The sequence below is a fragment of the Pygocentrus nattereri genome, chromosome 16 (assembly GCF_015220715.1).
Source record: "Pygocentrus nattereri isolate fPygNat1 chromosome 16, fPygNat1.pri, whole genome shotgun sequence".
Classification (NCBI taxonomy): Eukaryota; Metazoa; Chordata; class Actinopteri; order Characiformes; family Serrasalmidae; genus Pygocentrus; species Pygocentrus nattereri.
The window spans coordinates 27,386,241-27,530,419 of NC_051226.1; the positions used below are offsets into that span (position 1 = coordinate 27,386,241).

Here is a 144,179-nt window from a genome sequence, read left to right on the forward strand (position 1 = left end):
TTCAGGCTACAGCAGTTTAACCCCTCATTCAGGCTACAGCAGTTTAACCTCTTATTCAGGTTACAGCAGTTTAACCCCTCATTCAGGCTACAGCAGTTTAACCTCTCATTCAGGCTACAGCAGTTTAACCTCTTATTCAGGTTACAGCAGTTTAACCTCTTATTCAGGTTACAGCAGTTTAACCCCTCATTCAGGCTACAGCAGTTTAACCTCTTATTCAGGTTACAGCAGTTTAACCTCTCATTCAGGCTACAGCAGTTTAACCTCTCATTCAGGCTACAGCAGTTTAACCTCTTATTCAGGTTACAGCAGTTTAACCTCTCATTCAGGTTACAGCAGTTTAACCTCTCATTCAGGCTACAGCAGTTTAACCTCTCATTCAGGCTACAGCAGTTTAACCTCTTATTCAGGTTACAGCAGTTTAACCTCTCATTCAGGCTACAGCAGTTTAACCTCTTATTCAGGTTACAGCAGTTTAACCTCTCATTCAGGTTACAGCAGTTTAACCCCTCATTCAGGCTACAGCAGTTTAACCTCTTATTCAGGTTACAGCAGTTTAACCTCTCATTCAGGCTACAGCAGTTTAACCTCTTATTCAGGTTACAGCAGTTTAACCTCTCATTCAGGTTACAGCAGTTTAACCTCTCATTCAGGCTACAGCAGTTTAACCTCTCATTCAGGCTACAGCAGTTTAACCTCTTATTCAGGTTACAGCAGTTTAACCTCTCATTCAGGTTACAGCAGTTTAACCCCTCATTCAGGCTACAGCAGTTTAACCTCTCATTCAGGCTACAGCAGTTTAACCTCTCATTCAGGCTACAGCAGTTTAACCTCTTATTCAGGTTACAGCAGTTTAACCTCTTATTCAGGCTACAGCAGTTTAACCCCTCATTCAGGCTACAGCAGTTTAACCTCTTATTCAGGTTACAGCAGTTTAACCTCTTATTCAGGCTACAGCAGTTTAACCTCTCATTCAGGTTACAGCAGTTTAACCTCTCATTCAGGCTACAGCAGTTTAACCTCTCATTCAGGCTACAGCAGTTTAACCTCTTATTCAGGTTACAGCAGTTTAACCTCTTATTCAGGTTACAGCAGTTTAACCTCTTATTCAGGTTACAGCAGTTTAACCCCTCATTCAGGCTACAGCAGTTTAACCTCTTATTCAGGTTACAGCAGTTTAACCTCTCATTCAGGCTACAGCAGTTTAACCTCTCATTCAGGCTACAGCAGTTTAACCTCTCATTCAGGCTACAGCAGTTTAACCTCTTATTCAGGTTACAGCAGTTTAACCTCTCATTCAGGCTACAGCAGTTTAACCTCTCATTCAGGCTACAGCAGTTTAACCTCTTATTCAGGTTACAGCAGTTTAACCTCTCATTCAGGCTACAGCAGTTTAACCTCTCATTCAGGCTACAGCAGTTTAACCTCTTATTCAGGTTACAGCAGTTTAACCTCTCATTCAGGCTACAGCAGTTTAACCCCTCATTCAGGCTACAGCAGTTTAACCCCTCATTCAGGCTACAGCAGTTTAACCTCTCATTCAGGCTACAGCAGTTTAACCTCTTATTCAGGTTACAGCAGTTTAACCTCTCATTCAGGCTACAGCAGTTTAACCTCTCATTCAGGCTACAGCAGTTTAACCCCTCATTCAGGCTTCAGCAGTTTAACCCCTCATTCAGGCTACAGCAGTTTAACCTCTCATTCAGGTTACAGCAGTTTAACCCTCTCATTCAGGCTTACAGCAGTTTAACCTCTCATTCAGGCTACAGCAGTTTAACCTCTCATTCAGGCTACAGCAGTTTAACCTCTCATTCAGGCTACAGCAGTTTAACCTCTCATTCAGGCTACAGCAGTTTAACCCCTCATTCAGGCTACAGCAGTTTAACCTCTCATTCAGGCTACAGCAGTTTAACCCCTCATTCAGGCTACAGCAGTTTAACCCCTCATTCAGGCTACAGCAGTTTAACCTCTTATTCAGGTTACAGCAGTTTAACCTCTCATTCAGGTTACAGCAGTTTAACCCCTCATTCAGGCTACAGCAGTTTAACCTCTTATTCAGGCTACAGCAGTTTAACCTCTCATTCAGGCTACAGCAGTTTAACCTCTCATTCAGGCTACAGCAGTTTAACCTCTCATTCAGGCTACAGCAGTTTAACCTCTTATTCAGGTTACAGCAGTTTAACCTCTCATTCAGGCTTACAGCAGGTTTAACCCCTCATTCAGGCTTACAGCAGTTTAACCCTCATTCAGGCTACAGCAGTTTAACCTCTTATTCAGGCTACAGCAGTTTAACCTCTCATTCAGGCTACAGCAGTTTAACGTCTTATTCAGGTTACAGCAGTTTAACCTCTTATTCAGGTTACAGCAGTTTAACCTCTCATTCAGGCTACAGCAGTTTAACCTCTCATTCAGGCTACAGCAGTTTAACCTCTCATTCAGGCTACAGCAGTTTAACCGTCTTATTCAGGCTACAGCAGTTTAACCTCTCATTCAGGTTACAGCAGTTTAACCCCTCATTCAGGCTTCAGCAGTTTAACCTCTCATTCAGGCTACAGCAGTTTAACCTCTTATTCAGGCTACAGCAGTTTAACCTCTCATTCAGGCTACAGCAGTTTAACCTCTCATTCAGGCTACAGCAGTTTAACCCCTCATTCAGGCTACAGCAGTTTAACCTCTTATTCAGGTTACAGCAGTTTAACCCTCTATTCAGGTTACAGCAGTTTAACCTCTCATTCAGGCTACAGCAGTTTAACCTCTCATTCAGGCTACAGCAGTTTAACCTCTCATTCAGGCTACAGCAGTTTAACCTCTTATTCAGGTTACAGCAGTTTAACCCCTCATTCAGGCTACAGCAGTTTAACCTCTCATTCAGGCTACAGCAGTTTAACCTCTTATTCAGGTTACAGCAGTTTAACCTCTCATTCAGGCTACAGCAGTTTAACCTCTTATTCAGGTTACAGCAGTTTAACCTCTCATTCAGGCTACAGCAGTTTAACCTCTCATTCAGGCTACAGCAGTTTAACCTCTTATTCAGGTTACAGCAGTTTAACCTCTCATTCAGGTTACAGCAGTTTAACCTCTCATTCAGGCTACAGCAGTTTAACCTCTCATTCAGGCTACAGCAGTTTAACCTCTTATTCAGGTTACAGCAGTTTAACCTCTCATTCAGGCTACAGCAGTTTAACCTCTTATTCAGGTTACAGCAGTTTAACCTCTCATTCAGGTTACAGCAGTTTAACCCCTCATTCAGGCTACAGCAGTTTAACCTCTTATTCAGGTTACAGCAGTTTAACCTCTCATTCAGGCTACAGCAGTTTAACCTCTTATTCAGGTTACAGCAGTTTAACCTCTCATTCAGGTTACAGCAGTTTAACCTCTTATTCAGGCTACAGCAGTTTAACCTCTCATTCAGGCTACAGCAGTTTAACCTCTTATTCAGGTTACAGCAGTTTAACCTCTCATTCAGGTTACAGCAGTTTAACCCCTCATTCAGGCTACAGCAGTTTAACCTCTCATTCAGGCTACAGCAGTTTAACCTCTCATTCAGGCTACAGCAGTTTAACCTCTTATTCAGGTTACAGCAGTTTAACCTCTTATTCAGGCTACAGCAGTTTAACCCCTCATTCAGGCTACAGCAGTTTAACCTCTTATTCAGGTTACAGCAGTTTAACCTCTTATTCAGGCTACAGCAGTTTAACCTCTCATTCAGGTTACAGCAGTTTAACCTCTCATTCAGGCTACAGCAGTTTAACCTCTCATTCAGGCTACAGCAGTTTAACCTCTTATTCAGGTTACAGCAGTTTAACCTCTTATTCAGGTTACAGCAGTTTAACCTCTTATTCAGGTTACAGCAGTTTAACCCCTCATTCAGGCTACAGCAGTTTAACCTCTTATTCAGGTTACAGCAGTTTAACCTCTCATTCAGGCTACAGCAGTTTAACCTCTCATTCAGGCTACAGCAGTTTAACCTCTCATTCAGGCTACAGCAGTTTAACCTCTCATTCAGGTTACAGCAGTTTAACCTCTCATTCAGGCTACAGCAGTTTAACCTCTCATTCAGGCTACAGCAGTTTAACCTCTTATTCAGGTTACAGCAGTTTAACCTCTCATTCAGGCTACAGCAGTTTAACCTCTCATTCAGGCTACAGCAGTTTAACCTCTTATTCAGGTTACAGCAGTTTAACCTCTCATTCAGGCTACAGCAGTTTAACCCCTCATTCAGGCTACAGCAGTTTAACCCCTCATTCAGGCTACAGCAGTTTAACCTCTCATTCAGGCTACAGCAGTTTAACCTCTTATTCAGGTTACAGCAGTTTAACCTCTCATTCAGGCTACAGCAGTTTAACCTCTCATTCAGGCTACAGCAGTTTAACCCCTCATTCAGGCTTCAGCAGTTTAACCCCTCATTCAGGCTACAGCAGTTTAACCTCTCATTCAGGTTACAGCAGTTTAACCCCTCATTCAGGCTTCAGCAGTTTAACCCCTCATTCAGGCTACAGCAGTTTAACCTCTCATTCAGGCTACAGCAGTTTAACCTCTCATTCAGGCTACAGCAGTTTAACCTCTCATTCAGGCTACAGCAGTTTAACCCCTCATTCAGGCTACAGCAGTTTAACCTCTCATTCAGGCTACAGCAGTTTAACCCCTCATTCAGGCTACAGCAGTTTAACCCCTCATTCAGGCTACAGCAGTTTAACCTCTTATTCAGGTTACAGCAGTTTAACCTCTTATTCAGGTTACAGCAGTTTAACCCCTCATTCAGGTTACAGCAGTTTAACCTCTTATTCAGGCTACAGCAGTTTAACCTCTCATTCAGGCTACAGCAGTTTAACCTCTCATTCAGGCTACAGCAGTTTAACCTCTCATTCAGGCTAGAGCAGTTTAACCTCTTATTCAGGTTACAGCAGTTTAACCTCTCATTCAGGTTACAGCGGTTTAACCCCTCATTCAGGCTTCAGCAGTTTAACCCCTCATTCAGGCTACAGCAGTTTAACCTCTTATTCAGGTTACAGCAGTTTAACCTCTCATTCAGGCTACAGCAGTTTAACGTCTTATTCAGGTTACAGCAGTTTAACCTCTTATTCAGGTTACAGCAGTTTAACCTCTCATTCAGGCTACAGCAGTTTAACCTCTCATTCAGGCTACAGCAGTTTAACCTCTCATTCAGGCTACAGCAGTTTAACGTCTTATTCAGGCTACAGCAGTTTAACCTCTCATTCAGGTTACAGCAGTTTAACCCCTCATTCAGGCTTCAGCAGTTTAACCTCTCATTCAGGCTACAGCAGTTTAACCTCTTATTCAGGCTACAGCAGTTTAACCTCTCATTCAGGTTACAGCAGTTTAACCTCTCATTCAGGCTACAGCAGTTTAACCTCTCATTCAGGCTACAGCAGTTTAACCTCTCATTCAGGTTACAGCAGTTTAACCTCTTATTCAGGCTACAGCAGTTTAACCTCTCATTCAGGCTACAGCAGTTTAACCTCTCATTCAGGCTACAGCAGTTTAACCTCTCATTCAGGCTACAGCAGTTTAACCTCTTATTCAGGTTACAGCAGTTTAACCTCTCATTCAGGCTACAGCAGTTTAACCTCTTATTCAGGTTACAGCAGTTTAACCTCTTATTCAGGCTACAGCAGTTTAACCTCTCATTCAGGCTACAGCAGTTTAACCTCTCATTCAGGCTACAGCAGTTTAACCTCTTATTCAGGCTACAGCAGTTTAACCTCTCATTCAGGCTACAGCAGTTTAACCCCTCATTCAGGCTACAGCAGTTTAACCCTGTCTATTCAAACTACATCCGTTTAGCCCCCATTCAGACTAAGGCAGTTTAGCCCCACCATTTAGTCCCCATTTAGGCTACAGCAGTTTAGTTCTGCCCATTTAGGCTACAGCAGTTTAGTTCTGCCCATTCAGACTACAGCAGTTTTCCCCCACCCTTTCTAAGTTCTAATGAGTGTTTCAGTCTGGACTGCTTTTTGATGTCATTTAGGTATATCAGTCTTAAACTCATAGTAATAAAAACAGCCTGTTTTAAAACCACACAAATGTTACTAACATACAAAAAAGTAATGATATGGGCCCTTTAAAGAACCAACTGAATGAAAGGTTCTTTTTCCTAAAATGGTTCTGCTACAGAAAGCCCTTCATTTGCATATTTTTAAGAGTGTAGTTTGGTGATAAATGGTTTCATATATCATCATCAGAGCTGCCTGTTAAGTAGGAGCTTGGGTGTCCAAATATGTGTATGTTTTGAGGCTTTTGTTTGCGTGGGTGATTGCTTCCTTCATGAAGGAAGCTTCCTGCTGTTGTGAATAACTTAACTGGTACAATATGTGACAGCATTCTACAGTGATGTGATGGATATAGGTTTTATTTACAAAAGAGTCATTTCCTTTTTAAACCTTGGGTACAATATCAACATTATTATTGCAAAAAAGTCACATTTTCACAATTAGAACTGCAACAAGAATATCAGCAGTGCAGGCCTACACAACTGTTGGACAAGCCCTCGGATAACCGCCTGCCAATTGTTTTATTCTAGACGTGATAGGACATATAGAAAAGTGAGAACAGATAAGGTTCGTGAGGGAGGTGTGTAGCGATAAGTGAGAGAGATCGCAGGATCTAAAGGCCTGGTATGGGGTGATAAGTCACTCAGTAGTCTATATGACAGCACAAATGCATGAAACACAACACTATGGGTGATGGAACAAAGGCAAGGATATGTGTATTCATTACCAGCCAGCTTTGGGAATATTACAGGTTATGTAGCATGCATATAACAGAGAGACAGAGCTGGAAAGGATATACAGCAGGTTAGGCTGATAAAGGATAGAGAGGGAAATGTACTAGTGAGTGAACAGAGAGTGTTGAGTAGATGGAAGGAGTAATGAGGAAAACGAGAGAGAGAGGAGGACAACGGGGGAGAGATAGTGGATCAGGAAGTGCAGAGAATTAGTAAGGTGGAAGTGAGGGCAGCTTTAAAAAGGATGAAGAATGGAATGGCAGTTGGTCCAAATGACATACCTGTGGAGGTATGGAGATGTTTAGGAGAGAAGGCAGTGGACTTTTTAACCAGGTTGTTTAACAAAATCCTGGAGAGTGAGAGGATGCCTGATGAGTGGAGAAGCAGTGTACTGGTCCCCATTTTTAAGAACAAGGGTGATGTGCAGAGCTGCAGTAACTACAGAGGTATAAAGTTGATGAGCCACACCATGAAGGTATGGGAAAGAGTTGTTGAAGCAAGGCTAAGGCGAGAGGTTCAGATCAGTGAGCAGCAGTTTGGTTTCATGCCCAGAAAGAGTACCACAGATGCAATTTTTGTGTTGAGAGTGTTGGTAGAGAAGTACAGAGAAGGTCAGAAGGAGCTGCATTGTGTCTTTGTGGATCTAGAGAAGGCATATGATAGGGTGCCCAGAGAGGAACTGTGGTACTGTATGAGGAAGTCAGGTGTAGCTGAAAAGTATGTTAGGGTGGTGCAGGACATGTATGAGGATAGACAAATGGTTTCAAGGTGAAGGTAGGGTTACATCAGGGATCAGCTTTGAGCCCCTTCTGGTTTGCAATGGTGATGGACAGGTTGACAGATGAGGTCAGGCAGGAGGCTCCATGGACCATGATGTTTGCAGATGACATTGTAATCTGTGGTGAGAGTAGAGAGCAGGTGGAAGAGAATCTGGAGAGGTGGAGGTTTGCACTGGAGAGGACAGGAATGAAGGTCAGTAGAGACAAGACGGAATACATGTGTGTGAACGAGAGGGAGGCAGGTGGAAAGGTAAAGATGCAAGGAGTAGAGGTCGTAAAGATGGATGACTTCAAATATCTTGGGTCAACCATCCAGAGCAATGGACAGTGCAAAAAAGAGGTGAAGAAGAGGGTGCAGGCAGGATGGAGTGGGTGGAGACTGGGATGTCAGGGCTGATGTGTGACAGAAGGATAGCAGCAAGAGTGAAAGGTTTACAAGACAGTAGTGCGTCCTGCTATGATGTATGGTTTGGAGACTGTGGCTCTGTCTAAAAGACAGGAGGCTGAGTTGGAGGTGGCGGAGATGAAGATGCTAAGATTTTCGTTGGGAGTGACAAGGATGGACAAGATTAGAAATGAGCAGATCAGAGGGACAGTGAAGGTGGAGCAGTTTGGAGATAAAGCCAGAGAGGCCAGGTTGAGATGGTTTGGACATGTGTTGAGGAGGAATAGTGGATATATTGGTCAAAGAATGTTGGAGATGGAGCTGCCGGGCAGAAGGAGAAGAGGTAGACCTCAGAGAAGGTTTCTGGATGTAGTGAAGGTGGACATGGAGATGGTTGGTGGGAAAGTGGAGGAGGCAATGGATAGGGCAAGATGGAGGCAGATGATCCGCTGTGGTGACTCCTAAAGGGAGAAGCCGAAAGAAGAAGAAGATGTAGCATGCATATGTATGTGACAATATCTAATGCATTGTTAAGAATGTTGCATTGCTGTCATGATTACAACATTTTACTGTAGAGCAGTGTTCATCACACCTACATAAGCTCATCATAATAATTGACTCTAACCTACTTAAGCGTTTATAAATGTTGTGTCAGGAGACATTGATTTATTCCAGCACTAGGCTGTGTAATGATACTTTCACGGGTGAAATAACAGCACATTATATCTACTGACTTAGCAGCCCAGTGTATATGACAGTGATGTGACATACACTGTATAGCCAACAGAATGTGGACACCTGACCATCACACCTACATGAGCTTATGGGACTTTTTTCCAAAAACGGTGGGTGTTAATATGGAGTTGGACCCCCTTTGTGGCTATAACAGTCTCCACTCTTTTGAGAAGGCTTTCCACATGATTTAGGAGTGTTTCTGTAGAAATTTGCGTCCATTCATTCAAAAGAACATTTGTGAGGTAAGGCGCTGACATTGGCTGAGAAGGCCTGGCTCGCAATCAATGTTCCAATTCATTCCACAGGTGTTCAGTGGGGGTCAGGGCTCTGTACAGGGCACTAGAGTTCCTCCAAACCCACCAAACCATGTCTTTATGGGCCTTGCTTTGTGTATAGAGGCACAGTCATGCTGACCTTCTCCAAAATGTTGACACAAAGATAGAAGTGTATAATTGTCTAAAACCTCTTTGTGTGGAATTAAGGGGCCGAGCCCAAACCCTGACCATTATCCCTCGTCCTCTCCTCAACTTGATGTTGATGTTATGGATTTCAGTAGGTAGTGTTCTTCTGGCATCCACCAATCCAGATTCATCCAATCTTGAATCAAAGTGAAGCATGATTCATAACTCTAGAGAACATGATTTGACTGCTCCAGAGTCCAGTGGTGGAGTACTTTACAACACTCCAGCCATTGCTTGGCACTATGCATAGTGATTTTAGGCTTGGGTGCAGTTACTTAGTCATGGAAACCCATTTCATGAAGCTCTCAACCCACAGTTTTTGAGTTAAGTGACACTTTTTAATCCCACAAATGGGGAAATTTCACCTCCGCATTTAACCCATCCGTGAAGTGAAACACCACACACACACTAGTCAGCGCACACACACTAGGGGGTAGTGAGCACTTGCCCGTAGTGGTGGGCAGCCCTATCCACGGTGCCCAGGGGGCAATTGGGGTTAGGTGCCTTGCTCAAAGATACCTCAGTCATGGACTGTCAGCGCTGGTGATCGAACCGGCAACCTTCCGGTCACAGGGCTAGTTCCCTAACCTTCAGCCCACAACTGCCCACGACTGCCCTTTTTGTGTTGATGTTGCTTCCAGAGGCAGCATGAAGTAATGAGTAATATGACAGGATAGGTGATTTTTCTGCTGTACTCACTTTAGCACTTAGTGACCCTGCTCTGATAGTTTGTGTGGTCTACTGCTTCAAGCCTGAGTTGTTGATGCTCCTAGTTGCTTCCAATTCACAATAATAGCATTTACATATGACCAGAATAGGCATAGTTGGGCAGAAATTAGCACCCAATGATATTGCCATGTTTAAAGTTACTGAGCTCTTCAGCACAGCCCATTCCACTGCATTGTTTGTCTATTGTTTGTTTCATGGCTATGTGCTTGATTATATACACCTGTCAGCAATGGATGGGGCTGAAACATCTGAACTATTTGGGAGGGGTGTCCACATACATTTGACCATATAGTGTGGCTGAAATGTCATAAATGGTAAAATGGCAAGAGAAAAACTCTTGGATTTGCATAAAGGTGTCTATCAATGACAAGAAAAAAAATCAATTTGGCCTATGGTTATGAATTCCTAATCAAAAATGCCTTGACTAATCCTTCCTCTCCAACCAACCCTCCTTCTAATCATATATTTTAAAAAGTTCCACAACACGGCTCCGTCTCTTCATCCGCTTTAATGAAAGGAAATTGAAAACTGTCAGAGGGAGCGCCACCCAAAATCTAGGTCAGCGCATTTGCTATGCAGGAATAATTACCTTCCACGAAAGTGTTTGCTTTAATCTGCTGTTATTGCCTGGCTATATGAGTGGATTACAGCAACCTCCTTCTTTTTTTTGCCTGTATGCACGCACACACACACACACACACACACACACACACACACACACACACACACACACAGAACCCAGTTCCATGGCCTGTCTGCATGCATCAGAGACCTGTGGAAGTAGGACGTGTTTGTTTTCACACACGCTTATTTAGATGGAGGTTATAGAAAAGGTCTGGGCCTCAAACCCAAACAGGCATTGTGAAAACTCAGCTAAGCTTTTTATAGATTCCCTCATAAACATAGCACCATCCTCTCTCATGTATATTTGACAAGTTTTAGATGTGAGGGGTTACAGGCAATAAATTAGTCATTAGACGCCATGGATTGAAAAAGGTAGCTTGTTGTGTGGGCATGTGTGCGTCTGGTGGGTGCACCTTTTTCTTTGAAGAGAGAGAATACATATTTAGCTCTTTGTGGGGACCAAATGCCCAAAAGTGATAAACACTAACATTTTAAGGTTGTGTGTTAAGAAGATGCTTTTTTGTCTGTTTTTTAATGTTTTCATTTGAAAATATGAAAGAGTTCAGAGATGTCTTTGCTAGGAGTGGGTTAGATGTGGGCATAGCAGAAATACAGTTTGCGTGTGTGTATGTGTTGACAGTGAGCGAAGGTAGAAATAGAAGGTGGGTGGAAAAAAGGTAGGTGTTTCTAATATAGTGGCAGTGAGTGGAAGCAGATGGTAGGGGATTCTGATAAAATGGCCAGTGAGTGGAGATAAAAGACGTTTCTTATAAAGTGGCCAGTTAGTGGAAGTTAACGGTATTTGCTTCTGATAATATGGTGAGTTAGTGGGAGTAGAAGGTGTATGTTTCTAATAAAGTGACCAGTTAGTGAAAGCAGATGGTAGGTGTTTCTAATAAAATGTCTAGTGAGTGGAGGTAGAAGGTAGATGTTTCTAATAAAGTGACCAGTTTTGGAAGTAGATGAATGGTGTTTCCAATAAAGTGGCCAGTAGGTGGAAGTAAATAGTAGGTGGTTCTAATAAAGGGGCCAGTTAATGGAGGTAGAAGGTAGACGTTTCCAATAATGTGGCCAGTTAGTGAAAGTAAATGGTAGGTGTTTCTAATAAAAGGGCCAGTGAATGGAGGTAGAAGGTAGACGTTTTCAATAAAGTGACCAGTTTGTGGAAGTAGATGAATGATGTTTCTACTAAAGTGGTCAGTAAGTGGAAGTAAATGGCAGGTGTTTCTAAAAAAGGCGCCAGTGAATGGATGTAGAAGGTAGACGTTTCCAATAAAGTGACCAGTTAGTGAAAGTAGATGGTAGGTGTTTTTGCTAAAATGGCCAGTAAGGGCTTGAAATCTAAGGTAGATTTGTAAGAAAGTTGTCCTCTCTGATTATCCTGATTATCCTATGGTGCCACATTTTCTATAGGAGAGCCAAATTTACAGCAAATGACCAAAGGTCCACCTTTCTAGAAAACAAAAATGCAAATATACTATACAGCCTATATAGCCCTTTATACTACAAGAAGTGTAGTGTCACTTCCATTCTTTTTATTTATTGAGTTTATTATGCATTTGTTGTTTACCACTACAACAGTGTGTACAAAATGGTCTGTCTGTGGTGCATGATGATTGATTAAATAACCCTTTGATGTAGGGCCTGCGCCAAATGTGCTCACAATCAGAGCAAAACATGAACACACTTTTCTGTTGATGTTTTGCTGGTTGCCATGGAGAAAAAATATAGCTTTCTGATTGTTTAAAAAAAAGGTTGCCAGTGAAAGTATTACTAAATTTAATGCTGTCATGGACAAAGGCGCTGGCTTCTTGCATGATCATTATTTTTTTTTCTTACCTTAAATAAATAAAAGAGTGTGACAAATCTGACTGACAAAGATGCTCTTTAGATCAGTATCACTTTTTCAAGGATGCTATCACCATGGCAACATTTTCACATCGGTTGCACAAAAAGGCAAAGGTAACATGTAAACGCAGCAGTGCCCTGCTCCACTGTTTCTCCTGACAGTGAGAACGTAGCTGAGTTGTGCAAGATCCCCCAGGCTACGTACCTGGCTAACGAGAAGTAATAACTGACTGTGGTGAAGAAAACGAAGTTCAATGCTGTGAAACAGTGATAGGAACATTGCAGTCCTTGTCCATCTGCTCGTTGGTTGGTGGTCATCATCTTCACCACAGCGATGTCTCTGTGTATTAATGCATTGTTAGCAGGCCTCCTTAAGTTTGCCTGTGTCACTGGCATGCAAGTGTGCATGTCTTTGTTTATATGTGTATATTAGAGCACTATTTTCTGTTTTATTGATCCCTTACTTCACATGATAAAGTAGAATCAGGTGTGCTTCAGCTTGCTAGGAGTGAAAACCTGCAGCCACACTAGCCCTTTGCAGATAAGAGTGGACAACCCTGGAAGGAAATGGCCTGTGCAAAACTTATGGCCTGTTTAATATTTTAGCTTTTATTTTTCCAGTATATTGAACTCAGCAAATAAATAAACGCCAGCTTCGAGTTTGTTTCCCATAGAGCAGTGGTTTCCAACCCTAGTCCTGGTGAGCTACCTTCCTGCACAGCCTACAATTTAGAGCCTTCCTACAATTTACCACCCTTGCTCCAGCTAATCAACTCCTTCCCAAGTCCCTGACTGGCTGGATCAGATATATGAGAGTTGAATAAGGGCTGGAGCAGCTTATTGAATGCAGGTTGATAATAAACTCTACAGGACCACAGCTGGACACTGCTGTTGTAGAGGACGTATTACCGCATTTTCACTTAGAAAATCAACAAATCATGTCATTTGACCAGGAGTGTTTAAACATGTGCATAAGACTGTTGCTTCATGCTCTTCTTTCAGTCTGTTATCAGAATTCTAAACGGCTTAAACTGTGTCAGTGAGACATTTCCATATCAGTCGGGCCCTTGTGTACGTGTGTGTGTGTTTTGTGTGCACGCTCCCTCGCTAACCTAAACAATTATCTCTCCTAGCATAGCAGATGCTGAGCGCAGTACCTGAGGGCCGCAGCGCGTCTGCAGCGTGTGAAAAACCCCACATTGCAGAGTATGGCGGTGCACCACAAGCCCCCAGTGGAGGGGTGCTGTTCAGAGCAGACTGTGTGTGTGAGTGTGTGTGTGTGAGAAGGAGGAGTCATGAGGACAGAGCTCCACAGGGCCACAGCGGCAGCTTCTAATGGAATCACAGCTGCAGTGGCAGGAGCCCTCAGTGCCTCTGCCTGCGACTCAATTATACATCCAACCATGCAGCACTGAGGCTTCCTCCAGCCCGCCATACAAATAATTCATCCTCAACTTCTCTCTACTGGAAATACCCTGCCTGACAAAAAGCACAGACAATTTTTTTTAATGCTTTTTGAATTCCAAGACACCAGCATGCCGTTCCTAATAAAAGGTTCTAAATGCGGAGCCAGGAATAACTATGCTATTCTAGGGCTGGGGGAAGCCTCAGTGCTGCATGGTGCTTTGTTTTCTCCATTTCTAATATTGCGTATTAATTGTAAAATCTCATCCTCCATTCATGGTGCACTTGTTGTGGCGTTGTTTTACTATACATTGACAACCAGAGTTGGCTTGGCTCCTATCAAGGGTTCTTCCTCTGGCTAAGGTAGCTTTTCCTTTCCTTGCAACTGTCACCTGGGCTGGGGGCTGGGATCCGGATTTTCCATAAAACTACACTGTGCCAAGGCCTATTGTAAAAAGCACTAGATAAATGAACTTTGCCTTTAAGATGATTACGTCACAGTATGAAATAAAGTTGTCTTCTCACAGTCAAAGTGCAGTAAATTGGGCATGATATTCTATATAATTGAACCTTTTGAACTCTAGACCTATTAATCTTGTAGTAGTTACTGAGTGGCCCTGCGATGGACTGGCGACCTGTCCAGGGTATATCCTGCCTTCTGCCCGTAGACTGCTGGGATAGGCTCCAGCATCCCCCCGCGACCCTGACGGAGAAGCGGCTTAGAAAATGGATGGATGGATGGATAGTTACTGAGTGATGCCTTCCTATTAAAAATAATGAGTGATCCCAACTTGTTAAGGTGAAGAAAGGCAATCCGAAAGTGTGACCATGACTTGGTAAAGCATAGGAATGGGATAATTAAACTGTGGTCACAACTTAGTAAGGTATAGGAACAAGATGTTGAAGCTGTGGCTATGACTTAGTAAGGCATGGGTATTTGATAACGAAGTAGTGATAGATAAGTCATGGTTATGATTTAGTAAGGCTTAAGAACAAGATAAATAAGCCATGGCCACAACTTATTAAGGCATGGGAATAAGATCATTTAGCTGTAATTTAGCAAACATTTGAGACAAGCCACTTGTGGCAATGACTTAGTAAAGTATGGGAATGAAATAATATGACAGTGGCCATTACTTAGTAATGCATAGAAATGAGAAAATTAAGCTGTGTCTACAACTTAGTAAGGCATGGGAACAATATAACTACGCCATGGCTACAACTTAACAAGGCATAGGAATGAGATTGAGCCATGGTCACGATTTAGTAAGACATTAAAATTAGGTAATTAAGCTGTGGCCATGACTTAGTAAGGCAATAGAAATGAGATAATTAGGGTGTGGCCACAAGTTAGTAAGACATGGCTGTTGAAACAAGGTGGCTTGTACTTAGTAAGGCATTTAAATAAAAATAAATGAAGCCACGGCTTTGACTCAGTAAGTCTTGGGAACAACAACATAACTTACTAATGGCCATGGTTTAGAAACAAGATAATTAAGCTGTGGCCATGGCTCAGTAAGGCATAGTAATAAGATAAATAAACTGTGGCCATGACTTAGTAAGGCATAGTAATAAGATAAATAAGCTGTGACCATGACTTAGTAAGCCATGGGAATAGGATAATAAAACAGTGTCCATAATTTACTAAGTCATGGGTATTTGATAATGAAGTAGTGATAGATAAGTCATGGTTATGATTTAATAAGGCATAGGAACAAGATAATTAAGCCATGGCCACAGCTTTGTAAGGCATGGGCATAAGATAATTAAGCTGTGGCCACAGTTTAGTAAGGCATGGGAATTATATTGTTAACTAAACCATGGTCTTGACTTAGTAAGACATGGGAATGAAATAATTGAACTGTGCCCACAACTTAGTAAGGCATGGGAATAAGATAATTTAGCTGTAATTTAGCAAAGATGTGAGACAAGTAACTTGTGGCAATGACTTAGTAAGCTATGGGAATTAAATAATAAAACAGTGGTCATGACTTACTATGGCAAGGAAATTGAATAAATAAGTTCTGTATACAACTTAGTAAGGCATGGGAACATGATAACTGAGCCATGGCCCACACTTAGCAAGGCATGGGAATGGGATAATTGACTCATAGCCACAATTTAGCAAGACATGGAAATACGATAATTAAACTGTGGCCACAAGTTAGTAAGACATGGCTATCATGTCATTAAAACAAGGTTGCTTGTAGTTAGTAAGGCATGTGAATAAGATAATTAAACCATGGCTATGATTTAGATAGACATGGGCATGACATAATTAAGTTGTGGCCATGACTTATTAAGGCATGGGAACAAGATAATTAAGCTGTGGCCATGGCTTAGTGAAGCTTTGGAACAAGACAATTAAGTTGTGGATGCAGCTTAGTAAAGCATTGGAAAGAGATAATTTAGCGGTTGCTACACCTGGTAAGACATGAAAATGAGATAATAAAGTTGGGGCCATGATTTAGTAAGGCATGAGCATGAGATAATGAAGTTCATTAGGATTCCATTCCCACGCCTTAATAGGTTGTGCCCTGTGCTTTGAATTGAATAAGTTATGTAGTTTAATTAAGAGGGCAAGTAGCTGAATTGTAGGCCCACATACAGGCTATTAGAGTTTAAAGGGTTGATACAAAACTGTAGATGAGCTTCATCCATCAATTTTCTCTCACTACAGTACCCAACCCGCATTCCGTAGATCCAAGATACATCCATTGGGAATCCCTGAGGTGTGAACATATTATGACTGCTAGCCTAGCCACCGAACTGTAGGCTAATAAACACAATTTGCTAGCACTGTGTTTGCACATTGCAGTATATCTGGATGTGGAACAACAACAAACCCAACTGTGGTAAGGTATCTACTTAGCCAGATGGCTACCTTGCTAACTTTACCTTTTAGCTTGCTGTCAAAAATCCATCTGAAATGAAAAGGGCTTTATCTCGATAAATAAATGGAAATGTATAGCTACAAGCTTAAATCATACGTCAGTGTGTTGCTGTATGTTGAAAAGTCACATATGTTTCATATTTAAAGAGTGCAAAATTAATATTTTTACAGGTGAAACAGACGTGATTTTTTGTAGGGATGAGCAGGAATAAAAATCTCGCCCTATCTTGAGGACAACAAATTATATCTAAATCTTTTTCCAGTCTATTGCGTCCTGCCTGATATTAGGGATAACTGCACTATTATGCTTATTACTCTTAATGGGCTGAATAAGAGCAGGCTAAGCTTTCCAGGCACCAGCACAGATTTGCTGCTAAGGCCGTTTTCCTTTACAGAATCCATTTAAGCCACAGCACTGGTCAGAAAAGGTGAAAAGAGGATTGCGGAGGGCCAGTTTGGCAGGGAATGGGAATAAAACACCGACTTTGTGAGAAGAAAACAAAAACAAGGCTGGCGCTGATAGCAGCAAATCCCCGCAGAGCTGGAATTGAACATGGCACCTCCCCGTGCTCGAGCCAGGCTGGTGCTTGGCAACGTCTCGCCTGTGCAACAAGCCTGAAGAATCAGGTTAACATTCATCCGCATAGGAACAAATCCAGACCTTCAAAGTGGCTTTAATAAACTGGAGGCTGTTTGTGCTGCTGTGAGAGGCAAAGACAATGATTGTCCTCACGTGGAACTGTTATTCAGGAGACAGAATTCAGGAACATTTAGGTTTTCTAAGATTGATTCTGCACCTTGATTCAGCTCTATGCGCTATATTCTTACATTTGGTTATGTACTTGATTGATCATACAAGGGAAATTTGTCATTTTGCTTCCTAACTATGCCCAGTCTGGCAGCAGCCAGATATACCCAGTCAGGGATTTGAACCTAGGACCTTCTGGTCGCTGGCTCACCTATACCTACCATAAATCTGGGCAAATTAGGACATAAATACACCTCTACAATAATCAACAAACATATATTTATGGAGATTATTGAGGAGATTTGAGTGATGGAAGTTGCCGCTTCAGATGAGGTAAAGCTAATGCTAAAGCTAGTGGGTGCATCAGTTTACTGAGGAAGCCTTGTCATTTCATACATGAGGTCTTTTAGCAAATGTAAATAAAACAATAAAAAATATTTTCATTTGTGCTACTCCATAAATATTTATCTTCACAAATTTGGTGAATTAAGTCTGTCTGCTAATAGTTTTGTCACTGACCTTTGTGTGGTCTTATATACAAACTTTTAACAGCTTAATAAATTTAAGACAGTAATAAAACAATAAAACAACACTTTAATGGCTTCAGAAATGAAAAAAGGACCAGCACTCCTCTAGATAGATGGCATGTTTCTGAAATAAAATAGCTTTGCAAGTTCAGTCACTGGTGTGTTTACTGCAGGTGTCGTTCTCACTGCGGGTTTGTTACATTTTTCTATTGCTTAACAGAGGACATGCAACTATTTTTGCCACATAGCTGAGTGCCCTGAGTGGAAATAACCAAAGGAAAATCTTCAGGGCCTTCTAGTCCTTCACAGAAACCATAACAATTTGTCAACTCTACAAGTTTCAGAAACTATTCGAATTCTGCATGGAAACAAAAGGGTTACACTCTCAGAACGCCCAGTGGAATATTGGCCAATTAGGAATTGTATAACAAATAACAAAGTGATGGAGAAATCAACCAATCACATTTTGCTTTGCAAAAAAAAACATTTGTAAGTACTAAATATGTCAGTGACTGTGGATCCAAGTCGCAGTCTAGTCAGTGGGTTGTCAGTTCTGTACCAGAGCTCTGAAATTGTTACAAGATAAAATATATGCTACTATGTCTGTCACAAGATGTGAGTAAAACATAGAATGTCTTTCAGAAGCCTCAAATGTCTGTGTTTATTCAATAACTGATTAATAAGACAAAAAATGTTCAGGTGTTAGTGCTGACACACTGCTTGCATCCCAAAGGGATGCGAACAGAAAGTAGCGTTGTTGTATAGGTGGGTTTTTTCTAATGTTTAGACTTAGTTTCGACTTTTATGGCTCGAATTGCAAGTATGAGTGCAAGCAGGACGCAGCGATTCACACTCAGTGGTTGTAGTACATCATCCGTGTACTAACAGTACACTGTACACTATCTTGCTAATTTTCCAGTGTGTCTTGCACCAACACTGGCTAGTACACTATGAAAATACTCATATTTGAGACACAGAGTCTGGGCTTTGCTCAGAGTTGGAGTGGACTGTATTCATATAACTGCTTCAGCTGCTGAGTCACAAGCTGGACTGTAATGCGTGTAAGGCCTTTGTGATGCAGAAGAGGTGAAGGGTCTTTGGAAATAAACTGACCTCATCTACATTATGTCTCTCATTCACCCTGTGATTCACATGCTGATCAGCATAAAGAGGAACAGGACGATGAAAGGCATGGTTTATCTGCCACCTGAGATGTGTGTGTTCAACAAAAAGAGACACAGATGTCCAATTCATGTCATTTAGATTTTCTTTGGGGGCTTTTGGAGCGAGCAGTCTTTATGTTAAAAATAAAATGAAGCGATATTGTATTATTCTACTTGAAAGACCACATACAGGCCTTCAGTTTGGGCCATGAATGTGAAATTTTGGACCCATTCACAAAATCTAGTAGTGCGTTTGTGCAAACTTTTTTGCCAAATTAAACACATTTACTTGAAGCTTGTATAAAACATTTCACAAGGTTTCATTTGAAACTTGTAGCAGACATTAACATACAGTCACATGCAAATGTTTGCAAATTTTATATTTTATTTTTTCAATATGCTCTACAATGCTTACATATTTATCTTTAATTCCTATGGAGAATGTGTTATCGTTCATTGTTATTCAATCAACAAAATATGTAACTTCATGTACTGTATATTTTGTCTTGTAGTTTTACAGTGACTCCTTCAGTAAAGATCCCTGGCATTTTCCATTTGGTTAGACTTCCATTCGCAGACGTATCTAGGAGTTTTGCTCATGAAATTGGTTTCACCCATTGTAGATCAAAGTATAATTGCTTGATTCCCTTGTCTCTTTCATTTCAGTTAATCTAATAAGTTAGGCTTTCTGTTCAGCTCCTGAAGTCCTAACCAGTGAGAGCTCGCTAGGCTGTATCTACCTAATGGCACAGAGAAAAACGTTCCTAACTGGACAATTTTCAGTTGGGCAAAGTTAACAATGAAATAAGTTTTACAATAATACTTGAAGATTAACAACAAGCCTGATGATTATATTAAATAAAAATTAAGTAAAAATTACAGACTTGTATTTTTTAGTTCCCATGAATCACAAGGCCTTCTCTGACAGCCTGGAAGGCCCTGAAGGTTTCCCCCTGAGTAAATGAATGCAGTGCTGCTTCAGTGAGGTTTTATGAAAGTTAAGAGGTATATTACACTACATCTGCTGTTGGGAGTCTTAATAACAGTTATTGACCATGTCTTTATCTCCTTAAAAGGCCTTTTATAACCTAAGAATAGTTCAACCAGTTGGCACTGAAGTGCCTGTAGCTACTGAACAATAAGGCTTAGTGTGGAATAAGCCAGGGATTTTAAATGGTTAACATAATTTATCAAGTATTGATTATCCAAACCACAATCCTGGCCTTCTTTGAAAAGGGGCTTGAAAAGGTTGAAATGAAAATATTGACAGATAAAATCCATACTTATAATACTGTTAATTGTATTTTTTGTATTATAAGTGTTTTCCTAAACTTACTGCCCAGATAAATAGCTTTTAAAATAAACCTTTCTCAAACGTTTTCACAATACCGCACGTTGCAATCCTTATCGACCGAAAAGTGTCTTTTTATATCTTCTTATTATTATTAGTAGTATTATACGGTTACCACAAAAAGAGGAGGACAAAGGATGAATTAAAAAAACATGTAGTCTACTGGTAAACAGCATATAGTAGTCTGCTAGGATACATAACTGTGCTTCACATATCAGGTGGTCCTGTGATCATTATTAGTCCTGCATTGCTCATCAATGATCACAGGCAATTGAGGGCTGTGTCTGCCCCTTTTCTCTCTTCTGCTCACTATTGCACTGTTCCAGCACCATCAAAGCATGTAATAATGTACCACCAGCCTATTTAGGTGGATAGACAGGGAAAGAAAAAGAGAGAGAGCCTTTGTCAGCAAAGACAAGCTCTCAGATTTCTGTCTCTCATCTGCTGCTGCTGCCACTTACTTCAGCCAGGCAAACCTCAGCTAGACCCCTTAATGTGCATCACTTTGTGTAGAGGCTGATGGTCCTCTGGGAGCCTTATGCATGTGTGTGTGTGTGTGTGTGTGTGTGTATTTTCATACAATCTCAGGACAAATACGCCCTGCCTTTGTAGGAGACACACACAAAATCAGAAAATAAATAAAATGTCTGAACTAACATGTTGCTAACACGTTGCATTTTTTAAAGCTGATTTTTGTTGTTTTGTACTACACTTAGAAGTAGGATTAAGTTTAGGATCTTACGAATACATGTAGGCCTATATAATACATATAAAACATATTATTATCATGTATTTATAGTTAAAAATCAGAGACCAGTCTTTATTTATTTCATTTCCAGTCAAAACAGATGTTGTGCAAGTTGTTCATTTTTCATTTTCAGAAGAAAAAAAAACAAAACAAAAAAAAAACACTAAAACATCTGAATATATCACATTTCTCAGCATTTATTGTGTCCACTCTTCGCTTTCATTACTGCTTCCACTCTTTTCAGGAGTCCTGCTGTTCATTTTTCACAGAAATCTGCACGGATATTTTTCTACACCTCCAAAGTTCAGTCCCGGATGTTGGCGGCACTTAAAGATTTTGAGGCATGGGCTCTAATCTAATCTCAGAAATATCTCCTGAAAAATAATGATATTGTACTTACAAGCAGCGAAATAGCTGAAAGCTGGTCTCTGACTTCTGCACAGTACTCTAGGTAGTTTCATATGGCCCCACGTCCTGTCATTGTACAAAAACCTGTGTGTGTTTGTGGCAGCTGTGTTGCCTGGCTAATGTGAATGCTACATGACTCATTAGAGTGGAACAAAACATCAGCTGAATCAGCGCTCAAGAATTCCTGCATGAAGTTCTTGTCCTTCTCCAACGTGCTGTTATTAAATATAACTATCATATTACATAACATCATGTGCAGATTAACCTCATGCACACACTTCATGTTGTTGTTAAGTAACAGGGGTAAAAAACTTTGCAGGCTCCACGTTTGAAAATCATTTTGATGAACTACACTTACCATTAGACTTTACCATTGGCCACATTATTAAGCTCTAGAAGGCACATTTAGGTTCAGTGGTGGTTTTGGATAGTAAATAAAGTGGCAATATTTGTGTTGTAGATATTTTAACACCTGGTTCTGGTTTCTCTACAAAGATTAGTTTACAGACGTTTAGTCACAAACATGATCATAATTAAATAATCAAGCTAAACATTCAGGCACTAACTTAAAAACGCTAAAACTAACCTAACTTTAAAACATCCTGTGAAAAATTAAGGAACAGAGAGTGGTGTTAGGCAACTATGTTGGGGAACAGTCACGGCCATAAACAGCTGTAAAACAAATTACGCTTTCATTACATAGCATAAATAAAGCATATGCTGCACTCCTATGTATTTTTTAAGCTACATAATGGTCCAGAAGGAATGCTGAAATTATTGATGAAATGATGATACAGCATAGACTACAACATTTTAAAGGTGCACAAGGTCAATTTCTTCTGGAATTTTCTAGAAACCACCATTGTACTTGCTAGTGCAGGCTAACCTTGAGTCTTGAAGGGGAGCTTTGGCTTAAAACTAGCGTTTGATATGTTATTTATCATGTTAGGCAGAATTAAGTAGCATAGCTTTGTTTCCTTCAGCCTCATCAGTTTTAACAGAAATTTATATATGTCTTTGTTTAAGTTTTTATTATCAATACCCACACAAAAATTGGGAATGGCTGTGGTGTCGACCAGTAATGCCCGCTAGCCTAGCCACTGATCTATAGCTAAAAAACACAACCATGCTAGCACTAGTGAAGCTCTTAGCTTGTTTAGTTGTAAACAATTCAACTTAGAAAACAATACTTTCTTCGTTCAACTCAAAATGGATACAAGAGATACATTTTTTACCATTTGAGCCAAAGAAAAGGGGCCTAAATGAGGTAAATTATCTAGATAACCCGCTTGCTAACTTTAGTTTTTAGCTTTCCTTTAGCTTTTACATTTCCTTTAGACTTTAGCATTCCCCCTAACCCGATGAGTCATTTCTGTCATTTCAATGATCCATTTTCTCCATTTTCATGATGATTTGAAGGTAGTTGCCATGGTTATACAGTGGATATAAAATATTTCTCTTTCTTGCAGTAATGCTAGCTATCTGGCTTCCTTCTGCACTCACAAGCTAACAGAAAAATCCAGTCATAGCTTTTCCTCCTACTTTCCAGATACAGAATCATAAGGTTTTTCTAATCTGTAAACCAGAAAATCTCACTCTGAAGGCTAATTCAGAAGGCTGAAGGCTGTGAAGGCTACTTAAGGCTACTTAACTCCTTAACAGGTCACGGAGCCGCCAGCAGGCCAACATTTTATCACACACTTCTATAACCTAAGAATAGCTCAATGAAGAATAGCTTAAGAATAGCTCATCATTTTGCACTGATGTCCCTGTAGTCACTGAATAATAAGGCTTTGTATGCAATAAGCCATGGATTTTAAGGGGTTAAGGACCTCTGTAGGAGGTGAGTTGGCCTGTTTAGAACAGAAGTAGTAATTGTAATAGAAATGTAAACTGAGGAATAACAACTGATATCAATTACTAACTCATTTACAGTTTATTAGAGGTGGTCTATCAAAATACAAGCAAAAACATTCTGGAAAACTGTTTCTTAGTGTAAGATTGAGAGCATAGCACCTCATGCCAATATTGTACACATGCTGAGCACTTGCCAAGTGGCAGGCGGTCCATTTGCCAAGTCTTTACTCTGCAGATTGGCGATATTCTTGCTGAGTGTGGGCTTATTCCTGACAAAGAGCATAGCTTGAAGCAATGTTCTTGTTTCTCGAGATAACAGTTGTTTATATGCTCCTGAACCCACTGGGCCAGGGTCAGCTGCACAGAGCAATGATAAGGTAAGGTCACAGAGGCCACACAAGCAATTCCTAACGTACCCAGCAGAAACTGGAAGCAATACACCAAGCTTTTAGGACCAGTCTTTCTTTCTTGCTCACTTTCTGTCACTCTATTTTTCCCATACATACACAAAAAATACAGGATACATTTAGGAACGAAGGACCAACGCCAAAATGTTTGAACCCTTTTTCTTTTACTTTAAACATGATAACATTGTAACATTAGGACTAAGCTGACTTTTGGAAATGTTGTCATGATCTTGCCTACTAATTTACTAAGTAAGAAGCTTAGATGTTAATTTGCAGTCAGAATGATTTAGTGTCAGTTATAGGAATAACTGGAGGAAGTGGTGCTGTTTATGAAGTACCTCACCTGAATGTTTTGTCTTATTGTTGTTCATTATCATATTGAAGTTTATGTAAATAGAGAACGTTACATCCTGTACAGGAAACAAACTTAAATATGGCAATTCCCTGCAAATTTTCGTGCGCAATCTCAGATTATTTGCTGAGTTTAACATATTTAAAAAAATAAAGCAAAAAGGCCACATTTTAGGTTTTATTGTTTTTCCAGTACATGAAATTCAGCAAATAAACTGTAAATGTGCATTAAAATGTGCAGAAGTGTGTTCTATGTTGAGGATGTCTTATCTGAAGAGACTTCCAACAGGGATGGATTACTGGATCTGGACTGATAGGATCACTGGGGCCAATGCCCAGGGTCCCCTCACCTGCTGTGGACTACCAGCCTTGGTAGGTTTCTGACTGCCAGGGGCCTTAGTAAGTTTCTGGTTGCTAGGGCCCTTAACAGGTTTCTGATTGCCAGGGACCATGAGGTTCCTTTGACTGCCAGTAACCTTGGTGGACCTCTGACTGCCAGGGGCCTTGGGGTACCTCTGACTGCCAGTAGCCTTGGTGGACTTCTGACTGCCAGGGGCCTTAGTAGGTTCCTGATTGCCAGGGGCCTTGGAGTACCTCTGACTGCCAGTAACCTTGGTGGACCTCTGACTGCCAGGGGCCTTAGTAGGTTCATGGTTGCCAGGGGCCTTGAGGTACGTCTTACTGCCAAAAGCCTTGGTGGGCCTCTGACTGCCAGGGGTCTTGGGGTACCTCTGACTGCCAGGAGCCTTGGTGGGCCTCTGACTATGAGAAACCTTGGTGGACGTCTGACTGCCAGGAGCATTGGTGGACCTCTAACTGCCAGGGGATTTGATAGGCCACTTACTGGCAGAGACCTCAGTAGACCTCTGACTGGAATGAGCCTTGGTGGGCCACTTACTGCCATGGTTTGTGATGGGCCACTGACTGGCTGTGGTCTTTGACAGCCAGGGGCTTTGAGGAGCCTCTCACCACAAAGCCTGAGAAGCCTCAAATACTCCCAGATTGTGCAGATACAAATGTTATATATGTACAAATGATTTAATGCATTAAATAAACTAAGAAATGTCATCTATTCTCATCTATATTATTATTGACAGGATAACTTTTGCTGTTGCTGTAGAAATGGGACCAAAAAAGTTTTGTTTAAGTTTGTCTTTTGACTTACAAATCTTATATAAAAAGGCACAAACTGTTATGATGCAGACACAATAGTGTTGCACACTAATAAGGCAACTATCTTTGTTTTAAAAGCAAAAAAAGAAACAAATTGCAAATAAACAGATGTAAACTGTTTCTCACCTTTCAGGCCTTGTTGTGTTTTAATATGATTTGTTTTGTTTCCTTCTCAATTGTTGTCTTTGATCACTCCCTGACCTTATAAATGAGATGTGAGAGTAAAGAATCTTTTTCATGTTTAAAGAACCTTCACATGATGAAAATTCTCTTTATTAATTAAAGGGGTCTTCCCTCTGGATCCATACATGCAAGCCAAGAGCCATTCGAGGAACCTTTTAAGTGTTGCTACAGACAAGTTAAAAATAACATAACAGACCTTGAGATGTTGACCTGAGAGCTTGACCTGGAAAAGTACATGGGTTTGTGGCTTGAAAATTGGGGTTGAAGACAAGAATCTCTCTGTATAATTGCCTCTGTAGGGAAGCCTTCTGCTGACCAAAGTGCATGACCATACATGTGGACATCTAACCTGCACAAAGTGGGATCAAGCCATGCATTTCCTCTTTTTCTGTAAAGAACCTTACAAGGTAAACCTGAAAACCAAAGCCCTTTTTTAGAACATTGGACAGTGACAAGCCAAAACCTATGCAGTGTAGGAGTATCGCTCTAGGATCAGATTCCTCTTTTCAGGACTCCTACCCTAAGCAGCTTCAGGAATATGGCTCAGAAATGTAGCTGAATTCAAGTTGTAACTGCATCTGACAGAAACTAAAAATGGAACACAAAGGCGTTGACTTTTTTTCTTGATAGGTAAATCGTCTTACCATCGAATAGCCTGCTTCATAATGTAGCTGAGAGAGTAGCATGGCTGAAGGGACCCAGTGCACTTTCACTTTCCTGTCGGCTGACTAAATTAGCCAATCACAGCCACATAGGCTGCTTATTAAATGCAGCATCATCAGACTCTCATGACTGATTGGTAACTGCTCTGATGGGAGATGTTCACCATAAAGCATAATTGATGCGTTATTAATGATGGCTGACTGATGACAGCTGACTGTCTTACTTTCCATAAGTCAGAAGGGTGGCCATGCATCATTCCTGGATGGCACTGGAGGCCCCTTGGCTATGCCTCTGCCTAGAGTTGAGCTGTCTTCTCACACTAAAAGGATGGGCAGAAGATCTGAAGCGAGGGTGAGGTTTGATTTTCTCCTGCCTCTCAAAGATGAAAGCTTTATGTGCTGTTTATCTGAAGGGGACAGTGTTGGTGGTCTACCAGGTCTTGGACAGTTAAAAGTCTCATCTTTCTTGATTGTTTGATCATTTGTTGAACTCCAGTTCTGTTTTTCTAACTCTGATGTTTGCACAGTACTATGCATATCTCCTCATGCACTAAACAGAAACGATGCACTTTTGAGCCCATTGAGACTGGCTTGGTGGTAAGTGATTTGTGGCAGTTCAATTAAAAAACTGCAGAAAATAACCAACGGCAAATGGCAAATGTTCACTGTTTGTTGACCAATAAAAGCAGAAGCGAAAGAAAGCGAAGCCACCAACAGCCAACATCTACTTTGAGCTATTTAAAGAAAGCCACGCATCCGCTGCACTCAACAGCAGCAGAAAAGAGCAGCTCTTGAGAGGTAGAAGCATGCATGTATTCATGATTACAGCTCTGGCCTACTTACAAATGAATGCACAGAGGTTCCTACTAACTCCACTTGCGCACTCTCTCCCTCTCGGAGGAACGTGATGGTTGGTGAAAGCGCAGAGGATGGAAGGAAAAATGGAGTGTTGTTGTGCCGTAGACAGTGGTGGGGTGTTTGTAAAGGGCTTGGTCGCTGTCCATGGTGCTGAAATGGTTTTGAGTTCAGCTAGACATTGGTTTGTCCATTGAAAATTCTGCATAATTGAATGGTTGAGATGTAAACAAAGTCATTCAGAGCAGTTTGGTGTGAAATTATCGGCTCTAGAGAAACTTGTTCAGATTTGCTCACAATGGTGGTGATGGGAACCAGACGTCCACCTCTAGAAGACGTCCACCTCCCTCACATAAAGGTATTGCGTGAAGTGGTTAAATAAATGCTTCTCGAAGTCTCAGACATTATTTTATGAGTTTCTGCTTAAAATATATTTTAATCCATTCATGGTGGAGGGGCACATGCAGGCAAAAAATTCCCCAAAGGCAATGTGTTATTTTCATATTTATGACCATTTTCCCATCATCAACATTACATATAAAACCTCAGAAGACACATGTAGGCTCAATTATGGTTTGGGATAGTAAGTAAAATGGCTACATTTGTGTTGTGGACATGGTAACCTCTAGGTCCTATCACCACCACTGTAAAGAACTCAGTCTGTAAGTTTCTCTGCAGTGTACCACTACACAACAAACCGCTCTGAATGACTGTTCACATCTCAAATTCCCCTTTAAGCTGCAGCTGCAGGTCAGGGCAGGGCAGGACAAGACCACTGACTACGCTCACATCACATCTAGAAACTCAAATCTACCACAGGGTCCATCCGAGGCCCTAATACAAAATTCCAATTACAAGATCTGTGCTCTAGGAGTAGCAATCCAGCCCCATCCACACGCATACTGCTTTAAGATGATGTAATTCTTCATAAGCCATTATGCTACACTCCCCTCCACACCGCTGAGGCAACATCAGCTGAGGCGGTTTTTTCTCTCTCGCTTTTTTTTTCCAGGCACCACCCTGATCGGGAAGGGAGTCTGTGCGCAGTCTCGAGCTCTCCACCTCCACTCCTCTCTTTCCGAGAAAGAAAGAGGGAACGAGCCGTGATGGAAAGCTGGGAGTCGCTCGGGTCGCTGGCTTACGCGACTAGCGCGCCGTGCTGGACCATGCTGACCATCACTGATAAGTAAGACGCGACTCCTCTCTCCTCCAACTTCCATCGCGGACTATTTCCTGCTTTTTTTGCTCGCCTGTCGTCAGAAGTTGGATGCGCGTCGAGGGCTTTAACTTCAGAAGTTGTTGGGGGGACTTTTTTCCTCGCTCGGTGAGGGGAGAGGGTGGAGAGTGAGACGCGCACGCTCTGCTCGGGTGGGCTTTGAGCTCGGACAGCCAGCCGTGCGTCTCCGCTCTGGGTTCCGTGAGGGAGCGTGTTGGCTGTAGTTCAGCTCGGATATACCGGCTGAACTGTGGAGGAGAAGCTGCTCCAAACTCGGCACTTCAGAGCCTTCAGCTTCCCGGGAAGCGCTCGATACCCACCCACTGATTTGGGAGGGGAACGGAAGGAGGGGGGAAACTTTTTCTCCCGTTTGAGCGCGCCTAGGTGGCTCCCCTGAAGCCCCCTCCCCACCCCTCATGACCGAAACGATGGCTCTGAGCGGGAACTGCAGGACTCAGCCCGCGGCCAAAGAGCAGGGCTCCGTCCAGAACAGCTTCCCGGACGTGATCGAGCTGAACGTCGGCGGGCAGGTGTACTATACCCGGCACACCACGCTCGCCAACAACCCCGGCTCGCTGCTGGGCAAGCTGTTCTCGCCCAAGAGCAACGCGTCCAACGACCTCGCCCGAGACCCCAAGGGCCGCTACTTCATCGACCGCGACGGCTTCCTCTTCAGGTACGTACTGGACTACCTCAGGGACAAGCAGGTGGTCCTGCCCGACCACTTCCCCGAGAAGGGCCGCCTGAGAAAGGAGGCCGAGTACTTCCAGCTGCCCGACCTGGTCAAGCTGCTGACGCCCGAGGAGCCCAAGCCCAGCCCGGAGGAGTGCCTGCACAGCGACTACGAGGACGGCTCGCAGGGCAGCGACCAGCGCGCCTGCCCGCCGCCCTCGCTCGTGCCCGCCGACAGGAGGAGCGGCTTCATCACGGTGGGCTACCGGGGCTCGTGCACCGCGGGCAGGGAGAGCCAGACGGACGCCCGCTTCAGGCGCGTGCCCCGCATCATGATCTGCGGCAGGATCGCCTTGGCCAAGGAGGTCTTCGGCGAGACCCTGAACGAGAGCCGGGACCCGGACAGGACGCCCGAGCGCTACACGTCCCGCTTCTACCTGAAGTTCAAGCACCTGGAGCGCTCCTTCGACATGCTCTCCGAGTGCGGCTTCCAGATGGTGGCGTGCAACTCGTCCGTCACGGCCTCCTTCATCAACCAGCACACCGACGACAAGACGTGGTCGAGCTACACGGAGTACGTCTTTTACCGTAAGTAGCTTCTTTAAATTATTTGGACAATTTCGCTCCTGGAAGTGCTGCTCGGATTTGGGGAAACTGCATTCCCGCCGCTGACCACCAGAGGGGGCGCTTGGTTTGCGATCCATTACGGGAATCTGTTGTTATTTGTTCGCTCTTAAATCTCACAATCATTTAAGTGTGTCACAAATATTTCAGTTCATTTCACGTTTGAATGTGTTTACTGCATCGCTTATAATGTGCAAGCATGTCGAGTTTAGTTCCTGTAGCTGTTATACTAAAGTTCACTTCATTAGAAACGATGTGGAAGAAACAGAAGACGGATAAAACCTTTATATTATAGAATATACACGAGCATATGAGCAAAATATGTCATCCATATATGAATATCACATTCTGTCATATGTCGTTTGTATGTGTTGATATATGGCTGATTTGTCCCATATTTCAAAATGGCCAGTTTCAAATAAGTTAGCATATTTGTCCACATGTATGTCCACATGTGACACATTTAAGTAGGATTTAAGGAAAATCCTTATATAGTCATATATGTCAAATATTTAAAAATCCATGTATTCCAATACACATCAGATTTCTGTATGGGTGGGCCTCGTACCCATGAGGCACGGACTACCACACATTTCCAACACCATTGTGTCCATTTTTACATGATAAAGTCTTAGAGTGGATGACAGCGTTTCAGACAATATTCCTGAAACACATGACGCAGGGCGACTAATGGTGGCACATCCGCTTCTTAGTGCTCTGAGGCTTCATAGCAGCAGCAGTAGGACTATTTAAAGATGATGTGCATGAAGCACCTGGAGAACATAATACACACCTCTTTTCTACACGGGGAGGGCTAAATTGTACTGTGGGCTATTGGATTACTTTGTAAAACTACAAGCACTTTGGGGCAAATTCTTGAGGGCTACATCTGCTTTGAGGTTGTTTTGAACCTCTTAGCTAGTGAATGTAGAAGGAAGGCAGGTAGCTAATATTACCTGCTATGACGCCAAACAGCCGTTTAACTCCATTAACTGTCTTCAAATCATGTTCATAAAGAGAATGGATTAATCAACGAATAGAAATCAGATGAAGCGGACAAGCTAAAAGCTAAATGTAGCTAACTTGCTATCTAAACACTTTACCTCAGTTTAGCTTCTTTTCTGTGGCTGAAAGGGTAAAAACATGTCTCTGGGACCCATTTTGTATGAAATAAAACACAAAAAGTCTGTTTTTCTTTTTGCTTTTGCTCGACATCTGAGGTAACCAGTTCCATTACTGCTAGCTGTTTGGCATTTATTAGCCTATAGCTTAGTAACTAGGCTAGTAGGAAGGGTGGGCTGACACTACAGGGGTTCTCAATGGTTGTACCTTGTATCTGTAACACGTGGTGAACATTGCAGTGAAAGAACTGAGGAAAGTAAACTTGAACATAATATAAAATGGTAAATTCTCTCAAAATGATGAGGCTTAGTCAAACAGTTCTGTGCTACAGAATAATACCTAATACAACAAACATGTTAAACCATTTTTTAAAAAAAGTTATGTTGCCCTTTGTGTAGCTGCCCTTTAAAACAACACAGTCTGACAGAGGCCATGACGTCACAAAACTATATGGAGAAAAATCTTCTCATGTTCATAGTCATTTGAGCCCCTTTACACTGACTCACACAAGACACTTGAAAATTCTTTACATAAAGCTTTTAAATCTCTCTCTCTGAGACAAGCCTGCCCTGCACTCTGAATCGCAGTCAGCCATCTCACTGAAGTGGCAAAGGATGATGGCTTTTTGTAATGGCTCTCATAATATTTTATGGCGCAACAAAGCACCACCCTCTAATGCGCTGCTTGGCCCCACCACAAGGTAAAATGGAAGAAGCTCGTAATGGGACCTATAGTGGGCCCATTAAAGAAATTACGGCTGTCATCCACCAGAGGGTTTTTACATTTCATGTGATGGGGCCTGTTCCGCAGACATTTTAGTAGTTATTACCTCACAAGCGCATTAAACTAACATGTGCAGCATAATTTGCAATACTAGATGCTGGAACATCTCCAGTGATGCCTTATGTTTTTACAAGTATTTGATCGTATCTGTGGCCCTGATTAATGTGTAGAAAACAGTGATGTCTCCACTCACCTTTTCCCTGCACTTCAAGAAGAATTCAGTTTTTCTAAATGTCTGCATAATTAACCCCTCAAATGGCCAGGGCCCATCAGCAGGCCCAAAGCCTTCTAAGAAAAGAAAGAATAGCTCAACCAGTTAACATTGAAGTCCCTGTAGGTACTGAATAATAAGCCTTAGTATGTAAAAAATCTGGGATTCTAAAGGGACAAATGGATAAAATGTAAAAGACATTTAGAGTGTTTTGTTTGTTCTAGTACAACCTACTGAATCTGAATCGTTCACAGTGGAACCAGACCTTTACAGGAATGTCTTGCTTCTAAACACAATAGATACATATTTGCTGCCTGATGCCTAAGGCATTGTTTTATGATAATTTTGAGATGAAGTTTTGCCCTATAACCTTTTTTCAGACACCTTCATGGTACATGCAGGGCAACATAAAGCAAAACAGTCCCCAAAGAAAACCTTTATTAACCTTTATGGACGATCCGTTTAAAAACTCAGAAGACACATGTAGGTTCACTGGTCATTTTGGATAGTGAATAAAATGGCTGTATTTGGTTTGTCAACATGGTGACTCCTGGTTCCTGTCACCACCAGTGTAAATGAATTTCAGTAATTTCAGTACAAGTCTCTGCAGTTAAATATTTCATCTCAAACCACTCTGTGTGACTTTGATTACAAAAGTTGAATTATATAGAAATGTAGAAAATGCATGTAGTGCAGGTTGTACCAAAGTTTCAAAGTTTACCTGCATCTAAAAGTTGCAGTGACCTTCCACTTACATAGAAATAGTCCAGAAACACTCTGTGAAAGGAACTATACTGTAGTGCTGCAAACAGTCCATTCAAGCCACCCTGCCAGGTCTTCTTTTCATTATTTATAAGGTATAAGCATTTCAATGAAGTTGTATTAATATGGTGCACCACAGTATGTCTGTAACCTTGAACACAGTCTGTACTTATCAATAAAGGACTCAGGAAAGTTTGTGGGAGTTGTTGAAGTTAGTGTGCTGTGCCATCAGCTTTGCTGCCAGGCTGCTGCTTTCGCCCCCCTGGCAGGGGCGCACCAGTTGCTTTTTCAAGGCTTCACTGCTCCGTTGCGGTGGCTGCCCAGGGTGCATTCCCTGGCAGGCAAATTTATTTACCAATTTGTCGCATGGTTAGAGTGACTGACAATCAATCATTGGCTGTGACAGGCCGAGGACTTGCCGCTGCGTCTGGCGCCGCTGCCCTCGAGCGCGTCATTGGCTGTTTCCAAGGCAGGGTAACCTTTTCTCACCCTCCAGGAAAACAATCCTTCTCTTTCTCCCTCTTTCTAGCCTTGGTGTCAATATCAGCTCAATCGGGGGAAACAGGGAGACGCTTTGAAACACTTTCAAAGATATCACACTGTCCACTATATTAGCTATTTAAGTACTTGTATTTTCTAGTTTTAGCAGCACTAATCGATTGAGAACATAAGTTAACGTCATTTGCTGGGGCTTCAGACTGTTTTGAAAGACCAAATAGCAATTTTCCTTTCTAGACAATATATGTAAGGTTCCCTTTTGGTGAAACTTTAAAGGGACACTTGGGCCAAGATGATCTGTTGTAAACACGCTTACTCACCTCCTACAGTACCGCAGTAGTATCTAGAGTGAGATTTTCAGTTTAGAGACTAGAATATCCCCCTTCGGAGGATGTTCACTATATGACCCACAGTACCTGACCATCCCATCATGCCTATATGAGCTTGCTGGGCCTTTCGAAAACTGTGAGTATTAATATGGAGTTGAGGTGGAGTGAGGTCAGACACTGATGTTGGATGAGAAGGCCTGGCTTGCGATTGACGTTCCAATTCATCCTAAAGCTATTCAGTGGGGTTGAGGTCAGGACTCAGGAGTTTGTCACACCAAACTTGTCCAACCGTTTATTGACTTCACTTTTTGCACAGGAGCGCAGTCATGCTGGAGCAGGAAAGGGTCTCCCCCAAACTGTCACCACAGAGTTGGAGGTGTGTAATTGTTTAATATAACGTTGCATGCTGCTATGCATTCCAGTAGGAAGCATTCTCCTGGCATCGACCAAACCTGGATTTGTCCATCAGCCTGGAACACTTGTGGCAAAAATCTGTGGAGATTTCCTTGATTTTATCTGTTGGCAGAAGGTTTGGCTGAAACATCTGAAATCAGTAATTAGGAGGGTTGTCTGCGTACTTTTGATACTTGTGTATCTTGAAGGTGGGAGGGACTTTTGAAAAAGTACAGATACTTGAGACAAGGCAGTTTGAAAAGTTTTTTAGCTGGCTAATACAGAAGGACACCCGATAGCTAAAGTTACGGCTGGGAAGCTGAATAGCATGACTGCTCCACATCAGTGGCTGTGCTAGCAGACAGGATTTCTGGGTAGTTTCAGATGGATAAAAACACAAAAGGATACAACATTGTCAATTATATCTAACCAATGAGGCTGAAGGATGAAAATAAAACATCGCTCTTTTTTGTAAGGGACTTCTAAAGCTTTACAAATGTTTCGTTGGTGAGTGTTTCGGGAGTCACAATTGAGCTGATTCTGAGCGTAATTCAGAAATGTTAGCCAGTACATGAATAGCAAACACAGCTTTGAACAGAACACATATCAAGTCATAACATTTTACATTAAAACGTTTACATTAAAACATTAAAGTTTACTTTTATTTACTTTTTAATTGCAGAAAATGCACGTTTCAGTAGTGACAATTCTTAATGCTACACACTGACGTTCAGACTTTGCGACACATTTACTTCAAAACTGCTCATCATGTGGCCATGAGGGACAGGGATGCATTCTCACTTCCTGCTCTAAAACGCAGGGGTGTGGCTAAAGTAAGGCTCTGCCTATGAACTAAAACTCTACGTTTCAGTAATGACTTTAAAATGCGGAAGTGTTTTTATTAACTTATTGTTAAAAGACATAAAAATCATCCAACAGAAGTTTAAATTTAGGGGTTAGTGCTCTGAGTAGGAAATACCCTATAAAGGATGATTTTGTATATATTTAGCTTATTACTATCTCAATGAATGCCTTGGTTTTAAATAGATCGTAACACAATCCTTGTAAATGTCTGAGAATGAATACTTAACTGCATTCTTAAATAGGTTTTCTTGGTCTTTTTTTGTGGGACAGCAGTGCGAAAAGTTTGTAATAGGTTCTATCTTAGTATGCCTGGCCATAGCAGCACCACTAAAGAGAAGAGGGCAGAACATGGCAGGGAGCAGGGAACGTGTGGCGTGACAGGGACAGGGTGGTTAAAAAAAGCCTGGACGGACAGCGTGGTGTGGTCCTGTTTAAACTAATTTGCCCAGTGAGGGGATGAGCCATGACAGCTCGGATGCTCCTCTTGTTAGGTGCAGCTGCTCCCCAGTTCAGTCCATCAGGGGACCTGCCACTGAATCCAGCATCTGCATTATTCACAACCACATAGAGCAAGAGAGTATGTGTGTGTGTTAGAGAGAGAGAGAGAGAGAGATTACATTAAGTTCAAAAGCTGTGCTAACAATGCTATAATACATTTAGTTCTGAGGAGATGCTGGAAAAATCAGACTGGTTACCTCGGTTGTTTTGTAGGCTCGTCTTGATTTGTTTTAACTGACAGTGCGGTTCATTTAGTGAAAGCTAGCGCATTGGCATGTCACTTATGTAGACAATGCAGGGGAATGCTGAGGGTGTGTTCTTTTTTATCTCCAGGCATGTGATGTTATGTAAGAAGACAATGCAGAATTAAAGTTTCAAAGCGAGTGCATGGGCAGATTGGTCAAAGACAAGGTAACATGACCACAGTCCAGCTGAGCAGAGAGAGTAAGATAGAGAAACTAGTGGGACGTTTTGGTTTGCAAAGTAAATGACACTGTATTGACATAAAAATGCTGTAAACCAAGGTGACATTTATAGCAAACTTCATAATTAAACGAGGCAGAGGCCTATTTAATAACATATATCGGATCTATGGTGGATCTGAAGCCCTCATCAACAAAAGTGATCATTTTAGTACATTTTCCTGTATCCCTTTAGTTTGAGGGCATCGTTTATCTTTTATAGAACCGTCAAAGACTAAGGTGATGCTGTAGGTGAATTCTGCTGATTTTTCCTGATTTCGGCAAAATAAAGTGGTTAAGATGTAAACAAAGTCATTCAGAGTGATTTGATGTGACCTGCTCTGTTCTAGATAACCTCGCCGAGCTGCTTTGTTCACGGTGGTGGTGATAGGAACCAGACGGTTGAAGAGTTTGACCTCTTAAAATCCCAGGCTTTATTATATACTAAGGCTTATTTTTCACTAACTACAGGGACATCAATGCAAACTGGTTGAGCTGTTCTTTGGTGGAGGGTAAATAAAGTAGCTATATTTGTGTTAAAGACGTCACCACAACTGTAAAATAATATAAATTGGTAAGTTTCTTTGTAGCATCCAGTTTTACATCAAACCACTCCAAACGACTTTGTTTACATCTCAACCCTTGAATTATGCAGAGCAACTGGAAAATCGGTGGAATTCCCTTTTAACAATGCTTCATCTGAAGCATACCGTCGTTTACCCTGGACAATTGTAAATTCTTTTCACTGTTCTTTTGCTAGGTATTACCCTAAATAATCCCTTGCTTCCATTTTTTGGTTCCATCTAGTACCATCATGTACTAGATCCCTCTATATAGATCAGTAGAGGCATTTCCATCTGTTCCACCACAGGCAGTTTTTATTGCCATGCTTTTAAAAGTTGTGATGTGTCTGAACTTGGCCTTAAAGAAAGCCTAGAAACAGGAGCAAAGAGGAGGCATTGAAAAAGAGAGATAGAGAGGGCAAGAAGGATGCAGAAAAGATAGAGAGAGAGAGAGAGAGAGAGAGAGAGAGAGAGGAGAACCAAAAATACCATGACAGAATGTCTTTAAAGGAAATAAATGGGAAGAGCTGCTGCCCACAGAGGTGTCCTCTGAACAATGTTAAGACTATATCTCAAGGCACCTGGAGTGGAGTCTTTCATAAAGCCAACTCTGTTAGTGCTATTGAAATGTCACTCCAGGAACATTACAGTGAATGATTTTGAGGCGTCAGACTCTCACTATATTTCACAATTGTAACTTCGCCATTTATTGTTTACCATGATAAGACATGCAGTATGCAATTATCTTTAATCCAGTGTATTGTATGAAGTGCTTAAATCACATAGCACGAAGTTAAAAAAACTCCACGATACTATAAACATTCAGATGGCCTGCCACATTGACAGTTACCTCTTTGAAATTTGAAGTATTCACAAAAATCGCATTGCTGGAAATACAGTAACATTTGTTAAATAACATAAAAGGACTAGTAGAAGCATCTCCTGGCTCTGTTTAGCTTTGCATGTTTGTTTTTGAAGCATAAAGGCAAAGAAGTTCCATGCTGTTGAGATTTGATTCAGCAGTAAAGACACCGTTGGAATTCTTCAGTCTCAGAGCTGCTGCATGGCCAATGGAATTGCTACTGGAATTATATATCTTAAAAATAAAGGTTTCAAAAACGGTTATTTGGAGCAAGACCCACCTTTGGTTCCATAAGAAACGTTTCAATTGTTTTTTTTGTATTGTATTGTCAAAGGTTTTGAATGAGAACGATTCTTCCAGAACTATATTCCACCCTAATTACAACCTTTTTCTCAGATCAGCAAATTAGGTCAGGTTCTACCACCGTCAGCAAGTGTCAGATCAATATTTCAACTAAAGTGCAGATTTCTGCAGCAGCAGGCACAATAATTAAAAACAGGTCTATTTTAACAGATTAAGTAGCCCCTCTTACTGACATCTTAGGGGACACATGTTAGATTGTTCTTACCTGATCTCCACCTGAGCACCAGCAGGATTCCAGAGCTAATTGCTTTAGATCTGTGTAAATGAAAATGGGTTCTTTGGAATGATGCCATCAAAGACACACCTTTGGTTCCCTAAAGAACATTTCAGTGCATTTTTCTTTAAAAACATTTGTAAATAAGATGTGTGAGTGCGAAGAACCAGTTTAAGTTCTTCAGCTTCCACGTAATGGCTTTTTACCAATCAATGGCTTTTCCTGGACGGTACGTCCAAGATCCATCTAGAACCTTAATTTGTGATAATATGCTGGACTGAGAACTAGTTTTAGGCTAGTTGGTAATAGGTTATCATAGTTGCCATGTAGTTAACCCTGCAACTCTTCTGCTTTAGTAATGTGGTTTCTCAAAGCCGTTTTCCCATTTGTTTGGTTGAGAATAATGTGATCTAACACCGCCAGAAACTTGTAGAATTATGTTCTGTGTGTTCCGTGTGTGTATAGATAAAAAACACTGTACCACACAGTAAACTCCACTTCCACAATTATCCATTTTACTGCCGTTTTACTTTATATCACTCTTTTTTACAGTGGCCATTGCCACAAAGCAGCTTTTAAGAAATCTGTGTCCTAGGCCCAAATGAATAAGACAAGAGTAACAGTGAGTATGTTAACAATAATACAACAAGAACAATGTGAATAAAGAATAGCTAATATTCACTAGTAAATGTAGAAAAAGAAAAGGTATAAGCCCGCCACTGGACAGAAGCATTTAGACTAACCAGTGATAACTGGTGACCACGTTTAGAGGCCTGTCAGAGTAAGAAATGAGAAATAAATCTGTGAAAACCGCCCGTTGTCTTCTGTTAGAGGCCTAACAGATGAGAAATTTGCGAAAAATGTATGAAAAGCAGTCACAGTGTTAAAGTCTTACTGCTTAAGTCGTTGTTACAGTCACTGACTTCTGTTAGAGGCCCATCAGAGTAACAAATGAGAAATAGATCAGTGAAAACCAGTAACTGTTACTGTGTCACGGTTTGCTCCTCCCACTACTCCATGTGCTTTTTGTTTACTTTCTGATCGTCCACGTGCCCCTTTGTTTTGATCTTCCACGCTCATTTGTTTTTCGTCTAGTCCGGCCCATTGTTTCATGACTCCGCTCCTGATTGTTTCCACCTGTCCCTCATCCTCCCTGTTGTATTTAAGCCCCTTGTCTTTGCTGGTCTTTGTTGTTTGGATGTTTGTAGTGTTTGATTCTTGTTTGAGGTTCTGTGCTTCTGTTTGTTGTGTCTGATCTGCATTCTCTCCATGTTGGCTGTTTGAACCTGGACCATTTTGACTAAGACCCTGGATTTGCCCTTAATAAAAGTCGCTTATCTCAGCGTATGCGTCCACCCACGTCGATGGGCTCCCCCACGTTACATACTGTTACAATGTTACTGTTACCATTACTGTTATGGTCACTGACAACTGTTAGAGGCAAAGTAACAAGTGATAAATAGACCAATGAAAACTAGTGACTAGAATATATCACAGTGACAATTTGAGTTAAACCCATGACCACTAATGACTACTGTTAGAAGCCTATGATGACGATACAATGTTATGAATCAGATGACAAAGCCAAACCCTGACTGTATTTCTGACAGTGTATTAGATACGATTTACACAAGTTTACACAAATAGTTGCTCACTGTGCTGAACAAGCTCTAGTAAGAGGTTTCAGTTACATAACATTGCTACATAACGTTACATAACTATGTCATGTCAGGTGTCACATACTGTCGTGACAGATTCTGCTCTTTAATATAACAGTCTCATGTTAACATTAGTGGTGACACCATATGACATCTGCCATAACATGTTTATGTCATGGTTATGTCAACCTTATGCAGCAGGGTATTTGACTGAGAATCAATTTTCCAGAGCCACATTCCACTGTGACTACAACTGGTCTCAGATCAGCAACGTAGGCCAGATTCTACAGCCGTCAGTGAGTGACAGATCAATATTTCGACTAAATTGCAGATTTGTGACAGCAGCAGGCACAATGATTGGAAACAAATCTCATTTGAACAGATTAAGCGCCCCCTGTTACTCACTCTATACACATTCTGACGTCTTAACAGAAATGTTTTGGATTGCTCTTACCTGATGCCGAGTAACACCAGCAGGATTCCAGAGCTAAGTGCTTTATATCTGCGTGAATGAAAAACTCCTAATCTCTCTTTGATAAAGTACGCGCACAGCGTTATTGTTATTGATTCACGGGTGCGATGAAGCAGAATACACTGCTTCTAAAGTGGGCCGCCTTCCAAGGAGGAACGGTTTTGATGCAGAGATCTCATAAATAGAAATCTGCTGTAAGTTGTTTGAGTGCATGAAAACCTTCCTCCGTTGCTGTTGTGAGTGGAAGCAGTGTGCTTGTGGAATTCATGTATTGTTTTGCTCCAGGCCAAGTATACTTTGGTCAATTAAAGAACCTTTCAGTGTGCTTTCAATTGAGTTTTTAACATATATTTCTGGGCAAACGTCTTATTTCCGAGCAGTGAATGTGTTTTTGACTGTGAAAACATAATGATAATGGAATAAATGATCTTCAGTAGAGGGGGACACAATATATGGTCATTGTGATGTGCTGATTAAGCCCTAACAAGCCAATAATGAACAAGCTGCCCATTATTACATTATTAAGCAGTAACTAGCACAGAGGTCAGGAACCCAAATGTTAAGAAGAGCCATTCTGTCTTTTCAGCAAAAATCAATCCACCTTGGGAGCCACAACATCTTATGTCCATTTTACCATGTGGGCTGTAAATATGTTGTAGCGTGTGCTAATGTACTAGTATGTGAAGAATATGAATAAAAACGCAGGCATGCTTTGTTGGGCTTAAACTTTAACTCAGCTATAGCCGATTTTCTCACATCTTCAGCAGGAAACCTTTCCTCAAATGTGGAAAAGTGTCTTGTAAAATGTCTTTCCACGTTTGTTTTTTTAATGAGGCCGAAGTCGCTTCTCATTCAGCAGCTTCTAATTTTCCCATTCCACCTTAAATGGTGCCTGAGGTGCCAGAGTGTAACTGCTGCACCATTTAAGATGGAATGGGAAAATTAGAACAAGAAGTTGGCGAATGAGAGGCGCCCTCAGCTTCGCAACTTTTAAGCGTTTGACAGTTTCTCATTGCGGTTTAAACGTATCAGGAAACCAGCTGAGCGATTATAAATGCAAATGAATCAAGATTGATCTGCATTTATATTTATTTATTTATTTATGAGAGACTCTTGTCTGCACTGCTGTGGTGACCAGCAGTCTGCATGCCAAAGGTTAAAGGGGAGTTGTCTTGGCAGTAAGGCTTAATAAGGGCAAAATATTGGACACCTAACTTGACATGCAAAAGATTATGATGCTTAAATCCCCTTGTTACTGCTGTAATGAGTAATGAGCAGCCAGTGAATGACCAAATACTGGCTTTTTAATGTTTAATAAGTGCATTACCAGGTCATTATAATGACATACTATACCACAATACAGTAAAAATGAACAGCTACTTTTAAAAAGAAGTTGAAAAACTGAAAATAGTTTGATTCCTGACTTCTGCTTTTTTTAAATTCCATCGCAAGCATAGCTGATTTAATGCCTTGCAGGGCCCAAACGTTTTACTGCACACTTCTGTGACCTAAGACTAGCTCAACCACTTTGCACTGAAGTCCCTGTAGTCAATGAATAATAAGCCTTAGATGATAACTACAAATAATCCTGGGCTTCCACGAAAACACTGACAGACAAAATCAATACTTATAACACTGTTAATTGCATTTACTTTAATGTTAGTGCTGTCTAAACACTCACTGCCCAGATAAACAGCTTTCTAAATAAACCTTTCTCCAACTTTTTCACACTATTGCATATTGAAGTAATTTATCACAGAGCACCAGTGACTGTTGCTTCTTTTGATGTACTGCATTGCGTTGCGCTGATGCTTCATATCAACAAAAATACTGTGGTTTAGCCAGACAGTTAAACTAGCCTAAATGAGTGAGGAGAAACTAATCTAGGAGGTGGAATAAAGACAGCTGTAAGACCCTTTATTTAATATATGAGGACATTAATCAAAACGAGTTTATAAGGAAATTGATTCTGCTGAAAGTTTTGGTCAGTCTGACCAAATGTTAACCCTAAAGTGAAAACCTCACAAAATGGATTTTTATTGAAGACACACCCAGCGTGCAATTATCTTTAACTTGGTGTTGCCAGTGCAGAAATCCTGAAGACTTTGCGACATGATAGGATTTGCCTTTGAAAGCTCACTCGCTGTGAGGACAAGGAGTTGAGGTGGGAACAAGGCGGTTTAGAATTTAGAGTTTGATATGAAAAGCTTGATTCTAGAGAAACTTCCCAAATCAAACCTGTCCACAATGGTAGTGATGGGACGTCTGGGGAGTTTAATGCCTCTAAAAGCGGAAAGTAATTACGTGTGTTACGACCCGGTCTAGAGTCAGGCCGTAACAGACAATGAGAGCGGGTTCTCTCCCCAGACCTGCTGCCAGACCAAACACGGGGCACCATTTAAACTAGAAAACTGCAGGTGTATTTTCTTCAAAGGCGGAACAACAAGTTGGGATGATGGCATTGGAGACAAGCAAACGGCAAAATACCAAACCTTAAAAAACTCTAAAAATACAAAAAATACCTTAACGTTCTACATTAAAACAGGACAAAAGTTGGCTGAAACAAAAGGCTCTCATGCCCTACTTTTCCTAAATTCACAAAGTCTAGTAAAGGTAAACAAATGTAACAACTGAACAGAACGGAGTGAAGAGTGCCGGGATGGACATCCCAGTGTACATCCAAGTCACGTCAATGGGAAAGAGCCCTTAATATCTCGATGGTAGTAGTTCAGTGACCTCTTTTATACAAGTGGCCAATCACATACCTGCACCTAATAGAACAACAGAAGGGACGAAAATGACTGGGGATCATTACACATGTAGTGGTTATGCTTGCAATGCCTGATGCCTGAAAGATTGTTTGTTAGTTTTGAGATAAAATTTTGGCTTAAAACATATATATATATTTAGAAATATACTCTCCTCTTGCAAATGCAGGGAGCTAGTATCTAAAGAATTTATTTTGTCAGAGTTTACCATTATTAACATTACATTTCGCTGTTGTCGGAACAAAACCTCATCTCCAAAATGACTTTACAGCAGGAGAACAGGAGGAAACACACTTTACTTTTAACGCAGTGGAACCTTTTGTGCCCCTAATTTTGGGCCCCCTTTTTTTGGTCCATTTAATGATGAAATTTACATTTAGAAATTATGCCAAAATCTTTGTTCTGACAGCAGCGATAACTAAAGACATGGGAAGGCTTACTAGTGGCTTTGTATAGCAAATAAAATGGCTATATTTGCATTATAAACATTGTAACCTTTCACTGCTTCCTGTTTCACTGGTCATTTTAGATATTCAAATATAAATAAATGGTTATTTATTAAAGACAATGGCTTGCATCTCAACTCTTGAATGAAACAATAATGAAAAAATGTAAATTACAAATCTTTTGCTTGAAAAGAATTTGATGACTTTAAACTCACTCATAATTTTGTTCCCACCATTATGTATGCATGTGTTAACATAGTGTGGTGCATTGGACTGAACAAATATGAAAGTCTCTTCAAACTTCAAAGCATCTTTTTAAAATCTTCCATGCTTTGCTGGTCTCTGAGTCTGACCATTTGATTCTGTCAGCGGCTAAACTGGGCGGACATCAGCGCTGTGGCTATCGTGTGAACGTTGGCTCCCCAAGTCTGGTTTTGTCTAGACACTTTGACCTGTAGCTGTTTCTAAAGTGAAGGTGACACGAAGGTCAAGTTCAAAAGGCCTATTAAGACTCTGACAAAAGAAGGCTTGTGGTGGAAAGTGCTTGGAGCCGTGAAATCTGCTTGCGTTAAAAACCCAGGCGGCGACTTCGCCTATTAGGCCACTAGGACCAGCTCTTAATTGTGTAAACGTTAGCATTGATCAGCATGCCTCGGAGGTAGAGGGATAATTGTGTGGTCTGCCTGTTCAACGGTCTTAGCGGAGGGTCTGTGGAGTTAATATGCGAGACGGCTAGCAAGCCTTGTGTGCTGTGGCAAACAGGGCCGACAATTATCAAAATCCATCACCCGTGAATCTCATTTTAGCCAATTAAAGCCGAGTAAAGTTGCAGCCTGACATCGCAGTGCCAAGCTTCTCTTTAATCATTTGGCTCCTGTCTTGATGTGCGCAGAATGTTAGCATTTAGAGCAGCCTGTCCGACTCATGGACGTGGGCCAGCATTCGAAATATTAGCATTGCTGTTTTAAATTGGACACACTGGGCATTTTGATCTCAAATTTTGCTGTTTAGCATACATAACAGAAGAGAAGAGTTGAAGTGAAGAGGTAAAAGCTCACGGTTTACCATGAAAGATTTCCGATTTTTGTATTATTTGAGCCACTTTATAATCAGCCTAGGCCTTTTTTGTTGCCTGCAATGTTGTTCTCATTTTCTCTGAGCCTTATTTCATACAGAGCACTGACTTGTCTTGTGTTTCCACCCCCATATCCATCCGGGCATGCGTCTGTTTCTCTTTGAACTGCTCCACAGAGCCAAATTGTTTTCTCTAGCTTGTGAATTCAGACGGAATGCTCACGGCTGCACAGGCTGTGTTTGCTGCTCAAACACGGCTTTAGCTAATTCTCCAGCATGGCGTGCATAGAAAAGCGGCGTAAATGAGGATTCCATCGAAGGAGGACTCTAAAAGTGCTAACAGCATTGGAAGGAACATACAGACTTACACAGTGTGTTCGTTCCCCTTAGCTGTCTTCAGCATAAAGGCGAGAAGCGCATCCATTGATTTTTCTTTCTCTTTTTTTTTTTTTAACTTCACCTGAGCCGTGCAGCGCTAGAACGCCTCATTACTTCATTGTATTCAGTCTGCATTGAGGGACCGAGTCCTCTGCTGCACATGTGCACTGCAGAGCTATTATAGTGCTACCATGGAGTTTGAACGCATTCATGCACAGGACTGTGCGAAAGTCAGGGTAAATTTCCACTAAAACTGCCAATAAGTAGAAGTTATCAATGTTTCAGGAGGTGTTGTGAACCAGGAGACATTCCAAAAGTTCACGTGCTTTTAAAGAACTCTGCAGGGATATTTTTCCACCTTCAAAGTTAGACGTTGGTGATGATCTAAATAATCCCAAACGGGGGTCCTGGACTCTGTTCAGAGAACACCAGCAGCTTCTTTGATTAGCAAATTGTCTTCTTTTACATCTCAATGAGATCATCTTGACAGCTACACATCCTTTCAGACCCATAGCACTGAGTCTTCTCAGAGTGGAAGGATGGACAGAATTTGGATTTTTTCAGATCTGAAGATCAAGATGGGAGCTTGATTTTCTTCTCTCTCTCAAAGATGAAAGCTTTAAGTGCTTTTTATGTGATGTTGATCTAATAGCTTATTGGGCTACCAGGTGTTGCATGGCTGTTAAGAGTTCCATTTTCTCTAGATCTTCCATTACATTTTTGCCTTCAGGTTTGGAAACGCTCTTTTTTCTTATCTTCCTTCAACTTTCCCCTTCAATCTTCATCTAATGTGTCTAATCTTCTGAAAAGTGAACTTGATGAAGGGTGGTCTCTGACCTCTGCACATTGCTGTATATTAGGCACTTCATAGTAACTCCTAGTTAGGCCTAAGATCCCAAGGAACAACCTCCAGATCTTTTAGATAGAGCAACATAGCATATTATTATTTTGTGATATGTGGAAAAACCTACTGTGAGATTGTGGGAAAATAAAAAGCCAGCACGGTAAAGCTTTCGAGCCTTCAGGCCTCAGGCAAGTAGTTTCCTTGTCCAATCTTGGAATGGTGCACCACCTTCACCGGTCACTAAGTGAAGGTCACTAAAAGGATCAGGTACAAAAACTAAAGTGGAAAGTGCTTTTTCAAGAGGCCTGTTTCTGTTGATTGTTCTCTCCAACAACATTCACTACTGATCAGAACTTTTAGAGCAAAATTCGTTTTCATCTCACATACTCCACATATTCTGAACACTGCCAAAATATTATACATGGTAATTAGTTTACATAAACTAGAATTAGCCAACGTCAGTATTACAGGGCCCAAATGCAGAGGGTAGCAAGCCTGCTGTATCAATCATCTTCAGTTAAAGTGAAGCATCACATTTACATAATTTGCTCTTTGCCTCAGAGGAAGTTGAGGCATGTTTGGTGTCTGAAATTTCCTTCTGTAGTTTTGCTCTGCAGCTACAAGGCTATTGTAGCCAGTAATGGGAGCTTAATTTACCATATACTTGTCTCAGTCTGTGTTGAGTTGTGAAGTATGTGTAAATAAACTTGCTTATGACACTTTATGATGTACAGTGTATATACTACACAATACAGGTACATACACTATATAACATATTCAGAATACATTTAAAACACATTTAGCATGAATCCATGGGGTAAACCCAGCTGTTGTAATGATTCTCTATATAGTTCTTCTGTTAGTGTATTTTTTAAAACATACACTCTCATTGCCCACTTCATTCATGAGCACAAGTCTGGTACAACATCTATACGAAGCTTATCACTCATGAACATGTCCACTACTGAAGAAACTACTGTTCAGTTCTGTCATTTCCACTGAGAAAAGTAACTGGCTCATCCCATTGATTTATCAGTCTACTCAGGCTTTAGGAGGAACATAGTAGTGCTGAGTTCTTCTTTAGAGTTTGTCTAGCAAATGTGCTTTCTATGCTAAGCACTGGCTTTAAAATAGCTAAGAAACATACATTGATGGTGTATCTGTTAAACACTGTAGGCTTTTTAAAATTTTGGAGGTTAATTTTTCCAAAATACTTTCCTATGAATGTAAAATGTAACTGTATTCTGAAAGCTGCCTTTTCAAAATGTAAAAACTTCATTGTTGTATTCTCAGTATATATTCTAAATATTTGTGTTGTTATATCCCAACCCTGAAAATGTGTTGTGATTTCCAATTCATGTCGACTTCAAAAGCACGAAACTCAGGACACAAATGTTCCCACAAAAGACTGTATTTTTTCTTCACCCACGTCTTTACTCTTAAACCTGAATGCCACTTCTGAAGAGCTGATTCTAAAGCCCCTCTGTGGGTTCCAGCCTAGAGGACACCTGGAGCCCTAGCTGATTGACAGCTTTGAAAGGTTACACACACTTCGTCACAGTGACTCGCCTCAATCTTCTCCTGTACTTGATTTACTGTGAGGTTGGATGATGCCGGAGACTCCCAGGGGAAGCTGTCCCGGTGGTGCCTGGCCTTATCTGTCTATCTATCTTCACACCGGCAGGGTGGCAAAAAAGCAAGAGTTAGTGGTCTCAAAATCCATTCGCCACTTAATAGGACCTAAAAGACTATCCTCTGTGAGCTAACGCTCGATTTCTGACTCCTGCCACACGGATTTCCTGCCGACCTTCCCAAGGTGAGAAAAGTGGCTCTCGATTGACGCCGGCAGACAGAAGCGGCTGCTTCGTGATTGATGGAGAACGATTTGGTTTGTCGTCTTACTGTTGCACTCCTTCTCTGTGGACTGTGCTGGAGGTTGATCAGGTCACTCACAAGCGTGCGAGGAAGAGCTTCTAATGCCTGCACGGGTTCAGGTCCACAGTGCTGAGCTTTTGCAAGCGGTGGGCTGATAATTCAAATGAATACAGTGTGTTTGTGTTGCCATTTAGATCTGATCACATAAATTTCTTTCTGTTAGAGAGGTAGAAATCAGCAGAGGGGAAGTCCGGGGGGCTTCTAGGCCTTCAGAGAAGGTCTTATGATTTCTGAGAAGTCAAAACATATGTGTGTACATTCATCATGCTTGTCCTATTTAAACCCTCCAAAGTCAGTTGTTAGAAATGGAAAACAGTGACAGATCTACAGCAGGCTTCTTTACTGATGGAGTCACTGCAACAGGTTTTTGTATATTTTGTATATTTATTTGTGTGTGAATTTCAACATGAATGGGCCAAAAGGAATGTCCCACACTGACTTAGAAAAAAACTTCAGTTCCATTGGCTTAGATTGAAAGTGAAGTAGGTTTTTTCCTTCTGTTGTAAAGTTACTATTTTGGAGAGAGCGAAATAAATATATATATTATATACATAGACTGCTTGTACAAACATTTATGAAAGAATGGGTCGCTCTCAGGAGCTCAGTGAATTCCAGCATGGCAACAAGTCCAGTCATGAAATTTCCTCACTACTAAATATTCCACAGTCAACTGTCAGTGGTATTATAACAAAGTGGAAGTGATTGGGAACGACAGCAACTCAACCACGAAGTGGTAGGCCATGTAAAATGACAGAGCAGGGTCAGCGGATGCTGAGGCGCATAGTGTGCAGAGGTTGCCAATTTTCTGCAGAGTCAATCGCTACAGACCTCTAAACCTTATGTGGCCTTCAGAGTAGCTCAAGAACAGTGCATAGAGAGGTTCATGGAATGGGTTTCCCTGGCCGAGCAGCTGCATCCAAGCCTTACATCACCAAGCGCAATGCAAAATGTCAAATGCAGTGGTCTAGAAGTGCTGCCATTGGATTGTAGAGCAGTGGAGACGAGTCACGCTTCTCCGTCTGGAGAATTTCATATGCGTGTCAATGCAGATGAGTGAATACTTTTGCCAATATAGTATGTATATCTATATGTGTGTGTGTGTGTGTGTGTGTGTGTGTGTTACATAGTTACATATATGTCTGTGTTTAATGTAGAAAGGCTCATTTTAGACATTTACATTTACAAACTGTAGTCCTAGCTTTAATAGTCACTGTTCACCACTGGAAATCAGTTAGCTCCAGCACTGCTTACATACAAATCCAAGGAATTCTCATCAGGAATCCTCTGAGATGATACCATGTTGTAGGAGTTTTACATTTTATTAGAACTGAAGGACACTGGCTGCTGTTATTATGATGCTTATGGTGTAAAAGGAAAAAGCTGTATGCAGGTTTGTTTCATGCATGACCAGTTTTCTCCAATGATGTAGTTCATTTCTGGAGGAATAACGAGTGTGTTATGTGGCTTGAAGAAACAGACATACTTGACTTTCAGAGAGGATGGCTTATTAATCAGCCCAGGAGTGTTAGTATCTATGCGTAAACAGATTCGTTCATGTCTAACGTCTTTTTGCCCACATACTATGATTCTCTCTGAGGATCTTGCTCTGTCACGGTAGCTGGCTATTGACCACTCTCGCGTTCTTTTTCAGGTACATACAGTAACTCATATTTCCATTTCAGTTGGTTGCTTATGTTTTAACCACTCAAATATGAATATGAACCGCAAATGCAGGTCAACAAAGATGTGCTTTAGAGTGAGAAGACATGAACTTATTTTCATTTCCAGTGTGAACTGACAGCATGCACTGAATCTGCTAGGGAACATACTGAAACATTAACCATAGTTTTTTAACATGGAGGGAGGGACTTGGGACCCACTTACAGGTAGAAAAAAAGGACTGAAACTAAGGCCATACTGGACATTCAGCTTCTCCCATTGTGTGACAGTTGTTTTAATACCATCATTTAGTTTTTCATACTCACATTTTTTCTTTTGTTTGTTGAAAGAGAACTGCATATGCGCTTGTCCTTCAGCAGCAGTGTTACCCATGGATCAATGGGTAAGGTTGTTTTTAATCAAGCAGTCATCCGGCATTATCAGCACACATTTATTCTCAATTCACCACCTGGGCTTGTCATCTTTACAGTCAGATTGATCATCTGAAAGCTGCTGCCCTGACAGTTTAGGAGACTGCTTGGCATATTGCCTCAGCTGTCCTAGTGGGACCTGTGATACACTAAAACCAATCTGAAATATATTCCGCAAACAAGGCTCCATGAGGGAGTGATAAACCCCTTCCCTTAAGGTGCTCCCCTCATGCTTATTTTATTTTCTGGCTTCCAGCATGGGAACATGTTTTATTGATCTGTCATAGGCGTTTATAATCTATGAGAATCCCAGCTGAACTCTTGAAACCTGACCATACGACACACCACAGGACTTTTGTAGGTCCCGCAGGCGACACAGCAGTTCTTTTATAGGCTCGGCCTTTTTAAGCTCGTATCTGCTTCAAACAAAAGCCCCAAGCGGAGAGCTGTGTGAAGAGCTTTTACTTCTCTTTCTCTTGGAACACAAACCTTTTGTAAAACGGTGAAGAATGCATAAGCATGCTGTGCGCATTTGATATTCGTCTTGCAGTGTTTAGGCGTCTGGCAGAATACTTCACACACCAGCCCTGAGAGAATGCTGCCTCGAGAAAGTTAAGCATAAACAGCTTATGCTTTCGAGGGGGAGTCAGGTGACGTGAAAGGTGTCATTGCGGGAAACGTCACTATCCGTCCAAATCACAGCTAAAACATATAGAATGTTCATAAACATAATGTTTGGTTACATCACTGCCAGAGTACCTTGCATCCTGTCAGCATGTAAACACAATTTACAATAAATTCAAACATATCAGATAAAACACTGATGAAATAAAATCTTGAGGCTGAAATATCAAATGTATCCAAGTACACACTAGATTGAACTTTTTCCTTTTTTTCCAGCTTTCAGAAGTAGGTAGAACTGCTATAAGTAGTTTTAACCAATTGAATAAATCCTTTACTCTTCCAAATAAAGTTGTTGAGCACTATTGCATGACCAGTAAGTACACCAGACCAGAACAGAATGTTGATGATTTGATTTCTTTGTAGAAAGTTGACATAAGACGACAGAAGAAGTTCATGCTGCCAGCGACACATGAAAAAATGAAGTGGCTGTCTTATTGGTTTTCATCAGTTGTCTGTGAAAACATGAAACTGAGTTAGTTCTTTTCTTTCAGTGAGTGTGTTTAATGCACTTTACAATGCAAGGACTGCAGAAAATGAGATTTTGTTAGTATTCCATTCAACACGTTTACATGCACTTAGGTAATCAGAAAACATAGTGATCACATTTCTGTTCTGCCAATAAACCAATAAAATCACAGAAGAAGACATGAAATAAAAGTAACATAAAACTCAAACGTCATGCCATGTTTTTTTTATATGCATATGGGCTGGAGGTTAGGGATCTGGCCCTGTAACCAGAAGGTTGCCGGTTTGATCCGGAGGGCCGACATTCCATAACTGAGGTGTCCTTGAGCAAGACACCTAACCCCCAACTGCTCCCCGGGCGCCGTGGATAGGGCTGGCCACCGCTCCGGGCAAGTGTGTGCTCACTGCCCCCTAGTGTGTGTGTTCACTAGTGTGTATGTGGTGTTTCACTTCATGGATGGGTTAAATGCGGAGGTGGAATTTCCCCAGTTGTGGGATCAAAAAGTATCACTTAATACTTAATACTAAATTATGCATGGAATATGCATCTGGATGAAGAATATTCATATTCCTAATTTTAGCAAGCATGTAGTTGGTTTCAGCATTGCACCAAAAGTGTTTTGTTGCCCTGTGTTTGTTGTGTTAAACACTGCTTGCTGTCTTGGGGACAGCATTCTGTTTTCACACTTGCACAGACTGAGTAAAACAAATCAGACTGAGGGTATACATGCACTGTAAAACCCCACTGCTGAGTCCAGCTCTCTTTATCAGATTTCCTAATCAGATTTCTAGAACTTCAATCAAAGAAATCAGAGTATGCTGTTCATATGACCACTTGAAAAATCAGATGACTGCAGAAGTGATTGAATGTCCATCCATCCATCCATTTTCTAAGCCACTTCTCCGTCAGGGTCGCGGGGGTGATTGAATGTATGTAATTGAAATCAATTAAGTTCGATGAAATGAAGTGAGTTGTCAGATTTGTTTCATAAATGTTTGTTTGGTCAGTGTAATCTTGTTGAGTAAAACTTTCTCATTGGCTGCTGAAATTTTCTATTTGTATATTGTTTTTCCGGTTTTACTCACCATCTCTGTTATCTTTCCTCTGCCTTTCCTTTGTGTTGTATCTTTATTATACTCCACATTGAACTGCCCAGCCACTTGTTAGCTGTAAGTGCAAGTTACCATGCAACTTACTGCTGAGTGTAATTGGGCAACTGCTCAGTAGTGCAGTCCCAACCTCATGAAATTATTTGGATGTAACTTAAATCTATTTACTTTATGTTCTTTTTCTATTGGCACTGAGTAAATGTTACCCAACTGAACATCTTCAAAGCTGCTTAACCCAGTTGTGTGGAAACACTTGACTTAACAGTTTTAGGTAAATCCAACACTTTGCTTTTAATTAACACAAAGTTAATTAGAATTTACTCAAATCATTTTAATGTGATGTTAGTTGAATTTGTTGAATCTGATAACTTGAATTTGTTAAATACTATACTATCTTACAAGCTACTTAACCCAAGTTGCATGGGACCACTTGACATGACATTTTTAGGTAAAGCCAATGTTGCATTTTTTGAGTGCAGAAAATTTTAAGCTGCATTCAACAAATGATTCTGTGTAAATGTCCAATCAGCCATATTGGTTTCTTGAGCAGGTGGGAAATTAACCAACTGAACCAACAACCTTAAGTTCACACAAAGTCGATGGTTGGGCATGGAAAAAAAAAGCTGTCTGTTTTTTCCAATATTGTGGTCCCAGAATTAGTACAAAATCCTGTTGTACCAGGGCCACCTGCATTATTCATTAGTCCTTTGCAGCCATGATGCAATGATTTGTCCTGTAGGACACTTGAAATGAGCATGGCTTTGAGTTCAGACTCAACTGTATAAAAAGCATATGATCTCGTTTTGCCCCTTTTATCTGTATATGAAATCTTTTGCTCTGATATTGCTACGAGCCACGTTCAACGTAGTGTAACCGACATGAAACGAACCCACAGCAGCAGTTAGACGAACCGCAATTAAGCGCACCACTGTTAAATATGTCCAGAGTGTAATTCACTTTGGCAATTTAATTAATTCCCAGGAACAGCACCATCCATGCTCACTTGAAACCTATTGACGCAGCCTTACGAGACCAGCCTTGGTAATTTTTGTTCCCGCTGCCACAAAGAAAGGAATTTACAAGCCAGGCACACGGCCTGTTACATTTCAAGGAAGCTTGTGGCTCATTGGCTGTGCCGTGTTTTCATCCCTGCTACTCCACTGGGGCGTCGCCAGAGCTGCTGCATGATTGGCATTCAATTTTCTCGTTTTTGTTTGGCCTGTCACTTTAACTTATTCCTCAAGTGACAAAGCTTAAGTCATCATATACACGTGTAGCTAGGAATTGCTGCACATGATCAGGGAGGAAATTTAACCTGTTTTGTCAACAGCCCTAAAGAAAGTCTCCATAGAGCTTAATCTCCCCATCTGTAACAGCTGCCCTGTTATAAGCCATCGCATCAAAGGCCATTTATCCTTAATAGTTCTTGATAAAAGAATTAGTTTGCTTATTTGTGACATTATAGCTGTTTATCTTTGGAAATGAAAGAAAACTTGAAAAATGCATGAGAATAACAGCTACATGGATGTCACAGGCGCTGACTAAATGATTAGGCTTTATTTTGGGTGGGGGGACTGCACATAGCAGTGGCTTCAGTTTTCTTTTGAAAAATCACTAACATACCCATGGTGCTCGCTGCTTTCTGTAATTAGCACACTGATTGCTGTTCATATTTCATTAGTGTGATGGAAAGCTACTGTTAAAGGCAAGGAGCCGTTATTCTTTCTCATTTAGGAATTTCCATGAGACCTTCTCAATTACAGTGACAAAGGGGAATGACCAAGTTCTGCTCTAGAAATGATAAGGACCAAGACATTTAGGAATGACAAGGCCTGCAATCAGTTAGTCTGTTCACCCAATAGAACGTCTTTCCTGAATGCCCTGTAATGTTTTTCCTTATTGATTGTTTCATAGAATTCTTAAGCTTCAAGTAATAATAGGAATGGGCATTTCAGTCAAATTTGATATTCAAATGCACTTTTTAAAGAATTATTTGACAGATATTCAAATAACATCCCTGGTAAGGATTTAGGGTATTGCACAGTAGACGCATGACCCAAACCACCACAAAACCATAGTTGATATGTAGCTTGAAATTTACTCCAGGAAAGGTGTCAATCCAATTACAGAAATGCTTTAATCTCAGATAGTATTACTAGCCTAATCACATAGTTTTTTGGGAACTTCAACAAGTTTGTGAAGAGCTAGTTAACGGATACCAAATGTTTAATTGGCTTTAATGGAGTTTTACTTCACATGCATATGCCTAGAGTTTAAAATGATGACCTTCTTGGCTTTCCTAGCTTTTCTGCATTGCAGGACTTCTCGTCCAGTGTGTAGTGACCCACTCAATGAGCAAAAAACATAACATATTGGCTGATCACTGTGCTATGGTGGAGCATAGAGGTCAGATATCTTATGATTCAACGTACAATGTTACAGAGAAGCCGATTTGCATATAAAAAAACCCCCCAGATTTTAATGTTGTTTGAGAGAGGCAAATCAAGACTAAAATGGGATGAAAAGTCCTTCAGATTGTGTCCATGTTTGGTATCATACCTCAAGGCCAAGTTTTAAAACCCTTTCTCTTATGCTCTATTTAAGGCTCTCTATCACCGCGCTGTGCTACCCCATTTGTGGGTCCTAAATTTGCATCTAAAAACGTTAAGTATAATCTTAGCCCACGGACATTGATAGAATCTAATTGCAGCTCCCCCACTGTAGTAATACTCTCTCTAATTCATTTCATTAAGATTCTGCTGGCCTATAGGTTTAAGCAGAGCGAAGGAGCTCATTGTACTCCAAATGCCCCCAGCGTTCCGTGGAGTCACAGGGGTGCTGTAGACTATTATGAGCATTGCCTTTAAGCGTCTGTTGGATTTTCTCTGAACTGCTGGCATTTAGTAGGAGGAGAGGGGAAAGTGGCAACCTTTGTTGCAGATTTTTCTACAGAAACGTTGCAGGCTTGTGTTTTGCTTATGCATCTGAATTTGTGCAACTCAGTCAAAGGGTTTTTTTTCAGTAGAAATTCCATTGAGGGAAACATAAACAGCAGATTCACTGCTTGTGTGGAAGAAAACACAAACTTAACTATATATTTTTTTAATGTTTATTTAATCACACCTTCTTACTGTGAAGTTTATAGTTGAGCCTCATGCTTTTACGCCTTTCCCAGGGCTCGGCAATCCCAAATGTTCAGAACATTTGTCCTTTCAACAAAAATCTAACCATTTTGGGAGACACAACATGTTATGTCCATTTTACCCTCTTGGCTGCAAATATGTCTAATGTGCTAATGTACTAGTATTGGCTAACAAATATAATGTAAACGAAAATGCAGAATTAACGTTACTTTGCTCTGCTTCAAGCTGTAGCTCAGCTTTTCTTGCATCTCCGGCAGGACTCTTCTCCAATGTTTGACTTTTCCAATGCTGAAGTCAGCTTCTTATTCACCAGCTTCTTGTTCAAGGTTTCCTGTTCCACCTTAAATGAATGTATTGCTTCATTCAAACAAATTCAAACAAGAAGCTGGTGAAAGAGAAGCTGACTTGATGCTGAAGCTTCATGACTGTTTAGTGTTTGACAGTTTCTCATTGCAGATTAAAAACATCAGGAAACCAGCTGAGTGATGATAAATGCAAAGAAGTCCATTCCTTTCCAAATTATTGTTGTTCATCGGAAATCTTTCTCTTTTCCATTTCGTTAGCTACTAGCTAGGCGAGATTGCATGGCTATGATGACCAGCAGGATGCGCGCCAGCTTTCAGGGTTAAAGGTTGGTGAATTAGCAGTTATAGTTTATACAACTCCAGAGTTTAAGACCGTTTGTTCCCAAAACTGCATTTGAATGCTCAGCAGAAGTGTATTTTACTGCAAAGGAGGATTATTTTATTCTTACCTAAAAATCTAATTGTGCTGTAGAGGAGCAGAGGAGCTGCATGTTACTGACCCCTGTCCTAGCCAAAGACTTTTGCTTCAACTAAATGAGACATCATGGACACATCCAGAAACAGTAAAACACAGGCTTGGAGCCTATCAAAGATCTTCTGGAGATCCTGGTGAAAGATGGTGAGATTGCCACTTCATCTTCTCTTCACATCTTCATTTTTCTCCCCACACACCATTAAGGGAGTTTTCTTCAAACGGCTCTCTTGGCCTAATCATGTTTGAAGTCTTCAGAGACAGCTGAAGTTTTTTCCACCTACTTCAAAGCTCAGCCAGGTTTCAGAGCTTCAGAAACAGAAGGAAGCACGTGGCAATGGTGCCTGGCTTCTTTGCCGCTCCTGATCGGGCAAGGGGGAATTTGTGGCCCCTGTGTGCAGATCATGAGGTGGCAGAGCTAACTGAATTAGCTTTACTATGATCCATGCTATCAGTGGAAAGTTGGGGTGTCCGTGCGGTCTGTCTGGCTCTTTGCACTTGGAGGAGTTGTGTCTCCAGATGAGAGAATGCATCAGGGCTCGTCTGACAGGGTCAAGACCAACACTGTTTATTTGCATCATGTCAAAGTGAACATTTTTCTTTTGATAGGCCTTTTTAGTCTCTGTGGTGCTTGTTTTGCCTGAATAATGCTTGAATATAAGGCCTGTCCTAGTACCCATGCCCTCTCAGTAAACGCACAATTACAATGGACTTAACTAAAATGATGGCATAGAGACATTAATATGCCCATTGCAAAAATAGGACATGATTATATGGACTGAGGCCGAAGCTGGGCAACTGTACTGCATCTATTACACCAATCAGCAGCATTGCCCTAGGAGACTCCTCTGTCACTGCGTGGCTTCCAGGGCTCAAAGAGCCTGAAATGTGTTGATAGCTAACAAAAGATTCAAGTTCAGATTGCTGACATAAGCTCTCCATTATCACTGATTGCTCTCCATCTTTGGCACTGAACTTGAACCTCTTAAGCAGAAGTCTCTTCAGCGAGCCCCCTGAAGGCATAACGCCGCCAATACAAAGGCATGTTTTGTTAATCTAGTACTTGTTCTCAGTGCTTTTAAACATTGCAATTGAAATGTCCCCTGCAATGGAGATGAAATGACTAGATAGAACCACTTTTTATTTCCCTGCACTAACCCACAAACCTCGGGATACCAATCCAAAACGATTTCCTAAATAAAAAAAAAAACAAAAAAAATCTTTAACAATAGCCATTTAAACCTGAAGCATTTCACTTAAATAGGCATCTGAAAGTGGGCTGTCATGCTCATACTCAAACTTTTCACAACCCCTCAGGAGAAAAAGCATAGCGGTAACACTTTACTAAAGGGTGGCATCTGTAAGGCTACATGACACCTACGCAAACCCTTAGTGATAAACAGCGAACCTACATAAACATCTACAAAAGGACATTCCAACAATAATCAGTTATCGTAAAGGTGCTTCTGTCTGTTTATGTAATGATATGTGACATGTTTGGAATAAGCCTTATAGGCTTTTCGGTAACACTTTCTATGGATACTCTGTCTATGAACATCTATAAACACATTCATAACATGTTATAGTGCATTCATAAGGCATTATAAACATGGCTATAAATGTTGCCATGCTTACTATGCATTGTGAATTGTTAAGTGACACTTTATTAATCCCACAAATGGGGAAATTCCACCTCCGCATTTAACCCATCCGTGAAGTGAAACAACATACACACTAGTGGATACACACACACTAGGGCGCAGTGAGCACAATTGCCTGTAGCTGTGAGCAGCCCTATCCACGGTGCCCGGGGAGCGATTGGGGGTTAGGTGTCTTGCTCAAGGACACCTCAGTCATGTGCTGTCGGCCCTGGGGATCGAACCGGCGACCTCCAGTCACAGGGCCAGTTCCCTAACCTCCAGCCCATGACTGCCCCCCAAACATAATGCATTATAAATAGAGTTAATAACGTGTTATACTGTCAGTGCCAAAGAAGTCAGTCCCAGCTTGCAGAGTGTAAATAGAGACAAAAACATCATACTGAGCATGAAGGTGCTGTTGAGTGAAGGCAAGGAGAGTGAGAGGCAAGTTAGCAGAGTGCAGTCATTGTAATTTATTCCCATTAAACACTGGAAAATATTAGTTTGCCACATCCCTACATTATAGTAATGCTAATTTCTGCTACCATTCTATTGGATGTGCAATGTTAAGTTAGCATTAAGCTAACAGTGGTGTATATTGACTTTCCCACATTGGGTAAAATACTGCTGATGGCACCAGTAGTTTATAATCCAGCATCTGAAGCTTGTTCTGAGCTTGTTTGAAGCTTGTGTGTCTTAGTAAAGCCTTCAGTAAATACTTTAACTTGAAGCCTCAGTCTTAATATTGAAGGACTCTTCAGTACATTATGTCTAACTTTACTCAGAGCTGACAAATACTTACAAGATCCTACTATGAACACTACCTATAATGTGTTATGTTAACAGTTAATAATGCATAAAAAACATATTACACTATAAAGTGTAATGCATTTTTATGAATTATAGCCATGTTTATGATGCCTTCTGAATGCATTATAATGCGTTATGAATATGTCCATAGGTTCTTACAGGCATATATATATATATATATATATATATATATTTCCTGATTTACCTTCCAGTAAAGTTTTTATCGACAAAGTTAATAGCATGAAATCACACAATGAGTCAGATTCCTAATGAGGTGCCTGAGTTACCATGACGTTAAGAGCAAATAACTTGGTGCTCATTCAAAGAACAAGGATTATTATATTAAAAAATCCCTGCTAATATCTGGGTGCTTTTTTCTTTTTGATTTCTTTTTTCGTCTTGCTTGCTTTTAACAGTCCACAGCTGTTTACAGCAGCTACATTTGCTACTGCATTTATATGTTCAGCAGCTGTTTCCTGTTTTTCCATGGCTAATTTTTTGCTCTATTTTTACCAGACAAATTACATTATGTGTCCTTAAAAATTCTGTCCCTATAAAGCTCTGTGTCTGAGAATTTTGGTTTTTATTTTTTTTTTTTTGGTTTTTTTGGCAGGTGTCTAAGTCACCAGTGAAAATACTGCAGCATTAAAAAGACACCACTGCACTAATGAACACCACACTGACTATACAAATAGCTCTTCTGTACCATGCCACACATTTTTCATTTGTTTGATATATCGCACAAATCCCTTCATTCATTAAAACACCTACACAAACTTACAGGGAGCATCTGATCTTCCTCAGGATGCTCACAGCAACAGCAACAACTTTTCTTTGATTTCTTTGCAATATTTGTCTGTATAAGCATTGAAAAGCCAATACTGCAATAGTTACAGCTAAATAACACGCAGCTCTACTGTGTACACAATAAAATCGACTGTGTTGATGTGACTCATAAAGCTCACACCTTACACAGCTGAATTGGAGTCAGCACTGGTTAAGCTACTGAATTGACACATGCCTTTTTTTCTGCATTCTTGTTCTGTTTGCTTGGGCGTTGCAAAAGTTTTCGTCAGTTCTCACTCCTCTTTGGAGCTGTTAGTCTTTGCTTTCGACTGCGTGATCCGCTCCATGGATTCTGGCAGCTCTCAAAATTCTCTCAAAGAAGTTCTCCAAATTCAAGCCATGAATAATGAAACAATCCCGTCAGCAGCTGACGAATCGATATCTCTAAAACACAAGCTGAACACTTTGAAAAATCTCCAGTGCCCAAGCCATCCTAAGGTACCGGCTCTCACTCTGATGCTTTTAGCCGTGTGGATCCGCCACACTCAATAGCAATATGATTAGATATCCCGGAATAGCTTCCCAGCTGGAGGTCTCCCTTCATTAACCGGGTGCTAGGGCGCGGGGAGTGTACAGACCTAACAGCCCTGGAGGCAGAGAGGTGCCTACGGGACTTTGTTCTTCCCAGCACTAGTGCATTAGCTGTGGTAAAAAGCTAGTGGACCCTCATTAATTTTGCTGACAGACAGAGGAGACAGACTTCCTACCACCATCAGTACAGCAAGGTTCTATATTTCCAGCACACTTTCCTTGGAATGTTCCTGGTTAGCTGGCCTTAAAAGTTAGCTGTGCTCTATTAATAATGGCCCGACTCCTGACCAGTCAGCAATTTGCCTTATTGCGCTAAAATATTGAGTATTTTAGTATTTGAGTTGTCATAGCCACTGATGGCAATGTTAGAAAGGCTAATTTAAAATGTAACAACATGCTTCTGAAATCTCCTATCTATCTAATGCTATCTAATATTATGTTAGGATTTGTATATTGACTCTGATATATTAAAGAAAATCTCTTTTGTCTGTACAGTGTAATACAGCAAGAATCTCTCTGTAAATGTCACCGGCAGCCCTTTATATTCAGTGCACAAAACATATGCCATCTTCTGTAACTCTGCCTTATTGTGTTCAAAGCTGCACTATGTAAGTTTTGGGGATTTTGAGACCTCTCTGGTGGAAATGCGCAATTGCACATAATGTGCAGAAGAACATTTTGGAACGTCGGCTGTGCTTCCGACCCTTCCCCTGAGAGGATGAATCTGATTGTGCATACATTTTAAGAGTATTCAAACGGAATCCAGTCCAAATTTGGTGAAGGACGTGTCTTCTGGGGATGTGAGTGGATGATCTACTGTCACTGCTTTTTTAATTGGTGTAATGTTGATTTAGTGTTTTAGGCCTAAAGATAGACCTGGACCTTCTTTTTGAGCCTGTGCTTGTGACATTAATACATATGGACATATGACGTGGCCCATAAAAGTCCTGCAAAGCTTTAAAGACTTTCAAATTAATATTTTGGGCTGAACAGCCGGACACTCTGCAGTAATGCTTACCTAGTAATGCTATTTTTTAAAAATTTTTAATAAAAAAAAAACTTACTTACGTGTGGATTAAATACAACATGATATTGCTAATTTACAGTGGGATGTAAATTAAAAAAAACAAATAATCACCTTTGTTTCTGTGGCGAGGAGCGAGGAGCCGGACGCATACGCTGAGATAAGCATCTTTTATTAGGGGCAAATCCAGGGTCAAACAGCCAACACGGAGAGAAGGAGGGACAGACATGACAAAATGAAAACAGCATCAAACAGTACAAACAGTACAAACAGTACAAAGCACAACAGTACATAGATCAGTACAAAGACCAGCGACCTGTCGTGGGGCGACACTTATTTGACTACCAAGCCTAGATATTATTTATGGTTGGTAAAATAAAACAGATTCAATAGTTTGTTGTAAGAAAATAAAAAAATCAAACGACCTGAAAAATACGAGAAGACTCTTCAGAATTCAGAAGTGCAGGTCATTTTTATTCCTTCTTGAGCATGGAGAATGCTTCCCAAAGGGCCCACGGGCAACACTCACACATATACAGGGTTTGTACACGTATTTTATACCCTCAGTATACCCTCTCCTCATCTCATGACATCACCATTATGTCCAAATTGACATCCATACGTCTATCCTATGGGATCACGTGGAAACCATTATCTCCAAGCCTAGTCTGAATCATTTTTTAAAAAAGACATTGTGCCAGGCACATCCTAACACAGCATGATCGCTGGTGTTTTTCCATCTCGGTCCTTGGCCTTGAGAAGTTCATAAGTTCACTCGCTCCCTATAAAGTGTTTTTCTTCTCTCTTACGCCCTACTGAGGAAGCTTGTTTTAGGGCACTTGCTCCAATATGCTAGGCCATGTTGTACTTTATTTATGTTTTATCCTGCATAATACAAAACATTTTAATTTTGGTAATCCTTAATTTGCATCAGACCACACAGGCTTTAAATACATGAGGAACAGGCAGGAACACAGGTGGAAACAATCAGGGGTGGAGTCACGAAACGAGGGGACTGGACTAGGAAACCAAAACAAACACACATGGGCTAAACCAAAACAACACGAACACATGGACAGGACTGGGAGGGGCCAATCATGACAGTTTCACAGATATTTGGATTTATTTTATTGGTTGTTGCTGTTATTATGGTAAAATACTGAATATTAGAACTACGTGAATTATTGCAAGACAGTTTTTCTAAGAAAAGAATGGACGTGTCTTTGCGTTGTTTCATTTGTGTGTATTCCTAAAATGTATGTCACCGTACTGCCTTCCCCTCCCCCTTACCTCTCCCCAACCTTGTAAAGCACAATGAAAAATGCAATAAAAAGTTGATCACATAAAATGAATTGACTGTAATTTTACAGGTTTTTATTATTTAGAAAACATATATTTACTGTTAAATAGCGAATTTTGTCTGGCACCCCTGAAAGATGTTTACCCCTTTTTTTTCATTTTTTTATTTTGCACTGTTCTACAGTCTTAACATTGAGCATAATATGGATATATGTTCGATATGAGATGTCAACACCTTTGGTGTTGTTTTGCTTAGAGCTTCAAAAAGTACAGCAAAAAAGTTCATTCCTTCACCCCTACTGCGTGTCTGTCATTTGTAGACAGGTCTCATCTCATCACACCGAAGTTTAGGAAGAGTATAATTTTAGATCACGTTAATCTCATCACTGAGATAATTACAGCACGAGCAATCATGTCTCATGTCTATTGGATGTGTACAGGCTTCTGCAGCACGCTGTAGACTTAGCCATCAAAGATTAATGAAAAAGTAGGCTCATTAATGAAAAACAACATTCTTTTTATGTGCCACTTGTGGAGGGTGGTTGGAAGGCAGGCGACGCTGCTTGTGTTGAATTATGCAAGTATAAGTGGAGTCCACAAATCAAATAAGAGCCGGTTGCAACACCTAGTTTTCCCCTCAATCCATCATGGTGTGTCTCTTATTTGCTAGAGTGGCCCACCAAACGAAGTTAGTGAGGTAAAGCATTTGGAACTGTCTTTTAGATTTAGCGAGTTTACCAAACAACAGTGTCTGGAAGCAAATGGGCCGAGGCGGAGGTAATGTCTGGGAGCAATAAAATTTGCAGTGCTCAGTTAACTCCAACAGAGTTTAACCAAATCATGTTTCACCATTTAGGAGGAACTTCACTTCGCAGAACTTTTACTCATGTGTTTTCATAAGCAAGCCTCATGTGTTTGTCTTTGTTTTAATTGAGGGTCGCTTAAGTACATCTGCCCCCATTTCTAGAGCTCATAATTACAGTAATCACATCTCATTAAGCCCTGTGATTACTTTTTATTTTTTTCTATATTCCAAATCGCCAGTCAAGGACAATTAACCTCTTAATCCCTCGTCTCTACCTGGCTTACATGAAGGTATTTCTGCTTTGCATCCCTTTATGTTTTGCATAAACATATAATCACATCAATTATTATATGTATCCAGATTCAGACCATTCCTTCAACATAGGACAGCAGACTGAAAGAGAGGAGGGAACTCTGAAAATGTTGTCATGAGAAACTGAAAGTAGAAGTGGAAATATATAGGATGTTAGATTGGAAGGAGGTAGAGCTTCAGGCTCTTCAGGTAGAGCTTCTAACTTCATAACTCCATTGATAGATCACTCAATGAACACTTCTATACACTGCTGTAGGAGATTAGTCCATAACTTTTAAAAGGATTTTAAATAAGTCAGCATTTTTAATGTGCTACAATATAGAAATTCAAACAAATATTGCATATATTCTAATGACTGTACACCACATATATATATATGTGTATATATATATATATATATATATATATATATATATATATATATATATATATATATATACGTTTCCAAAAGTATTCACTCACCCATCCAAATCATTACATTCAGGTGTTCCAATCACTTCCTTGGCCACAGGTGTATAAAACCAAGCACCTAGGCCTGCAGACTGCTTCTACAAACATTAGTGAAAGAATGGGTCGCTCTCAGGAGATCAGTGAATTCCAGCATGGTGCTGTGACAGGATGCCACCTGTGCAACAAGTCCAGTCGTGAAATTTCCTCACTACTAAATATTCCACAGTCAGCTGTCAGTGGTATTATAACAAAGTGGAAGTGACTGGGAACGACAGCAACTCAGCTGTGCAGTGGTGTTGAGCACCGCCACTGGACTCTAGAGCAGTGGAGATGTGTACTCTGGAGTGACGATTCACGCTTCTCCCTCTGGCAATCTGATGGACGAGTCTGTGTTTGGCGGTTGCCAGGAGAACGGTACTTGTCTGACTGCATTGTGCCAAGATTTTCTGTGCAAGTCAATGAAAAATGTTTCACTTTTCTATCGTACGGAATTCATCACTTATAAATATTTAAAATCAGGGTCTTTTGGAAGGAAATATCCATATCTCAGACAGAGAAAACTAAGAAAACCAGACATAAACTGAAATGAAGGAAGAGTAGAAGAGTAGTGCTTAACTACAGCTACACCGGACCTGAAGCAGCTACCACTCTATGCTGTGAGGTCTTGTCACATAAAGGTTCGAAGCCAAAACAAACAAAGAGAATATGTCTTTAAACCCATCAAAATGAGCCAGAACTTCATTTGCGACTTTCCCCCTTCTTTAGTCTCACATCCAGCACTGCCAAACAACATCAGCTCACTAAGTTAGTCAGAAAAATGTCTGATAATTGATGTTTTTTACTATAAAATGTCATGCTAATTGCTTTAGGTATCGCTCAGGCATACAGAAAACTACCTAATTAAGGATCTGTTGTAAATGGGTTAGCATGGATAAGATGCAGTATAAATAAAAGGAGATGAATAGATACCAGGGAATCCTGTAGTGTTGATGGAACATAACTGGTGAGATATGCTGTTCAGAAATTGGGTCGCTCTGTAAAGGATGTACTGTTGTATCAGTATCAATACAAAGGGCCTAATAAAGATTTCAAGGGGCCCAACGCAGTTGCCCCCTGTCCCCCCAGCAGTGGTGCTTTCAGAAGTGTTTCACAGGGACGGTCAGATGAGGACACTGAAAATCTTGGGATGACACACCAAATCCAAATGCCTTAACTGAACTCTGGGAATTCTTTCATGGTGTTGTAGCATGTAAACTAGTTGAAAACTCAATATGAGAGTTAAGGAATTTCAGACGGTTTCTTGTTTTTCTAGTTATCTGATGTGCATTAGGGCTGTCCAATGATTATATGACTGAATTTAGAATATTCATTGACAGCCCTAGTACCCAACATAATATATCAGATAGAAGCATATAATGCAGTTTATTATGTGACTCACTATAGGGGGCACTGTGTGGAGAGTGGTTGTATTAGGGTGGCCATGGACCCCTTGGACCCCCTTGACACCACCATTGCTCCCCAGTTGTTATGCCGTGGGTCCTCACTGACATACAGGAGTTTTCTAGTTAGTCAGATATCTCAAGTTTCTTCGGAATAAACTGCATCTCTCCCACTCGAACGGTCGACAAATCACAGTGCTCTAAGCACAACTAACCTGGGTTAAATCAAACATGTTCATGCTAAGAGCCAAGAGTGCTACTTGGCTTGTCCCAGAAATGAGAAATAGTGCCCTTTGATTCCCAGAATGCAGCAGAAATATCTTCTTTTGCTTGTGCAAAAATGACTTTGCTGACTCACTGAGGCTTTGCCAGTCTCACCAATAAGCTCTATGTCTTTGTACCCGTTCTGCACTCCTGGCAGACTGACAGAAGAAGGGCACTACCTCGTACACTGCCCAACCGAGAGCATGCTAGTCAACATGTCAAATTTAGATAGGTGTTTCTGGTTCTCTCTTAGAGTCACAGCGGCAGCCAGTAAGAGTCTAAGAGAGTACAGCCATACCATTTATGATTTGAACATTCCTCCAAAGACTGATGGGAGAAGAAGTTCGCATCTTGTTGAGCAGTGTGAGCTAGGCAGCCACAGAGGCTGAAGGTTATACAGCACTGTGATCCTGACATCTTATTTGATTTCTGGTGCTTTTATAGCTAGTACTTCTGAACTGTTGGTTTTTTCTGAACAGGTATTTTCAGTGTCTTGTCAAAATAAATCTTTATTTCTTCAGTGGTATAGTGGGTTAGGTAAGTCTGAAACACACTTTCATTTAGAAAGACTTTAGAACATGAATATTACAGTGCTTTTCAACCTGATCTCTGTTGTAACTGACAATGGATAGTAACAGCAACATGTCCCCTGTACTTAAAGCACTCATACTGTACATTGTTGCTGTATTTTAGTTTTACCCTCTGTGCTCACCTTATAACGTTTTTATGGGCTTTTCGAACCTCTTTATCTCTTAGAATTTAACAGGACGCTTTTGTTACTGTGCCAAGTCTGATTAATGTAAATGACCTCTGTTCTGATTGGTTGCCCGGTATCACGCCTCTTTCAAATAGCAGTCCAGGCTGAAACTCCTTATGATGTACACTATTTCCAAAAGTATTCGGTCATCTGTCTTCACACGCATATATCAAGTTCTTCCACACCAAACTCTCTCATCCATGTCTTTATGGACCTTGCTTTGTGCACTGGTGCGCAGTCATGTTGGAACCGGAAGGGGCCGTCACCAAACTGTTCCCACAATGTTTACGGAAGCATAAAATTGTCCAGAATGTCTTGGTCTGCTGAAGCGTTAAGAGTTCCTTTCACTGGAACTAAGGGGATGAGCCCAACTCCTGAAAAACAAGCGCTCACCATAATCCCCCCTCCACCAAACTTTACCATTGGCACAATGCAATCAGACAAGTACCGTTCTCCTGGCAACCTCCAAACCCAGATTCCCAGTCCATTGGATTGCCAGACAGAGAAGCGTGATTCGTCACTCTAGAGGACACGTCTCCACTGCTCTAGAGTCCAGTGGTGGCGCTTTACACCCCTGCATTCAACGCTTTGCATTGTGCTTGGTGATGTAAGGCTTGGATGCAGCTGCTTGGCCATGGAAACCCATTCCATGAAGCTCTCTACGCTGTTCTTGAGCTAGTGTGAAGGCCTCATGAAGTTTGGAGGTCTGTAGCGATTGACTCTGCAGAAAGTTGGTGACCTCTGCGCATTATGCGCCTCAGAATCCGCTGACCCCACTCATTTTACGTGGCCTTCCACTTTGTGACTGAGTAGCTGTCGTTCCCAATTACTTTCATTTTGTTATAATACCACCGACAGTTGACTGTGGAATATTTAGTAGTGAGGAAATTTCATGACTGGACTTGTTGCATAGGTGGCATCCTGTCACGGTACCACGCTGGAATTCACTGAGTTCCTGAGAGCGATCTTTGATGATTCTTTCACTTCTCTTTGTGGAAACAGTCTGCATGCCTATGTGCTTGGTTTTATACACCTTTGGCCATGGAAGTGATTGGAACACCTGAATTCAATGATTTGGATTGGTGACATTTGTAAAAATGATGAATACATTTGTAAATATAGTGTATATGTAAACGGGGTGCTGAACTGCTGTAAGTTAGATAGGTGGAAATATGTAAATGGGTTTTGTTTTTTGGCAACGTAACAGAAAACCAGTTTAGTTTCTGATCATGCAGGACCTTATTAAAACTCAACTCAAACCATTATCAGGCTGGTAATGAATTGCTGCAAGTTCTTCCTTCTAGAAAACTAGTGCCATTCTGATAGAACAAATGATACAAAAAACCAGCTTAATTTATAATAAATCTGACTGAGGAATGCATTTGTAGAATTCATTGTGGCATTTTAGAAATATACATCTTTTGCATAAATGTTTACAAATGACTTGGTACTATTTTAAATGCATTTTGAGTCAGGTTTTTGTTTTAAATACATAAACTAGTGTCTGCGGTAATCGACCTTTCACTACATATGCAGCAGAAAAGAGATTAAATGCTGGAATATGAATTTAACTTTCATTCTCCTATTTAATGAACAAAATTAGTGGACATGGCACCAAGAAATGTTTCATCATGAAAATTCATGCTCCATTCTAGACTAATGGAAGTCTGGAGATCACACCACGCTGGCCATTTCGGCCCTGGTGTTGAGCAGTAATTGCGTTCACAGACAGTTATTGGGGGTCAGGGCTTTGTGCACATAATTCCCCTGCCCATTAACTCAGCCGTGGCTGACTGACACCGACCTGGGGTTGTCTCAAGGTTTATTTTTTCACTCTACCGAGCAGAAAAGGCTCACAAATGTTCCTCTAGGAGCAATCACTGCCCGACAGCACTAGCTTAGATTGTGACCTGTTCAGGAGGTCCTGCCCCTGTCCCACGAAAGCTCTCCTTTACGTAGGGCTGCCAGTCAGTAAGCAGGGGGTTGGCCCACAGGGACAGGATGATGGTGTCAGGTTTACTCAGCCAGTCAATAGCTCCCCTCCCCCATCTCGGGCCAAACATCACCGTCGGCCAGAAAAGTAATTTCGCTCTGACCAATTTTAATGTTTCAGAGACGAGACGGCTCGTTCATTACGTTTCCTAAATGTCGCCTGCATTGATTTCGCCCCCGCTTTGCTCTCAGATAGATGTTTTTGGTCTATTGGAGGCCTGATGAAAGAGAAAAGAACAGCAGCGGACCTTGTTTGTGTGTGTATCTTGTTTTTTAGTGGGTTGTAATTTACAGCCTTCCTTCGGGGAGGTGGGTGATATCATTTATATCAGTGGCATAAGATGCTAATTTTCCAAACTCTTATTACAAGCAAAATTTTGTGCATATTGTTTAATATAAATACAGTCCCTGTTTCCTGAAGACTTCTCTGCTGAGGTTAATTACTTTGTCAACATGAATCCAAAGGTCTGGAGGAGATGATTAATGTTGCCTCCTGCTTTGCCTCGTACCATTTCCGTTCAAATACTCGTAAGAGCATTTGCTTGATGGGTGTTGATAGCTAGGAGTATTTTCGAGCCCTGGCACAGAGTTAGCATCCTGTCCTCTGTTATGTTCTTGAGAGATGCTAAAAGGGGATCCAGTAACCGAGTGGAGGAGGTGTGCTGCCGTGAAACACCACAGATATTCCTGCGGGTGGGCAGATTCAGGCTATTTATAGTGAGTCAATACAAATGTGTACACGATGTGGCCTGTATCGTAGCACTGACTTGATATCTGACTTGATATCTGACTTATTGATGAAGCGAGTTTCATTGATGTCCTTGATGTTCTCGGATTCTCAAAATTCAGGGTTAAGCTATTAACTATGAAAGAAAATTCCTAATTCTATTTTTCAATTATCTTGCCCATAGCTTTTGTGGAACAAGGCTCTGAGTTTTATAAGGCCTTAGCTGCGCTTTGCAAAAGTCTAATGAAATCACTGTTGCACAGCGATTAAATTATTGAAATGAGAAGGCATCAAACTCTTAAAAACTTAAATAGCAGCAGCCTTTCTTGGCTCTTCCCCTTCTGCTGCATCTTCTAGTACACCAATAGTGCCCTCATCTAATTAGAACATGCTACTTGCATTAAAGTGGCAAGCTGACTATGGGACGTATGTGATTTGAGACACAGGGAGGGTCTTTTTGTACAGTTGCTAAGATGAGCGACTATACAAACAAGAAATAGGTGCAAATGATGATGAAGGCTAGGGTGGAACCAGGTCAGTGACAGAGCCAGGTCAAATACAGAATGTTTCAGAAGGACAAGGACTGTTTACGAAGACAGTTTGAGTGACACTTATGAGACAGCATTTTGCTCATCCCACACTGCAATATGATGATTAGGATCTCATTGGTTGTTCACCATGGCCGTTTTTGTACATGATAGTTCTTTGCCCCTCTTGTTGTTCCAAAAGGTAGAACATGTAACATAAGCCCTCCCAGATGTCCTTCAAATGTTCTCTGCTCTACTATGTAATAATATCTCTCAGGCATGTCCATCACATGTAAATGAACAATTTCAGTGCGTGGTTAAGGTCTCCCTGTTAAAGCCTTACAATCAGGGTGTCGCAGCCTCTTGGCAGAACACAGCACAAACCTGCTGCAGGGGCCTCCATTTTGCCAATGTGAAGTCATGAACAAAATGTTATTTGCATTCGTAATGAAAGAGTGCATGGAGAGGCACTCGGCGGTAATTGTGGAGGCGGCAACAGGGAGCATGTACACAAAACCAAAATGGGCCCCTCTCTTATTGAAGTTAATGCGGACTGTCAAGATGTCCCTCGTTCCACAAATACCAAAAAGACAGAGGGACGCGAAGGTTGATCTATTCAATTTGATTCAATATTTATTTGTTTAGTGCTTTTTGCAAACAACATTCTCACAAAGCACCTTTACAGAAATCTAGGCCTAGATATAATGAGCAAGCTGGGGGCGACAATCCCAGGAAAAATTCCCTAAGAGCACGAAGAAGAAAAACTGAGGGAAGCCAGTGTCAAATATGGAGCCCATAAATCTCAGGACATGAAGTTGAATTATGACACAATATTTACACTGTGTGCACAATTATTAGGCAAGTCTTATTTTTGAGGATTATTTTTAATGACTACAGCGCTCTCGGTTAATCCAAAATGTTAATAAACCTCCAACATGAATGTTTAAGAAAGTAAAAGTGAAGTTTTGGCTTTCTTAGGAGAATATCTATATGTGCACATTTATTGGGCAACTATAATGGTGCAGAATTATTACACAGCTAAATGAAAACACACATTTTCCCCTCTCACTTTATTTTCATCTGTTCAAGTGAGAATTATAAACAAACAACTCAAAACTTTCCAATGAACATTTCTGAGAAATAAAAAAAAAATAGTGACCAATATAGCCACCCTTCTTTTCAATAACAGTGATAAGCCTTCCATTCATGGAGTCTGTCAGTTTCTTGATCTCTTGACGATCAACTTTTTGTGCAGCAGCAACCACAGCCTCCCAGACACTGTTCAGAGAGGTGTACTGTTTTCCTTCACTGTAAATCTCCTGGTTAAGAATTGCCCACAAGTTCTCAGTTGGGTTCAGGTCAGGTGAAGAAGGGGGCCATGTCTTAAGTTTTTTATCTTTAATGCCTTTACCGGCGAGCCATGCAGAGGAGTACTTGGAAGCATGTGATGGAGCATGTCCTGCATAAAAATCATTGTCTTTTTGAAAGATGCAGATTCTTCCTGGACCACTGCTTAAAGAAAGTGTCTTCTAAAAACTGGCAGTAGGCTTGGGAGTTGATTTTGAGCCCATCTTCAACCCGAAAAGGTCCAACCAGCTCATCTTTAATAATACCAGCCCATACCAGTACCCCACCTTCACCTTGTTGGCATCTGACTCGAAGTGGAGCTCTGTCCCGTTACTGATCCAGCCACGGGTCCATCCATCTGGTCCATCAAGAGTCACTCTCATTTAATCAGTCCATAAAACCTTTGAAAAATCTGTCTTCAGATTATTCTTGGACCAGTCTAGACACTTCAGCTTATGTGTCTTGTTCAGTGGTGGTCGGGTTTCAGCCTTCCTTACCTTGGCCATGTCTGAGCGCTGAATATCTTGTACTTCTTGATACTCCAGCTAGGCTGCAGTTCTGGAATATGACAGAACTGGAAGATATTGGGTTCCTGGTAGCTTCACGCTTGATTCTTCTCAAATCCTTGGCAGTTAATTTGCATCTTTTTTTCTCAGCACGTTTCTTGCGACCCTGTTGACTATTTGCAACAAAACGTTTGATGGTTCTGTGATCACGCCCCAATATCTTAGCATTTTCAAGAGTTCTGCATCCCTCTGAGAGACTTTTGGTAATTTTTAACTTTTCAGAGTCAGTTCAATCTCTTTTTTGGCCCATTTTGCCTGAAGAAAAAAGCTGCCTAATAATTATGCACACCTTGATATAGGGTGTTGACCTCCTTAGGCCACACCCTCCCTCATTACACAGATACACATCACATCTGCTATGCTTAAATCCATTAAGCATTCAAGTTTATCCAGCTTGGAGTTAGAAAATATGCCTAAAATGATAATATGGTCAAAATACTCACTTGCCTAATAATTGTGTACACAGTGTACAATTAGGTCTAAAACTGCTGAACAGGTCCAGTGTTAAAATTCAGTCAGAGATGTTGTAGATTACTGACCATGTCAGGCATATGTGTGTGTGAGCAAACTGCAGGTATACCCCATATCCCCATATACCTGACAACATATGCCACAATGTCATACAGACATAATGGGTCTCAGCTGATAGGTTGTATTGAAACATGGCTATTTGCGTTACTATTGTCATCTTCATAAATAATGTTCTTTGGTGTGTTTACTTCATTTATAAACCCCTGCCATAGATTAGATAGATGCTAGCTAGTGTTATACCATGTCATGTCAGTGACTTTGTAAAGCATTGCAACACAGAAAGGAGTGCACTAGTTGTATAGTTTATGGTGGTGCAGCGAGTGTTCTCCATGTGCTCAGCATGGACACATGCAGATATTTTTAAGCAATTCCCTTTTCCCACAGGTGGGTGTATGCCATGTACATATGTACAGTGCATCCGGAAAGTATTCACAGCGCTTCACTTTTTCCACATTTTGTTATGTTACAGCCTTATTCCAAATTGAATTAAATTAATCTTTTTCCTCTAAATTCTACACAAAATACCCCATTGTGACCATGTGAAAAACGTTTTCTCGAGAGTTTTGAAAATTTATTAAAATTAAAAAACAAAGAAATCATATTTACATAAGTATTCACAGCCTTTGCTTAATACTTTGTAGAACCACCTTTGGCAGCAACTACAGCCTCAAGTCTTTTTGAATATGATGCCACAAGCTTGGCACACCTATCTTTAGGCAGTTTTGCCCATTCTTCTTTGCAGTACCTCTGAAGCTCCATCAGGTTGGATGGGAGACGTCTGTGCACAGCCATTTTCAGATCTCTCCAGAGATGTTCAATCGGATTCAAGTCTGGGCTCTGGCTGGGCCACTCCAGGACATTCACAGAGTGGTCCTGAAGCCACTGCTTTGAGATCTTGGCTGTGTGCTTCGGATCGTTGTCCTGCTGAAAAATGAACCGTCGCCCCAGTCTGAGGTCAAGAGCGCTCTGGAGCAGGTTTTTATCCAGGATGTCTCTGTACATTGCGGCATTCATCTTTCCCTCTATCCTGACTAGTCTGCCAGTTCCTGCTGCTGAGAAACATCCCCATAGCATGATGCTGCCACCACCATGCTTGACTGTAGGGATGGTATTGGCCTCGTGATGAGCAGTGCCTGGTTTCCTCCAAACATGACGCCTGGCATTCACACCAAAGAGTTCAATCTTTGTCTCATCAGACCAGAGAATTTTGTTTCTCATGGTCTGAGAGTCCTTCAGGTGCCTTTTTGCAAATTCCAGACGGGCTGCCTTGTGCCTTTTACTAAGGAGTGGCTTTCGCCTGGCCACTCTGCCATACAGGCCTGATTGGTGGATTGCTGCAGAGATGGTTGTCCTTCTGCAAGGTTCTCCTCTCTCCACGGAGGAACGCTGGAGCTCTGACAGAGTGATCATTGGGTTCTTGGTCACCTCCCTGACCAAGGCCCTTCTCCCCCGATCGCTCAATTTAGACGGCCGGCCAGCTCTAGGAAGAGTCCTGGTGGTTCCGAACTTCTTCCATTTACGAATGATGGAGGCCACTGTGCTCATTGGGACCTTCAACGCAGCAGTAATTTTTCTGTATCCTTCCCCAGATTTGTGCCTCGAGACAATTTTGTCTCGGAGGTCTACAGACAATTCCTTTGACTTCATGCTTGGTGTTTGCGCTCTGACATGCAGTCAACTGTGGGACCTTATATAGACAGGTGTGTGCCTTTCCAAATCATGTCCAATCAACCACAGGTGGACTCCATTTAAGCTGTAGAAACATCTCAAGGATGATCAGTGGAAACAGGATGCACCTGAGCTCAATTTTGAGCTTCATGGCAAAGGCTGTGAATACTTATGTAAATATGATTTCTTTGTTTTTTAATTTTAATACATTTTCAAAACTCTCGAGAAAACTTTTTTCACATGGTCACAATGGGGTATTTTGTGTAGAATTTTGAGGAAAAAGATTAATATAATTAAATTTGGAATAAGGCTGTAACAAAACAAAATGTGGAAAAAGTGAAGCGCTGTGAATACTTTCCGGATGCACTGTAAATGGACACTATACCAGCATACAGGATGCTAGATATGAGAACATGATAAGAAGAACATGTTAAGACACAGGATGGTAGACCTGAGAACATGGCGATGCACAGGATGCACTGAGAACATTGTAAGACACAATCTTAGAAGAACATGGTAAGAAAGAATTTTGGATATGAGAAAAGGTAAGGTAAATTGGAACATGGTAAAAAGATCAAAATCAAAACAAGGCAGGTTTACAACTTAAAGAAACAGGATAACGGTTTATGTGGGGTTGGCAGTCATGAAGCTCATTATACATTTATGAAGGAAAACGAATGATGGAAGAAGCTTTTTGTGCTTGTTTTCTCCCCGAGTAACATTTCCAATTTCTCCACCAAATGCTTCATGTAAAATTCAAAGCTATTCTGGGACAGTTTGTGAAATGCAGAGCAAAAAGGGAGCAGCATTGGAATACCAGAGTAATGGCGCTAATAGAGGCAATTATACATGCAACCATGGCCTCATTTGGCACAGACTGTCATCCCCCTCCCCTGCTGTCTATCGTTATTTATTTCCACCGACTCTTCTTCATTTGCTGCCCCTCCTTTTCTCTTCAGCACCCACCAGCCACCACCCGTTTTCCTTTGCTCTCTCCATCTGTCTCTCCTTAATGTCGTGCTTGCAGGCCGCAAGGAGCGATTGCTGGCAGCCCGCTGCTTGTCTGGCGCAGCTGCTGGTGTGTGGTGTGGCATGGAGAAATTGCCAGGTGCGCTGAGGCTAGATGGCTCACAGGTTGTGTATGCTGTCAGCTGCGACGTCTTCACTAAAGCAAACGGTGCGTGGAAGATGCAGCTCCCAGATATTAGCATGTTAGCGAGTGGAGTTCTTAACTGGGGCATGCAGCTTGCATCCAGAAAATAAGGCTTATGTAGATACTTAATTATGCCCTGAAGTTTTGAAGATGAAACGAGATAGGCGTTCAGGTTGTGTTATGAGGTGTTGTGAGTACAGCATGGCTTCAGGCTTACAACATCTACACCAAGATAACAGCAAGTCTGTTGTGAGCAATTTGGATATGGTTTGCTTCTTTATGCTTTTTGTCTGCCTTACAAAAACAATTTAGGCCTGAGTTCAGTTTTTACAGTGAATCATTTTGCATATTTCCCATCTCCCTTCCTCATTTTCATTTTCTCGAGTTTCATTTCTTGAGTTGACTCGACTTAAGGACAAACAATTCAAATTTCTTAGTTGAGTAAAAAGTTGTCTTAATGCTTTTAGTACTGCCTCTCAGTGATGTAAATAAAATGAACTTGTTTTTTTATACTCAACTTCTTCACCAGCCAAGACTCTCTCCATCACACCATCCTGCGAGATATTGAGTACACACTCATGAACGGCTATGGCATCGCTTGGGCTCAAACTCACAACCTCCTGTTGGGTAGACGGCTCAGTCCACGGCACCACTCAGGAACACATGAAGCAACTCAGATTTTGCGTCTACAAATGTTTAATACACCGGAGAAAATATTTGTTATTTTGACTTTGAAGTGTGGCATCATCTCATGTGGTGCAGCTGAATAATAATTCATCCCAACATCAGGAGGTTGTGAGTTTGAATACCAGCAATACCACAGCAGCCCATTATCCGGAAACCCAAGAGGAGAATATGCCAGATGGGACTGTGTGATAGAAGGAGCGCCAGCTAGTGGGGAAAATGAGTAAAAAAAAAAACACATTCAGTTTAGTTTGATGAAACATTCAGTTTAGTTTATCTAACTGAGATGCAGATCTAGAAACAGTAGCTTGGAGAATTTTTGGCTCAGCTAAGACCTTTGAGTTGTGTCAACTCTGGTGTCCTCAAGTTGACTCCACTCAAGAAAAGCCATGTAATCAGTTACTAAATCATTTTAAGTTGAACTGACCTCTCATTTTTTACAGTGTAGGCAATCACTAGGCATGCAGAATGCTTGTGCAACAAGTCCAGTCATGAAATTTTCTCCCTACTAAATATTCCACTGTCAACTGTAAGTGGTATTAAAACAAAGTGGAAGCGATTGGGAATGACAGCAACTCAGCCATGAAGTGGTAGGCTCCTGTTTTTCAGGAGTTGGGCTCGGCCCCTTAGTTCCACAGATAGGAACTCTTTATGCTTCAGCAGACCAAGAAATTTTGGACAATTTTTAAAAAAAAAAAAAAACAGCTTGGAGATGGCCCCTTCCTGTTCCAACATGACTGCGCACCAGTGCACAAAGCAAGATCCATAAAGACATGGATGAGCGAGTTTGGTATGAAAGAACTTGACTGGCCTGCACTGAGTCCTGACCTCAGCATGATAGAACACCTTTGGGATGAATTAGAGCAGAGACCTTGAGCCAGAACTTCTTGTCCAACATCAGTGTCTGACCTCACAAATGCGCTTCTGGAAGAATGGTCAAAATTCCCCTAAACACACTCCTAAACCTTGTGGATAGCCTTCACAGAAGAGTTGAAGCTGTTATAGCTGCAAAGGGTGGGCCAACATCATATTAAACCCTATGGATTAAGAATGGGATGTCACTCAAGTTCATATGCGTGTGAACGCAGACGAGCAAATACTAGAAAATGTGGTATTAATCATATTACAGCACATATGTCTTGCTTGTATAAAGCCCACTCCCAACGTTTATCAGGGAATCTACAAAGCAATTTGGAATGAACCCTTCAGCAGTTTCAATTCAACATTATAAATTTCCATTAACTCTTCTAGTAAACTAAATAACCAAAGGGGTGTAATCAATATTTAGACATTTGCCTTTTCCTTTTAATAAACTTGTTGATGTCAGAAATGGAACTACCTGCTTCCTCGAGGGTACATCTTCAGTTAGGGAGCATAATTTTGCCATAATATTTAACCCCTTAATTGGCCAGGGCCACCAGCAGGCTCAAAGGTTTATTACACACTTCTATAACCTAAGAATAGCTCACACCGTTTGCATTGAAGTGCCTGTAGTTACTGAATAATAAGCCTATTATGTAAGAAGCCTGGGGTTTTAAGTCACATTGACTACATACTCCTTGTCTTTTTCATTCAGCTGGACTTTAAGACCATTGTTGTGTGTTTGAGGGTACATTTACATTGTTTCTACCCTGATGATTGAAAATATATGTGCATAGTACCCTTTTTTTCTGACAGTGTGACTGCGGTGGTGCCTGTGCTGAGCTGGTTTGCTGTTCCAGTGCCTGAAGTTTGCTCATGTTGCTCTATAAAAAAGTTCTTAAACAAAAAAAGGTGTTAAATAAAGTGACTATCACTGCAGTAGCTAAACTACCTAATGATGCATACTATGACACCACGGACACCACAATGGACAATATTCTTTTTAATGTGACGTGTTTAATAAATATTTCCCAAAACCTGAGTATTTTTTGGTACTGAAGCATGTCTCTTAACTGTCAACAACCAATGCAAATGATGTTTTGGTGGGTTTTTCAGTGAAAACAAGTGAGAAAAATCTCTAGAAAGAAAACTTTTCTGCACATTTTAATACACAGCTATTGTTTATTTGTAAAACGTAGCATACTAGAGAAAAAATAAACAATAAAATGAGGCCTGTTCAAATGTTATGGCACATTTAATATTTAATGTTTTTTCCCCCAATATGTTAAACAATAAACAGATATTATTTTCTGCTCTAATGTTTGCAGGAAAAAACATCACATTTAAATTTGTTCATTGTAGATGATGCGTCAACTTATTTTCATGTAGAAAATCAAGAAAACGTGATTTTACCGGCGGTCTTCAAAATGCCTCAATGGCCTGAATGGCTTGTGCAGATTTTTGTATCTGTCTACCCCTGCGGATGTGTGTGCTGGGGTTATCGATCGTCAACTAGGTTGGCTTGCTTTTGTTACTAACGCCTGTTTTAATGTCCTTGTAAAGATCCCCAGTTTTCTGCAGTGTGTAACCCACTAGCCAAGCCTTTCTCCATCGCAGCTGTGCACCATCCTGCCGACACCCATTTGACTCCCAGTTTGAGCAGTTTGTGCACTTGGAGCATTCTGGCCCCAGGTGTGCCTTGCTCCCCATCCTCATCTTCTGATCCATGATTTATGAAGCACTGTGTGAATAAGTAATCTTCCTCAGCCGAACTCCCTGATATGTTTCGAGGGGTGTAGTGGTGGGCGGGAGAAGGTGGAGGTGGTGGTGTGCCGTGAGGCAGTGTTCGCTTCATTACCTTCCTCAGGTCAAGACACTGATGGAGTGGTAGGAATGATGGAGTGACTGAATAAGACCTGCTCTGGCAGTGGGCATCATAAATATCAGGCTGCACACCTTTGCAGACTATAGTTGTATAGCTGTCTAAGGTTTTACTGTACGTGTACTGCCAGGATACTGTTGGAATCCTGACCTATTTAACTGGATGTAGTGATGTGATATTGTATATATTTCACGTATATCTTTGAATATTATATATTTGCCATATTGCCCAACCATTGAGAGAGTCAGCTACAAGGCATGTGGGCAGTGAAATAGTTGGTGAATTGCAGGTCACCGTTACAATTAGAGGCATTCTGGGCTAATACTAATGTGTAATGTGTCATTTCATTTGTTATTTGTCATGTTACGTAGTATTGCAGCATTGCATCACCCAGCCTCATTTGACAGAATTCACCATTTTGTATCACCTTTGTGTTTTCTACCATCAATGTACATTCACTACAATACCCAGCAGGCATTATGCAAATGGATCAAACAACCTTTGGGAATCCTCCTACAGCAATAAAGAAATTCTGACTGTTAGCATAGCCACTAGGGCTTTTTTGCTTTCTTAGCAATAGCATTAGCAATCTAGCTTCCTTCAGCATTGACCATCTAGCAGGGAAAAACACTAAACATCCTGCTCTAAAGTATCCACCCCCAAAACCCCGGCACCTTTCTCAAAAGCTCCTCCCACCTTCAAGCTACATCATCATAAGGAGTTCTGTCTTGTCTCACTGTGGCTCAGTCATTGGTGGTGAGTAGACATGTTTACAACAAATAAAGTAATGGCTACATTTTTAATTTTGACCAGAGTGCCCATTTAATGGACCAGTAAGACTGAATTGCTGCAGCTTGTGACTTTGTGTTCAAGAAATCTCTTTTTCTGCTCATGGGCTTGGGGTCTCTCACAGAACGTCCTTCAGAATTGCATCCTTGGTAACAATGAGCAAAAAAGGCCATTGACTCTAATGCATAAAGGTGGTCAAATATATGTGATAGGGTGGGATTTTTGGAATATTTTATTAATTAAAACATTGAATTCTTTCATGTTCCATATATTCGTACCTAGTTTGTCTCCTTTCTGGAGAAATAACGTTTTTATTATTGCCACCCCCTCTTTCCAAAAGGCATCAAAATGACCTGACTTTCCAATGAAACTTTGACTCATGCGTTATGTTTTATAAAAATACTTTATTACATATTTTTCTTGGTCCTATATCTGCAGTAGAGCTAAGGATGTGAATGCAGTTATACTGGTTCAGTGTATGATGACTAGAAGGGTCAGTCAGCCAGGAGTGAGAGAGCTCTTGACAGCCATGTTCATATGCTCCTTTCTGTTCTCAGCTATTTCTCTATGCCCTTCAGGCAGACCCCGCACGTCTGATCCGGGGTGCTGATAGCATGTGTGTGTGATTAGGAGGTACTATCAGCCTGTCCATCAATGTCACAGCATTTGTGCCCTCATCTGTCTGGCTGAAGGACCAGTTTAAGCAAACTACACTGAATCTGAATCCATATTTGGCTACGTCTGCTCCTGTGGTGCCCTGTAGGGTGAGAAATGTGTTATTCTGGTCAACTGACCACGTGGGACAAGTGAGAAAACATGGTTTGAAGCTATAAACGTTCTTGCACCGAGAGTTAATTTAGCAAAACCCATTCATTAGAAAGGTCACATCAGTAATCCCTATTTAAAACCACTTTAGGTCAAGTAATTGGCCGTGCGCTTTCATGTTAATGGATTCTGGACAAAAAATTTGGGTGAATTTTGTTTATGCCTAATGCATTAGAGGTCTTGAAGCCTTGAAGTAGAGGAGTTAGAAACCAACAGATTAAAACTGTTGTAAGAAATCACTGCGGAAATGAAACTGTCTGGAGTTTTACCCGCTGCATAATAAGGCTAAGGTTTCCTGACATGATACAATTGGGCATTCACTGTGATAGCGGGTGAAAAGGTTTCGAGAGCTTATGAATGATTCAGCAATCATAGTTCTTCAGTTCTCAAAGGTAATTGTAAGCTAGTGATGACAGTTATCGAAATAGGCAGTATATGAAATTGCAAATCAAAATAGCAACATTCTGTGATATTTTTCTAATACTATAAGGCTGGACTAATAGCATAAGTAAGGGATACTGGATTCCAAACGCTGAAGCATGCGCATGTTGAATGGACCTTGATTTGAACAGTTCTGATCAATTCTACGTCTGTTTAAATTGAAGCACTACATGAATTAGGGTTTTGATAAATGAATAAAAAAGTGTTGCACATAAAGGAAATATGACTAATTCATATTCAAACTGAAAGTTAGTCACTCGAGATTAGTGACAGGTGTTTAACTTCAGGGAAGCAGCAGGAGAGAAATCTACAGATTTTCTGGACATTGCCCACATACGCATTTAAAACCTACAATCAGAATGTATTCGGAGCTACACTATATGCATGTGAACACCCTTGTATTCAGCCATTTTAAGGTGTACCCTTTACTGACACAGGTGTTTAATTGCATTCAAACAGTTTGTATTATCTCCATTGAAAAGCGCTGCCAATAGAATGGGACAGTGTAGAGTAGAACTGTGTTCTCTAGAGTGATGGAGCTCCATCTAGTACCTTTGGGATGGATTATAGTGGTGTTTGTGACCCAGAACTAGTCATCCAACATCAGTACCTGACCTCACTAGTGCTATTTTGGTTCAATGCAGTCAACCCCTCACTGCAAATTCAGGTATTCCCAGAAGAGTAGATGTTGTTAGTGCTGCAAACTCCATAATAGCCTTGGTTGAGAAGAAAGACTGGACCAGCAGGTGTTTCTGTAGTATAGATGTCCTCATCCTGAAATATTTAGGACTACATTGTGATTGGACTTCTGTATGTTATATGCAATGCAGGCAGCTTAACTATTTGCCATCACATGAGCTCCACAGTCTTTAGTATTGTTCCCCTCTCCCTCATTCAGCACGTACTGTTTACTGACATCAATGGTTATTTTTATTGAATCTGTGACTCATAGTTTGACTTCATGTGATTCTGCTGTGGCCAGACAAAATGAACTTGACTTCCTTTCTTTCTCTGTAAGTGTAATGTTCTGTTTACATGCTAGGAGGTGGTCGATGACCAAGCAGATATACCACTGGTTTTAGTGGAGCCACAGCAGAAATTCTGATCCCAATGATAAATAGAACATTCCATTAACAATTCAGTTTTTCCAACTTTTGCTGATGGAAATAAACCGAATGTTGATTTTGCTAAAGCTCTGTGCGTCCATTTCGACCGGGAACACTGTCACCATGGCAATGTTTTATTTCTGAATGCCACCCTCAGTCATGTACCACTGTGAGGCACAGAACAACAATATTTTCTATGCCAACATTGAACACAGCATAAATGCCAAGCCTAAACAAAGCCTCTATGCTCATCCTGCATGGAACATGTAGGGAGGAACTTCTGAAGGAACAACACCAGTGACTTCCATTGTGCAATCCATTGACAATAGATCAAAATAGATCCAGAGTCCACTGAGTCTATAGTGTTCCTTTGCAGCGATTTCTGACAGTTCAGCCTGTCTTTCTTTCACATAACTCAACTAAATGCGCTTAACCTATAAGTAGAAGTTTAGAATATGCTTCATTCATGCAAGGCAATTTTCCATTAACTGATCAGTAAGTTAATTAATAATAAAAAAATAATAAGTTAAAAAAAAAGTTAATGACTTGTGCAAAAGCTTGAAAATGAGGTACATCTACTTCGCACTTGAGCACAGTGAGCGGCTAGTTGTAAAAACCTGTGTTTAAAAATAAATACAGTTCTGTGTTGATTGAGCCAAATGAAATGTCCCTCCTAAATACATAAAATATATGCATAATTAGTAAAAATAAACAAAAAAATTTCAAACACTGCTAATTTATTTTTTAACCACAAAGTAGAAGAAGTAATATCAGCTTGCATGATATTTATAGCATGTTTTTGTTTAATCTATGAAAAACATTTTAAGAAAGTTGTTCATGTGCTGGGGCTTAGTTGTAGCATCGCATTACAAGCTGCCTTAGCTGAGCTGTGGAGCAGGGTAATGCAGTATTCACATGCTGCTGCTGCTTGTTACTTGCTGCTGCCTTAATGATGGCCATGTGCAGCTGTGCAAACATGATGATAGCATCTGCTTTGACAGTCGCTTTTTGACAGATGTGTTAAAGGCACACGGATGCAGAACTTTTGCCATGTTGTTCACAAGAAACAATGCCTTCAAGTGACTCATCACAAAAAAGGCAAAAGTGCCAGTGGGTAGGCTACTTTCTATTGGGAAAAGTGAAAGCAAGAGCCCAGTCTGAGCTGATTGTGATTCAGGACCCTCCATGATGAAGTAGAGAACAAAGTAGTGCTTTTATTGTTTGTTAAAAGTTGTATCAGCTGGAATCCAACTGTATGGTCAGCTTGGATGTTGCTATGCCAACTACAGAGACAACATATTAGTGGAGTGAGTTTATGGTTTGCACAAATCGAACAGATTACAAATAAAATAACGTCACTTTTTAACCAGTCCAGAATATCGTGTTTGGTGTGTAAGTGGTAATGTAATCTGCGAGTAATCACTCTATTTTTAGAATGTGCCTACAATCAGGTTATGCACTTTTTCTGTAATGGATTTAACTGTAATATAGGTATCAGGTCCATTAGAGGAAATGTTTTCCTTCCTGCCTTAATAGCATTTCACTGACTAAGCTAGCATTATGGATTACATGAATGATTCTGCAAATGATTCTTAGGACACTGGGAGAGGCGTGGGCAAAATGGATGAATGGATGGATGGATGGATGGATGGATGGATGGATGGATGGATGAAGTTCAGCCAGCACTCATGTGAGCCACACATCACATGTTGCAAGACGGAGCCAAAAGGCCGTAATGATGCCCACATTCATCTTCTCTTTTTGCCAGTGGGAGAACATTCCACTCCAGAGAACATTAGCAATATAGCAATGTCAGTGGTCATTAAATTATTAATGGGCACTGACATCCCTATTTCTATTTCAAGATTCCTCACTAAATGGTCTCTGTCTGGCTCCTCTCTCAACCTGATTTTCCTTTCATTTTGATCTTGTGAGAAAGTCCATTAAAAGCCACAATTAAGGCACTACATCATAAAATCAAAGGCAGATGGGTCCATTTGGCAATACCTGGGTGAATTGTAAATTGAAATCTCCTAATTGCATCCCCACCAAATTGAGAATGGGAAAAAAACAAGATGTAAAGAGAATCAGTCAGACTGGAGTCTGATGGATGTTACAAATTAGCCGAAAAGAAATCAACACTACCATATTGGATTGTACCCCTCACCTGGTGATGGATGCTGCAATACTTTCCTTATGATAACATAATATACAATTTTGCCTCAGCACACCATTGATTCTCTGTCCCATCCTTCAGATAATGGCGGTGATCATTTGCCAATTACTAGAGACTGAAGATCCCAAACTGCCAGGCACCTTGTGGCCATTCTGGTTCTCAAAAGGAGCTCTGACTGAGGAGGGAAGCTTTCTAGAATGCCTGTCTCAAACTGCTAGTGTTTGATGTGCAACATCTGGCCACAGAGTTGAAGAAACATTTCAGCTACTCTGACTAAAACAGCCCTTAAGGAGTGGCATCTGCCTGGAACCATTTGTCTCTACGTGCCAGCTTTGTCGTACCTTTATGTTGTGGCAGCATCTGTCAGCTGTGCTGAGGATCTGAATGGGGATTTGATGAGTCTTTCTGGGCCTCTTGCATTTGCAAATGGGAAGACATAAAACTACAGGAGAGCTGGTCACGCGCCAGTAAGCCCAACGTGTTCATTCCCTAACGTTGCATAAATCCACCCATCCAAAGCGCTCTCACAGCCCCTCACAGCCTGGAATCTTCCATACACAAATGTTCTGCAAGGCTACGCCGTACGCCACTCAGGTGATTCGATCAGGAAATTCCCTGCTTTGCACCTGGCACCTTTCTAATATACTGCAGCGGCATCTTACGCATTTTAATATGAATGAGCCTGGGTTGTAAAGTGACAGATCAGCTCTTGTAAGGACAGAGTATGTGTATAGAGTGGAATTAACAGGCCAAACAGACACTCACTCGCAAATGCCACATCTAAGCACTTCTCCTGAGTGAAGCACTCTGGGCTATGCCCTTGCCAGATGAGAAAGGGTGATAGGTGCATAATAAGATGAAGACTGGAATTGCAGATTTGGGGTGTGTCAGAAGCTGACAGTTGATCCCTGACCATGCCTTTGTTAACTTTCATGCATTTTCTGTTCAGATTTCAAAAAAGTGTGCTTGAATTAAATCAGTGGGCTCCACATTAAGAACCTGTACAGCAAGAGGAATGAAGATAATAGCAGCTCTTACATCAGTAGACTTAAGGTGTTATATACTGAGGCCAGACGTGATCTTGCGAGGCAGGGCAAACACTACCTGACCTTTAAAATCCTAACAGATTTCAAAAACAGAAAATGTAACATCAGTCTTCAACAAGATTTCTTGTATTTTTGTCATGAGGGTGCACACAGTGGACTATAAGACAGAGAGAAGTCACTGGCACACAGACTTTTGGCTATTAAAAAGCACTCAAAGTCCCAAATGTCCTAATTATCACATGACACAAATAAAGCTAAGTTGGACTGAATCTTTCATGCTTTTCTACTCACATAAGAATCATAGCTGAAGTGTAAACTAAGAATAAATACAGGGTTGAGAAATGCTGATATCACAGTGAGAGCTGGAGAATATTTCATTATAAACTGGCAGCTTGAAACTGTAAAGAGTGCTGTGGCATCTGGATCCATACATTCATAAACTTTATAAAGGCTTTAATTTGCATGTGTTCAACAAGCAGCTCTTCTGTTTTGCGCAGTCCACTACACACACAGCGTGGACACATGTCTCTTGTGTGGATGCACATCTCTTCTTTCCTCCACTCTTTTGCCTCTCTCATTGGATTGTACCTGAATCACTTGTTCAGTTACATCACTGACCATTTCACTCTACAGGACTTTGAGCCAAGCTGGGTGTAGGCCCAATTTAACGAGAACGTCTGGGGGCAACCATGAGAAATCTTGGGTTAAAGGTAGGGGGTACGTAGACTTAATAAATTTAGAGCTCAAAGCAGGGGGTGATGGTGCACCTGTCAACACTGTCCAGCAGACAACAGGCCTGTTGTTAGCTCATGGATGTAACAGAAGTTAGCATGGCTGAAAGGTTCATAAAAACCCAAAAACTCCAAATAAGCTTGTAAATGTTTGTTGCCTGGCTAAAGAACACATTAGATGTAGAGAAAATAAAATGACGTTTGTAGGTGTAAAAATAGTTCTGTTAGCCAGTGATATTATTTCATTATTTGTTTTGGTAAAAGAACTGAGAGAATTAAAGAAGAATAATTTACTGTTAAACAGCTTGAAAAATATGTTCACATTTAAGAAGTGCACAGGCTCGCATATTAGTAGTGACTTTATGAGAGAAAGAAAGTGCTATGAAATTGTAGTGCTAGCTTCACCACATGTATTTCTCTTAATTTACTTTATTTGAATGGAATTGAAGATGAATGGCAACATTTCTCTGAACTTCAGCTTGCCTCAAGTGACTCGAGGTTAGTGTAGAGCAGCTTAACTCTAACCTGGAGAGAAAGTGCTTCTGATTCTCAACTACGGCTGATAGATAAATAATATGGTGATAAATAATGTTAAATAAAACATGCACATGTTTTATTAACTTTAACTCGGAAACATTAAATAATAATGAGGCCTTTAATAGCTCCGGTAGAGTAAACTCCCTCTCAGCAGAAGAAGCTCATGAACGCATGTGTTTGCAGTAATGTTTATTATAACGCCAAATGAAGTAGTTCTCAAAAGATGTTGAGCTACTCAGTATCATATTATTTAAAATTAATCATTATTTTTAGGTATCATCCAGACAAAGGGCCAAATTTTGCTGCAAACAAAGTACCGAGCAACCTTAACAAATGTTCTCCAGATGCATATTCTTATTTCTAAATCACCCTGTGAGGCTATGTGTACTGCGGTTTGAGAAATACATGTAAAAAAAACATGCTATTATATATAAAAAGGAAATTTATTATTGCTTCATCACAAAGGATAAGATGTAACATCAGACTAGAGCATCTGGTGGCTACATGAAGATTTCAGCTGCCAAGTCAGGGCAAGTGAAATACAGTGTGACGGGGCTCAGCCACCCTGAAGCCTGACAATGAGCAGATGTGTGAAAAGCTGCCACTTTGTGAGAGCTTGCAAAGGTCCGCTCAACTCGGAGCTGAGAAGTCAAGGAGAGCCAAAGTATGTTGCACATAACCTACCACATACTGGGCTCAGCTCTAGCCAGAACCACTGAAGAAATATCTGATAGCAGCGTTTCCAAGAATGGCCATGCTTTGTCAGAGAGCAGACGTGAGAATGATAGTTGAAGGTTTTATTTTATTATTACGTGTTATATTTTCAGAGACCAAGGGCAACAATCATTTGGAAGTCTATTTATAAGAACATTTTTCCCATTTTGTTTTTTGACACTTCAAATGATTGCTTTGTACAATAATATATCATACTTTTGAAATGAAATTGGTGTGTTCTGGATGGGTTAATTGTCACTTTGGGTTGAAATCCAGTCCAAGGAAACTATACGAGCGTGCTAAAACAGGCATGAGAAAATGTGACTGAAAGAGGGCCGTTCATTTTCTTTAACTATAATTGCATTTTTGAAAAAGCAGCCCATTATTTTTTTAGCACTGACAACGGTTGCCTAAAACGGTTCTCCTCCTTAAAGACCGAAATGAGGACACAAAATGCAAATGCATGCATGCATTCCCAATAAAAGAATAGATCTGAAGTTGACTACTTCATTGAGATGCGCCCAGCCTTTGGTGTAAAAATCCATTTGAGCAACCCATCCTAAAGGAGCCATTGCAGCGATTCTGACAAACACATGGCTTAATTATGGATTGCATTAGCATCCCAGTTGCGTATTTTGAGGCTTGCCCTGGTGTGCGTATCTACAGCCTCTGAACCTTCCCCACGTTTGTGCTTCGTATGCCAGTTGTAATGAGTCTCTGGGGAAACTATTGATTTCCCAATATACCATTGAGTTCCCAATAGTTCCATTTTCCTTTAAAATCCAAGGATGGCATTTGTGCGAAGTACAGACTGTTGGTGTGATGTTCAGAGCTGATCCAGTCACCAGCCAATGTGCTCTCACTCCTTCTCTCCTTTTCACGGTGGAGAAACTGGACAGCTTGTGACCAACTGCCAAATCAATACTTCTGCACAGCATGTTCAAACGACGCAAGCGCCGCTTGAGTGCTGGATGATTCAACGTAGAGGTTTCACTATTTCTGTTTTCAATAGGCATTCATTAACTCCTTATTTAGACATGCCATGGGATCGCTCTTAACATCCTTTTCTCTTCCAAATGTCCTTCAAGATAAGGATCTCAGGCCATTTTGTTGTGTGGAGAAGACACTGGAAGAGAAGAGAGTTAATCTTTGCACTATATTGATCTGTTCTCTATCAATCTGCTTAAGAACTTAAGTGTTTTCATCAACCTTAATCCATTTTCTTCTTCATAAATAATATTTTAATACAAATATTTTAAAATAATGCTTTTTATTGTGTTTATATGCTTTTAATGTTTATTTTTTTCATTTGAAGAAAGCTGCAATTTTGCTGTCCATTTTGTCTCGGCACATGTCTTTGTGGAGAGACTATTGTTTTCACAGCGACGGGCTCTCCCTCCTCATCTTTCGCCCTAATTGCTCGCTAGCAGCTCATTTCACATCATCAGTCACAACATTTCAAACAGAGAGCCAACAGTGTCATAGTTAATTTGATACCTGAGCTGATTCCTGTTCCACCGACAGAATGTCCACTAGGGGGCGTGCAGAAAGAGGTTAACTCTTCTGGTTTGGGGGTTTCCATCATATGGGCATAAAGGAGAGCCAGTGTGAAAGAGAATGAGAAGGAGAGACTGGGAGAGAGAGAGAGATGGCGTTCTAGTTCCCCTCCTGTCACATCGTTTATCGCTGCTCTCAATCCATCACCAGGTGCCGTGACGAATGCAGCATCAATCAACGCTTTCCACCCATGGCCGGCTAGATAAAGAAGTCTGGCTGGCCAGGCCAATATGTTTGCTTTTTGTATGTGGCTGCGGCGGACGGCAAGAGAGTGACACAAACAAGGAAGACAGAGAGGCCTTGGTAGCAGGAGCCACTTCATAAGTAGCAGATATACAAATATACAATTGGCCGATGCCAATTTAATTTAATTTCCAATAAACAGCACTTCTTATTTGAACATGCAGCTTTATCATTATCACTTATGAGCTGTACTCAAGAGGATGCAATAGGTGAACTATTTCATCCATGTTCTCTCGAGAAAGTGTGATGCATACTGCTGTGAGAAAATTACAAAGGTGTAAAGAATGATAGAGCAAGATGCACACGGTGAATGGTGGCAGCTTTCATGGCATTTATGCTCATTTTCACTTGGGCTACTAATGAGAGGTAAATAGAACTTTAGAATATTGAACGTTTAGCAGCCAATCATCGTACATTGTAGTCACTTTTTATTAAACAACAGTTCATTCCGGCCATGGAAGCTGATTGGTTGAGAAGCGTTCTAATGACTTTGACAGCTGTAGGAAGTGCTCAAGCCATTTGAACGTTTTTGCTTCTTACTTTGTCCACAAACAGAAAATGATCACATCTGACTGACACCCGATTTGGTCAGACTGTGAACATGAGACTACACTAAACTCCGAAACCGTCATCACCACTGAGCAGCGTTTCAGTCTGCAGCTGTGACAAAGAACAGATAAAACAAACTAGCATCAGCCAGAAATGAACTAAATACCACTTGCCAAACAAAATGGGCTGTAAGATGCTTTACAGACTGGCTGGAGCGAAACAACATTAATAATGATCTAGGAAACAATGACAACACTGAGCTAAACTTGACATTGTGGCAGTTTTATGGCTCAGTCCGCACTTCAAAAGGTAAGGTTTACAGCAGACAGTGCAGCGAGTGAGTGGAGTTTGTTCCTGAGACGTAGCAACAAGCTGCTTGCTAAGTGTGTTATCGCAAATAACATGACATTATTTTGTGATAACACACTTTCTCTCGTGTTCTATTGCTTAAATATCTAATTTCATCAATTCAGTTCAGTTGCATTGATGTGTGTGCTCATAAGCTGTCGTCATTCTCAGCCAGTCAGATTTCAGAAGTGTAAATGTCAGTTTTAGGATTGATGTTATGATTGATGTGAAGAGGTCACGCTCTTGATTTTGGGCTTGCTGGTCAGTGATTAATCATCAAGAATCAGTTATCAGTCAAAAGAATTTGCCAGAATTTACACCCCTAGTCCTGACAGTAAAACGGGTCGCAGACAGGATCAGTTCATCTTGCAGGTGTAGAACTGTCTGCACTTGTTTTAGAGATAACTGGCAAGCTGTATCCCTCATATTTTTTGAGTGTTCAGTTGGTGTGAAAGCTTTTTTTGGGGGAGCCTAAGACAAGCAAAACATAAACTCAAAATATGGCTATGCTTTCATGGCTGGAAATAGATGGGCCTAATTAAGACTACTTCATCACAACAGAGAAATACACAGCAGGGCTGGCATATTGCACAGCAGTGGAGGCAGTCTTGCTTCAGCTGAGCGGAGAGCAGCCCGATGCTCGGAAGGAATGAAAGAAGCTGTGGCAGTGCTGGCGCAGTAGGGGCAGGAAGGGAAAGTGGGTTCAACTTAAAAGCGATGCCTAATGAAAGAATACTCCCGAAACATCCTTTATAATTGCATTTTAGATGACACCATGAAATGTTTCATGCTGTGCTTCACCAGCTGACGCTCACGCTAAGAATGCTCATTACTCACATAATCGCCTGTAATAAACCCAGTATTCCACTTCGTATCTCAGGATGTGATATCAGGACAGAATCTTTATACGAGGGTTTCACAAGGTCTAGTTTTGGCTGTTATATCACCACCATATACCCATGTCCATCCTGTCTGTTACAATTCTATGGCACAGGCTTTCTTTAACCTTCATAGGTCCCTCATGGATCGTGTATGCCATTCTTGCATTTCCTCCCAACCAGTTTGGGAAACACTGAATGTGCATTTGAATAGATATTACAGACTTCTTTTGCAGACAGAACCTTTTTGTCATTTTACACTTTGGATAAAAGCCAGAAGTGTGAAATAATGATCTATGTGACTAATTATGTGTGCTATAGCAAAACACATTAAATCCAGCACTTATAGAAGATGTCCATTTCCTTAATTTAGTCTGTTGCTGACGTTCAGAGTGCTGAATGCACACGCTGTAAAGTGCAGAGCTTCCTACAGTTGATAATGAGTCAGCCAGTGCCTTTGGCAGCGTACAGTAACTGTCGCCACTCTCCAGACCGTGTGGTACTTCACAGCTCTGCAGAGCTTGTGGGTAGTGAATCCTCCACAAAGTTTATAGCTCCTGCTCTGGCATAAAGAGCACTGCCTCACACAGCCAGAACTCGCACATGAGTGACTCCACAGACCAGGGTGGAACAAATGGTTAAAAAATGGCTTATTCTCTCCCTCACCACCACTGCCGTCCATCTTCTCTCATGTTTTTGGCACATGTCGATGCTTCATGGCGTGGATCAGTCAACAGCCCAGCGCCTCTACATCTCTGCCGGTCAACTGATGAATTGATAAGGCCAGGAAGCCGAAGAAGATGGATGGGACTGAGGGCAGGCAGATGGATTGAGGCCGTGTAGGCCGGAGAAGACGATTGATCTGAGCTCAGTAGCCAGCAGGGGGGCGCTCAGAGGGAGGGAGGCGGTGCCACCCTGTCAGCTTTCATAGGGAGACCGCCTTTGTGGCAGACAGGCTACTACTGTGAGAAGATAGCAGCTCAGTAAATGATGTCTGGACACGCTTGAAGTTTAGATTGAAACACTGAGAATTGGGTTGTCACTCATTAGAGCCACAGTCACCAACTTTTACCTCCAGCTAATCAAGAGACTCTAAAGACAAAAATTAGATGGATAAGTTGTGAATGACATGGTTAAGGGTTGGAGCCACCTTCTGTAAGACTCTGTTAGTGGTGCAGCTTTATGAGTTTCAGATCATTGATAGAAGACTAAGTTGTAAGTTGTAGGTGTGTTTGAAATGACTCAGAAATCTGTAGAGCATCAAGAATGAAGTAACGATTAATATGCCTCCTTTTTCAAAAGTGATGATAAAATCTCAAAGCAGAAAACCTGATGAGACCTAATATAAACAGAGACTTACCGTTTTAGATTTATCCCTGGGTAAATTCTTGTTAATCCCAGAATACTCCAAACATTGAATGCAACATCTAAAACTACTGTTTACTGTCTATTTTATAATATTTTAATTTAAGTTCTGGTTGTATATAAAACAACACAAATCAATAATATGATAAGTGATTCCAGACATTTGCTAGTGCAAATGCTGTAGGAAAGTAGATGTCCAGGAGCAGAGTTAGTGGCCACAGCATTGCATAAATAAACTTTGCTTTAAGAAATTGCAGCACCTCTAGCTAAACAGACTATTGTAGTTGCCCTTAACTGTGCCATTGGTGCATGAACATAATGGCAGTTCATTTCTGGCATTTCATTTCTCAGCGTTCAGTCTTGATCTAGACTAGAGAAAAATTGTTCTCAGTCCCTTGTCCTGAAGTAATTCCATTTACCTTTGCTCTAACTATTAGTTAAACTCAGCAAAGTCTTAGGTTAAATCAGGGAAAACACTAAAATGTGTAGGGAAGTAGCATTACAGAAACTGGGCTGAGAAACAAAATGTATCTTTTTTTGTTGTTCTTTGATCAACGGCATATAAAACAACTAATGGTTCCTTAAAAGTGGGAGCAACCTTTTAAAAGTATGAAGAACCTTCCTATAATGTAAAGATTCTTTCCAATTTTAGGGTTCCTCCTAGATTCCTACATCATGCAGATTTTCTTTATACTAACAAATCTCATTTAGTAAGATGGTCTCATTTAGCTCAGATGGTTCAATGCTCAGGCACTGCACAAAGAATCCTTTATGGCAGCTTTATGTTTAAGTGTAGTGTGGTCACCAAGTAAAACTGCTAAAAACATTCTGGCTCTATTCAAAGGCGTAGACAAGAAGTGGCCTGAGTGGCCAGTGCCACTAGCATGAAGCATGGCCTTATGGTCACCACAGTTATGGAAAATCAGACAGTTAGCCATCATCAGTCAGTCATCATCAATAAAGTACCTGGTAAAAATCTGCCACCAGGGTAGTTACTGATCATTTATAAGAACCTAATGATGCTGCATTTAATAATTAGTGTACATAACTATGATATGCTAAGTTACTTAGGACAATGAACATGCATCGTGTTATGTAACATGCTAATCGCGTATATGTATAATCATAATGTGTTATTTATTTCTACATGCATGTGTTGTAGGTTAGCTGGCTGGCTAGCTCACTAATAATTAGAACCATACATAACCTGTAGCGAGGGTAGCCTAAGTTAATCATTTCTATGGCATTTTGCAGACACTCTTACCCAGAGTGATTTACAATTTCACATAGGCAAGCAAAGGTTGTGTTAGGAGTCTTGCCCAAGGACTCTTATTGGTATGGTGTAGGGCGCTTGCCCAGGCGGGGGATTGAACCCCAGTCTGCAGCAGAGAAGGTAGAGGTGTTACCCGCTACACTATTGCCTGTCTATTGTCTGAGATGTTTTTCTTAAAGTTGACGTTGTGCCCTGTGTGTACAACAACACAGTTCTGTCTTTCAGTTTAAATTTAGTTATGTAGAGAGCAAAAACAGCTTTATGTCATTTTATACAGTAATGCTATTCTATTTAGCTTTTTTTTCCTAGCACTGTACCATCCCAGTGAAATCTCTGGGTCTTAACCTGCCAACCCTATTCTAAAGGTTCTATCTAGACCCTGAAACTACTGACAAATATATGCTGATGCTCATGTGTCTCTGTCACCATGAACATATTGTAAATGTCTTTGGCGACTGTAGTCATAAAGTAAAGTCTTTCACTTTAGGGATCAGACAAAGCCGGCATCCAGTGGAGGAAAGCCTGGTGTAGAGTGAGCATTTGTAGCATGTGTGCTAAGCTAAGGAGACAATAGCAGATAGGTGGCATCTGTGTCTTTACTGGATGGGGAAGAAATTAGGCCTTCTGAGCAAGACTTCTAATACTCCAATTAAGGACTGATATTCCACAAAATGCAGGTACCAGACATCGAGCCAGGGTTGGGATGTTTATATTATAGATACTTTAATTAGACAGACTATTAATATTACTGTGCCTTTAAGAGTAAAGATAAGATAAAAGAATTCTGGCAAACACGATTACATGTGATTATAGGTGACCTAATTGTCTGTGCCTCGTGTGTCCTGTGTGTGGGTAACCATAAAACAGCTGATATAGTGCATCACACAGTCACTGATATCACGTTAAGTAAAATCTAAGTGGATCAATGTGTGAAAATATTTTAAAGATTAAAATGACAAATTTGTACAAAGTGGTTATCTGTTTACAGTCGTTTAGTTTTCAGGGGTTTTGGCACTCCAGAGAAATTGATGTGTTGTACTACAACCTCAATACAAATGAAGTTGGGATGTAATAACAGAATACGATGATTTGCAAATCCTTTTCAACCTATATTCAATTGAAACTCTACAAAGACGAGATATTTAATGTTCAAACGGATAAACTTTGTTTTTTTGCAAATATTCACTCATTTTGAATTTGATGCCTGCAACTCATTCCAAAGAAGTTGGGACAGGGGCAACAAAAGACTGGGAAAGTTGAGGAATGCTCAAAAAAACACCTGTTTGGAACATTCCACAGGTGAACAGTTTAATCGGAAACAGGTGAGTGTCATGATTGGGTATAAAGTGAGCATCCCTGAAAGACTCAGTCGTCCACAAGCAAGGATGGGGCGAGGTTCACCACTTTGTGAACAACTGTGTGAGCAAATAATCCAACAGCTTAAGAACAACGTTTCTCAACGTGCAATTGCAAGGAATTTACGGATTTCATCATCTACAGTCCATAATATCATCAAAAGATTCAGAGAATCTGGAGAAATCTCTGCAAGTAAGCGGCAAGGCAGAAAACCAACATTGAATGCCCGTGATCTTCGATCCCTCAGGCAGCTCTGCATTAAAAACCCACATTATTCTGTAATGGATATTAACCACATGGGCTCAGGAACACTTCAGAAAACCACTGTCAGTGAACACAGTTCGTCGCTCCATCTACAAGTGCAAGTTAAAACTCTGCCATGCAAAGCGAAAGTCATATATCAACAACACCCAGAAACGCCGCCGGCTTCTCTGGGCCCGAGCTCATCTGAGATGGACTGACGCAGAGTGGAAAAGTGTCCTGTGGTCTGACGAGTCCACATTTCAAATTGTTTTTGGAAATCACAGACGTCGTGTCCTCCGGGCCAAAGAGGAAAAGGACTGTTTCTGGGTTGTGTCCTCCGGGCCAAAGAGGAAAAGGACTGTCTGGATTGTTATCAGTGCAAATTTCAAAAGCCAGCATCTCTGATGGTGTGGGGGTGTGTTAGTGCCCATGGCATGGGTAACTGGCACATCTGTGAAGGCCCCATTAATGCTGAAAGGTACATACAGGATTTGGAGCAACATCTGCTGCCATCCAAGCAACGTCTTTTTCAGGGACATCCTGCTTATTTCAGCAAGACAATGCTGTTGTGACATCACAACATAACTAATCATTATCATCATAAATCATGTCACAGTAGAATACAATATACTTTTCAAGTGATATTCTAGATGTGGTCACTGACCAACTGCACATTTTGTTATAAAGAGAACAAAATTTGTCAACACCTTCTGTCATTAATTAATTAATCAATCTTTATATTCATAGTTTTGATAGCATTTTTTTAATGTAGCACTGCTGGTTCTCCCTGTTTCAACTGATCAGATGTCTGAAAAACATTACATAGTTATCATTTACAATGGCAGATCCTGCTGAATGGTGAAAGTTTAAATGTACATGATTTAAATATAATCCTCTTGATAATCACTCTATTATTATCATTTCTGTAACTGTAACAAAACGCGCTTTTTTTGCCTATGCGTCCTGATTACCTAACACTGATATATATGTTCCATTGGTATTCAACCCCAAGTATCATATTAGCATACTGCTTTTATGGAGGGTCATCAGAAAGGCCCTCTAAAATGGCTGTGGCTAGTACAGAATTGATTTTACACTTTTGCTGTCAGTTAAAGTCCTTTAGGTTTGAGCTACACTTATCAAATATCTATGAAATATTCTTTTGCTACCACCAGGGGAAATGACAACCAATAACAACGTATATGCTAGAAAACTTTGCATAATTAGGCCATGAAAATGTAGATTATGCCAACACAGAGCTCCGTATTTCAACGATGGGTTTATACACAAAAGATTAGCATTGTAAATCTAATGCCAGACAGCCTGCATCAAGCAACTCATCTACAAAGGTACCCTTCATGTGAGAGGAGAACAAGTGAGCGTTCTGACTGATGTACAGACTGTTCTGTCAGACAACGGTGGCCACTGTGCTGCACTGTGAGTGCTTTGATGCTGGTGATTCTCCACCCATTTCAGCATGATGTTGCTGAAGAATGCAATTATCAATTTAGCAGCTTCTGAAATGAGCAGAGTGGTTAGGGGTCTTATTACCAACATCCTACAGGCATACCTCTGGGGATGTAGAAAGGACAAAACTGTTAATGGGGAGCTTTCCGCTGACATCTGGAACACTGATCATGCATTCTCTGTATTTAAACTCAAAGCTAGTGCAGCTGCTAATACTGATATTTTTCAAAAAAGCTTCTATTTTACTTTAAATGCAACATTGGTTCTTCTGCAGAAGCTGGACTCTGATGTACTCTCCTCACTGTGTATCTTTCAAAGGAAGCACAGTACATACTTTAATGATGGTCAGACGCACAACTATTTAACTTGTGCTGGCATAGTAGACATAGAAATTAGTTTTGGGGGATGTTGGTTAGTTTAAGCAGGGCTTTTTGTGTGGGCCCTTCATCATGCTAGCTGATGTAAAGTGAAAGCCTAACTAATAACAATGACTACCACAAGTATATACATTTATATTTAGCTAATTGTGCACTGCAGATGATTGGATGCTGTTTTGATGACTGGGCTCTGGTTTAACCCCAAAAGGATACTGGAGGCACCCTGGGGGTTCCTTAGCTTGCCACACTGGCAGAACCCTTCGGGGAGCCTCTTGGAAACCATTTGAAACGTGCAGCTCTTTAAAGAGATTAAGATCATTTATAAGTTTGCTCATGAAACCTCTTCTTAAACTGCTGGGTTCTTCTTGTTTAGTATTTCAAAAGATGCCAGTAATCAGAATTCACACTGTCACATCAAACCTCCACACAAAATGGAAATTTAAATGCAGGCATGCAAACTCTAGTTCTGTCATGATTTTAATGGATGTAGTTGCTCATCAAACGTTTTGGTTACTCAAGGAACCTGCTAGAATGCAAGAGGACTTTGAGGGATTTGAGAAAAATCTAGGAAAATCTAGGGTTCTTAAAGTTATCCCCCTTTGGCCTGAAAGTTCTTCTAGGAATTCCTAAAGGTGCTTGAGGGCTCACTCAAAAGTGTTCGAAAGTGTTCTTTTTTCCTTCTTTGGCAACTCCTCCTTATGTTTCATGCAACTGGCAGTCAGTCTTGAATGTTGTGCTTTATGTGGTTGTGCATGAGGATTAATCACAGCCTGAATGTCTAAACCTGTATTAGTAGAGAAACGCTACAAAGTTTTATTTTTTACTAAAGCAATAAGCCATTTGAAACTACTGTGATATCCGCTTCGCATTGTGCCTAAAACTATCCCTCCCTGTGATAAAATCTCAGTAATGCATGGTCTCAAGTGACTTATCCATCCATCCATCCATCCACCCATCCATTGCTTTTATAAAACAGCAGCCAACATAATTTGTTCAGAAAATAATTTGAGTTATTAATAATAATGGAAATAAACAAGTATTCCTCCAAGGAGTGTAGTTCCTTTAGAGTATGGTATCGTTGCCACGCAACCTTGGATGTTGCATTTAATGAATTTAATTAATTTAATGAAATTAATGAATTTTTAAACTTTTTGTCCTATAACAATGAACATACAGTATAATAACACATCACTGTTTAATGCAAAAACCTTCACTTTATAAGTCAACAAATTACCACAGCGAGTCTTATTTAGCACCAATCCAGTGGCGCCCTCTTCCCGTGCTGGTGCTGAATATCAAATGGTTCCCTGCTCCCTACATAGTGCACTCCAACAGTGCAAATATAGCTAAGAAATAGTCATTTGGGACACATTCACACTTGATAAATGATGCACTATTCGGTTGTAGAGGCTAGAATTTCTAAACTTTCATAACTAGCACACTGTTTAAGGAAAACAGAGCTATTTGGGATTTAGCCTGGGTTTGACTGACATTTGAATACGGACATTTGAAGCATGTAAGTCATTCAAGTCACATTTTTTTGGACTTTTATACTACCATTTTTTGATTTCAGTTAATCATACTGTGTTTTAATTCAAGCCTTTGATATTAACCTAATGATGGAGTTGTTTATCTTTTAGCCTGTTAGCTAGCTGACCAACCTAGTTCTAGATGAGGACATAAGTTGCCAGCCCCTCAGTTTCAACAACAACAAATAAAAAAAACAGGTCGTTACTTCATCAGTATACTTGGTGGTTTTCTAAGCCGCTTCTCCCTCAGGGTCACGGGGGGGTGCTGGAGCCTATCCCAGCGGTCATTGGGCACAAGGCACAATACACCAGTCACCAGTCTATTGCAGGGCAGACAGGCAGACAGACACACACACACACCCAGGGGCAATTCAGCATGTCCAATTGGCCTAACTGCATGTCCTTGGACTGTGGGAGGAAACCCACGCAGACACAGGGAGAACATGCAAACTCCACACAGAGAGGACCCCAGTCGCCTGGCCGGGGAATCGAACCCAGGCCCTCATCGCTGTGAAGCGACAGTGCTACCCACCGTGCTGCCTAGATGGCTAAACTGAAAAGTTAAAATAGTTTCTAACCATTTGTGCAGGACCTTCCTTTAGAAAGCAGTGACTAGCAATGAAAAGCCTATTTCCTTTTGTACACAGCAAACGAGTTTTGGGCAGTAGACATTAGCATCACTACTACTGAGTGCTGATTGGTTGACATCACTACTACTGAGTGCTGATTGGTTGGAGTCACTGCTACTGAATGCTGATTGGTTGGCATTACTTCTACTGAGTGCTGATTCGTTGGCATTACTGCTACTAAGCGCTGATTGGTTTGTATTATATCTATTGACTTATGATTTGTTGGTATACAGAGCATCTTATTGGCATGGTGAATGTACATGAAGCATCATCATTAAGCTCTTTTACTGGAGTTCAAAAGCTCTCAAAAATATAACCACAGTGTTGAAACTGTTATATCATTCTGTTTTTAGATAATAAATACATTGTTCAATATAAAAAATATGTTTAAGCATTTATAAACTATGATCCTCATCAGCCTATTCATTTTAGACTTGGTTAAGAGAGGCCCTTAGTGTTTGACAAACCAGGAAGACACAGCTGAGTGGCAGTTCTCCTCTCTACACATTCTCTGGTGGTACAGTAATCATCGAGATTGTGTTAGGGAGTGGCATGTGGTGGCTGTGGAGCCTCAAGCAGCTGCTTATGTTACTTATTAGGTAGAGTCAGTGTTGATTGCATTTCAGTATTTGCGGTGTATACAGTAGGGTGTCACTTTTGTTATAGTTCTTGAATGAAAGGAGGATTTAAACAGCATGTCAGGGAATTCCCTCAGAAAGGTTAATGGCTGGCCAGAGTATTCAGCAAGGTTCATTTATTGTGGTATTTGTCAACACTGCTTCAGTGCATCTTCTTAATTCTGTTTAGACAGAAAAATTGGCTACCAGCAGATTTAGCTGTTCTGCAAAGTCAAGGCCTATTTTTCAAAATACCAATTATGGGACTTCAGCTCATCGATCAAAGGTTCCTCTTTATACCAACTGACACAAATGAATTCCACTCTGAGTTGTATAAAAAGCGAAAAAGGATCCATTATGTGACATTCCTGATGGGCCTCTCCTTTGGTGTTCTTAGTATAGACAGATGCCCTGTTTTGCTAATGGCAGTTTTGGGTTATTTTAAGTCATGGACAGCACTGTCTCAAAGGCACTGGATTACAAACCTGCACAAATGCTACCATCACAAATTAATGTTTTAATTCTGGATTTGGCATGCTGACAAATAGCAATTTATCATACTAATTACGACTTGTGGAAATTCTGCCAGTTTCCACTGTAACCAGCTCTGGTCTCTTCTTGTTGGTGGTTGTGTAAATGTGTGCTCTCTGATGTATTCTCATTAACTTTTCCATCCATCATGAATAGCAGTGCACTATATTGCACTTTGTTCAGCTCTAATCAATAGCTTATCAATCCAGAGACAAATCGAAACCTTTAATATTTAGTGCCACTGCTTGCATTGCAATACCATTTGGAGGATTTAAAACAAAGTTTGCAGTGATGAACTATTGATTGCTAGCTCCTCACCCAGAGTCTGAGGAGAAGTTAACTTCTTTTGTGCTTCCACAGACATTTCTTCAGTGAGGCAGGAATTGCATTTTATCTGCTCTGTGACTTTTTTTTGTACACATCAGGTGTCTTCCAGAGGTATCCTCCACACATGGACACAGCCACACAATAACCACCCAATTACCTTTTATAATACATTCAATTAAGTCTGCGTGCCCCCGATTACGTGCATAAACATCCATACAGACAACTAATGGGCCCAATCAAGAGCAAGCTCACATGCTGTGAATCATTTCTGACATCCGGAGTGGAATTTGCATAATTAAATGCAAATGGACTGAAGTTGCATAATTAAAAATCTGACATGGATCAGTGTTGCGAAATAGTGTAGATCAGTGGGTGGGGGGTGGGGGGCAAAAAGACGCAATGCCTTACTGACGGCCCTCAGAAAACACAGCCTGTGTAATTGACTTCATTAGGAACACCGTGCGTGGTGAATTGAGCTGGAAATTGCCTTTCCACCTCAGATGGTGTCCCTTCATAATGGACGTGCATACAGTATACGCTTTCAGGGGTGGCGCCACATCTTCATAAAATGGTAGGGGAAAATATATTAGATCAAAAAAAAAAAGAAAGAAAAGAGAGGGATGCTCTTCTCTTCCTCTGACTGACAAAAGACAGTTGGGTCAATGTGTAATAAACACTGGATAACGAAAACAGCACTATAGGTTGCTTATACTGCATTATATGTATATGTAAACAGCTATAATATATCTAAAAAAATAAGATAAAATACTACTACTACTACTAATAATAATAATAATAATAAATAATACTTGCATTACTCCTTTGTCTCTAAGATAACAATATTAAATATGCATGATGCAATTTCTTCTACATAGGCTGTTCATGCCTTTCATTTAAAATTTTATCAGAAAGGTTTTTTTTTATAATGAATGGGGAGTTGTTAAGGGGTGTTACATGTCTGAAGTGGCTTTATTAGGGACAATCCAACACTCATAGGCGTCACAGCCAGGCAGTAACAGTCCAGGTAAATCCTTGTTCATAAAAACAAGCAAGACCCAAAATAACAAAGGAAACCAGCAATCAAAAACCGTGCTCAGAATTTAGAGGAAAATAAATAAATAAATAAATAAATAAATAAATAAATAAGGCCTGCATAGCGTGACCCATATAAAAGCTGTATATGTACACAGGAGATAATGAGTCCAAAACAAGCTGCAGGTGAGTGTAATAATGTGTGGGCAGAGCCAGGGTGAAGCTGGAGCTGTAGTGAGCCAGTACAAAATGTGAGAAACCATGTGCTTACTCTCCAGAGGGAGGAGCCAGGGTGGAGCTGGAGTGAATCAAAGGAAAATGAGGAACGAGGAATGAGGATTCTCTCCACGAGCTGCAGAGGGGAAAGCCCATGATAATTTTAAGGCTTTTGAGGCAGCTCTTTTCAAAGTCAGTATGTTTCTAATGAATATTTTTAAACAGCATTAGCCACTCATACTCTTAATCTAACTTCTTGTTCAGAGCACAAGACAGAGATACTGACAGGCCTTTTAAATGATGTTTCCTGTGACTGGTTATTCTTTCTAAATAAATGACTGAAAGGGACTATTGGGTTTTCTCTTGTACCGTTGGTCCTGTACAGCTGTATGAGTTCTACAGAGTAATGTAGACATAAAGTAATGAGTAATGAGTTTCAGAGATGTAATTAAGTCATTTGTAATAATGGATTACTTTTTTTTTACCTCAACAGTGGTTATTAGGTTTCCTTCACTTGCGCTTTTTCTTGTGAGCCTGAATGAAGCTTTATGCATCACTGTAGGCATTGAGTTGCAAACTGTAGCCCATCTGTTGTCAGCCACCCTCATCTACCCCAGGGGTGTCCAACTCTGGTCCGCAAGGGCTGATATCCCGCACAGTTTGATAGTTCCTCTACTCAAACACACCCACTAAACCTTGCAATTAATGGGCAAGTTGAATCAGGTAAGTTTGAGCAGGTAAATCACCAAACTGTGTCGGCCCTCCAGGACCGAGTTGTGCACCCTTGCTCTACCTCATTCGTCGCTGGTCAGTTACTGACAACAAGGCTGCTGGTAACCCGATATTATTTGGGCGGCGGACCATTCTCAACACAGTTGTAGTGTGTGTGGTTCTGGTATGAGTGTTATTGTGCAGCATAGCAGTATCACTGCTAGATCGAGAGTGATCTGCCATTCAAAAATATTCATTGGCTACAGTAGAGGTGTCCAGTCTTATCTGCAAAGAGCCGGTTTGGCTGAGGGTTTTCATTCTAACAAAGCAGGAGCACAAACCAATTAAAGCAGTGGAATTCAGGTGTTCTCCTGCTTGTTTGGAATGAAAACTTTCATAAGATTGGACACCCCTGGCTTCGACTGTCACATCAGATTATATATTCTCAGTTCTAGATCAAAGCAGTGCTTTATGGGAGTCCGTAAACTGAATATCAAGAGCAAACCAATCCATGTATCTTTGTTGTCATTATTCTTCTTTCTCTTTCAGGTGGTCCATCTCGCTGGTCTTCGCCACCTTGTGACTGCTGCTGCAAGGGCCACAAAGGTGAAGGTGAGGGTGAGAGCGGCACTTCCTTCAACGAGCTCTCTACCTCCAGCTCAGAGAGCCAGTCGGAGGCCAGCTCTCCCCAGGGCACAGTCATCCGTGGCCCCGTCAGCCGACAGACACATGTCCAGACCCTGGACCGGCCATCAAAGAAAGGCCCTGTGCAGCATCTGTTGCAGCAGCAGCAGTCCGAGCAGCGGCGTAAGAGCGACCTCCTTCGCACCCTCACCGCAAGTGCCCGGGACACTAGCACCAGCAAGAAGCGACCCACTAAGGAGAAGATGACTGTGGAAGAGGAGCTGGAAAAGTGCATCCAGGACTTCCGTAAGATCAAGATCCCAGACCACTTCCCAGAGCGCAAGTACATGTGGCAGGCTGACCTGCTGCGCAAGTACCGCCTCTGAAGGACCGCAGGGCTCCGGGAGAACTTTGGAACCCTCTCGAAGCAGGAATACAAAGCTGTGAGCTGTGAACGTACGCGATTCTTCACTACTGCCTCGGACTTGTCTCTGTTCTCAGATCTCGTTTGATTTGAGTGATTCACTGGAGGATCACTTGAGAGTTACCTTCAAGTTGACTTATTAGCATCCTTCTTTCTGTAGCCCAGAAAAGGCATCGTTTTCACGAAAGAAGCACACTTTCCTGGTCTTTCGGTTCATGACATCCTCTTTAGAGCTAGCACAGATGAGCACAAATGTATGTTTGTCATTGACCTTAGCATGTCCATGGCGCAAGTGGTGGCGTTCAGGAGGCCCAAAGGTCGGATGACAAATGCACACCCATATAATAAATAATTCATGCTGTCCCCACAGTGCCCCCGCTAAAAATAGCTGGTGCCTTGTGGTGGACGTGAGAGCCAGGTTTGATTTCAACACTTCGGGAAGCACAGAAGACCATGCGTAATCCACTTTTCAGCTTTTCCTTGCTCCATTTCCAAAACTCAACTAATGGTCCAACCTCTTCACCTTATCAGTCTCCATTAGGAGTTTTAGCCATGGTGTAAAAGTGGTTCCGCACAGTGGGTGGAAACTCAACACCATCCCTCCTTCATGTATTAAAACTGCGGCCTACATTGACAGAATTGTGATATTTTAAAATGGGATAAGTTTGGGCTTACTTCGAAGGAGAGGTGAAAAGTTAAATATGGTAGAAAATAATATAATACACTGCATATTAGGTTTATATCACAGAAAAAACATGTGCATACACACACATACACACACACACACACACACACACACATACATCAACATTAGGCTGCACACAAGAACACACACTGCCCCATACTGCCATTGATGAACACTAAACAAAGACAAATGGATTGCATTCTTAAAGGATAGTGTGGTCAACAAGCATTGAATATTACATTTTACTTCCTATGGACCAACTATAGGCAACAGATCACATCTCAGTTTATTCTTATGGATGTAATTAATAACCACAAATATTAGCTATAATAACAGCAGGGTTGATATATCATTTCAAAACTAAAAAGTGTTTAATCTGATGTAAAGTGCAAAAATATCACTATACGAATAAGATTATTTAAACAGAATTTTATTTTTTTGTGAAATGCAACCTATAAAAATCGATATGAAAGTCAGAATAAAATCTAAAGAAGTGATTATATGTGGCGCAAATATCAGTGTAGACTTTTTATTCATTAGCTAAACTACTTGGGGTGTATCATTTTTTTGAACAAAATCGCTGTCGATCTTCACTCTGCAAAACAGAATGAAGTGGCATGCTCTAATAATTCTCAACGTAATGTAATTAATTTATTTTGACACACCAGTTGAAGCCACGCTCTGATTATGAGGGTTATAATAGTTGGAGAGAGAGAGAAAATGTCATCCGTCTGTTAATCAGTGGTGTAATTGATTTTATGCTCTTTTCCTTTGAGGCATGAAAAGTCAAATAATACATTCACTTGACTGGCTGTGTTGAGCATTCTTGGCTTCACTTTGTTTAGTGGCTTGGAATATCAGTGGTCTTGTTTGGAAGCTTGATTTTTGTTATCTCAAGCGCATTTTCTATACTGTTTATCACATGGCTATGAACATCTAGGCCAGGGGTGTCCAAAGTCTGGCCCCAGGTCACTTGGCCTGTTTAAGAGTGTGTTATTAGTGGCCCGCCAGCCAGTTTGTTGCATTTTTTCCTTTCATCTGATGGTGGCAGCAGTACCATAAATCTCCAGTGTAATGCACTGCACTGTGCTAAGTTAGCTAAAGCTTCTTTCTCTGTCGAGACCTGCAGCTTAATTTACTGAATAACGTGTAGTCAAGACTACAGTCATAAAGCGCAAACTTAACACTGAGAACTTTTGGTGGGGGAATTTTTATTTTTTTCCATTGAGAGGCCCAGCAAAGATGTGCACCTCATATGTCAAAAGATAGACATGAAACAAAGCATGGACATTACGATGAATATTGAGGAGAAGAGAGGACATAGACACAAAAGCAGCTGAAGCCAGCTGGCAAAGCAGACGCAAAGCAGCAACTTCTAGTCAGAGCAAATTCAGTAGTTCAGTAAGTATAACCCCTTAAGGCCAAACAAAAACTTTGCCATTTATGCTGTTTAATCTGGTCTTCTGTTTTAATAAAGTCATTTCTGAATGCAATTGCTGCAATTTTTTGATAAGTAAAGAACATTATCTAATGATTTAGTTTGTCTCACACGTTTTTGAGCAAGTAAATACTTGAATAGGGTTGTAATTTATATCTACAAGACATGAATTATTTGTTCCAAGTGCTTAACAGTCCCAAGTGAGCAATCTAACAATCAAAGAAGGCTTGATCTTTTATGCAGTGATAAGAAGCACAGTCGCACCCAGAAAGCTCTAAATCTATGCACTTTTTGATTTCGATTCATTTGTGACTAAAGATCTGGCACTCTTTAAAAAACATTTGGACACTCCTGATCTAGCCTGACCAGAATAATGGTCGATACACGGCCGATACATCAGTTGACCAATAATATCGGTCGACATTGATGACCCACGGCAAATATATCACCAGTAAGCAACTTTCTGAAATTCATGCTCACAGTTGCCCAATAATAAATAACAATAAAACTTAGTAAAAAGTCATTCTTAAATGGTAGAGTGAGCATCACACTGAACACTCTCTCTACCAGTGGAGGTGAACACAAACTACTAGAATGATTAGAAACAGAAAGATAAAATGTGTCTAAATCTAATGTTTGTCAAGTGCTACAACACAAGTCTTTTATCATGGGGACCAATTAGAAAATGTTCCTAATGCAAATAGGACATCTAGCTCCATTATAGTGTTGGGATATTGTCGAGTTGTCGATTATTTGAGTTGTAAAACTCTTAAGAGCAGTGGTCACCAAACCACCTCCTGAAGATCTACTTTCCTGCAGAGTTTAGTTAAAATCCTAACCCTGCAGGAACGCAGATATCCACCTTAACGTACAATAATATAAAATGATATTGGCAGATATTATGCGTTATCGAATCTTAAAATATTCATATTGTTTGGGTCCTAGTATCAAAACAAACAGCCCTGTTTTAAACAGTACATTTCACCCCTCTTACCTCTGCCAATTACATGAATGTAGTAAACAGATCAAGCACTGCACAGCCAGTGAATTCTATTTAAATCATTTTACTTATGATCATGATGCAAGAGTCTTTAGATGTATATTAAGAAATAGCTAGAATGTTATAGACCATACCAAAGGAACAGAATAAGAGGGATGAGCCAAAGCTCTCTCTTCATCTCAGTCCTAAATTTTACTTTAATTTAATTGACAGGTTACATAATGACCCAAAGTTGAGCCTCAATACTGCCATCTGTCCTCAATCTTCGGTGGCTTACTTTGCATGGTTGGAGTACCTCAGACAGAGAGAACAGTTGAATGTCACATATTGAATACTTTAAATATCAAATACTGATTAAGGTTATTTAATGGCACAGACATATACTGCACAGGCTCCCTGAGGAACATCAGCCTTCAACGTGATTATCATATTACTGGTCCAGTTGCCGTTGACATAACTGTATAATCTTTTGTACCATCAACGTATTCCAACTATGTCAAAAAGCATTGCAGTCTGTGAATATTGTAAAATAATATCTCTATAAAATCACATGTAAATAAGTGTAGATTTAAAAAAAAAAACGTATTATGTCTTATCTGCACATATTGCCTACCAGTGAAAGGTACTGTAAACCCTAATCCGAGAGGATGAGAATTATAACGAAGGCTGACTGAATGCATAGTGAAACCTAAATGTGTTTTTAAAAGAAAAAAGAAAAGAAGAAAAAAAAGTCAGTAAGATGCATCCAAATCAGCTTGGAACTTGGAAGCCATCGGAGACACGAGAGCACAAACGCACCCGGAAGCACAAACGGTACGACCAAAAGGCCTGAAGTGGTGCTTGAGGTTCATTACTTTGTACACAGAAACTTTCTCGGCTGTCCAAACGCTGTGCAATGTCCAGAAAGGTGATGAGCGCAAATGATATGATAAACCATTTAGTGTTAGACATCATTATCAGAGGCAGTCATGATTAAACTGTTTCATATGACTATACCCCCCCCCCCCCCGGGCAATTTGATTGAAAATGGCTCTAGGCAAATATACCTTTTTTTTTTTTTTTTTTGGTTTTACATTAAAAAGGTATTAAAAACCTAGAAGGAAGAAAATGGATTTTATGGATGTGCAATATATTAAAAACCCACTGGGGTACACTTAAAGTGACTGTACGATTGCTGAAAGATTGACCTATATTATTTTAACTAAAATGATTGTTAGATCATATAAATATCTTTATTCTTTCAAAAAAAAGGCCGGGGGGATCATTTTTCTTGACATTGAGAGGGTCACTGAAATTTGTGTGCCTCCAAGATGTCTCGCAGTGGACTTAAAGGGGAGTTTGGTGCATAATTCACTAGTTAACAGAGCCATTCAGTGTGGTTTGATGTGGAGTGGAGCATTTTAGAGAAGTCTTTTTTTACAGTGGTGGTGATGGGAACCAGAGGTCACAATGTCTGCAACACAAATATTGCCATTTTATTTACTATATGGAAAAACAGCGAACCTACACGTCTTCAGAGTTCTAAATAAAAACATGTACGCTTCAGACGTCTGGTTCCTATCACCACTACTGTGAGCAACACAGTCTCTACATTTCTCTAGAACAAAGCATTACACACCAAACCGCTCTGAATGACTGTGTTTACATCTTTATGATTTAATTAAATAGAAATTAACGGATTGGTGGAATTCCTCTTTAAACCAATGTATGCAACTCCTAAATACTTGACTCATGACCCTCAAAGATATAGATCATATTTTTCTCAAATACTTTTCATTGTAAACAGATACACTATAAGATTTTTTCCCCCAGAGTCTACTAACCCAAACACCTCTATAAAAACCCTACTGTGTACAGCACACTGCCACTTAATAGTCTGACTAGCGGCTGTGTAGATTAGCAGTGCACGCTCCCTAATCCTGCTGCTCATTCTGTGTCAGCACACTGGTTTGGTCTGGGATCATTTAGCTATAATTCTGTGCCTGGTCTGACTAAGGATTCATCTCAGATCAGTGCTAGAAGTGTTTGTCATGACTCACAAGTTGTGCTAGTTTCTACTGCTCTCAGTGTACAGTGTAAGCTGATAGCAAAAATAATTAAAACAGGAGCTGTCAGCTGAATCTGAAAAAAAAGGCAATGTTCAGTGAGTTTTCCTGCCGCACACTGGATGAATTCACAGATACGAAGCAAAGAGTAACTGAAAGGACTTCTTCAGTCTCACCTTGCAGTCATATGCAAAAGTTTGGACACCTAGAGTCAAATTACATTCATTGGAAATGTTCAAGTTCGGACTGTGCCTTCAGCTTACGGTGGGGAGACTGTGTTTGAAGGAGGGGAGAGAACTCTGAAAACTTGGGCTGGAGTTCTGGGCGACTTCTGCCTAGAGCTAGACCAGACCACCCTTCTGAACAGGGGTACCGACAGAGCTGAAGAGAAGGGGGGTGGTGGTGGGAGCGGTACAAACTTAGTCATGGACAATGGAAGGTAGAGAGGGGAATTTGCAGGGCATTAGTTTAGTAGGAGGAGGAGTTTCAGGCATCATTCACCGCCCCCAAAATTTCAGTTATTCCATACCTCCATGTTATTATCACATCCTCTACAGTGAAAAAAAAGACATTTTCTGCTATTTTTAGCAGTTTAATTTCTTTAACATTGTAAAAAATATATACATCTATATATATATATATATATATATATATATATATATATTTAGAGGTTAAATTTATGTATTATTTTCCTTCAATATGTTCGATTCAGCAAATAATCAGTAATTGCACATTAAAATGTGCAGAAGTGAGTTCTATGTGGGGGATGTTCTAACGTATTTTCACTTATAAAGTCAACAAAACATGTAATTTGGCTGGAGGCACCTAAACATTTGAATATGACTGTACTAACATCACCTCATCAGCCTTGAAGCTTCATATTGCTGCTGGCAGAAGAAAACCTAATATCTCCATTTTTGTCTTTTTTCACCTTTTGACAAAATTTCTAAATACCTGTTTTTCTCTACATTTTGTGTAAATTTCATGTTGAATGGACCAAAAGAAATGGCCCAAAATGACTTGGAAACAAGTCTGGTTCCATTGACTTACATTAAAAGTTTTTCTTTTCCTGTGAAGTTACCATTCTGGAGATACAAAGTTTTCGTCCGACCACAGTGATATGTTGGTTATGAAAAAGTGGTTATTAAGCCCTTTATTTTAATGTCTTTGAATATTCATGTTCCAATCATACAAGACCTCAGAGAACTTTTTGCACATTGTAATAGTTTAGCGACTGGATGATGAGAGTACGCGTTCTACGAACTCTGTAAATATTCTCCAGACGTAGGCCAGAACGAAGATGCCAATCAAGAGTTTAATGGTGAGGTGGATTCATCACATGCACATCAAGAACGGTATGAGTGACAATTTTGTAAAAAATCTGCAAATGTGAACAGTTGAGAATGCAGAAAATGATGTGAAAGGTAACTCCGCCCATTTTTGAGGATTTATGTTGCGCGTTTGTAATACTAAAGCAGACCTAAACTAACAACACCTAGTAAATCTCCAAAGAGTAGTTCTGAAGAGGAAGACATCTTACAAGTGTACAAACCACTGTTGGTTTTTGTTTGTTTGTTTGTTTTTTTCAGCCTTGGCCCTGCAGCTGACTGAATTTGCATAGCCTCTGTTCATTATTCAGGTCCCTTGGGTAGCTGAACTTAAATCTACATGGGCTTAAATCAGCTGCGTTGCCATGTATGTACGTACACTTATCTTAATGCTCTTCTTATGATGACCCAATTATGAAAGAGTAAAAGCCCCTGTAGTTTAGTCCATAAGCATAAGGCCGCCTTGGAAGATGAATGCAAGCACTAAAGTAGAAAAGACTCATTACAGAATTGAACAAAAAAAAAGAAGAAGAAACAAATCACAACAAAAACAAACAAACAAAAAAGGACTCTGAATGTGTTTGTTTTGATTTTGGCAAGGTTCAGAACATTGTGCGCATGTTGAGTAATGAATACTGCAGATACTTTGATTTGTGACGATGTTAAACTGAAAATACCAAAATAAAATTAAAAAAAAAAACAACGACAATAAAAAAAAGAAATAAAAAAGAAAATGTGAGAAAAAAATAAGCACAATGTGTGAATTGCATCTGCTACTGTTTTGCCACAGATGTATATTGTTCTGTATAAAAGACAAAGCCACGTCATCTGAAATGTCTTTAGATACAAGCACAGGGGATTTGAAATTGTACTAGTGCATAAAAATAAAGTTCTATATAAATATGCTTTGTCTGGCCTTTGTGGTTGGGATTTGGATTGTAGAGCTCGCTTGTCAAACAAAGGGATTAGAGCATTGTTCTACAAAAGACAGAGCATGAATGCTGAGCGTTAGAAAAGAAAGCAATTCACATCAAAGGCAGAGGCAGAAAAGATAGTTATCAGGTTGGTGAAACAAGGATCACGTGGTTTTATTTCTGGAACCATCTTTCAAAAGGATATGTTTGTTAAATATCTTTAAATCCACACAACATGACCACAAAACCACTGCCATATGCACTCTCCGTCTATTGTATTTAAAGCATATACCTTTACCTACAATTACAGACTGTAGCCCATCTGTTTTTGTACATAATTCGTCAGGCAGCCTCCCTTAATCATTTGGCACTATTCGGCTACAGTGTGTGTCCCAACAAGCTTGGACTTAGGGGCAGGGGAGTGGCAATGAGAGGGTCTAGGGAGGCATAGACTCCCCCAGGTGTCCAATTTTTAAAAAAAGGGCTATAATTCAGTTCTTGTAAACCCAAAGGTACAGAATTCTTGCATCCTCATGGCTTTTGTCCCCATCTCAAACGTGTGAAAAAGTCACTTCCACAGCTCTCATGTGATCATTACTAATTCTCTCGATGTCACAATCGGATACACACTTTTTTATATTTTACGCCTACTCTGCTACAAGGCACGTAAATGTTGCATTATTATGGGCTAAATGTGGCTGGAAGCGTAGACTTATTAGGGTGGGAGCAAACTGAGTGTGAAATTCTTAAGCAATCCGAAGCTGAATGAAAATTAAAGCAGAGCTCAAATTAGGGGCGCGATGTCTGACAAACAACAAGCTTATTGTGAGCCTGTGGATGTAACACAAGTTAGCATGGCTGAAAAGTCCTCCCAAAAACTGTAATTATGCAATTAAGCAGGAGACGTTTGGAAGTTGTACCAAGACATGTATATGTATATGTCTGACCCTGTGGAACTAGTGTTTCTGCAGATTTTGCTGTGACTTATTTACCTGAGCTATGCTCGCTCCTAACATAGGCTACCGGGTACCTAGCCAGCAAGCTAGGTAAGTGGATAAAGCTGACCAAGTGGAAAGGAAAACAAAGTTTAATACTGTGGAAAAAAACTAACGAGAACATCAGTCCTCAAACACTTGCTCCAGACATCTACTAGTGTCGTGAAAGCTAGGCCTCTAGCAGGGATGGGGCGCGCTGCTTTTTGCAGTTAGCTACAAATATTAGTAGCTAGCAGCTGCAGTCACTACAGTTTTATTAAATGTAGCTAGTAGCTGCAGCGCCTACAATTTTTTGTGTAGCTATAGCGAAACTTTGCTGCAATTTCGCTACAGGCTTCAGTCAATCCAAGCAAAACCTGAACCATAGAGCGCAGTCGTTCACTGGGCTGGTGGCGAGTGAGCAATCCTGTCTGAGCCGCGGACAGCTTGAGCAAACAGATGCACACTTGCCCCATGCACTGATCACACCTTACCAGCAGGCTTAGCTCAGGGGTCGCAACTGAAATGTTAAGAGCCGTTTTGTTTATCCTTTCAGCAATAATGAAACCACCTTGGGAGGCACAACATTTTATATCTGTCTTGCCTTTTTACCGTTTAGCTTGGCTGAAGTATGATGAATACTCTGAATGCCATTTCTGTACATACCAGACATAACATGAGCACCTCTTGCTGTACAGTATGAGCTAATCATCCTCTAGTCCTTCATCAGTGGTCACAGGACACTGCCAGCTGGATATTTTTGGTTGGTGGACTATCCTCAGTCCAGCAGTGACACTGAGGTGTTTAAAAACTCCAGCAGCATTGCTGTGTCTGATCCACTCAGACCAGTGCAACACCCACTAACACACAACCACCACTCCAGTGTTACTGCAGTGCTGAGAATGATCCACCACCCAAATAGTACCTGCTCTGAGAGCCCATGGGGTCCTGACCACTGAAGACCAGAGTAAAAGGGGGCTAATAAAGTATGCAGAGAAACTGATGGACTACAGTCTGTAATTGTAGAACTACAAAGTGCACCTATATAGTAAGTGGAGCTGATAAAATGGACAATGAGTGTAGAACCAAGGAGGTGGTCATAATGTTATGCCTGATCAATGTAGCTTGCTGTTTAAATTGGAGCAGTTTTAGTTCAACAGTTGACAATACTTTGCACAAAATTCTCTGGTTTGTATTCAGTTATTTTTGTTGATATTTGTTAGGAAAAACCTGGAATGAGGAATATTTGTTGGATGTCACGCCTTTTGTGTGTAAGTTTGATTGTTTGTTACACTTTTTGGTGATCTTGTAGATTTGCAGCTTTTCCATTGTGTGTTTCTTTCTGGCACAGGATTAAATGTAGTGTCTCGTTCACACTGTCAGTTGGGCTTGTTTGATGTGTCAGGTTGAGATTCACAAATAAACATTCTGACATCCATGCTTTGAAAGTAGCTAAAAGTAGGCACTACTTTTCAAAAAGTAGCTAAAAAGTAGGCACTACTTTTCAAAAAGTAGCTAAAAGTAGGCACTACTTTTCAAAAAGTAGCTAAAAAGTAGGCACTACTTTTTTTTCTGGAAAAGTAGCTAAATTGTAGCTAGCTACAAATTTTGAGAAAGTAGCTACAAAGTAGCTAACTACTAATTTATCAGTAGCTATCCCATCCCTGGCCTCTAGTTATATTGCTATAGCATGAGTCATTTGTTATAATTACTAGCCAGTTAAACGCAAGGTAGGCAGTCATGATTTGTGTTTAATGTTTATTTGGTTCAAGTCTGTGGGTGTCAACCTAGTGATGGGAAATAATGCCTAGCTGGTCCCTCCAACCTGTAACCTGGACCCTCTAATCTACAACTATGATTGTGCCATTGTTTCAAGATAAGAGAAATAATTTTCTACTTACCGTAGATGTGGCCAGTTGATCAAGACATGTTTGGAGTGCAAAATTTGCTTCTTTAGTGGAGGACTGGAGGAGCAAGGCTAACATTGCTTGCAAACAATGCAACTCAATAGTCACCCAAATAGCCCAAATAGTTTCCGTTAAAGTTCATCACCAAAACATCTCTCAAACTGCATTGTGGTCTTCATTAAGGTTGCATAGACCACCAGTGTGATTTAGGACACATCATGACTATACTATATATATGAACTATACATGTGAACAATGGGCAGCCACTTCAGACATGTGTATTAACAGACCACCTCAGGTGTAGAAGTGACCATCATCACAGTATGTCATACCCATTCAAACCATATCAGTAGCTTCTATGATTTTAATAAAGACCTGGACACAGTTTAAGTTGGGGCTGTTTGGGTGACCATTGAGTCCTAGTGTTTGTTAGCTGCATAAAGAGGCAACATTTGGACTGAAAACATGTTTTATATGATCCGCTACATCTATGGTGAGTGCAAAAAAGATCATGTACGATCTCAGCCACATTTAGAGGTGCTGAAATCTTGTATTCCATGCACATCCACTTTTTGTAAACCCATCAACTACACTGATCTAGTAGTAGTGAAAAAATCTCAAAGGAAACACAGGCATGGCACAAATACCCTGTTTTGAATCCCCTGCAATGTTGTTGCTTTTCCAGGCAGGATCTTTGAGGCTTGGCTGGAGCTGGAGCTGGTGCCAGTAATCTCTCAGCAATCGCTCTTTGGAGTGTGCTCTCTCTTCTGCACTCCGTCTCCCAGGAAGGGGACATGGTGCTGTCAGGATTACACAGATAAGGAGGCAACACACATCTATTTTTCTGCATAACAGATGAAGGTGCTTCGCCATATGAAGGAATCACATGATCAGCCAGGCTCTGCTTCCAGGCCATGCAGATAGGCTAAACATGTTAGCTGTCCATCAAAAAATAATCTCCTGAGTCTGGCTGTCAAGATCGTTACAAGATATACTTCAGGGAAGGGTGGGGCATGAAGTAAAGGAGTCTTATGGAAATTGCCAAGGCTTTTTTATGATTTAAGAAAAATGCATTGCATGTGCAAAGACGAACGACAAAGCTCAAATCAAACCATCCCAACATATTGGCATAACTGCCCTTCAGAGCACATCCCACAAGCCAAGCTAGCTGCGTATTGAGACGATGACTAAATGACAGTCAGACGGTTTCATGTACACCTCATACATTGTTGATGCACAGCAATATTTTTGAGCCAAGGTCGTGGGCTTTTATTCTGAAGATGTAATTTATATCCAGTCAGCAACCAAAACAGCATGATATCTCAGCTGAGGTCACCTCACACATTCTGTAGAGCAACAGCTTTGTTCTCGATCTCTTTGCAACATGGCTGGAAGTCCTGCAGAGTCTGTTGACGCTTGACAGTGAAGTACAATTGCTTGCTTTTGACAGTTATATCTTGGAAAACTGGGCAAATCTGTAGTAGCTTATTTGAAAGGCTGTGCTAGCACAGGTTCAGGACTTACACAGCTTATCAGAGCACTCTCAAATTGTTTACACTGAGGTATTAAAAGAAAGTATGTGTTAATAAAGTAGGAATGAGTAGGAATTGGTAAACTGCACTCATACATCCTTTGTCTTCAACTGCCAACTGTGATTTAAAGAATCCCTGGGTATTGGTGTCACGTGGCAAAACTGACATTAGAACCGAAATCCCAGCAGCACAGCACACCTCTTTATCTGTTTCTGCCCTGCATTTACAGTACTGTGCTCTTCATTTCCATTCAAAATGGCAATATATAGCCATTATATATATTATACATCAATATATAGCCAGCATCAGGAAAAAGCAAAAAACATATTTACAGTACTGTGCGAAAGTCTTAGGCACCCAAGACACATTTTCAAAATCTATTTATTTATGTTGTGTTTATTTGCTGAGAAAAATGTTAATATTTAAATAAACAAAATGTGTAGAATCTTAATTAATAATGATCATATATATATATATATATATACAGTGGGTTGCAAAAGTATTCATACCCCTTGAACTTTTCCATATTTTGTCACATTACAACCACAAACATAAATATATTTCACTGGAATTTAATGTGAAAGACCAACACAAAGTGGTATACAATTGTGAAGTGGAAAGAAAATTATACATGAATCAAAACATTTTTTACAAATAAAAAACTAATAAGTGCGACGTGCAAAAGTATTCAGCCCCCTTTTCCCTGAGTGCAACCAATTGCATTCAGAAGTTGCCTGATGACTGCTAATGACTCAAAAGGGTCCACCTGTGTGTAATCTAATCTCAGTACAAATACAGCTGCTCTGTGACGGCCTCAGATGTTGGTTAAGAGAATATTGGGGAGCAAACAGCATCATGAAGTCCAAAGAACACACCAGACAGGTTAGGAATATGGTTTTGGAGAAGTTTAAAGCAGGCTTAGGTTATAAAAAGATTTCCCAAGCTTTGAACATCTCACGGAGCACTGTTCAATCCATCATCCGGAAATGGAAAGAGTATGGCACCACAGTAAACCTGCCAAGACAAGGCCGTCCACCTAAACTTACAGGCCGAACAAGGAGATCACTGATCAGAGAGGCAGCCAAGAGGCCCATGGTGACTCTGGATGAAATGCAGAGAGCCACAGCTCAGGTGGGGGAAACTGTCCACAGGACAACAATTAGTCGTGCACTACACAAATGTGGTCTTTCTGGAAGAGTGGCAAGGAGAAAGCCATTGTTAAAAGAAAACCATAAGAAGTCCCGTTTGCAGTTTGCCAGAAGCCATGTTGAGGACACAGCAAACATGTGGAAGAAGGTGCTTTGGTCAGACGAGACCAAAATAGAACTTTTTGGCCACAATGCAAAACGCTATGCGTGGCGGAGAAATAACACTGCACATCACTCTGAAAACACCATCCCCACTGTCAAATAAGGTGGTGGCAGCATCATGCTCTGGGGGTGCTTCTCTTCAGCAGGGACCGGGAAGTTGGTCAAAGTTGATGGGAAGATAGATGGAGCCAAATACAGGGCAATCTTGGAAGAAAACCTGTTGGAGTCAGCAAAAGATTTGAGACTGGGGCGGAGGTTCACCTTCCAGCAGGACAACGACCCTAAACATAAAGCCAGAGCTACAATGGAGTGGTTTAAAAAAAAGAATATTCATGTGTTAGAATGGCCCAGTCAGAGTCCAGACCTAAACCCAATTGAGAATTTGTGGCAAGATCTCAAAACTGCTGTTCACAAACGCTCTCCATCCAATCTGACTGAGCTTGAGCTGTTTTGCAAGGAGGAATGGGCAAGAATTTCAATCACTAGATGTGCAAAGCTGGTGGAGACATACCCTAAAAGACTTGCAGCTGTAATTGCAGCAAAAGGTGGCTCCACAAAGTATTGACTCAGGGGGGCTGAATACTTTTGCACGTCGCACTTATTAGTTTTTTATTTGTAAAAAATGTTTTGATTCATGTATAATTTTCTTTCCACTTCACAATTGTATACCACTTTGTGTTGGTCTTTCACATTAAATTCCAGTGAAATATATTTATGTTTGTGGTTGTAATGTGACAAAATATGGAAAAGTTCAAGGGGTATGAATACTTTTGCAACCCACTGTATATATATAAACTTAGCACAAAAAGTAAGGAAATTTGTGTTTAGTAGATTATTTCTTTGTTGTAACAATGCTTTTTGGCAATAAATCTTATACCATTGGAAAGCCTGTCAATTTCCCTTTTAAATCGTGCCACATTTGTAAGTAACATGCATCAGCATGTGGGTTGCACCCATGAAAAATTTGCCAAATCCTCTCTGCTAATGCCAAACAGCTTATTCTGCCATTGACTCGTTTGGTGTTTGGTGGACTGGATGATTGAAGTTTGAAGAAACAAGACATTTTGGCAATTTAACAATTTATTCATTTAACAAACAGGAGCCTCAGTAGTGTGTGGAAGACCATACACAGCCACAACAGCCTGGCACCTCTTCCTCATGCTGGTCACAAGCCTGTTCACACACTGCTATGGGATGTCATCCCATTCTTCAACCAGCATTTGTCGCAACAAAGTCAGCCAACGTGGTTGTGTTGGTCACTTTGGCACGAACAGCACGCCCACAAGTGTTCAATGGGGTTGAGGTCAGGACTGCTAGCAGGCCATTCGATCCCGTCCACTCCCAAACTCTGGAGGTAGTCTCTGATAAACCCTGCTCTGTGGGGGCGAGCGTTGTCATCTTAGAAGAGTTCGGTCCCAGACCTCCACACTTTGACCCTACGATCCAACTGCCGTAGGCAGAATCTGGACTCATTGCTGAACATAACATTTCTCCACATGTTCAGGTTCCACTACCCCAGCACAAATGGGCCTGATGGTGAAGGGCAGTCAGGGCAGGCCTCCTGGCAGCCTGATGAGACCAGAGATTGGCTGCATGCAGTCTGTTCCGGATTGTGTGGGCAGAGAGCCGTCACCCATATCGTCCTGCAAACCTGCAAATCTGTAGAAGACAGCCTACGGTACCTAAGTACTGACAGGGTGAGGAAACGATCTTCTTGGGGTGTCGTCTTCTTGGGAAGTTATATGGAACATGGCCTTCAATTTGAAGATGGTGCTAGGGCTCACCCCAGATAATGCCGCAATTTGGTTTTGTGTAATACTAGCTTGAAACTGCCCTATCGTACGGGCCCTATCCAGATCAGTCAAACATGGCATGTCGATTCTTGGAGCAGACACTTACTGATCACTGTAGCAAGGCCCATGCTCCTGATTGGCAGCACCTGGGGGTACCAGAAGCTCAAAACAAGTGTCAATAGCAACAGCAAAATAAGCTGTTTGGCAATGGCACAGAAGAATTGGCAAATTTTTCATGGGTGCAACCCACATGCTCAGCTCTACTGCTCATCCCACAAATGCATGTTCCTTACAAATGTGGCAGGATTTAAAAGGGAAATTAACAGGCTTTCCAATGGTATAAGATTTATTGCCAAGAAGCATTGTTACAACAAAGTATAAGTTTATATATACTTTATATATATATATATATATATATATATATATATATATATATATATATATATATATATATATATATATATATATATATATATATAATCATATGAATAATAACTATTTTTTGGATGTTAGTGTGTTTGTTTAACCATTTTCAAACCTCTCCTCACGGAAGCCCAGTATTATATGTAGTTAAAAAGCAACTCCTGGTTTGACCAATCAGTGCTTCAGTAAATTGTGCTCATGATGTAATTGCTGATATTCACAAGTCTCTGTGGCGGCGTGTCAAGGAAAAAATGGACCCAAGAAATTCTTGTCACTTTTTATTGTTTTTATATTTTTTTAATTATGAATATTACTTTTTTCTAATGTATACTGTGATAAACTCACTGCTGAGGTAAATTGTTTAAAAATTTGCAAATATAATAAATATATAACAAATATACACAGAAACATCGATGACTAAATATAATAAATATTTTAAGTACGTAGTGTTTCCACTCTTTGCATTTTACATTCTTCTCAGAAGATTGGCTCTCAGTTTTTCAAAGAAATCTGCAGTGATATGTTTCCATACTTCCAAAGTTCAGTCTTAGGAGTTGGTTGCATTTTCTGCTTCTCACAATGCAAATAATTTATACCATTCAGTGCTGTTGTGATCTGGACTCTGGGGTGGCCAGTCCTGTTCTGAGAGCAACAGCAGCTCTTTGTTTGATTATGATTTTCTCAGTAACATCTTCTTGATAGCTACACATCCTTTCAGACCCAGAGTGTTGACTTGTCTTGAAGGATGGACAGAAACTGTGGATTTTTTTCAGACCAGAAGCAGAAATGGAGCTTGATTTTCTCATCTTTTTCAAAGATGAAAGCTTTTTGAGCACTGTTGATTTGATGGTTACAGGTTTGCAGATCCCCATTTCAGTTTGAGAAACGTATTTTCACTTCTTTTCCCATTGTCATTGCCCTTTCTTATGCAAGTGTATTATCTTATATGTAAGATAATACACTTATATGTATATGACTTTATGAATTGTACTGAATAGCCTTTTTGAGAGCAAATGAAAAAAAAAATCAAGCCTTGTCTCTGACTTTGATTTGACATGATACTGTAAGGATTCCATAAAGCACTACTAAACTCTGACTATCCCAAATAAACATCCAAAATCCTATTGAAAGACCTCAGCAAACAAAGACATGGTAAGCAAACTACAATTTTCATTTCATTTCGCTGGTGCCATTTTCACCACTGAACCACTGGGCTACGTCTCATCCCCATCATCTGTGACCGAGTTTCTGTTGACGAAGCTCCTGCACTCATTCTCAGCAGTGCAGAGACAGGCCCAAGATGATTTTCTCGCTCCATTATGAACAGACAGCATGAAGAACCTGCTCTTCAGGGGAAACACGATAAGCCCCTTCACATTCTGGCTCCGATTAAATGAATCAGAGCTTTGTGACATGATGACATTTCCCATTCATTCCTTCCCCATCTCTCTGTATTTTGTTCCTCCTGTCACATCAACTCCTTTCCTACTTCTGAAAACTAGAAGCCCACAAAGCAAGGTCTGATCTAGGAATTACACTGATAAAAATTTCAAATGTTCATAAAATGTTCCTTAATGTTTTAACAATTTGGGGGACTTGGGAGGCTTTTATCTGATTCCTTAGTTGCTCCTCAGGCAATGATCATGATTCTCAGTCTGATTTTGTTTTGAAAGCTGAACAAGGAAAATAAATCATAGTAAGCACAACGGTAGAGAAAAATAAGGAACATCTGCTTTTGGAAAGTTTAAAGCTGCACTATATAAGGTTTGCGGATGTGGAGACACATAATGTGCAGAACATCGTTTTGGAACATCAGTTGTGTTTCGGACCCCTTCCCCAAGTGCATGGATCTGATGATTGCGAGCATGTTCAAAGAGAGAGTATTCAAAGAGAAAAAAAAGGATGTGATTCCCAGGATGTGATTTGATTATCTTCTATTGTCATCATATGTTCATCAGTAAAAGGTTGATTTTACATTTGAGACCTAAAAATCGAGCCGGACCTTCTTTTTTAGCCTGTGTATGTGATATTAATATGTATGACATATGATGAACACCATATTTTAGCACAGTGGTTGTCTATTTTTTCCACCTCAAGGCCCACCTTTTCATCACTACAAAGCATGAATGCCCGAAGGACAAAACTATTTTTTGTTTAAAAGTTTGTTTTGGGAAATTTTCAATGAGTCAAATATGCAATATGTTTCAGTGAACATAAAATATCAACAGAATAATGACAGATTAACCCTTGTATGGTGTTCATGTTTTTGTTGCTCAGTGGTCTGGTGGACCCACCACATTATTGGTTTTTAAATCAATACAGCCATAACAATTTATGTAAAAATCTCAAACGGTCAGCGTAGGGTTCTCCTTTAGCAGCTGTAGCCAGTCAGCAGCCTGTTCATATTGTACACCCTTACACAAACATACACACATGCAGGAGGAGAACAGAGTGAAGGGACAGCACCTCCACACTTTTATTTCCCAATGGTTCACCCCAACACCACATGTGCAATATGTGTAGGGGGTGAACAGTGTGAAGTCATTGAAAATGCGTTATTCTATATGTTCTTCAAAGAAAATGAGCAAAGGCCAAGGAATCTGAGGCTGAAATAATAATAAATTGCATATATTTTTATTTTGGTAAGCATTGAAAATGGGTCCCACAGACCCCAGCAACGCACAATTGTTAAGTGGATTTTTACGACACAATTTTTACCCCAGTTGCTTACAAGTGAACGACTGAGATGTTGGAGATATGTTGTATTGGGTGTATTTTCTTTTAACGCTGGCTCTCTTAAGATCACTGGTCCTGCTCAATATTGGCCTGAGGTCTACCAAAGGGTGCTTTGCAGCCCACCTGTGGTCCACTTCTTGTTGATTTGAAAAAGGAAAAACAGGCCTGATGTGTGTAAGTGATGGTATTGCCATCTGAAACTAAAGGCATGATGAGGATCCATCACACTGTTCTCTGCCCTATATAAGTCAATGTATCCCAACTCCGGCGCAGGAAAGGCTTGATAATTAAGTGATGATATGACTCAGGTATATTAGAGTGGGGAAAGCATAAAACAGAGCATTGCAGGAGGAGCTTCAGGACTGCAGTTTGGAATCCCTGGTGACTTACCAAAAAGTGAGCTGGAAATGGTGGGGCAAGGAAAACAAGATAAGAGCTGTTCTCTCATGGTCGTGGACTGAGAGGACACACAGGGAACCAGAATGTAACTGGGCTGCAGAAAGTCACAGCATGACAGTGAGTGCGAAAGTAACAAATAAGTTGGGCAGGAGATGAACAAGAGCATGAAACAATAAACAGAGTGGAGGATTGCAGTGTGTAGACGAATTGCTGACAAGATCATTTTCCCAAAGTTTTTCTGTTAGTGAGATTCATGAAACAGTTTTGGTTCCATAACTTACAATGACTAGGCATCTTAAAAACACATTGGAACAATCAATAGTAATGACCCAAAGTCATTTAGGCTTCATTTACAATAAGGGCCTATGGGATCTGCAACTCTACACTGTTGCATCTATCTAAATTCTGTAATGTACTTTCCCAACATCAACGTAAGCCCTATTGAAGCTACATTAGAGGTCTGGTAATGTAATCAGTGAGTGATTTGATGGGATGATTCGTAAGGGAAAGAGGTTCTGTGTAATTTCCCCAAACTATCCCAAATAGCCTGGATTGAAACATTACCATGCAGACATTCATATCCATTGTTCTATGGAAATGTAGATTCATACTGAATTAAAATCACGGATCACTTTGGTAAATCACTCAAAATACAGTACGTCCCCAGATAAAACTAATCCAGCTCAAATATGGCTTTATCGAATAGGTGTTTGTGTACAATAGACAAATGTGAAATGTAGTCCAATCATCAGTGAGCAAACCTTCTTTATCTAAATGTTTATGGCATATGCATGAATATTTAAACTATTTAAAAAGGTATTTCACTAAATTCTTGATACATTGATTTTAATCTTTTATCAGTGAACTCCAACAGGAAAGGGGAAAAAATCTGTACTATTTCTCAGCACTTTTCTAGTATGACAAAATAATATTTAATGCACAACATGAATCATTTGTTGGGCCGAGTGGTATAAGTATGTCCCCCAAAATTCAAATGAAAGGGACTGAACCAAGGGCTGATCCAATATCCCAATATCTAGACATCACATATTTTTAAATACATTTATCTTTGTTGCACTGTAGGTCAATTCTTATGGATTTAACTAAAAGCATGCATTTGACTAATATCCACACATTAGGAGTCCATAAACACAGGCTCGCCAGAATGCAATCACAATGAAAATGATTCATGCCCCAAGCATCTTATTAGTCTTAAGCATAGCACTGTGAAATTTGAAAAGGATCAAAGTGGGAAAGCACACATAAAGCAGTGTAACATTATTAGTGCATCATGTTTGAATATTTACAGTGATAATTAACGCCCCCCGAGGGAATGGTGAACATCACGCATCGGTAGCCTTCTGCAAAATCGCCTCATAAATCTAAACGATGTTCAGACACTCGCTTGCAGTGATTTGACACCATGGCTGCGAGATGACATAGCACAATCTGAGTAGGCGCATTAGTAGTGTTAGTTCAAGCTTTGAACGTTCTAACGGTGGCTGACAACGTTGCTAGAGTCCAAGTCGCGGAATGAAGCCAAAGAGGATTGGTGCCAGAGCGACTTACATTTCCCAGGATGTGTTATGAACTACTGTGATGGTGCAAGTGCTATAGAGGGAATATTATGCATTTTCATTCATTAGAAACGCTGTGTTAGCTAACCATTTGGCAAGCTGGCTTCCAACTCCAGCACTAAAGCCTAGATTATCTTAAGAACATCAGCATAAACACTTGCACCTGCATTCCCTGTTTAGAAATGCAATTAGCATAATTACCATCTGAGCACAGCTGGACAGTTAAAGTCATTTGACGAAAGCCATGAACTAAGACCTATGGGACACATTCCCATATGACAATTAATCAATTACCTATGAAACAACAGCAAAAATATACATCTTATTTGCCTTTTGACTGAAGAGTTTGACTGAGGAGACTGTTCAACAGAGTGGAGATGTAACATGCAAATTCTGGAAATTCTGAACAAAGCAGAAGAACAAACAAAGCCCAGTGGGCATTTTTCCTGGAACGTCATTAATGCTGCAGAGTGCTACAGAGCCGATGACAGGGGAGAGGGCAGGAAAGAGTGGGGAGAGAGGCAAGCATATAGAAGAGGAACAGTAAGTGAACCATGTGAGAGCACAGCAAACTAAGCACTACACAGCATGTAGGCTGGGTTACTGGGCATGATTAGAGAGGAGAGGACATTTAAACATGCCTTTCAGCAAGAGTAGTGGGCAGGTCATAGGGGTTGAAGCAGGTGCCATTAAATGGCTTAGCCAGCATTGTGCTAAGAACTGTGGGTCAGTGTTCTGGGGCACTTTATCACCAGAGGAAAATTTAAGCACTCATTCCTCTGAAACATTGTAAGCCGAGGGTGAAGAGGGGCCTGCTGTCAGCAATGTTTTTGAAAATGCCCATTAAAAACTTTCAACTACAGTTGACGGTTCATCAAAGATCTGTTGGAGAAATTGGCATGTAGATTTTTTTTATGCTTCATTATATTCAAGTACAGCAGTCCCAAGGTAAAATTACTGATGTTGCTAAACCTTTCTCACAACTTAACATCTGTAATGGTCCAAGAAGTCTGTCCCAGACATGTCTTGCTCAGAAAAGAATGTAGAAAAAGGTGTTTCCATGTTTGTATCTCATCATCAGGCCACATTTAGTCTACAGCAAAATTCACAAAGTCTGGCTACATTTCACAAACCTAAAAAAGGAGGGATATGAAATAAAATGCTAATTGAATCCGAAAGCAGTGATTTTGACAGCCACTCTGACCTTTATTTAGGGGGAAAAGGTGTATATTTAGTAAATATTAAAAGTGGTTTTTAGATATTTTAAAATGAATTAAAAATAAATAAACATTTTAAACATTTAGTGGCTTATCTTGTCAACTTCATTGTTTTTTTTGGGGGGGGTACATGTTCGTTCAGAAATTGATGCACGTAATGCGTTCCAAAAAAGTTGGGACATGGCCAGTTTAAGACTAGGATCTTGAAAGGCCTAGTCCTTCATGAGAAAGGGGAGGTTGAGGGCTGAAAGATCATTTTTAGATTGAAATTTCTGTTTCAGTATAAACCAGTCAAAAACTTGGGAACTTAACCAGGACAAGCCTTTCTCAGCATTTTTAACCAGACAAGGCCAAAGCTGTTTAGAGTTATTTGGTCTTTGGTGAACTGACAGTGGTGAAAAAGACATTTAAAGTATTCCACCACTCTATATATTCTATTAGATACAGACTAATCTTTTTTTTTTCTTCATTGATCCACAACCGAAACGAAAGCAAGGGCTAAAAGGCTATTAAAAAGGGCTATTTATCAGTTTTCATCAGATTGATAGTTTGACATTAATTGAATAGTGAATAAAAATCAACTACTGCTTTTTTTATTGTTTTCAGTGACATAACAGTGGTATTTCTTGGTAACTCCCTGTCAGCTCAAATCCACAGCAACAGTTGATTCAAGGTTTGTAACAGTTATTTAGCCCACATTCAGACAAATGAAGCAATCCTGTCACTCCAAACCTTAATAACCCAAGGAAATCTCTACTCAGTCAATGGACATGCCTGTTCCACAGTAGGGGAGTAGGATAATTGCTTTTGAGTCCCCGTATTACGTGCCATGTCACAAGATGTTGCTCATAAATCAGTGGCTGGGGAAAAGGAAAAAAAACAGACCTTGAGGGAAGACAAAATGATTCAACACACTTTAACGAGGGCAGCGATTTATCTAGCATTGGGAGACTGGGAGGCGTCTTCCTGAAAGCCCAATGTAGCTTTTTGAACTACATATGCGATTAGGATTCAGGTTCAAATCAGATTGAGATCCTCAAGAACTGAAATGATCACATTCTTATTAGATAGAAGTGTCCATCGCTTGCATTATGCCCATTAACAACGTCTCACCGCATGTCAAGCGTCTCAAAGAACCCAAGATGAAGTCAAGCGGGCGATATGCTTGTTCAGCAGTTTCGATAATAAAATCATTGAGCAATTCTTCCCGGATTCTCCAAAAAAAGATTGCCTGCAAATCCATATAGGAGGAAAAACAGGATGATATGAGGGAAAAGAAAGAGTGGAAAAGAAATTACTGTACTGAGATTAGGAAAAATGGCCTTGAGAAGGGCGGCCTGCAAGCCTGACGTGACCAAGGCTCATGTACCACGGTGGCTTTTCTCTAAGAGAAGAAAGCAGCTCTCAGCCATTGTTAGTGGCTAATGCACCCTAACATGCACAGAATGGACTATTGAATTACTTATGCTATAAATAGCCTTATTTAATCTCTTCAAGAAATTCCCTGAATCCTGTGTAGGGTAATTGAATTATGATTAACTACACATTGTCCCTGCTACCAGACAGTATGAAATCCTTGCCATAGGCAATAAGTTAGTATTAGTAGTCTTGAAAATCAGGCTAGACGACAAGTCCAACGGAAGTCTTTTCTTGTCATGTCAGGACATAATTCCACGTCGGCTTACAAATATTACACAGATATTACTAAACTCTGACATAGTAACAAAAAGTAATACTCCATGTTTGGAAAGTTGTGGGGAAAAGGCTGATTTCCTCTGACAGATATTGCACTGAAATGTAGATCTATGGCAACACACTGCATATTAATTTTCAGAGTGAAAGTGTGGTTCTCTGTGGTGAATTGAGTCATATCTCATACATTATGCAGGAGACAGGCCATTTGTTTTTTTTCACACCCATTAAAATGAAGTGAAGCAAAGCATAGAGAATAGTACTGGCTTCTCTCTCTCTCTCTCTCTCTCTCTCTCTCTCCTGCACTGGTTATACACTCACAATCCACTTTATTAGAAACTCTTACCTTCCACTCATGGCCACTTTAGGAAGCTGACCTACCTTATAGATGTACTATATATGTTGCTGTGCAAAAATCAGACTAATCCTTCATTGCATTTCTAGTCTAAACAGCCACAAGTACAAGCTACACATTTTCCAGCATTAGGAAAAGCAGAAAACATATTTGACAACAGTATGATAAATATAAATATAACATTTTAGTACTGCTGGGATAGGTTCCAGCACCCCCCGCGACCCTGACGGAGAAACGGCTTAGAAAATGGATGGATGGATGGATGGATGGATGGATGGATGGATGGATAACATTTTAGTGCTTAGTGTCTTTACTCTGTGCCTTTATTGTTGCTTTCATTCTTTTCAGTTTCTTGCTTTCAGGTTTTCAAAGAAATTTTCCCCTTGCTTATGTAGGGGGATCCCCAGAAATACCTCTTTTAGCCAGTGTAGATGCACATAAGAAATAAACCTGCAAGGCAGCTAATTACCAGATTACTAAAAGATTTTCTGTGGTGGATTCTCAGTATAGTGATGATACTGACATGGTAGTATATGTGGTGCTGGTATGTGTGTATGGGACACAGCAGTGTTTCCAGGAGTTTTGCACATGTCAGCATCACTGCTAGGTTGAGTGTTGGTGGTCCACCCAAAAACATCCATCCAAGAGCGACTCTGTAGTCAGAGAGTGATCCTTGAGAAAGGGTTGGAAGATGGATATCACAAATTGTTAATGGCAGCAGATGGGCCAATACAGTACACCAGCAAGGTGGAGCTACAGGATAGGTGTTTCTAATAAAGTGGCAGGTAGAATGTAACCCCCCCGGGCTATGTTGTATTGCACAGAGAATATTGATTCTCTCCACTCCTCTACTCCTCTTTAGGTGATGAAGATCTGGCACATGAATGCATAACACAAAATGCCAAATGTACAACTGATAACACATCACACAGCCGCTGTGGATTACTCATACTGACAGACCCAGTTGCTTTGGCAACATATCAGATTAGATTATACCATACAATCATTTGGAGAGGAAAAAAACAGGAGCTGGAACACAAACAGGAAACAAACAACAAACATGATGCATTTAGATCTCACACAATGAAAATCTTACTCTAGATGTAGAATTGAATTTAGCTGTAACATGAATAAAGTTACTAAGCAAGTACTGCAAAGCCTGTGATGGATTCTAGTGTTCACCTCTATAAAAGTAGACACAACTTTTGCTCAAGTCATTGCTTTATTAAAGAGCTGCTGTAGGCCACAGCCGTACCATACATAAGCTCCACGTTCTTCTTACAGTTCACTTTAACTGTTTTCTCAGCTGTCAGCCCTGGACTTGCGTCTGCACTGTCTTGGCTCCCAGCTCTGACTAACTCGGTATGTCCTGATCTAATAGAACACAGCCAATGGGCTAAAGCCATTTTCAGAAGAAGAGTCCTTATAGAATAAACCCAGAAATCAACTGCTGGAGAACAATAAAAAAGAATGGACCAAGGACCACAAAGTGTTTGAACCTAACTGGCACACTGGGGTGGGGACTCCGCGCTAGCTCATCAGTCACAGCACGGAGATGAATTGCTGTGCCGCCAGCTTGACTGTTGATCCCATATCCACCAGTCCATGGAGCCCTTCCTTGTTGATGGAAATGTGACAAAAGTCTGATATGGATGTTTAATCCACTATATCCCTGTTTGTTCACTGCGTGCGCTGTTCTATTTGGCTAGGCCACTGTCCTTTCCCACTGAATTCACACCAGTGGGCAAGCCCTAGGCAGATGTCCTGGCTAGCCTCTGGAAAGGCTGGCGCTTCCAAGCTTCACGCCCACTGCTCTCTCATGGCTCTCCTGGGGGGTATGACTTGCCTCTAGTGGCTGTAGTGTACTTGAAGACGCAACTTCACCATCATCTTCCTCAATTGATACACAGAGAGCTACATTTCTGTCAGAGCTATGAGTTTAGCTTAGGTGCTAATGGCCGAAAAGTCTGAATCTCTCCCATCGAGGTGAAAGCTTTTGTATTCTGAGACCAGATGTCAAATTCTCTAGTATGAAAGAAGGCGGCAGCAGAAACTGGGAGTTCAAATGAAATTAGCTCGAGGCAGTGTATCTTCGGGAAGCACATTGCCCATTAGTATGATGGAAATGGTGGCTATGATGCAACCTGGAAACAGCAGATAGCAAAGGTGACATATTTATACATTTTATGCACCTTCATGGCTCAAGAAATGCATTTTGTTGGCCAGCAAGACGGCATACTTGTTGGATTCCTTTGCAAGAAATTCTCTGAGTAACAGATCCTCTAAAAACAGGAAATAGAAGAAAATTCTATGTTCCAAAAAAAGGATCCAGACTACCAAGAGGTTCTTTTGGAAAGCCTGTATTTCCTGCTAGAAAAACCAGCATATGTTGATTTGGATGCTGGTATGCTGGTCAGCACCAATGAAAATTGACATGCTGATCACCACCCAAACCAGCATATGGCTGTTGTTGGAACAGAACCTTATATCTACAAAATGGTAACTTTACAGGAGAAGGAAAAAAACTACTTTACTTTTAAATGTAAGTCCGTGGAAGCAGACTTTTTCCCAAGTCATTGTGGGCCGTTTCTTTTGGTCCATTCATCATGAAATTTACACATGATGTAAAAAAATAGGGCATTTTCAAATTATATCAAAAACTGAAAAACGTCAAAAAAAGGACATACAAGGTTTTGTTCCAACAACAGTGATATGTTGTGTTTTGATACTGGTATGTGGGTCACCTAAACCAGCATAGACTAGGTTAGACCAGCATGAAAAGGGTGAGTGTGTGGAATAACCCAAAACTGTCACAAAGCAGCTTTAGGGGTCTGGATTCAGATTTCTGTAATGTGCAAGCTGAGGGTGATAGTGACAGGAAAAAGATTAGATTTTTTTACCTTTCATCACTATTCTATCCTTAATTTATATTTTTCATTTAAAGTACTGGTATCCCATTGCTCAACATTTTTCAGATGTATCTAAAATTTCATTGCCACAATTTGTCACTCACTAGATACATGCTCAAGTTTAGGTGCTGTAACTTTAAACAGGAAGCGCCACAACATGCAGTCTCCTATTTCCACACGACTGGGAAAAAGTGAGGCTGAAAATAGCTTCACTTCTGCTGCACAACAATGTTTCTAATGAAAAGCACTGCAGGCTATGGGACTAAAAGGGAACTAATTCCCTTTTGCAGGCATGTTCAGGGACATTCCTGTTTCATTAGAGGAAACCCAGAGGTATGACATGCTTATGAAAGCTGTTCTTTGTATCTTTACCCATGTTTAATTTTTTTTTCTTCTCAAAAATCCAACTCAGCCCTGAATCTTGGTGCTGAGTTTCAGTTTACTCTGAGTTACTACCTTACTACTAGTCTAATCTTCTGACTATTTATTATATTTTAAGTGAGACAGGGGCTTCTGTGACCAGATGGTACATTTTTATTGAAACAGATATCTACCTTTTAAGCAATGTCATGATAGGTGAATGGGTTGTTTGCCAAAAATTGAACAGGAAAGGAGCTTCACTGCAATCTCAAATTACTTTTTCCATTTGCAAGGGCCGCCTTTTGTTTGATCAGGATAAACAAAGGCTTCTTTTCCACTGTAGGGCCAAAAAGGGTCTAAAGGTCTTGCTAACTGGTTCTATGTTTTCAGTGAAATTGAGCCAACACATCCTAAGTTGCTTCAAAACCAAAAATGATCAAAGAAGATAATTTTGCTTACACAGTCATCAAATAAATCCAAGCAGTGCATGATTTTCAATCACTATTCAATAAATGTGAAGGCATTAATCCAACAACTATTGCTAAACGTTAAATGGCACTGCTTATTGTAAGAGAGGAGTTGGTTAGCAATAGCTTCGCTAGCACGTTACCAGCTTTACTCATTACATAACAGGTTTAATTCTGACTAAGTCACTGGAGCAAGTTTAGATGATAATGACTCAAACCTGAGCAAGTGGCTAGTGTGAGTGGAGTGACAGAAAGCTGAAATTAAACCTGTTCTGTGGTGTTTGCATCTGTATACTAGATATATACTAAAAATATACACCGATCAGGCATAACATTATGACCACTACATAATGGACTACAGTCTGTAATTGTAGAACTACGAAGTGCACCTATATAGTAAGTGGAGCTGATAAAATGGACAATAAGCGTAGAAACAAGGATAATGTTATGCCTGATCTGTGTAGGTAGTAAAAATGGGTAGCTATAGCTACCTAGCTAGGCTGATGTTAATGCCCTATCTCGTCTCCTCTAAGTAGCTTAGCTAACCAGGAGACATGATCCACAGTACAGATATCATTCTGACTAACTGGTGCTTTGCTGTTATGAGTGTAGATGATTACAACTCATGTCAGAGAGAGCAAAGTCAAATGACTGTTGTTAGAGCTAAGCTAGCACTATTGCAATTAGCAGGCAAATAGTGGCACCCGCCACAGTACAGGCTCTTTTCAACCTACGTGAGGCTCAACTCATATATGAGAACACAAAGTTGAATGACTGGTGTTACGGTGACAGAAAGTTAAAAATTGAAGTGGTGTTTTAAACTGCAGCCTGCTTTGCAAAGCTAACTATAGTGTAGTAAGCAAGTTAAAAGTACTACCAACAAAACAGGCTCGATTCCAGCTTCCAATGCTCAAATAACACCCATTTAGAGAATAAAGACTTGGAGAGTGCAAACTCAAGAAGCGTCAAGTGACAGCTGGAATCAAACATGTTCTGTAGAGTGTGCATTCCACCCTGATCATGACATTTGCCCACACAGCACATTCCGCAACCCATATCTAGCCAGGCTCATGACATTTGGCCCACGTCCGGCCTACACAACATGTGCCATAACCCATATCTAGCCAGGCTCATGACATTTGGCCCATGTCCGGCCTACACAACATGTACCATAACCCATATCTAGACCGGCTCATGATATTTGGTCCACATCTGGCCACATACAACACGTGCCGCAACCCAAGTCTAGCCTGGCTGATGACATTGGGTCCACTTCTAGCCCACACAATGCTTGCCGGTGCTGTAACTGAACTGCCAAACATGGTGCAGATTAGGCATGAATGTGCCTGCTATCTAGTGGTCTGGTGGTGCTGGTTTATATTCATATTGGTTGACCGACATACCAGCATCCAAAACACAACATATGCTGGTTTTGCTGGTGATGTTGCTATGTTAATTTATGCAGTTTTTTTCTAGCAGAGTTTTCTGCAGTATACCGGCTCTGATTTAGCAGTACAGCAGATGTACAAAGAAACTAGAACTGGTCTTAGTCAGAAAACAGACAGAAAACCCCAAATCACTTTTGTGTAGGCTACACACACATACTGAAAACGCATTCACATAGACAAACTTCACAAGCTCTGATTCTGGACCGGATTGTGAATCTGAATCTTAAAAATATCACCCTTGAACTGCCTAGCATCTCAGAACATTAAGGCATTGTGCATCAGAGTTTTGCAGAAAGAAAGCTGGGCACTGGGGTTATCTATTTCTGTTTGCGCTCTTTATGATTGTGTCAGCGTAACAAAAGTATAACGCCAGACCATCTGGCCCTCCATTTTCCAATCCCAGAGGACTTTAGCAGCATTGCAAAGAAGCCTCAAAGCATCCCCTTCCTTCCCCATGGGGAAACGAATGGAAGCCAGCCGGGCCTACTGTCGTCAACAAAAAAGCTGTGAGAGAGCAGTTTAATTTTGCCTGCTTAATACAAAGCAAAGTCTGACTTGCAGCAGAACACTTGCTCACATGAAATGAGTCAGTCTGAAGTTATTTGGTGTCCCTTTACATAAATCAGAAGAGGCAACCGTAAAATGAAATTATCCGGACATCACTGTGGCTTCCTTCAGGCATCTATACTATGAAAGGAATTACTCTAGACTGGTAATAGAACCTATTCTGGAGGTGAGAACCCTGGAATTAGAGGAATGTGAATGTTCAACCCAAGGCATTCCAAGATAAGGGTATTACTTACTGTTACACACATCTGAACTCTGTAGCTCTCAAGAAGCAAGCTCAATTCCATTTAATACCAATGCAGATATATTAAAATGTATGTTCAGGTAATAAATGTACACACATTTTATTCTCAGCTGTGCATAAAATTCTCACCCTGATTTAATTTGCCATGCCATGTAGAACGCACCAGCAAATGAGCAAGCATAACAACTTAGAGCCATAAAATGAAAGACAGAAATAAAAAAAAGCAGTATGTTTATGGTAATTAAAAATACAAAAAAATCCATTACAACTTGTGAACATGGACCACATGAAGAAACATGGTGCATCAGGGGCAGGGGATGTCCATATATACAATAGTGTATAGTATTGAGTCATTATTAGAAGCTAACACCTTCTGTCACAGCACACCAAAGTACCAAAGTACAAGCCCACCTTCCCACCCCAATTACACCCCCCCCACCTCTAAACCCAAATATCATCGGAGGTTGTTTACCAGTTGACTATGGTCACATACATGCTAAATTTCTTCATTATATACCAAAAACAGCTACCCAAACTGCAGACTACCTCTGCCAAAGCAGCTTCACTACCAAACTGGACAAAGCTTGCTGGTTTGCTTGGGGTATTTTGGTGATGTGGTCAGCGTAATGATATAGGAATATTTTTTATTTCAGCTTCTTAACAACCATGGAAATCAGAGGATCCAGTGACATTCTGAGGAACAATGTACATGAATTGTAACAACATTCATTTTTCACATAGAAAAAAATCTGCTTAGCCCAATCCCATTTCTTCTTTACCCCTACCCCTTGTTTTCAACTGTCACCCTAACCCCTTTGAACTGAGTAACAATGGTAACAAATGGGAAAACCCTCAAATTAAAAAATGTTCACTCAGCCCATCTTCAGTGATAACAGAGAATGGAAAAGTTCAGCAATCTCACTTACATTTAGGGCATCATATGCTTTCAAAGAGGGGGAACAAGACAATTATTTATTATCGCCCACCGCTAATTCTTTGTTGCTACAAGCTGAAGTCAGCTACTTGCCATCTTCAAATTTTCCCATTCCACCTTAAATGGTGCAGCATTTACATTCTGGCGCTTCAGGCATCAATACTGCTGGACTATTTAAGGTGGAACGGGAAAGTTAGCTAGCTAGCTACCGAAACTTTAGCATACTATTAGAGATTGTTTATGTTTGTTATGAAGAAAACGACCATAAAACTGTGAAACAACAATAAATTAAATAATACAATGGTTATTGTAATTTTTAATGGAGAAAATACATTTGTGGGTTTCTTTGGCCGCTCATGCAGTCGGTTTCTTTTTCTGACTCTGTTTGGAGTAAGCCTCTGAAAAACCTCCATTTGGAGGGCCACGTAGCCCTAAAGCTTCGCCCTATCCCTTCATCTCAACAAAAATCAGGACACCCTAATCCTAGACACAAACGTGCAAAACAGAGGGCTAAGGGCTAATGTTAAGTGGTAGGGGTGAAATGAGATTGGACCTTGGAGTTCCTAATATGAGCAAAACACTATAGAATTGTGGCACTTCATAACTAGGGGTGCAATACAAAGTATCATATTATATTGTATTTCATCGTAATATATCATATAGTATCACTGTTTTGTAGCTAATGTGTTCTCATGGTTAGCACAGTAGATCAAGGAACTATAAATGTGCTCGGTATGGCAGCACATATACTAAAATTGGATCGATACAGAGAAGATTAGCATGGCCCCTGCGAAAGGATGACACGCAAATCCGTGAAGCTCTCCATATTTTTGGGGCAGTCATGGGCTGGAGGTTAGGGATCCAGCCTCGTGACCGGAAGGTCGCCGGTTCGATCCCCAGAGCCGACAGCACATGACTGAGGTGTCCTTGAGCAAGACACCTAACCCCCAACTGCTCCCCGGGCGCTGCGGATAGGGCTGCCTAACGCTCCGGGCAAGTGTGCTCATTGCCCTCTAGTGTGTGTGTGTGTGCTCACTAGTGTGTATGTGGTGTTTCACTTCACGGATGGGTTAAATGCGGAGGTGAAATTTCCCCATTGTGGGAAGGGTCACTTAATCTTAATAAAGCATAGCTTTTGTTTAATGTTTCTAAGCTTAGAAGCTAGTTTAAATGGATCAGGCAAAACACCATACTTTTATGCTTTAACAAAGTAAAAGAAGAAAGATGAACATATTAATATAAGGGCCATTTTCAGGCATTATTTTTACTGCAGTGAAGAACATCAAGTACAACAACATCAAAATGCCATCATATCATATTGACTTCCACTTTGAATTTTGTAAATAGGTAGAACCAATAAAAGAGATGCAGAAATGTAGACCGTTTTGGTGTCCCTGGGGTCCAGTTGAAGGAGTCTACCTCACACCAATGAAGGGTCATATACACCTGGAGCAGGGGTGCTCCTGGACTAAGATTAAGAGTCACTACTCTAACTTACTTAATTTCAACCAATCAGGTGGTATAAGAAAAACAAATGTAGCCTTCTGTGACTGTAAATAAACTGATTACTCAGCCCTCAGCCACAAGCTTATCTTTGACCAATATATGTCCTCAATGCTTAAAACAAACATGATCTTACAAATCTAATAGGAGCTGACCTAACCAGGGCTACGAAGAACAACTTTAGCACGAGAACGACTATGGTATCAAAGAGCTTTCATCTCTTTGGGTCTATTTACAAGTCCCTGCATCTGATGAACACCCAGAAACCACAACTCCTTTCTTTTCAGGGAAGGAAAAAACAGAAGGAATTATAAAATTGACCTTGGACATTAACAAATGGGATCAGGGATGCCTATGTATGGGTTTATTCTGATCCTAAACAAAATGTCTCTTCCACTGGAGAGAGGTCTGGAAAAGCCAGCTGTGTCCCATCGTTAGTCCCCATTTACCCTGGGGCATAAATCTTAGCAACACTATTAGCTAATTTTAGACCCAGCGTCTGGCTACAACAAGAGGATAGGAACCAAATATACACAGCATATGGCCTTGCATATAAAAGGCCCGTAGGTCAGTTTGCTTTTTATCCAGCATTGCTCAAACTGGCTCCAAATGTCTCTGTAAATTGTTCATATGCTTACATTTGGTCTATGGCGGTAGTTAAGACTCAATTGAAGCATGGTTCATGTCCTGGAGGTTTTTGCCCAGCCATGCAGCGGAAAATACTCGATTTGCCTGATTACCTCTCAAGCCAAGGAGGCAAACTAATTAACGGAGTCAGGTGGAGTAGTGCTTGGTCAACACAAAAACCCATGGACCATTTAGTTCAAGCACTGTATACAGAATAGCTCAGTGGTACACTGTTGTCAATTTCAGTTAGGGCTTGTGAGCAGGAGTCCAACAAGTCAATTACAGTGAATAAATTGAAAAGGAGAAATGTTGCATTACTTATTACTGGCATGAATATAAAGTACTCTTCAGTAATTTCCAACTAACATGTCCAAGCAGTTGATTTCTTGAGATTTACAACAGGTTCAAGTACAGGCAAAATCATAACAACGGTTGTTTTCTAGGTTACCATATGCTGTTGTGTGCAAAGTTTGGGCACCCTGGCCAAATGACACATTTTGTTGATTTTTGAAGTGAAAAGAAGTAAACAACCTCTGCAGCAAAATGTTAAAAAAACAAATCATTGCATAACATAATACGTTCCCTGACTCCTCAAACCTTGTGCTAACACTCGATAACCTCGGGCTGTAAAGTATCTGAAAATGAGTAAGTAAGTAACTAAGTGATGCATAAAAAGAAGGAGGAATCAGCAATGCCATTAAAAAATGACAGTTAAGGGGAGCTGTGGAACTCAAGGCAAGATCGGGAAGACTAATAAAACTCAGAACTGCTTGTATGCTGGTCAGAAAGGCAAAGCAAGACACCCCATATGACAGAAAAGGACCAGTAGGAAAGCTTAATATACACAGGACTGGTAGTGCATCACTCTGTTGTGCAGTATGGCTTGCACAAACAAGAGTCATTAGAAAGAAACCTTACATCTGACCTCAACACAAAAGGCAATATTAAAGTATGCAAAACAATTTCTTGTTAGGCATTTCAGAGACAAGTGCTTCTACTAATGAGGTACAAATGGTACTTTCTGGCAACAAAAAATGAGAAGCATTTGATGAAAAGAACACCTTGCTGACTGTTAGTTGTGGGGTGGATCTATTGCTTTAGGGTTGTGTGGGAGTCACCAGCACAGGGAATGTTGCACAGTAAAATGAAAGAATGAATTCCGCTTCCATTCATAAAGCAAATGTGACACAATCAGTCCAAAAAAAAGAAAAATGACGCTGGAAAGAAGTTGGCTTCTACAACAGGACAACGATTCAAAACATACCTCAAAATCCACCATAAAGTGTGTCAGGCACAGCAGTTTTGCTGGGGGTTTTACACACTAGGTCTGATGAAGGTCTAGAGGATGGCTAACACAGTGGTGCATCAACAGATGGGCTACAGTTTCTAACTGTACACCAACAAGATAGACCTATGAGGCTGGTGCATAAATTAAGTAGGATATGTAAATCAAGTGGCTGGAGCTCATATAATTAATTTATTTAGACACAAAGTAACCTTTCTTAGTTTCTTGCTTATGTGGCTGGGAGAAGGAGAATTAATGAAAGAATGAGTTTAAAAACAATGACATGCTTTATAGAAGTAGAGTTAGAGCTAAAATGATTTTATTTATACATCAGTATTACAGGTCTGCTTTTGCTTATTATGAAGTACATTCCCAAACAGTCCTTTAGGCCTGTGCGGTACTATAATTAATCTAGTTAATAACAGAACAACAAAAACAACAAAATTGTCATACAAACTTTACCATCTAAGGCCGTTTTGTATTTGGCCATGGTGTCATAGCAGGCTGCTTTAGCCTTCTCCTGAGGTTGTTCAACCAGTGCAGCAGTCTGGAAACTTTTCGCATGCTTTAGAACAATCCCATATATCGCTGCTGATGGATGAAAACCTTGTATCTCCATTTTTTTCATTTTCTGGTTTTTGAAATAATTTGAAAACACCTGTTGCTCTTTACATTGTACATAGATTTAACGAAGAACGGACTAAAAGAAATGGCCTAAAATTCAATTGACTTACCTTAAAAGTAAAGTAGGTCTTTTCCTTCTCCTGTAAAGCAATTGTTTTGGTGATATGAGGTTTGTTTGAGCGATATGTTAGTTTCAATGATTGCAGTAATGATGTAGGATATTAAATCATCCAGCATATTTAAAAGCTCTGTTATGTTAACATGTGGGAATACTAAAGTCATGCTATGTTTTGCATAAAATAAATCAATAAATGAACCTTTTGACTGACACCAGGGACTGCTTCCATGGTAACTCTGGTAACCATCTGATAAAACGGATAAAAGAGCACACTGAATAAAATAAAAACTTGTGTTAATGTAATATATTTAATTCATGTGAAATCAGTTTACTAACATGAACCAACTAAAAGTCAGTACAGGACCTACTTTCAGGGCCTACTTTCTTCACATGCATATATGTTTTTTTTTCCTTACCTTTTTTTTTTTTGTACAGTGTCTTTGAGTGTTTTTAAATTAAATTTATTATTATTATTATTATTATTATTATTATTATTATTATTATTATTATTATATGCAAAATGACTCCAACAATTCCAAAGCAAACAGATGAACTGACGACTGATAGAGGCTACATATGAAATGTCTGGACTGCGCAGGAAGCGAGCTGAAAAATCTGCTGTAACCAGACACTAAAGAGTTACAGGATCACCATCAGCTAACGCAATGAGAGTCTCTATCACACAGATTTCATTATTACCAGGGGGTCCAACCATTGCAGAGGACACTGTACATTTGATTGCATTTCCAATTTTGGAGCTGTCAGACACTATTAAGCAAATGTGAACATACCTTCAGTTAGGGGTGGGCAATATGTCAACATGATATTATCATCATGATAATGTCACAATACGCTTTTCTAAGTATTTCATAGGCATCATCAGAATGTCTAGAGCATGAATAACAGTTTCATTAAAAAGACATTTAGAAAAGATGATGGCCCTACCATCAGGAGATGCTGCAGCCACCCGTGACCCCGAGTCCAAGAGGACACAGTAGACCATTTTCACACTTGCTTGTCTGTTAATGCGGAAGAGTAAATCATAGTGTTAAAAGGCTTTTGCTCACACTGTAAACAATGGCTGATACTGCCTGAAATTGCTGCGTTCCTAAATGCACCAATAATTCAACTAAACATCCTCACCCGTGTTTCCACTTGATCACATTTAAAAATGGTCAACTTCAGCTTAAAAGCTCCGCTCATCATGTGTTACTTGGATCAAAACAGAGAGTAAAACTGAACTGGGGAGCGAATTTGGGCTGTACAGCAGCACAGATTTATTCACATTTGTGATTAAAAATGCTCAGCTGCACAACAAATATTTATTCACTGGTGTATTTACAATTCTGGAGACTGTTATTGCAGAAGTTCGCTTAAAAACTTGAGAAACAAACTCCTCAGTGCTGTAGCTCAGTGTTTCATTTACGGCAATGTAGAAATACGTGTCTCTGTGCTGGCTGTGGTGTTCAGGGCACTTGCTAATATCTCTCATGTTGCTGGGACGTGTGATGTGGTGATTAACATAAAGATCTGCTCCACTCCTTCTCCGCTTTGCAAAACTTGTGTCAGGCAAACGTGTCAAGTTTCAGACATAGATTTTTTGCTGAAAATGTTCTGGTGTGTGAACACAGCGGCTTTCAGATGCACCTTCAAACATGGGACGCGTGGGACAGTCGTCTGCCACAGTGTGCTCCATGTACTTGACTCTGAGCACCACACAGGGGTAAATAGCAGCAGACACGCAAGACCATACAAGTTCAAATATATTAAAGTGCTGCACTACATGCTTTAGCCACATCAAACTAACCTTTCCACCCATGTTGGACGAACTATCAGGCACGACAACTGCTCTACTATTAACCGCACTGAGGCCAAAAGAAGATTTTTGAATGAGGCTGAGACAAACCTCCATCGCTGCTTCGTTAAGATCTGATAACACTACTACTTACAGACTGATATGATGATGCTGTGACTTTTGGCCTGATAGAATGGTGCACCCTCTCTCCACATCACTCAGTGCAAAGCTTGCAAGCACAGATATCTGTTAGCTAATGTAACAGAACTGGCGGTTAGAATTCTCCTCCAAGCATGTTCAGCTGTCCAATGACATTGCGTTAGCAGCAGTTTGAAAAGATGTGGTGGCTCTTTACGTGACTCAGAGGAAGCTTGTATTTGCCTTCGCCCTACTAGCGTTGGTGGTACTGTGTGATTGGGGGAGTTTTAACTAGAAGGTGGAAATGGAATCAACCAAATCCACCCCAAAAAGGACATTTAGACATACTGTAAACAGCAAGCCAGTAAAAAAAACAATTGGTGTATAGTAATTGTACACACTAAAAAAACTACCTAAATGAATACCTGAATACCTGGCCATTGTACCATTACCCATTTCATTAATGTCCTCCATATCGATTATTCCAGCATTTCTCTATGCTGGTTTCTCTGTGTGTCAGCTGTTGCCCACACTTTGGGGATCTTTACTATCCATCACAATATAAAAGTGTGTAACGGGGAGCGAAGTAGCGGATGCATGTGCGGAGGTAAGTGACTTTTATTGAGGGCAAATCCAGGGTTGTGGTCAAAACGGTCCAAGGTCATTGAGCCAAGACGGAGAGATCGTGGGGCAGACATGACAAAACCAGAATACAATCAATAACACAGAGAAACAAAGCAAACATCAAACACAGACCAAAACAAAGACCAGCAAACACAGGGCTTAAATACACAGGAATAACGAGGAACAGGTGAAAACAATCATGGGCGGAGTTACAAAACAAGGGGCTGGACTAAACCAAAACAAAAATGCACATGGACAGGACTGGGAGGGGCCAATCGTGACAAAGTGCATCCAGGCCAAAGAAAACTGTCTACAAGTCTGAGGAAGAGACCCTGAGAGAAACCAATTCTCAAAGGGAAACTCTTCCTCTGGGCCACACCAGATAGTAGAGGCATAGTCAAAATAGAGAGAGATCAAATTTAAGCTGCATTAAAGAAAATAGAGCTAGTCAGATGGTACAGCATGCTTAGTAAATAGATGAATTTTTACATAACACATTCAATTTCTTTTTCTTCTTTTGACTGGCATGTTGCTACAGAGAAAATGAAAACACTTTTAGTTACATAAACCACTGATAAAACAGTGGGGAGCAGAAATGACTACTTAATAGTTTTGATTACAAGTAATATTCCCTACCTGTTATGGAGGATAATTGCAGTAGAAGTGGGCAATGCAATGTGAGAAAGGAACCTTTTTTGTTTGTGGCAAAGTCGATTCAAATAAGGTTCTCAAAAAGGGGTCAAACTGGTTGCTCTTGGCTGCATTTCCAATATTAACAAAATAAGCTTTTCTTACGCAAGTACTATCGACTCGGACAGGGAAATGCAAAAATGTAAGTGATTTGGTGTTTCAGTGGTTTTCTACGATGGAATCAGATGAGGTTGCAGAAGATTAGCACCCGTTCCTCGTGTCAGTGATGCGAGGAGCAAGTGGAAAACGACAAGGTCATTAAAAGGAGTTCCACCACCATTATGAGCTTTTAGGCTCCATCACTCCTGTAATTTAATACGCCGGTGAGAGGCGGACGGGTCCCGAGATGTAGGTTCATGCATATTTATGCATTTATGATTGTCTCCCAGGTTCATTGTGAGCGATTTCTAAACAACAACTTGGGAAAAGCTTTGGTGGGGGGTTTTGGCTCATTTTTACTCTAAACATATTGGAATTCGCACTTGTAATCATCTCTTTCCACCACTTTGTGAGAGTTTAACAGTTTTCAAATGTATATGTGAGCCCCCCAACCCCCCCCCCACCCCATGGGAACACTGTTTTATTTCCTACCTAACTGCTAATTTCACTGAGAATGTTCATTTTATCTGACACATTATCACCTTACATGATATGTTGAGTGAGAAAGCAGCACTCAAACTGAATATTTATCAACAAGTCATAGAACTCAGGGTTTAACACATCTAAATTGATGCAAGAAACATTGTTGAATTGGTCTTTATATCCTTTTGGTGCTAATATAAGAATTTACTGTCCCCAGTGTTACTGTTACACACTGCAAGCTTAAAAAGTCTAGATGTTTTTAATGGCATGTTCATTTTTATACCACAGTGGCATGTTGTGGGTCTTGAGTTTATAAACCTCACCTCAGGGGAAGCATATTAAATCACCTTCCTCCAACCAAACCCATTCATTATATCATATGATGTGGTAACATCTCTCACCAGAGGCTTTGCTCAAGATACCCAAAACAGATTTTAAAACTGAGCACATTTTTTACAACCCCAATTCCAATGAAACTGGGACGTTGTGTAAGACATAAATAAAAACAGAATACGATGATTTACAAATCCTTTTCGGCCTATATTCAATTGAATACACTACAAAGACAAAATATTTAATGTTCAAACAGATAAATATAATATCCATAATATCATCAAAAGATTCAGAGAATCTGGAGAAATCTCTGCAAGTAAGCGGCAAGGCAGAAAACCAACACTGAATGCCCGTGACCTTCGATCCCTCAGGCGGCACTGCATTAAAAACTGACATCATTCTGTAACGGATATTAACCACATGGGCTCAGGAACACTTCAGAAAACCACTGTCAGTGAACACAGTTCGTCGCTCCATCTACAAGTGCAAGTTAAAACTCTGCCATGCAAAGCGAAAGTCATATATCAACAACACCAGAAACACTGGACTGTCTGGATTGTTATCAGCACAAAGTTCAAAAGCCAGCATCTCTGATGGTGTCGGGGGGTGTTAGTGCCCATGGCATGGGTAACTTGCACATCTGTGAAGGCGCCATTAATGCTGAAAGGTACATACAGGTTTTGGAGCAACATCTGCTGCCATCCAAGCAACGTCTTTTTCAGGGACATCCTGCTTATTTCAGCAAGACAATGCCAAGCCACATTCTGCACGTGTTACAACAGCGTGGCTTCGTAGTAAAAGAGTGCGGGTACTAGACTGGCCTGCCTGCAGTCCAGACCTGTCTCCCATTGAAAATGTGTGGCGCATTATGAAGCACAAAATACGACAACAGAGACCCCGGACTGCTGAGCAACTGAAGCTATACATCAAGCAATAATGGGAAAGAATTCCACCTACAAAGCTTCAACAATTAGTGTCCTCAGTTCCCAAACGCTTATTGAGTGTTGTTAAAAGGAAAGGTGATGTAACACAGTGGTAAACACGCCCCTGTCCCAACTTCTTTGGAACGTGTTGCAGGCATTAAATTCAAAACGAGTGAATATTTGCAAAAAACAATAAAGTTTATCCGTTTGAACATTAAATATCTTGTCTCTGTAGTGTATTCAATTGAATATAGGTTGAAAAGGATTTGCAATTTGCAATATTCTGTTTTTATTTATGTTTTACACAACATCCCAACTTCATTGGAATTGCGGTTGTAGATGAGTACAGAAGACATGAATTACTAAAAGGACTGAGGATTCCAAATTGACATTTACAGGAGGTTCTGGGCTAAGGCTTAGACTAAGAAGTTAAGAAGGTAAGGCCACAGCACCACTGTGCTGCCCACATTATAATATAGATTAATGTATATATCGCTGTTGCCAGAACATTGTATCTCCAAAATGGTAACTTTACAGGAGAAGGAAAAAACATAATCTGCTCTTAATGTAAGTCAATAGAACCAAACTTTTTTCTAAGTAATTTTGGGTCATTTATTTTGGTCCATTCGTCATAAAATTTACAAACACTATATAGGGCAAGGAGTTCTTTCAAATGATGTCAAAAACTGAAAAACGACAAAAATGGTGATATGAGGTTTTGCTCCAACAGCAGCGATATAGAGTTGTCAAAGCTTACGTTCACATGTTTAGCAATACTCTCAGCACCTACAGTAGACTACACTGGACAGTGCTATGGAAAATCTACAAATAGCAAACTAATAAAAGCAACAGCAAAGTAGAAGGCTACATTTACTCTTAAAACCACATATACAGTCACTGTTTGAAATCCCCGTTGCTGACAGTGGACATATGTGATGAACGATGGAATCCGTGTTCACCCTGTTCAAATTCATGTTCAAATCATTACATGATTTTTCGGACACATGATTTTTCGACCTCAAGAGTTTGGTTCATTTGGCCAAGAGTGAAAGCTGTTTTTGAACCTGGATGCAGTCCAGAGAACAAATCTCTGGTCCTCCTGAAAGTGGTGGTCTGGGATTCACTTCAGGCAAATCCTTGTGTGGTAAAAGCTATCTGCTCCTGGGTCAGTGCATCAAGTAACAAGACTGGTTCATTTGATCACATTGCTCTGTTTCAAGTTTCGTAACAGTGAGGAAGGAGTTAGGGATATGAGGGCTCTGCAATAAGAGTATCTCAAAAAACGCAAGTCCTGTGCTGTGCAATGTAGCTAAAAATCTTCTTAAGAGAGAATAGCTTCTGTATAAATAAAAAAATGTAAATAATAATATTAAGAGTATAGGACTACTGTCAATTGTCATCATTTTATTGCCAAAAAATTAAAGGGATGAAATGTGACATGTGGAATTGAATATATGAACTTCTCTTGTGTGCAAACAAACCCATGATAACAGTTGCACCTGAAGGCTCTTATATATACACATATGCAAAGTATAAGCACTCAGTATCCAGGCACCAAACACTACATTCACTCAATATGTTCCACAGATATTATATGTAGCAGGGATGCTCTTCAGTCTAATGTTCTACTCAGGCCCCCCTGAGAATTAAGGGGGCAAAGCCCAACCTCTTTGTATGGCAGTTGTACAAGTAGGATAATGCACATGGAAAACCAAGCTGTTAACACTAAATTGATTTAGTTAAAATCTATTTTTCTAAGCACATTTTACTTCTAGAGGCACTCCTGCTGTCTTGCTCCTTCTCTTAATTCTTCTCCCTGTGCCAGTTCCTCTCTTACTTCTTCTTCCTGTGCTGTTTCTCCTCTTGCCCAGCTCCCCATTCATTTTTTGGATGCTCCCTAATTGCCATTAATTTTCTTTTTATTTCAATTATTTCACACACATGCATTTGAAAACTTGTGCCAAAAATACACCCCAATTTGAATCATCAGTCCATGCTAGCAAAAATAACAAAACAAGCTTAACAATTTACCTAGTGCCTTACATGAGTATTCAACCCCCTCAAAATTCCCCATCCCCGCTGAGGAAAAGCATCCCCACATAATGACGCTCCATACTTCCACCTCCATACTTCACTGTTGGGATGATGTTTGTTGGTGATTAGGCTGTGTTAGGTCTGTACTACACATAACATTTTGAATTTTGGGCAAAAAGCTCAAATTTTGCCTCATCTGACCATGAAACCTTACCAGATCAGATTTCAGATATGCTTTGATGAGTTTTTACTTCAGTAATGGCTTCCTTTTATACACCCTCAGAGCTCCCACCAGAGGCCAGCTGTATGTACAGCTCTTAATATCGTTGCTTGGTGCACCTGCACTCCAGCAAAATAAAAAGCATTCTTACAATATGATGCTGACACCCCCATATGGGTGATTGTTGATGAATTAGCTGTGTTAGGTTTGTACCACACATGACATTTTGAATTTTGGGCAAAAAGCTAAATTTTTGTCTCATCTGACCACAAAACCTGATCCCACATTTCAGATTTGCTTTGATGTGTTTTTACTTCATTTTATAAACCCTTCTATAG

General features: G+C 40.5%; 1 protein-coding gene and 1 non-coding gene across 2 annotated transcripts; both read left to right on the forward strand.

Annotated features, from left to right (window-relative positions):
- Nucleotides 1-27,794: 27,794 nt before the first annotated feature.
- On the forward strand, nucleotides 27,795-105,895 carry kctd16b (potassium channel tetramerization domain containing 16b). The gene is made up of 2 exons (XM_017701111.2): nucleotides 27,795-29,512; nucleotides 101,593-105,895. The coding sequence occupies exons 1-2, from the start codon at nucleotides 28,669-28,671 to the stop codon at nucleotides 102,051-102,053; spliced, it is 1,305 nt and encodes a 434-aa protein (XP_017556600.1). The 5' UTR covers nucleotides 27,795-28,668; the 3' UTR covers nucleotides 102,054-105,895.
- Nucleotides 105,896-133,070: 27,175 nt separating this feature from the next.
- LOC119265471 lies at nucleotides 133,071-133,177 on the forward strand. Its single transcript, XR_005131665.1, has one exon. It is a non-coding gene; the product is annotated as a U6 spliceosomal RNA (small nuclear RNA).
- The last annotated feature ends 11,002 nt before the right edge of the window (nucleotides 133,178-144,179 follow it).

Coding starts and splice junctions, on each gene's coding strand:
- kctd16b (XM_017701111.2), top strand. CDS start 28,669: ATGACCGAAACGATGGCTCTGAGCGGGAACTGCAGGACTCAGCCCGCG. Junction 29,513..101,592: donor CACGGAGTACGTCTTTTACC/GTAAGTAGCTTC, acceptor TTTCTCTTTCAG/GTGGTCCATCTCGCTGGTCT.